We start from the raw sequence: 144,179 nt of genomic DNA on the forward strand, positions 1-144,179 counted from the left end.
TTTATTCCATACCGCCATGGAAATAATCAACAATACCAACAAAGTCAGAATCAATTTCAATTGGATGCTAACTACCAAACCAACCGTAGCCTTGTTCCAACCAATCCAAATCCCAACTATAATCAACAACTTCTCAGCAATAATCGTGATCTTGTACCTGTTGCACAACCTGCGCCACTCGTTACAGATAGGACAAGTGAGACTTTCTTAGCTTACATGAACCAACAATCTCAAATTTTAACGTCTATCCAACAATCACTTCAACAATTGGCACAAGAAAAGAGTCAGAAAGGCGTGTTTCCTAGACAAGCAGTTCCAAACCCTAAGCTAGCAAACACTGCCTTTGAACTCACCAATGCAACGGGTACAAGTACTCCCAACCAAGGTGAGGTGCATGCAATCACTACTCTTCAATCTTGAAAAACTGTAGATAATGAAATATGTATGCCAAATGATCAACCAAAGGAATCCGACGGTTCAAATGAATCTATTTCCAATAATGAACCTACGGAGGATTCACCAAATACAACAAAGTCAACATCTTAGAATTTAGGAAACAAGCAAGCGGACCCCTTTGCCAAATTCCGCCGTAAGGCACCGTTTCCTGCACGCTTGGCAAAGAATAAACCTGATGAGAATTTTGCTAAAATTCGAGAGACTTTTCAGAATTTGACAATCAACTTACCTTTTCTTGACGCCTTAAAGCTATTGCCAAAACATGCAAAAATTTCTGAAAGATATGTGCACCACAAAAAGGAGAACTAATGTTCCTCAACAAGCGTTCCTCACCGATCAGTTTCCATCCATCACCAAACACAATGGTGACAAATATAAGAACCCTGGTAGACCAACGGTTCCATGCACCTTAGGTGACAAATATACGGTTATTGCGCTACTAGACCTAGGAGCTAGTGTGAACTTACTTCCATATTACTTATTTAAACAACTAGGTCTTCATGAGCTGAAACCTACCACCATGACTCTACAGTTAGCCGATCGTTCCATTAAGTATCCAAAAGGAATTGTGAAAAACGTCATTGTAAAAGTCCAAGACTTTTTCTATCCTATAGATTTTGTTATTTTGGATACAGAAGTTGCATGTGATTCCATTCCTATCATCTTAGGACGTCCGTTCCTAGCAATTGCTAATGCTCTTATTAACTGTAGGGATGGTTCCATGACCATGTCCTTCGGAAATCTTTCGGTCGAGGTAAATGTGTTCAAGATGATGAAACAAATTCCAGAGCCTGACATTGATGGTGAGGTGAACATGGTTGATAGCATTGTGCAAGAGTATTTAACAAACACTTTTCATGAAGATGAAGTATACCAATTTCTTTCCTTTAGCGATTCTGAATTTAAGGACGATGATTATACACAAGAAGTAAACGAGTTATTAGAGTCAATACCATTATTTGACCCTACGACCATGATGTCCAGCGATTTGGATGAACATCAATCTGTTTACTCTATGGACGATGACTTTCCTCAAGAATCTCTAATACCCACTCCACCTGCCCCTGACTTAAAACCTCTTCTTTCGGAATTAAAATACGTACATCTTGATCCAGATAGTAGTTATCCAATTTTTATATCATCTCAATTGACAAATGATCAAGAATCCCGTTTAATAGATGTCATTCAACAGCACTGTTCTTCTATTGGATGGTCCCTTGATGACATTAAGGGCATTGACCCTAATGTATGCACCCATTGTATACATCTTGAAGAAAATGCTAAGACGTCGCGTGAACCGCAGCGTCATCTAAACCCAACCGTGAAAGATGTGGTACAGGAGGAAGTTTTAAGATTACTCGATGCAGGTATTATTTAGCCTATATCCGATAGTATTTGGGTGAGTCCTGTACACATTGTTCCAAAGAAATCTGGCATTACAGTTGTGCACAATGATAAAGATGAATGCATCTCCGCTCGTATTCCAATGAAATGGCGAATATGCATTGACTATCGCAAACTTAATGCAATAACTCGTAAGGATTACTTTCCACTGCCCTTCATCGATCAGATGCTTGAACGATTAGCTGGTCATGCGTATTACTGTTTTCTTTATGGTTATTCAGAATATTTTCAGATAGTCATAGATCCTGCTGATAAAGAAAAGAATACGTTCACCTGTCCTTTTGGTACATTTGCATATAAACGAATGTCTTTCACCCTTCGCAATGCACCTGGTACTTTCCAACGCTACATGCTTCATATTTTCAGTGATATGGTTGAACATTTTATAGAAGTATTCATGGACGACTTCTCAATATATGGAGATTCTTTCGATAGCTGTCTATCAAATCTTGAAAAGGTCTTTACACATTGTGAAGGAAAAACCTTGTTCTTAATTGGGAAAAATGTCATTTCATGGTTAAAAAAAGGAATAGTTTTAGGACATATCATTTCAAAAGACGGAATCGAAGTCGACAAAGCTAAGATAGAAAAAATTGCTTCACTTCTTATACCAAAAATAGTTCGCAACATTCGCTCATTTTTAGGACACGCAAGTTTCTATAGGAGATTTATTCAAGATTTCTCAAAGGTTGCTCGACCTTTAACCAATCTCTTGCTTAAAGATGCCATTTTTTACTTCAGTTTCAATTGCAAACAAGCTTTTGAGACTTTAAAATCCACCTTAACTACCGCTCTGATAATTCAACCACCTGATTGGTCTAAACCTTTTGAATTAATGTGTGACACGAGTGACTATGCTATTAGAGCTGTACTAGGGCAACGCCGAGAAAATAAGCCAATTGTCATTTACTACACGAGTAAAACCCTTAATGAAGCTCAACGTAACTACACAACCACTGAGAAAGATTTTCTCGCTGTTGTATATGCCTTGGATAAGTTTCGTCCTTACCTAGTGGGTTCTTCCACAATTGTCTACACTGACCATGCGGTAACCGTTTACCTATTAGCGAAAAAAGATGCAAAACAGAGGTTGATCCATTTGGATTCTCCTCTTGCAAGAATTTACTCTAGAAATTAGAGATAAAAAAGGTTGCAAAAATGTGGTTGCCAACCATTTATCAAGACTTGTCAGTGATATTGATACTGATACCGAACCTATCTGTGATTCCTTTCCGGATGAACACTTATATTCCATTTTTTCGTCCCCTCGGTGCATTTGACATAGTAAATTACTTAGTTACAGAGGAAGTACCTTCATCTTGGCCTCGTAATGACCGAAAAAAGTTCTTATCCACTGTGAAATTTTATTTCTGGGATGATCCCTACCTCTTCAAGTATTGTTCAGACCAACTAATCTGTTGTTGCATTCCCGACTGGGAACACAATGACGTGTTATCCTTCTGCCATGAACAATCTTGTAGTGGTCATTTTAGTGGTAAGAAAACAGCGGCCAAGGTTCTACAATGTGGATTTTATTGGCCAACACTGTTTAGAGATGCACATGAGCATTGCAAAGCATGCAACCGCTGCCAGCAGCTATGATGCATTACTCAACGCAATATGATGCCTTTAAATCCCATTTTAATTGTGGAAATCTTTGATATATGGGGCATCGACTTCATGGGTCCCTTTCCAAATTCTCATGGTTTCCTTTACATACTGGTAGCAGTTGACTATGTGTCAAAATGGATTGAGGTATTGGCATGTCGTGCTAATGATCATAAAACTGTCATTTTTTTCGTAAAAGAAAATATTTTCTCTCAATTTGGCGTTCCAAAAACTATTATTAGTGATGGGGGAAAATATTTCTGTAATAAATTTTTGAATCATTAGTAAAGAAATATAGAGTCACGCACAAAGTGGTAACTCCGTATCATCCTCAAACCAGTGGCCAAGTAGAAGTCTCTAATAGAGAGATCAAATCTATTTTGGAAAAAATCATTAATCCATCTAGAAAAGACTGGTCTCTATGATTATCTGATGCCTTGTGGGCATACAGAACAGCTTTTAAGACACCTATAGGGATGTCTTCTTATCTCTTCGTTTTTGGAAAACCTTGTCACTGCGGTTGAACTTGAGCATCGTGCTCTATGGGCCATCAAAAGCCTCAATTATAATACTAATGCGGCAGGCGCAAAGAGAAAATTGCAGTTAAATGAGCTCGAGGAAATTCGGAGTGATGCCTATGATCCCTCGAAATCTTATAAAGCCAACATGAAAAGAGTGCATGACAAGCACATATTGAGAAAAGATTTCAAAGTTGGTCAAAAAGTTTTGTTGTACAACTCAAGATTACACATTTTTTCAGGAAAATTAAAAACTCGATGGTCTGGTCCTTTCATTGTCTCTGCTGTCGGGCTATATCTTTGAAAAACGTAAATGATGACAGCAAATTTCAAGTAAATGGCCAACGCGTTAAACATTATCATGAGTTGCGCTCTCCAGATGTCGAAGAGACTCTTCTTAAAGATCCAGTCTACACAGACTAATAGATTCACTGGTGTACTTCTTTCCATGTGATATAAACAGGGAAAGTATGCCATTAGGGTAGCTGGGCCCTCTTCTATTTTCTTTTTTAAAAATCCCTAGAGTGTGTGGTTGCAAGCGCCGTAACCTTAGTCCACAAAACTCTATTCAGAACTGAGTATAAATGTCTTCTGTTAATCGAGCAAACGTGCCTTCTGGTAAACAATGGGTACCAAAATTTTCAACTCCTTCCTTCTCTTCCCTTTTCTATTCTCTTCCTCGCGAACTTCAGCTCATCATTTGGTGTAAATCTCACCCATCTCGAATAGGTAATGGTCGTAGTACTTTTTGCTCGGCGGCGCTTAAAAAGGAAAGGATGAAGTGCGTGGTGTATGAATTGTCAAACACCTTTCTGTCCAGGTCTTGATCTACTATCCGATATGAGCCGGTATAAGGTATATTATTGTCTGACACCAGCTCAGCAGGATAAACTTCGTTGTCGTCCCGTTGCTCCCACAGGTTGGGATTCGTCTTGAGGATCTGACGTTAAAAGACTCACATTCGTCTTGAGGATCTGATGTTAAAAGACTCACATTCGTCTTGAGGATCTGACATAAAAAGACTCAACATGTATATACTCGTTTTTTTTTATCTTTCCCTTAGCACCAAGCATGGTGCCCAAAGAGAGTCGTGATATGCAACATCGGACATTTCCTAATTCGTGCGGGCAATGGATTCCACCCAGGCCAACCCCGATCGGTTTTCTATGTGACTGTATTTCGGGGCGGTTTGAGGCTATACCATATGTACTAAGGGTAATATTATTATTAGACCATTGCACATTGGTCAGGGATGGTACCGTCCTGAACCCTAGGCCCCCAAAACATAAAGGTTAAGCCACAGTCTGGCTGGATTGGGTTCGCCCCAGAGCCGACATAAAAGTTGCCTGATTTAAGCTGTTTGTGGTGTTTTTTTGACTGCCGGTGTTGTCGACACGTTCCTCTCGACTTGTACATTTGTATATAAAATTTGTAAATAAATAAAAACTTATTAAAAAAAATAAAAAATGGGGGGTTGCGTTCTGTTTTTTACAAGATTTAACCCCAAAATAAAAATAAAAAGGTTTGAATATACCTTAGCCATACTCCATTGGATGGCATTTTTAATGCCGATCATTTTCACATCTCATTCGTTCAATTTGGAGTTAAAACGAAGTGAAATTTCACGTTTGAAATTTCATGACACTTCAGGACATAAGGGGAATTTCTGGAAATTATTTGGGCTTGGGCCGAAAATTAGAACCCAACCCAAATCACGAGTCAAAACCCAACGGACTGATCCCAACGGTCAGATGCGCAACAGTCAGATTTTCCATTATAAATCTAACTCTCCTCTTCCACTTTCACTCATCCCCTTCTCTCACTCTTCACAAATTCTCATTTTCTTTAACATAATGAATCAACTTGAGTGATAGGAAAAGGAGCAATGCGAATGGGCTGTAACAATATTCGTGATAACCGTGTTTATCATTGTTCTACTGTCGCTCATGCATAACATGCTCTAGAATATCTAGATCTATGTAACCGACATCTCTCTTTCCGTCTGTCGTTTTGTATATTAGTATGGTGTGTTAAATAATTCTCACACATTTGTACGGGTTACGTATTAAATGGAGAAGTTTCGTATTAAATATTTGTGTATATTAGTTCTCTTTTCCTCTAAAAAAAAAAAAAAAAAATAATAATAATAATAATAATAATAATAATAATAATAATAATAAAACAAACCATAACAAAGAAAACACCATCCAAAACTCACCAAAATAATTAAATCGATGCTCATGGTGTTCAGAGAAGATCGCGCACGCTACAAGGTACGCATAACACTTGTCACACATGTAGCTTGATTATTCTATCCATATGCTATTACTGAGGTCTGATCATCATTTCTGAAATTACGTGTAAGTCTAACTACCCTGTGAAACTTTCCTTCGTATTTTCTAACATTGAAACATCTCATTAATTGTTTTTGGAAATCTGACATGACAAGACTTATTATGGATCCCTATTGTTGCTGTTCATAATCACAGGGGTCATTAACTACACTTGGAATTCATATTGGTACAGACTCATAGATTGGCTATAAATCTCTTCTGTTCAGCCATTCTCTTTTCAAACAATTTTCACTATCCTTCCCTCCGTAATAGTACCAAATGGATCAACCAAGAAAAATAATGTCTGAGAAAGACTACCTAAAAGTTTTTGAAGATGGCCGGTTTTCTCCTTATTTTGACACCAAAATTGTACGTCAGGGATGGACACCTCTTCTATATCATTCATCAGCTGGTTATTCCCGAGAATTGGTTTTGATGTTCTACCAATTTATAGGACCTGAGAATGGAAAATTCTACTTCAATGCTTATGGACGACGATTGGAATTGACTAGGGAAATTATCTCCGACATACTTCAGATCCCAATGAATTCCCAGGAGTTCCTTTTTCCAGAGTCATTATTCGATTTCGTCAAAACTTTACTAAGAGCTACCGTATCTCATGGTGAAGTGGGAAATAGACATCACGTTGTTCTTCAATGCTTTTTGAAACAGAATCAACGAGTTGTGCTCCACTAGTTAGGACACAATGTGATAGGTACATCTCACCAATCAGAAGTCACAAAGTCTCAACTTCACCTACTTTGGATTTTGCAGACTCAAAGGGATGATTTTTGTCTAATCCAACACCTCTGGAACGTGATCACCAGGAAAACAAGAAAGTCAGCACCTTTACCTTTACCTACTTTAGTCACACAAATTATAATGCGTTGGGGTTATCCAGTAATTTCTCCAGAAACACCACTTCAAAGAGCACATATTAGTGTACTCCAAACAGACTACTCCATTGGTTTTTGGACTCCTGATACTTTGACAGATGAACAGAACGACCCAAGCTCAAACCCTAACCATTTCTTTGATGAAAATGCCATGCTAAATTTTTTTAATCCCATGGAAGGCATTCAATTTCTTCATCACGGCATGCGGGAACTATACGCTCGTCAGAATATCATCATTACAACTCTTAAGGAATTCCAAGAACGTCAAGCAATGCATGATGTTGAACAGGAGGAAATCTTGGAAAATCATTCTCAGTCCTTGAAAAATCATGCTCTCCTAATGGAGAATCAAACTACACTCTCTGCCAGCCAAGGGGACATTCAGATGCAGCTCAGACAACAAATTGAAGAACTAAACACTGTGGTGCATGATATGCGTCTCCAGTAGCATCATAATAATCCATGATTTTCTTATTGAATAAAAATGGAATAATAATACTAAGTGAATAAATAAATAATCGTATATATTATTACGTTTTTCGTCGTATTATTAATTTTGTTCTTATCTTTGTGTCTTCTTTTGTAAGAAATGCTTGCTAAAATTATTTACGTTGTGACTAACTAATTTTAACATGTGATTTTCAATGTCATTACAGGAGGGTTTCTTTTCTTCCATACTCATTTATCCATCCAGTTGCCTTTCTTATTGCCCATTTTTTTACTTCATCCACCATGGCATCTCCATCAAACATTGCATCTTCATCAAACATGACACCTCCAAAACTTATTCCTGAGCAATCCTTTCAGTCTATGATGGACTCCAATACTTATGGTCATCTCTTCTGTGACTACATCACTAACATTGGGTGGTCTTCCCTAATTCTTCAACTTGACCAAACTTATTCTCCGAGTTTGGCCGCATACTTTTACGCTAATATGGAGGACACACCAGCATTCAATCATGTGCATGGCTTCTACTTAGACGGGTTCACAATCCTAGTTGGTGACACACATCATATTTTTTCTGAACAACAGCTTGCCCTAACTTTGGATCTTCCATATCACGAACCGGCCGCATCATGGCATTACATCTATCATAATTCTTACCATTCCTTTCAGTGGCAAGTGTTTCGCGACACTTACGGTGATGGTCTTGAGATTAAACAAGAAGGAGCTGGCCATGTACCATGGCGCGACATCACCATTCCCTTAGAAAGCATGACCATGAACATGGGGACTGCGATGTTGTTTGTACTCCTGAACATCATGGAAGATTGGCATTTTTCATCGCCAATGAGGGCTGCGTAGTATTGATTAAGTAATCGCTCAAGGTCATATATTATTTAACATCTTAGGTTGTGTTATCTCCAACTTGAAACGAGCTCGCACTTTTTAGGATCAGTATATTCTTTTACCTATAACCACTTGCCGAATCATGAAGACACATTTCCCACAGTTTGCAGCTACTTTTCATGACTGGGTCAAGGTAGATTCTATGTGCCCAGCAAACAAAATCATTTGTTCATTAAGGTTTAGGCAATGGAAGCGTCCCGCTCGATACCTGAGGCATGTTCGTTGTTACCTGATAGATGAAAATATGAAGAAACATTTGAGGAAATCCAGAGACAAAGAATGGGCAGAAATTTGGCAGACTATTATCTTTTGGTGTGATGCTAAAGAAATGCATTTCTTTATTGAGGATGCCAGACCTACACATCCCGCTGGATGGTAAATTTGAGCTTGTCATTATATATATATCTAGCTAAAAATTATGTTTCGTGTGCTATTGAACATTTTATTGTTTCTTCCTGAATAATATATTATGTTATCCAACCTTTCTGTTCCAGCAATCTAGCCCTAATTTTGCTCACGGTTCTCAGGTAATTTCTCTCTTTATTTATTGATACTTCGAGGACTAAGCATCATTCTGTTTGGGGGTGCTTTTAACCGGTAGCAAAAATTAGGTAAATTGTAACCTGTATATAGTTTCTTTTTTCTTGTACTTAGTGACAAAGTCTGGTTTCCTTTTCTATGATGAAAATTGTCTAGAAATCTCACATTAGTATCCGAATTAGGATTTGTTTTAAGAAACTTAAGATAATACGTATGCAATAGTTTATACATCTTTTCATGAACATTCATGCACTGAGTATCATTGATTGTACATAGTAGTAAATTTCTGGAACCAACGGTTAGTTACTTAAACTATAAATCCTGTGAGAATATAACCAAAAGCCTTAACATGAGTGATTTTTGTGTGATGACACAGAGGAGTAGATTTTCCGATTAGAGAAAATCGCGCGTCTACTTACTTGATCACCACCCAAACCCTAGGCGAGAATTTAGGCCTTCTTTGGATCGACATAGCTAAAAATTCTTACCTGTTACAAATTTTACCGCTAGTCACTCCACTGAACCTTTCATCAAACCTTTCACTTTCACCAAAAATTCCTTACCCATCTATTAAACCAAATAAAAGAACCTACCTAAGTGAGGAGTATGAGAAATAGGATGAAATGTGGAAAAATAAAGAGAAAGACTTGTCCCAAATAAAAGTCAGTTACTTGCTTCAAGAAAGAAAAATAGAATCATGTTCTTAAGCAATAAAAAAAAAAATCATCAGTATCCAGAGGCTTAAGAACAAAGTTGGAAAACTCAGTTAGAAGAAGGAAAGAAAGCAAGGAATTCTCTAGTATAAATATCTTAAAGACCTTATTCTCTCATACTCATAAATTTTGATTATCCATTTCCATTTTCTTGTACACTATCACCTATGCCCCACAATACCTAATAAAGACCTTTAGCTCAATTAGGAGTAGGGTGATGTGATAATAAGTAGTAGACGTGATTGATCGACATCGGCTTCTCTGACTGTCATTGAGATGTGAGGAAACGCAGTGCCCACGCATTAATCGGAGTTAACAAAACCTGAGTGGTAAAATTTTGAGTGGAATTGTGTTTCGACACATACCTGTGAGAACCCATTTAGGTACGCTCTCCAAAGGATCCAGAAATGGCCCTGCTAGTACATTTCAATGCAAAGTTTACTGTATGCATTATCATATGTAGATGTTTTAATTATTGGATGCATATTAACTTGAGTTTCAAAGAAATCAATCCTCGTTCCCTGTTAAGGAGATGTATGGATATCTTAGATTAATTTAGGAAACGAGTTTTTGTCACTGAGTCGTTGTAGTATAAATGAAGTTTGTGAGTATCTTCTTTGAAAAACTTTCACGAGGCTATAACTCATCCACTAGGGAATTCCTAGTGGTTTAAGGCCTTGTTGCATATGGTCAATGCAACCGCACTCTGCGAAACGAGAATTAGTTAGGACTACACATTTTGGCCACTTATCTGTTTTAATGTCTCTTCTTTGCTTGAGGACAAACAAAGTCTTTGTTTTGGGGGTAGTGTGATAAGCCCAAAACTGTAATATGAAACCCTATTGAGACATATAAATTTGGTTAATTATGTGTTTAATAATCATGAAATAAATATATTTTCGTACTTTTGCAGGTATTCGCAATAAACATGAAAATATTGGTTAAACCTGCGTTAAAGCACAGGGAACGACGTATATATGAATTCTTCCAAATCAGCCATGTAAAGCCCAACAAATCCGCACAGAAGCATCAAACTTCCAAAGCTCTTACCTCTTGAACCAGGATTTCGAATGCGATAAGTGAGCTGCTCAAACAATCAGGGTGATGAACTATACATATAGGCGGGAAGTTGTAAAATTGCCGAAAGACCGGACCGCCACTAGACTACACATGGACCCACTATACGGGCCCGCAAGATTTGATGAGTCATCAATCATGGAGCATGTCAAGACAAAAATGCCAAATTATTGGTGCAAAGTTGACACCTTGCATGTAATTAATTAGATTAGGTGTTAATAGTAAAAAAAAAAAAAACAAGGTGTCACTTTGTTTTAATGTGGTGGATAAAAAGGAAGTAAATGTGGTTTGATATTTCACGTGGGAGGAAATGAGATTTCTCTCAAATGGAGAAAAAAACAAAACAAGGGGGGACACTCCATTTACTCCCTTGACTTATTTTCCTTTACCATGTATTATTTTAGTTCCTTAGTTTTTAGATAGTTTTAGTTTTTGGTTTTGAAAACAAAAGCTTGTAATAGTTTTAATGGAGGAAACCTTTAGTTCCTCTTGAAAAATTCTCACTTCTTCATGCAAGTGAGTGTATAAATATATATTTTCTTCTTCTTTTAGTTCTCTCTGTTTTTACATTCCACACTTGTTTTAGTTTTAGCCCAAGGATCATGAGCTAAACCTTCCCCTTGTGGGGAGTTAATAACACTCATGTGAGGGAAAAGTCTTGTTATTTGGTTTAGTAAGTGTTTAGGAAGAACAACTAGGCCTACGTCCTATCCCAAAATGATAGTTGGTGTAGAGTCTAGTTAGGGATCAAGTGATGAGCTTAGAGATAAGCCATTGCTTGGTTCCACATGCTAGCATGTATGAGCTTAAAGATGAGTCATATTTGTTAGGGATCAAGTTTTCTTTTAGTAGAACTTGTCTATGAGTTCTAGGAAGATTTTAATGCACTTATAAAAATCAAATAACAAAAGTAATCTTCACATGAGGAGAATTAACTCTCCACTTTTGTTTTAGTAAAATTTTATTGTCTTAGTTGCATGATTTCGTAACTTAATGTTTTTAATTTTTGTGTAGTAAGAAACCAAATATTTAGTATTAATATAATCATATTTAAACTTACTCACTAGTTCCCTAAAAGAGTAAAAACCAAGTTGTAAGTGGTCCTAGAATTTAGGTTAATTCGAATCTTTACTCCAAACTATATGAACACGAAGATCGTGAGTAAGGAAAATCTTTGAATTCGCACTTTCGCATAAGAAGAGATTCAAATCTCTAACATAACAAAAGGTGTATATCAACTGTGAGTGGTGGAGATGGTGGTGGTAGGGTGTGTAGTGGAGATGAGACGTCATCATCTTCCTCAGTGGAGACGATGACTGGGGAGGCGGTACCCAAGTCGGTGTTTGACAACTTTGGTGATTTGAGGAGGGAGTTTAGGTTGGAGATACCTGACTTGATGATATATGACCTGAGTGGTAAGAAGTACATTTTTTGTTTAGATTATGTTCCTCGAGATGGTGGGATTGTGGTTACCTATGGCCAAATGAAGGCTAGATTGAAGCTCCCGTTCTCACGTTCACTTTGGACGTTATGAACTTTTGTAGGAAGGCACCTTTGCAGTTTTTGGGCAATAGTTGGAGGGTGCTACACGTTATGGATTTATTGAGATAGAGAGGCTACAACAATTATTTTTTATGTGCTAGAGCATTTCTCTGTTAAATGTCGTTTGCAATGAATTTTGGTTTCCAGGTGATGAAGGGTAAATCATCGGTGATTGTTAGTGTGAGTAAGGAAGAATGGTGGCATAGGCTTCTGTCGATTGTGGAGAATTATTGTCCTCCTGAATGTGTGTTGGATAATCGTTGTGTGAGGACTAATAGTAGGTTGTTATTTGTGTAGGTCGTTTACTTGTGTAGGTCATTTATTTATGTAGGTCGTTTATTTGTGTAGGTCATATGATGTGGACATAAGTTGATATTACCATGTTCTGACATTTGTTTGTTTTGCAAAGGTCGTCATTCGTGGTCGTACATGTACAGGAGTTATTGAAGAGTTCACTAGGTTGAGTTGGGAAGAGAAAACATCTTTGTTGGAGGAGGTTGCACACTACTTCAAAAGACGAGGTGGTGAAAAGATAAATTTGAAGAAGGCTGAGCAGAAGAAAAGGGCTTGTTGGTTGATTTGTTTGGATTCTGACTTTGGTTTAGCTATTGAAATGGAGAGAGATAAGGGGTCAAATGCTAGGGGGAGGAACTTGGCTGGTGGTTCCAGAGGTGGTGGTGGTCTTGGTAGTCGTGATGTGTCTAGATGGCCTATAGAGGGAGGTGACACTGGGAGAGGTGGTCGTGTTAGTGAAAATGTTGGTGCTGGTGCTGAGGGTATCCTTTCAGTTCAGAAGCATGCGTTAAAGAGGCAAACTGAAAGTGGTGAGCCAGAAGGGGCCAAAAGGATACGACCTGAGAATGAAAGTGAAGAAGGGACTTTTACAAGGGGAGGTCGAACTTCATCAGGTCGGCCTCCTTTGAAAAAAAAGAATCTGGAGGACTTGGCGGCTGAGGTTGCTATGGTGGATGCTAAGGGCAAGAAGAAGGCTAGTGATGTTGAACGTACTACCTAAAAATGTAAAGGGGCTGGAAGTGCGTCTCAGGGTGAAGAGGCTGGTAAGGCTGACATTCTGGATAGGACAGTTACTTATTACGACCCTGTGAGTGGTTTGTCTCGGCTGGTGAGAAAAAAAGAATGTAGTTTCAAGTCTTCTCTGGTTGGTAATAGGTTGTTGGAAAGTATTGTTCTTTGGAGATAGGAATGCGCTTGATAGTGGGAAGGATTTGGAGGCAAACTTGAAAGACATGGATCGGTCGATCTGTTTTGTAAGTATCCCTCTGACCTAAGCTTTGTTTTGTGCTTTGTGTTATTGACTTTTGACTTACTTTGATGGTTTGTCTAGTTTTGGCGATGTATAGGAAGTTGAGAGAGATGGCTATTTTTTTTTATATGTATAAAAAGGAGCTGGAGGTTACCAAGGAGGCGTATGACAAACTGGTTGCTGTGCAAGAAGTTGAACGAACTGAAGTGGCTGGGCTAAGGACCCAGGTTGGTGATTTGGCTGGGAAGCTAGCTTTATTACAACTATCTTTTGACTCTGCACGGGTGGAGGTGGCGTATTGGATTGCTGAGAGTAAGCAATCGTAGGCCATTGCTGAATGAGCTCAAAATGAATACAGCAACCTGGTTGACCTGATTGAAAGTGGCGATGTATATGTTCTGGTGGAAGATTATATGGAGCTAGAACATAAGTACAAAACCTTGAAGAGGTCTGTTGAAAGTGGGGCTACAACAATAACTGTAGAAAGTATTGTGACAGATACTAATAGACGACCTGATCTACCCACCGATCAGTGGTTGTAACTTCAAAAGAGTTTGTTTAGAAGAGAGGTTCATCCTAAATTGTTTAGAGTTTGAGTGTGGGAGTTGTGAAGAAGAAAGGTAGACTCTTGGTATAGATTAGATTGGTTCTAAGCTAATGAAAACATGAAAGCTTTAGTTGTTGGTATTGAAATGACTTGAAAACATTGCAAGAAAGATTGGTTGAAGATTGAAATAAGAACAAGTAAAACAAGATTGAAGATTGAAATAAGAATAAGTAAAACAAGATTGAAGATTGAAATAAGAACAATTAAATAACAAGTTTTGATTGAAAGAAAATAAAACAACAATAAAGTAAAAACTTGAATTGAAAAACTAGACAAAAAATTAAACAAACCAAATGGTTTGGATCCTAAGACAATGGATACTTTCTCTCTCCCCTACTTTTGGATTATATACCTCTTCTTTTGCCTTTTATAGATTTGCCCTTCTCCATTACAAATGAGACACCTCACACTTCACTTTTGCTTTTGTTTTTTGGTTTCTTCATGACCAAGGTAGGTTTTGGGAGAATGTCATATTTTGAGATAAGGGACTCCATCTCTGGTCTTCTCAGTTGAGGGATTTGACTTTTGACCTTGACATTTGACTTTGACTGTTAACTTTGACTTTTTTACAATTTTTCTATAGCAGCTTTTGGTCTTCATAATAAGTGTGATTAAGGCTCCTTTAGGTGTTAAGATGCAGCTTTTATGATATGTGGTCTGAAATACTTCATAACCTGAAAAAGGCAATAAAAGCTATAAGTTGTCTTTTCATGAAGCGTAAGAAAGGCTGTAATGCAGCAATATATGGGTAATAAAATGCACATTTGGGAGCTGATCACCACCCCTAAATAGCATCTTATTTGTCCTCAAGCAAGGATGAGGGAAAAAACTAAGATCACAAATGAGTGATTTATTATAAGTTATACTAATCTTGTTTCACAGAGTGTGATTGCATTGACCATATGCAACAAGGCCTTAAACCATTAGGAATTCCCTAGTGGACGAGTTTTAAGCCTGTGAGATTTTTCCAGTGAAGGTACTCACAAACTTCTTCTATTTAGTACAAAGGGTCTTGTTTCCTTATTTATTCTCAAAAGTTCATACATCTCATTAGTGGTGAATAAGGACAAGCTCTTTTGAACTTAGAATAACATATATACAATAATTTAATCATCTAAAGATAAATGTGCAAAACATGAGCAATGAAATGCAAAAGTAGAGTTGTTTTCGAGGCTTTTAGAGAGCGTCCGTAAGGTGGGTTCTCACAGGGGTGTGTTGCAATCACAACTCTCTGATAGATTCACTCAAGGTTCGTTCTCTTAAGTGCAGCGGGAACTTATATTCCTCGCATACTCATATGACGTCCAAAGAAACTGGGGTCGATTGATCACGTTTGCCACTTACTATCACACCATCCTATTCCTAATCGAGCTAGAGGTATTTTATTAGGAGTTACGGGGAGAGAGTGATGATTTAGAAAGAAAAAGGAAAGGAAAACAAAATCTGATAAATCGAGAAACTGGGTCTTCAAGATACTTGTAACCAGAGAAGAACCTCATTTTGTTCTTTTGCTTCCAAATTGTGATACATTCTTTTAGCCCTTTGGCTTTGTGACTCTATATGATTTGAATTTTGGGAGTTTTAACTTTGCTTTTGTTTCTTTTTGTTTCTGATATCGTCTCCTTTTGATTTTGAACTTTTGGGAGATTCGATTTTTGACTCCTTTGATTTTTTTTTTTGGGTTTTTGGTTTTTGATGGGTCTTTCTTTTCTTTTCTTTTTGAAGCAAATAACTATTCTATTTTTGTACAATGTCTTCTCTTCTCTTTTTTCTGATATCCATCCAGTTCCCAACTTGTCACCTGGGTCAGCTTTTTATTGTGTGCGGAATATCCAGATCAGTTATACTTTAGATTTCCTTAGAGTGTACTAAGATCCCATTTTGTTCCTCATGGTGGAAACTTTATTGTGTAAATTTATATTTATATTAATATATTCATATTTTGCCTAAAAAAAAACTTTTTATTGTGTGTGGTAACGGGTTAGGAATTTTTGGTGAAGAATAAAAAAGCTTTTAGAAAAGGGTGAAGGCTCAAGAGGGATAACTATAGGAAAACTATCTTTTTGGGGTTTTAACGTTTATTTGGCTATATAGATCCAAAAAAGGGCCTAAATTCTCTCTTAGGATATGGCATGGTGATAAAGCAAGTGGACGTGTGGTATTTCTATCCAGACATCTTTTGTGTCATCACTCAATAATCATTCAGACGAGGCTTTTGACTAGATTCTCACAAGATATGGAACTTAATTATTCTAACTTTGGTATCATTTTGGTTACTCCCCCCGGGGCGTATAATTTTCATTTTTATATCCTTAGGTTTTGAAAAATATGTAGAGATGTTATAAAGAGACTCGTACTCAAAAGCTGTGATTCTAAACGTTAATCTTTTGAAAAGAAATCATCTCAGGCAACTTTCATGTCGGCTCTTTATTGAACCCAATCCAGTCAGACTGTGGCTTTAGTTACGTGTGTTGGGGGTTTTCTGTGCAAGACATAATGGAAGGGTTTAGCTGATTGGACACTAGTAGGTGGTGGAACTAGGTCGATTTTGTGGATTTTGGTAGTTCTGGTTAAAATGGGATGGAACCAATGCTCTGTTATGATTGTTATAGTTACATTGTCCTTATATGAATGTATTTGGTGGTTTGATGTGGTTATTGAAACCTAGAGGTGGTTGGGTTTGGGAAATTTGGAATTTGCCTACATGGTGCAATTGGTACATTGAACGCATAGACTTCTTCTGGTTGAAGTGATGGCATGTTGGTGATCAAGGGATAATTGGTATCTATGTGGTTTAAGTTGAGACAGAAAGTGCAAGGTGATATGGGCGGCCCTTAGTAACACATAACTGATCCTCAAACCGCCCTTAGAAGAATGGAGATTGTATACTTCGAAGGGTTGGTCTATGTGGTTTCCATTGCCCGTGTTTTTTTTGGTTTTAGAAAATCACATAACTATTTATGCATCGAAAATCTTTTATAGTGAGAGTGGAGAAAAACAACTATTTTGAAAAAGAAATGTAAAATAAAGAAAAAAGAAAAATTGTATACTTGCTCTACAGGTTCACACTTACTCAAACAACGAGTAAAAAGTGTTTTACAAAGAAAATGAGAGATATACGCGGACTAAGGTTCAAGTACTTATAACCACACACTCCAAGTGGAGTGGTCCGGTTACCTTAATGATACACTCCCATGGAATGCATCGAGAAAACATAACATGAATCTTTTATAGTAAGATATTCAAGACTATATATGAGGTCGTTTTAAGTCAGATTCCCCAAGACTATGCATATGAGATGGATGATATGTTGTTAACTATATACTAATAGTCTAAACAGTTGGGGATCTTTATAGAAAAACATATGAAAGCATATGATAATCAATCCTTTAAGGTTTTGTCCTTTAAGTCCGAAGTCCAAAGTCCAAAGTCCATCCAAAGTCTGTAAATGTCCGATTAGTAAGTTACCTTTACTCATGTGGGTTGGTAGGATAGGTCGAGTAAGGGATCGTCCATACCTTAGGGCTCGGCAAGGTTCACAACTGGATTTATAGCTTTTAGTGAGTAGGATTTTAGGTTATTTCTCTGGTTTAGGTAAATTAACGATAATGCAAGTAACGAAAAATTACAATGATTTATTTCTATGTAAAATAAATAGGGATAGAGATATAGTAAAAGGGTTAATCATAATCATGCAAAATTAGTTTCCAAAGTTAGAGTACCATATCACTACAACTCTAATCCGTTTCGAGTTCATAAACAAACCCAAAACCGCGTCGAGTAACGATCCTTAGTGAGATACACTCATCCTTGAGCTCATCTCACTAGCATAAGGAGTTGAATTAACATTCCATCTTTGGAATATCATTTCAGCTCCTGGTTTGATTCTACATCAACTGGACAAACCTAAGGGCTAACGGCCACCATAGGGTCTCGCGCGAGACTGTTCTGGAACATCAGCACTCCAAACTTGGCCAAACTCAATCATTTTGGGACTGGATGTATAATCTAAACCTAATTCTTATGTAGTGATACTGGAACATTAAATGGCAACCTGATCCTCACATAAGCATCATTAACCCTCCCCTTGGGAGGATTTTAGCTCATGGTCCTTGCATGGTATCTTGCTGTATACAATGAATAAGTAAAAAGAAGTAATAGAAGAACAGGAATTTAACTTGAATGAAAATATATTTTATTGAAGTGAATACTTACAGTACTTGATATAAAACCTTGAAATGAAAATCTACTGAAGGAAATGTAAACTACGGAAGGAAATGAAAGCATGTAAAGTCTTAAAGTCTAACCCCCTTTCTCTCATATCACCAAATATATATAACCACCTCACGTGTAGCCTTTTTTTTTTTTTTTTTTTTTTTTTTTTTTTTTTTAATCCAATTACTAACAATCCAAACTTTGTATTGTCTTTTCTTGTTTTATTTTTTTATTTTTTTTTTTTTTTTTTCATTTGCAACATCAAATCATGCATTAATTTTTCTTTTTGTCTTTTCTTTATTTGCAAGGTGGAACACAAGTGTCTTGCCAATTGTCGATGCATGATGACTCATCATGTCTTGTGGGCCCACAAAGTGGGTCCACGTGCTGTGTCCAGTGGCAGCTCGGATTTTGGCATTTTTATGACTTTCTGTCTTTGCGTTGAGCTCATTGCCTTGGTTGTTCTGGCAGTTCACTTACCGAAATCGGCGTCTAGGTTTGAAAGATGTGAGCTTCAAAAGTTTGCTGCTTCTTTACATGTGGACCCGTTCTACACTGGTTTTATCCCTTTGGAAACTTCGGCTCTAGTCAGGCTTTGTTGGGTTTCACTAGGGTTGAGTGGGAATACTTCAAGTATGCACTGTATTCCTGTGCTTTGATGCATGTTTTATCATCATATTTACGTTAACTGCGAAAACCTACAAAAATACGAAAATATTATTATTCATGATTATTAAACGCATAATTAACCAAAATACTATGTCTCTCGGGGTTTAGTATTACAGTTTTGGGTGCTTATCACACCACCCCCAAACAGCAGTTTGCTTGTCCTCAAGCAAAGAAGAGACATTAAAACGATAAGTGGCCAAAAATGTTCTGTCTTAAACTAAGTCTCATTTCGCAGAGTATGGTTGCATTGACTGTATGCAACAAGGCCTTAAACTACTAGGAATTCCCTAGTGGATGAGTTATAGCCTCATGAGAGTTTTCCAGAGAAGATACTCACAAACTTCATATATACTACAACGACTCAGTAACAAAGGTTGTTCCCTTAATTAATCTCATATATCTATACATCTCATTAGCGAAGAAAACAAGGATTAAATCTTTTGAAATTCAAGTTAATATACATACAATAATCAAAACATCTACATATGATCATGCATACAGTGATCTTTACAAGGAAATGTACGAGTAGGGCCGTTTCTAGATCCTTTGGATAACGTCCTTAAGTAGGTTCTCACAAGTATGTGTCGAAACACAATTTCTCACTTATTTTTCCAATCAAGTTTTGCTAACTCCAGTGTGTAGTGGCCACACGTTTCCTCACATATCATACTCAATGACAGTCAGAGGAGCCGAGGTTGAGAATTCACATCTACTACGTATTATCACACCACCCTACTCCTAATTGAGCTAGATGTATTTATTAGGTGTTATGGGGCTTATGTGGTAGTGTAGAAGAAAATGGAATGGAAAATTCAAAAATGATACGTATGAGAGAATAAGGTCTTGGGCCGAAATCTAGTAGTGTGTTGGGCCAGTTCCAGATTAAGTTGTGGACCAGTTTTGGTTTAGTTTGGGCCCAGTTTAGGTTAAGTTGTTTGGGCTAAAACTAATTGCTTTTCTTTGGACCAATTTCAAGTTAGTTTTGGGGCCGGTCCATATAACTTAAAATGGATCTAATTGGGTCTTTAAATGTTTAAACTTTTGGGGCTGGGTTTTAAGGTTTGGGCTTGGCCAGTTGGGTCCGAACCATTTTCCTTAGTCATGAGCTCTTGAGCCATGCACCTTTGCCCTTAGCCATGAACCATGGCTATGACTTTGAACCTGTTGAACATGGAAATGACAGTTTGACTTCGACCATGATGTGTTGACTTTGACCATGATGTGTTGACTTTGACCATGATGTGTTGACTTTGACTTTGACTGTTGACCGTTGACCTTTGACTGTTGACTTTGACCATTGACCGTTGACTGTGGAATGTTGACTTTTTCCAGTTTTTCACATATTTAAGAATATGGACAAATGTAGTAATAAAATATTGTCGATATTGTATAATCTTGTTTGTCATTATCTAATTAAGTTTTGACGTGAGTAGTGCAATATAATATTGGCACGTAACTAGAGGGGAATTCTAATAATAAGAATTTGATATATATGTTTTTATGAGTATTAAATTATATACGGACTTAGATTCATGGACTTTAGATTTTTGGGATTTGATTGTGGACTGTGGACTGTTTAATTGTGCTACGTTTTATGTTGTATTTGGGTGGACAAATCTAATGCTAAAATGCTGTGGAAGCTTGTATAAATTTGGTTATCATTATCTAAATAAGATTTGACGTTGATATTGTGACATTATATAATATGTTGGGATATATTTATTAAAGGCAATAGTTTTGGAGAAATAAATGTATAAACCCTCCATTATTTTATCTGTGAGATGCTAGTAAAGTATTTGTGGATATTTCCCACGAAATTGTGGCTTAGTGCAATAATATATTGGCACGTGAAAGAATAAAAGTGGTTATGAGATATAATTGAGATATTTCTAAATATTGTGGCTTAGTGCAATAAGGTATTTTGAACTGCACGTGATATAGTGGAATTATTATGAGTCATAAATGGATGACACTTGAATAAATTACGTAATGAAAATCCTAGAACCTAGCTACCACAACTCATGTGATTTGGCCCTTCTGGCATTTCAGTGAATCTGAATGGCCTTCGGGCGTAAGTAATGTGATTGGCCCTTCTGGAGTTTTAGTGAATCTGAATGGCCTTCGGGCGTAAGTAATTTGATTGGCCCTTCTGGCATTTCAGTGAATTTGAATGGCCTTCGGGCGTAAGTAATGTGATTGGCCCTTCTGGCGTTTTAGTAAAGCTGAATGGCCCTTCTGGCGTAGCCGAATAGTGACTTGATTATTCCGTTCGCAAAATAGAACGAGATGCGCGATATTTTATGCCGAATAGTGGTAGTACTTACATAATGGCTTCCGTGTGAGGGTTACCTGGTGTGCGGCATCCCGCTCAGGGTAGTTACGCACGGAGTGGTTCATTATGTGCGGGAGGCATGTGGATGTACATGTTCGGCGTTGGGGAAGCGATTGTGGTAGCCAGGAAACTAGGTAAGACATAGATACGACGTGATTTTAGGGACACACAAAGAAAGCCTTAATTAATATAATTATGGTACTATGTTGGTTAATGATATATCTTTAGATAGATGATTGTATATGCTTGGCTGGTTATGGTTTAGTTAGAACCTAAGGCGCCTCGTGGAGGAACTAAATGCCTTTTTATTATGCGTATTGTTTGTTGTGTGGTTAGTGGGAAGTTAAGGCGCCTCAGTGGAGGAACTACCTGCCTTAACTATTGTACTTAAGGATGTTGTATTAGTCGTTGAAAGTTAAGGCGCCTCGGTAGAGGAACTAACTGCCTTATAGATTGTGTAAATATATGTATAAGTATATGTTGTATTTTAGAGCTACTCACACCAGCATTTTTATAATGCGCTGCTGACCCAATTTGCATGTTTGCTTATCGGGTGTGTTCATTAAATAAACATAGTTGATAAGTCTTGACATGTTTAGTGTTGAAGAAGATTGGTTGCTACTTTGTGGTTTGTGTTAGCGTTGCATTTCAAGATAGGCTTTGTTTTCCTTTGAGGTGATATAGATTTTCAGTAGAGATAAGGTTATTTGCATTTTCATTTGTAAATTTTTGTAATGAAGAAGACTTTTGTTTAAGTTAAAAATTTTATTGGTTTTTAATTATCCGCATATTTAAACTGTTTATTGGTTTTTGGAAGTGGAGAGTGTGTCACACCTCAGAGATCGAAGAGTCGGGAACAAATAATGTTTTTCCGAATTCTGTCGAAATTCGGGGTGTGACAATATAAGTCTGAGAAAATAAAATGTCTACTGAGAATCCTCAAGGGCTGCTGAAGAAGAACCAGGAGTCCTGTGACAGCGTGCAAGACGAGCTCCCATGGAGGCTACTGTTCCTGGATATTGCCTAGAGTCTGCATCACATGGTCCTGAAACTGGTGCTGGTTTGCCATGAGCATTCGCTGGAACTAATTCTGGCGAGTAGTCATATGAACCTTAAATGCATTCATAGAAGTGCGCTTTTCTTGCTGAAATTCGCCAATGGTGTCTGTCAGCGGCTCGTGGAGAGTGGTCATATCCTCCCTAAATTCTTCCATGTTATGTTCCATCGATACATAGCGAGTATACATGTCTCGCATGCCATTATTCATAGCACGTAGGGCATCTATAGGATGGCTCATCTGGCTCATAGCAGCCTCATCAAAGAAAGGTGGAGGGGATGGGGGAGGTGGAGCCACGTTATCGTGTTCATCTTCCATGCGTGTTGTGGGTTCCCATGGGGACAGTATATATGCACTTCTTGAAAACATTCATATTCTCATATGGCAGCATAGGGACTAATGGGGTGGCAAACAGGAAACCCAAATTAATCATAACTTGCATGACAAGAACGACAAGAGGGGCTGACCTGAGTGGGGCATGCGTAATGATGTCGAATAGAAAGGTCACTATGCAGAAGTTACCCTTTCGCTCCTGGAGGACCCAAAGTAGGTGTAGAAATGTCTTGTTAATGTCAGATGGCTTAGAAGTGCCAATGACATTCTGACCTATCCCTTGAGTCACGGCAAGCTGGTTCTGCCACATAGAATGTTGATACGCGCATTTCCCATCCAGATTAAACTCACCCTCGATTAGTGTGTCAAGCATGAGGTCATAAGTCTGTGGATACATGGACTATCACCGAGTCAAAGACGCGGTCGCACGAGGAGGTATTCCCGTGATCCCGAGATCAAAGGTGGTGTGACTTAAGGCCGCGATGTCGTCGACGGTGACCCAAAAATTGTCGCCATTAAAGCCGCCATTGTTATAGAACTTCGACACCAAATCCGTTGGATACAACCCACCATTAGCATACAAGAGATACTCCCATCCTTTAGAGTATATTTCCGTATCAAAAAATGGAGCAAACATCCCACTTTCAAATATGGATCTAAAATTTTTTTCGACTAAGATTCGCCTGTTTCCGTTCATTTTGCCATCGCAGGAAGAGGATGGGTATTGATTTGAGATGAGGGGAAGAATTTGAAGTTGGTGGCGGAAGGGAATTTGAAACCAAGCTATGGTGGTCGCGCGCGAGACTCAAATTTAACTAGGGGTTGTCTCCTGCGAGACTGGATTTGGAGGGGACGAGATCTGGCTTTTGTGGGAGAAGAAAGAAGGAATGATGACGCGTGGGGGAGATGTCTCGGGTTATAAATGGGCCAAGAATGATGAGATTTGGTCGGGCCCAATTTTTTTCCCAAGCCCAATTCAAACCTAAAGCCCAAATTAAGCCTAAAAAAATGTAAACGCGCACACATGACTCGTTCGGACTCCGGATTGGATACATGAGCTACCAAAATGATCAACATGAAAAATGCCATCCAATTATATGTGTCATGCTCAAAGGTTAAAAGAGTTTTTGAAAAGAAGGAGGGATGTTTTATTTATAAACAATGGTTTGTTTGTTTTTTTTTTAACTTATGGTTTTTTTTATACAAGGTAGATTAATGTGAACAACACTGGATGTCCATAAGACTCACCATCTAAACTTTTAGGCAACGGTCATGTTGACTCTAGAGCGAACCCAATCCAGCCAGACTGTGGCTTCACCTTTATGTATTATGGGTCTAGGGGCAAGACGGTACCATCCTGGACCGTGTGCGCAACAGTCTAATAATATTGCCCTTATTACATACGGCTATCCTCAAACTGCCCCAAAGGGAACTCAAAGTAACCAATTCTAGGGGTTGGCCTGGTGGAATCCATTGCCCGTACGTGTTCCAAGTAGGCAACATCCGAGGTTGAACACGAATCTCTATGTGCACAACTTAATGCAAGGGAAATTTTAAAAGACAACAATATATACATATATACAAGGTGAGTCTTTTAATGTCAGATCCTCAAGACGAATTGAGTCTTTTAACGTAAGATCCTCAAGACGTTTGCGATTCTTTTAACGTCAGATCCTCAAGATGATTACCAACCCGTGGGAGAAATGGCACGGCGACAAAGTTTATCCTGCTCAGCTGGTGTCAAACAAAAGTATACCTTATACCAGCTAGTATTGGATAGGAAGTCAAGACCTGGACAGAAAGGTGTTTGACAATGCATACACCACCCTATCCTTCACGCATGTCGTTTACGAGCAAAAGTACTACGACAATTACCTATTCGTGATGAGTTAGACTTACACCAAATGATTAGTTGAAGTTCGCAAAGTAAAGATCGAGTCGAAAAGGGAAGAGAAGGAAGGAGGAGAAATTTTTGGTACCTATCGTTTACCAGCAGGAACGTTTGCTCGCATTTCAGAAGACATTTATACTCAGTTCTGAAGTAGAGTTTTTATGGACTACGGCTCCACACACTTCAAAGTACTTTTGAGATCATAAAATAGAAGATGGCCCGACTACCAAAATAATGTACCCTTTTTAGAAAAACAAGATTGAGTACGTCAAAAAAAAAAAAACATCTAGTCTATGTAGACCGGATCCTGAAGAAGAGTTTGTTTAACAGTTGGGGAGTGTAACTCGTGGTAATGTTTGAGGCGTTGTCCATTTACTTGAAATTCGTTGTTATCTTGTGGATTAAGCAAAGAGATTGCCCCATAATGGGTCACACCTGACACAATGAAAGGACCATACCATCGTATTTTCAATTTACCAGGAAAAATATGTAATCTGGAGTTGTAAAGTAAAACTTTTTGGTCAATTTTGAAATCTTTACGCAAAATGTGCTTGTCGTGCACTCTTTTCATATTAGCTTTGTAGGATTTTGAGAGATCATAAGCATCACTCCAAATCTCCTCAAGCTCATTTAATTGCAATTTTCGCTTCTCGCCTGCCGCATTGATATTATAATTGATGATTTTTATGGCCCATAGGGCACGATGCTCAAGTTCAACTAGCAGATGACAAGATTTTCCAAAAACGGTGCGGTAAGGAGACATCCCTATAGGTGTCTTAAAGGTCGTTCGGTATGCCCACAAGGCATCTGATAAGCGGAGAGACCAGTCTTTCCTTGAGGGATTGATAGTTTTCTTCATAATGGACTTTATTTCTTTGTTGGAGACTTCCACTTGGCCACTCGTCTGTGGGTGATACATAGTAGCAACTTTGTAAGTAACTCCATATTTCTTCATTAATAACTCAAAAAAATTATTACAAAAATGTGTACCCCCATCACTGATGATAGCTTTGAGAACACCAAAATGAGAGAAAATGTTTTCTTTTACAAATTTCACTACAGCCTTATGGTCATTTGAGCGACATGCGAGTGCCTCAATCCATTTGGACACATAGTCCACATTGACTAGAATGTAGAGAAAACCTTGAGAAATAGGGAAGGGTTCCATAAAATAAATGCCCTAAATATCAAAAATTTCCACGATTAAAATGGGATTTAGGGGCATCATATTGCATTGGGTAATGCGACCTAGGTGTTGATAATGAATGCAAGCTTTGCAATGTTCGTGTGCATCGAGAAAAAGGGTAGGCCAGTAAAAATCACATTGTAAAATCTTGGCCGCAGTTTTCTTCCTACTGAAATGACCACCGCAAGATTGTTCATGGAAAAAAGATAACACGTCGGTGTATTCCCAGTCGGGAATACAGCGACGAATGAGTTGGTCAGAACAATACTTAAAGAGGTAGGGATCATCTCAGAAATAATATTTTACAGTGGATAAGAACTTTTTAAAATCAGGACGTGACCACGAGGAAGGAACTTCCTCAACAACTAGGCAGTTAACGATATCTGCATACCATAGAGAGAAGAAAATGAAGTATAAATGCTCGTCTGGGAAGGAATCACATATGGTATCAGAATCACTATCAATGTCACCAACTAGCCTTGATAAATGGTTGGCTACCACATTTTCAGATCCTTTTTTGTCTTTAATTTCCAGGAAATTCTTGCAAGAGAAGGATCCAGCGGAACAATCTCTGTTTCGCATCCTTTTTCGCGAGTAGGTACCGAAGTGTGGCATGGTTAGTATATACGATGGTTGAAGATCCGACCAGGTAAGGGCGAAACTTATCCAAAGTATAGACAACAGCTAGTAACTCTTTCTCAGTTGTCGTGTAATTACGTTAAGCATCATTAAGAGTTTTACTAACGTAGTAAATGACAACGGGTTTGTCATCACGTCTTTGGCCTAGTACAGTGCCAATAGCAAAGTCGCTAGCATCACACATCAGTTCGGATGGTTGAGACCAATCAGGTGGTTGAATGATAGGAATGGTAGTCAGAGTGGTTTTTAGAGTTTCAAAAGCTTCTTTGCAATTGAAATTAAATTCGAAGACCGCATCCTTAAGTAGGAGATTGGTTAAAGGTCGAGCAACTTTAGAAAAATCTTGAATGAATCGCCTGTAAAACCCAGCATGGCCTAAAAAGGCACAGATATCGCAAACTGTTCGGGGGATAGGTAGAGAAGCAATTTTAACAATTTTAGCTTTATCAACCTCTATCCCGTCTTTTGAAACAACATGACCTAGAACAATTCCTTTGGTAACCATGAAATGACACTTCTCTTAATTAAGTACCAGATTTTTCTCTTTGCAACGCATTAACACTTTAGAAAGGTTGGATAGGCAGTCGTCAAAGGAGTTTCCATAAATGGAAAAGTCATCCATGAAGACTTCCATATAATGTTCCACCATATCACTAAAAATGTGAAGCATACAGCGTTGGAAAGTACCAGGGGCATTGCAAAGACCAAAAGGCATTCGTTTGTATGCAAAGGTGCCAAAGGGACATGTGAAAGTTGTCTTCTCTTGATCAGCTGGATTGATGACAATTTGGAAGTAGCCGGAATAACCATTAAGAAAACAATAGTAAGCATGACTGACTAAACATTCTAGCGTCTAATCAACAAATGGAAGAGGGAAGTGATATTTTTGTGTTACGGCGTTAAGTTTGCGATAGTCAATGCAAATTCTCCATTTCACTGGAATACGAGTTGAGATGCATTCATCATTTTTATTTCGCACAACTGTAATGCCGGACTTCTTTGGAACAACGTGGACAAGACTAACCCAAACATTATCAGACATAGGGTATATGATACTTGCATCAAGTAAACATAAAACTTCCTCCCTCACCACCTCCTTCATGGCGGGGTTAAGGTGACATTACGGTTCTCGCGATATCTTTGTGACATCATCTAGATGTATAGGATGCATGCATACACCATGGTGTATTCCTTTGATATCATCTAAGGACCAACCGATAGCGGAGCGGTGTTCACAAATGGCATGAATCAAACGTGCTTCTTTATCGGTAGTCAAATGGGAAAAAATTATTATAGGGTGACTACCATTGGGATCGAGATGCACGTACTTCAAATCAGAGGGTAAATGTTTTAAATTCGGGGTTAGAGGAGTGGGGATCAAAGATTTGTGAGGGGCTGTCTCTTCAATGGAAAAAGCGAGTCAGGTTCATCTGAATCGGTTGGTAATGTAGCAGTAGGGTCAAATAGTGGTATTAACTATAATAATGCGTGGACATTCTTAACGTATGAGTCATCGTCAAACTCAGGATTATCAAAAGAAAGAAATTGGTGTACCTCGTATGGGGGAAAATAGTTTGTGAAATATTTCTGTGCCAGATTTATCAACCATGCTAATCTTACCCTCAATGTCAGGATCGGAAAGTTGTTTCATTATGTTGAACACATTTACTTCTACAGAAAGGTTCCCGAAAGACATTGTCAAAGAACCATCCTGACAATTTATGAGAGCGTTAGCAGTTTCAAGAAATGGACGTCCTAAAATAATAGGAATGGAGTCACAGGCAACTTCGGTATCTAGAATGGTAAAATCAACGGGGTAGTAAAAATCTTGGACCTTGACTAGGACGTTTTCTACTATGCCCTTTGGTTACTTGATGGAGCGATCCGTGAGTTGCAGGGTCATACTGGTAGGTTTTAATTCATGAAGACCTAACTGCTTAAATACATAGTAGAAAAGTAGGTTAACACTTGCACCTAGGTCTAAAAGTGCAGTAGCGGTATACTTGTCGCCCAACGTGCATGGTACCGTTGGTCGACCTAGGTCTTTGTATTTGACCACACCATTTGGTAGCAGTAATAGAGGGAAACTGCTCAGTGAGGAATGCTTGTTAAGGAACATTTGTTCGTTGTTTGTTTGTGCACATGTCCTTCAAAAACTTGGCATGCTTAGGCAAATACTTGAGTGCATCGAGAAAAGGTAGGTTTATGGTCAAATTTTTGAAGGTTTCTCGGATCTCATCGAAATGCTCGTCAGGTTTGTTCCTTGCCAAACGGGTAGGGAACGGAGCTTTTGGGCAGAATCGTGCATATGGATCAGTGGCGTCTTTCCCCAGGGACATGGTTGTAGATTTGGAAGGAACAACTTCGTCCGTTATATGTTGCGAGGTAGGAGTTGGAAGGACGTCAGCCGTGGCATTCGTCGGTTGAATGTCTGGCATGTGTATGTGATTGTCGATGGTTCGGCCAGAACGAAGAGTGGTGATGGCATTCACCTCATCCTAGCTGGGATTACTAGATCCTGGTGCATTGGTGAGTTCAAAGGCAGTGTTTGTGGGCTTAGGGTTGGGCACTACTTGGCCAGGAAACACGCCCTTTTGACTTTTATCCTGTGCTAACAACTGAAGAGACTATTGGATAGATGCTAGGATTTGAGATTGTTGATTCATGTAAGTCAGAAAAGTTTCAGCTGGTTTATCGGCAGTGGATTGTCCCAGTGGAGTAGCAGGAACAAGTTCAAGGTTATTGTTTACGGGTCGATTTTGGGAGCCATAATCTGGATTAGCGGGAACAAGGCTGCGATTGTTTCGGTACCCTATATTGGCGGTGTTGGAAAACTGACTTTTCTCTTGCTGGAATTGTGGAGGATTCCCTGGATGGTAGGAATTGTAGTCCGTGGGTGGTCGTACATGAGGGTTGTTAAAACTCAGAGGAGCTAGTTGTTGAGTAGGGGGATGCCAAGCCAAATTCGGATGTTGTCGCCAAGGTGCATTAGGGATGTTGAAAGCACAAGCCTCTTCAGATGGTTGGGGAGGGCACTCGTATGCCAAAGGACAATAATAATCGAAGTGCTCAGGACTTAAGCAAAGAAGACATGAATGGGGAAGCGTTGGCAGCCATGACTTGTTTGGGTTTTTGATTATTTACTTGAACCAAAAGAGCATCAACCTTTTTGGTTAGGGACTCGATCAGAGTTTTTAATTACGGATCGGGTTTGACCTCAAATATAGACGTAACTTCGGTAGGAGTGTCTTTAGAAGATCTGGAAGAATAAGTGTTACCCTAATGGTTGTTTCGTGAAGCCTATTTCTCGAGAAAGGTGTATGCTTCAATAGCGCCTTTGTCCATGAAATAGCCGTCGTTCATGATATCTAATGTTTCCTTTTGATGGTCAGAGAGACCATTAAAGAATGATTGGACTAAGACAGTGGTGTCGAGTTGATGATGGGGACATTCGAGAAGCAGGTCAGTAAATATACTCCATGCTTCCGTAATGGATTCCTGGGGATGCTGGCGAAAGAATTGAATCTTCTGAAGCATCTCTGTAGTTTTCTTTTAAGTATAGAACTTTACCATGAATGCTTGTACGAGCTTTGCCCATGTGTCAAGGGATTGCGGTGCTTCGCCCGTGAGCCAAATTGAAGCTTTATCAGCTAAGGTGAAGGGAAACAACCTAAGCAAGACTTGTTCGTTGGTAATGGTTGGATGGTGGAAAGTGGTGCCCACTTGCTGAATCTGACAAAGATGATTGTATGGTTTTTCATGGTCTAAACCATGGTAAACAGGTAACAAACCGAAAACGTTTGGCGGTATGCGAAAATCACCTGCAATCTCATCGAGTTTAATGTAGGAAGCAAGTCCTTCCTATAAGGCAGTATAGAAGTCCGAAAGGGGTTTCTCGACTGTGGGATTTTCCTGGGCAATAACTATGGGAGGTAATGACAACTAAGATACTTGACGAGGTTGGTTTACGGAGGAAGAACTCTATCTATGGGCGATAACTTATGCAGTTGTTTATTGTATTTTCGACGATGATATGTATGTTCTAATTCCTTATTAGTACCAGACCGTAGTCTCATGCAAACACAAATTTTAATTCTAGGCTCAAGGAACGAATTATGTCATGAGGATTAGTAATTACGGAAGGAGGGAACGAATTACGTCCTCCTAAGCTGTTGCTAACGTGAGCAGGTAAGCTAGGATAATGTGTGAGTATTCCAGCAGTCATGTCACATGAGAGAATTGAGGGAGGTTGTCCGTGCTAGCATGTTCCTTAATTAGGTAACCTCAATCTTTCAAGTTTTCTAGACACTGATGGAATAGGATGATGATTGATTATGGTAAATTATGCGATTATTATTAATAGGATTATGATGAAATTTAATTATTAGGATTTTCTTTTTTATTTATTTATTTATTTTTATTTATTTTTTATTTATTTTTGGTTTACGTAATTAATGTATTATGGAGAAGGGGGGAAAACACAGGTAATATATTCGTGCAACCTAAACATGTGATTGGATTACAAAACATGCAAATAAAGACGAGAAATGCCAAAATATGACTAATCATGCAATAATCACAGCCTCACAGGCTAGTTATACACAGGAAAGGTACACATGCAACCCTATATTACTCAAACGTGAATAGTACATGTCCTATGCATGCAATAATATATAGCTATGCAGACATAAAATAAAATCTACACGTGCAACTATATGCGAGTTAGGGGAATATCGAGAATGAATTCATGCAAAGTAATTCTGCGTACGTGAATGGATGTAACATACACATACAAAAATAATCTAAGCATGTGGTTTGAAATCACGCAGACATCCAAATATATTCGAATCATATTAACCGTGTTAACGTCAATATGTAATGATGAACCACACTTACGTAGGAAAAATTCTATACATGCAAAAAGTTCTCATGCCAACATACAAATATGCGAGGTAAAACAGGTTATAGCAATCAACCAAATAATTTTCTCGACAAAGTTTGAGGAGTTTAAGAATGGGAAACCTAGTGTCCCGTCAACTTCACTTATTAGAATTAAACAATCGTAATAACTCCTGAGCTTGTGAACATACTGGAAGTTGGATAAACAAGTCCAGAGAGTCCAAAATAGCATTGAGAAGGAAAGTGACTTGGGCCTGAAAAATTGAGTGTTGACACTCTAGGTCGGTCTCGCGCGCTAACTAGGGGTGGGCAATGGGCCAGGTCAGACTAGCTCGGCCCTAAACATTTAAAGCCTTTCAGTTATTAGGGCCGGGCCAGCCCGGCCCTAAAGTCCCCATAGGGCCGAGTCATAAGTCTAAATTTCAAGCCCTGACCCTATCCTAAGCCATCTTTAATAGTTTAGGGCCGGGTCGGGCCGGGCCTATATATTTTCTTCTTTTTCCTGCATCAGTTTTAAAACTCATTTATATTACAAAAAAAATTCAAAGATTTGCAAACTCAAAGTCCCACCACTTTGAAATTTGAATAACAACCAATCTAGTAATAATTCTTGATAAGTCCAACAATTTAAAATGCATATCCACAATCTAATAAACTGAAGTACATAGAGACTCATATTTATATTTCAAAATTACAGTTAAAATGCACAAGACACATTTTGGAATGAGCTTTCACTAACATAAATCCGTTATTTCTTGTACTCAAATCTCACCAAAATTACATTTAACATTGAAGAACGCGAAGACAATTCAAATAAGAGTATGGAATGAGTTTTTACTGATGTCAACCTATTTTTCATTAGGTTAGTGCCCAGTGCTCATTATTGTTCTTGGCGACTAGGTTAGACGGGGAGTTGTGAGGTGTACGTGAGTTGTGAGATAGAAACAATTAGGTTTACAAGTTTTTATGATATAAGACAAGTTATTAGAAGTACCCATACGGTAAGTGATAAATTACAAAGGACATTGTTATTTTAATTGAAAATATGTAACAAGGAGTTGGATAGTTTTAGTTATGTATTTTATAGTGAAATTATAACTAGGGCTTGGTTAGGGCTTGATTAGGGCTTAGTTAGGGTCGGGCCTATGTTTCAGAACCTTAGCCCTGACCCTGCCTTAGAAGGCATTAGGGCCGGGTTGGCCCTGCCCTAAACTCTGTGAGGGCTTTAGTTGTAAGGGCTTTATAGGGCTTAGGGTCGGGTCGGTCAGGGCCGGGTTAGGGTCGTTAGGGCCAAATTCCCACCCCTAGCGCTAACTTGTAAAGTCTCATCCGAGATTGTAAGATCAATGCAGTACTTCAACTTCCTACGGAATTCTTAGACTGTGCTAATGATGATAATCACGATCTGGTTCACAAATATTTGTTAGTAGAAAAAGAAAAGTTGGTACAAGCAGGTACGTAACACGTTAGTATCGCAAAACAAATGAAAATAAAAAAGGTGAGGGGGTAGGCGAGGGGGTTTGTCCAATGATGTATTCAAGTTGTTATGTTTAATGTCCGGAGTCCTTACTCGACAGCGACGCCATTTGATAATCAGTCCTTTCAGGTTTTGTCCTTTAAGTTCGAAGTCCAAAGTCCAAAGTTCGTAAACGTCTGATTAGTCAAGTTACCTTACTCACGTAGGTTGGTAGGATAGGTCGAGTAAGGGATCGTCTATACCTTAGGACTCGGCAAGGTTCACAACTGGATTTATAGTTTTTAGTGAGTAGGATTTTAGGTTATTTCTCTGGTTTAGGTAAATTAACGGTAATGCAAGTAACGAAAAATTACAACAATTTATTTCTACGTAAAATAAACAGGGATGGAGATACAGGAAAAGAGTTAATCATAATTATGCAAAATCAGTTCCCAAAGTTAGAGTACCATATCACTACAAATCTAATCCATTTCAAGTTCATAAACAAACCCAAAATAGTGTCAAGTAACGATTTCTAGTAAGATGCACTCATCTCTGAGCTTATCTCACTAGCATAAGGAGTAGAACTAATATTCCATCTTTGGAATATCATTTCAACTCCTTGTTTGATTCTACATCAGCTGGACAAACCAGAGGGCTAACGGCCACCATAGGGTCTCGCGTGAGACTTGATTAATAAATTAACTAATTTTAGATTGATAAACTAGATTAACTATAGTCAAATAGACTTAAAGTGTTGATTACCAAGTTGATTCAAAGTGTGTGAGCTATGATCCACAACTTGCCTCACACACTTGAACTTTCCAAGGCAATTAAAATTTTAATCCCTTGGTAAGTATATAACTTAAACCAAGTTTAACTCATGTTCATCATAAAGAATCAATCAAACCCCAATTTTTCCTAATTTTTTTTGTTTTTTGTTTTTATCTCTAACTATTACAAACAAGTTCCACTGATTTCCCCTACTCTATTACAAAATCTGGGCTCGGTGTGCCACTATTCATCAAAAACCAACTGAGCTGCCAAAAAAATAGACCCATGTCTCTGGAGGTGACTGGGCGGTTGCCCTTTACCAAGCTCATTGTCGCCCGCTGGCACCGGTGAAGTTCGGTTGCCTTTTGGTTGTGTCTTCAGCTCCTCTTCAGCTTGTTGGTCCCACACCCTGATTTGCAAGAAAGTGGATCAGTACTGAAAAACAATAAAATAAAATGATAAAAAATTGAAAAAAATAGAAATGGAAAGATGAGAATGATGCTCCCTTCTTAGATTCTCAACCAAGCACTCTCACTCCTTTAATCCCTGATGGCAACACCATTTGAAGTTGTATTCTGTGGTAGTAACTTCAAAAGAGTTTGTTTAAAAGTGAGGTTCATCCTAAATTCTTTAGAGTTTGAGTGTGGGAGTTGTAAAGAAGAAAAGTAGACTCTTGGTATAGATTAGATTGGTTCTAAGCTAATGAAAACATGAAAGCTTTAGTTGTTGGTATTAAAATGACTTCTAAACATTACAAGAAAGATTGGTTGAAGATTGAAATAAGAACAAGTAAATAACAAGTTTTGATTGAAAGGAAATAAAACAACAATAAAGTAAAAACTTGAATTGAAAAACTAGACAAGAAATTAAATAAACCAAATGGTTTGGATCCTAAGACAATGGATGCTTTCTCGCTCCCCTACTTTTGGATTATATACCCCTACTTTTGTCTTTTACAGATTTGCCCTTCTCCATTACAAATGAGACACCTCACACCTCACACCTCACACCTCACACTTCACTTTTGTTTTTGCTTTTTAGTTTCTTCTAGACTAAGATAGGTTTTGGGAGAATGTTATATTTTGAGATAAGGGCCTCCATCTCTGATTTTCTCAGTTGAAGGTTTTGACTTTTTGACCTTGACCGTTGACTTTGACTTTTTCAGAACTTTTCCATAGCAGTTTCTGGTCTTCATAATAAGCGTGATAAAGGTTTCTTTTGGTGTTAAGACATATCTTTTATGATAAGTGGCCTGAAATACTCCATAACCTGAAAAAAAAAAAAAAAAACAATAAAAGCTATGAGTTGTCTTTTCGTGAAGCGTAAGAAAGATTGTAATGCAACAATATACGGGATTGTAATGCAACAATATACGGGTAATAAAATGCACATTTGGGAGATGATCACTGCTCCAGCTGCTGAACCAACTGAAGATGCTTCTGCTGGTGTGACTATTGTAACTAGTGATCTGATTGTTGGATCTGTTGGTGAAAAGGGTCGTAATCTGGACCCTTTGAATGTGGACAATTTATCTCATGGGAATTGATGACTTTTCTTTTCAAAAACTGATGGTGAGTGAACTATTGAAACTGCTTTTAGTGTTGATATTGATAACTTGATTATTTGATAGGAATGCTGAGGTTGTTTACCCAAGATAAGTTCGGGGCCTCTAGTGTCTAACTGACTTTGTAGTAAGTAAAGTAATTAATTTACTTACTTGTTTTGATTTGAGAATATCTGCAAATTTGATATGAGTTTGATTGTCTCCTTGGTTTCTTGTTTATTATTCGATGACCTGTCTTGCTTGTGATGCGTAGTGGTATGTCGTATAGTGGTAGATCGCCTAATGCTTGTAGGTTGTAAGTATTTGGGCATGACTTGATAGATGTGCCTAGTTGACGCCTAGATTACTTTGTGCCCATAGATGTGTAAGTTGATTGAGTGGTTCCTTTTTAAGGACCCTATGATTGAATTTGACTGATAATTAGCCTATGAGTGGTAATTATAGTTGAGTCAAGCTTAACCCTTTCAGAGGCCTTAAGTTGACTGATAATTATCCTTTGAGTGGCAATTACAGTTGAATCATGCTTAACCCTGGCATTAGTGCTAAGTTGATTTGTGGTCATTTTGGGGGACCATGGATTGGATTTGATTAATAAATAGTTTTTGAGTGGCAATTATAGTTGAATTGTGCTTAACTCTGGCGTTAGTGTTAAGTTAATTAATTTGTTGTGCCAGATCGGGCAACGAGTGCAAAAGGTGTGGTAGTCATGCAATGCAAGGAGAACACTTAAACTCGAAGTGCTGATGAAATTTTATTCATATTGATTGATACATCTGGAGAAAAGCTATTAGTAAAAGAGCTTGAGTAGAGTTGTATTCCAAGGTCGGGGAAGCACATCACCGAGCTGAGTTTTGATCAGTAAGCTCTATTTCCAACAACTTTATGATTTATGTATGGGCCTTCCCAAGTTTGGTCAAGCTTGGCTGGTGCTAGGGTCTTTTTGAGGACTAAGTCGCCATCTTGGAAAGATCTTGGGATGACCTTCTTGTTGTAAGATCGCTGGATGGTTTGGTGATACCGAGCTAGGGATATTGCAGCAGTCTCCCTGCGCTCTTCTAGGAGGTCGACTTCTTTGGACAAGATGCTGTCGTTTTCTCCTGATTCGACGATGTCAGAACGTGTGGTTGTGATTATATTGTAAGCTCTGCTGGTATTATGGCTTCAGTTCCGAAGCAAAGTGTGAAAGGAGACTCGTTAGTACTGGATCGGGTTGTTGTTTTATATGCCCATAAAATATTCTCAAGTTGATCTGGCCACTGGCTTTTCTTGCTCTCCAGTTTCTGTTGGAGATTTTTTTTTATGGATTTGTTTGTGGTCTCTGCTTGGCCATTGCTTTCTGCATATCTAGGTGTGGAAAGCGCTTGAGTGATGTGCTACTTTTGTAGGAATGTCTTGACTTGTGTGCCGGCAAATTGGGTTCCATTGTCCATGATGAGGGTGTGGGGTAGACCAAATCTTGTGATGATGTTGGTCCATATGAAATTGATGACGTGGACCTCCTTGACTTGAACAAGTAGGATCGCCTCAACCCATTTGGTGAAGTAATCCGTTGCAGCGAGGACGTATTTGAGTCATGTCTTCTTTTGTGGGATAAATGGTCCCATGAAGTCTAGCCCCCACATATGAAAAGGCCATAGGCTGGCTATATTGATCAACTCCCGTGCTAGACTTAGGTGGTTGTGACCAAATGTTTGACATTGGTAGCATCTGAGAACATACTTCTTTGCTTCGATGTGCATGCCTGGCTAATAATACCCTTGGGAGATTGCTTTGTAAGCTAGAGATCTTACTCCTGCATGGTTGCCACATTCGCCTTTGTAAATTTTATCAAAGATGAGTTGGCTTTCGCGTGGAGTGATGCACCTTAGGTGAGGTCCTCCTGCGGATTTTTGGAACAATCGTCTATTGATGATGGTGTATATAGGAGCGCAAAATTGTATGGCATAAGCGTTCTTTGTATCCATTGGGAGCTCGCCATGTAGAATAAATTTCAAAAATGGATCGATCCAAGATTTTGCGATCTCATCTTCGGATAAGGGCTGAAAGTCCGTGAGACTATTGATACTTTCATGTTGGTAGGTGGGCTTCTCAAGAATATTGATGTAAACTATTGAGGCTAAGAAAGCCAAGTTGTTTGCATGTCTGTTGTCTTCTCGGGGAATATATTCCAAGGAGAATGTTGTGAACGATCTGATTAGATCTCTAATGACCTGAACATACTTGGATAAGTTCGTTCAATTTGTTACATATTCTTTGGTGATCTGTTTGACGATTAATTGCGAGTCACTGTAAGCTTTGAGATTCCGTACTTGTAATTGTTGTGCCATGCGGAGGCCTGTGATTAACGCTTCGTTGTTAAATGTTACGAAATCAATTTTGAAAAACTTCTGTAGCTGGGATCCTTCTGGTGAAGTTAATACAACCCCCAATCCACTACCGCTATTGTTGCAAGCTTCATCTACGTAGAAGTGCCATATGTCTGGTGTGGTAGGTTGATGGAGTAAGGAAATGGGCTCAGGTTCCCAGTTGAATTCTTTGACTGGGAAGTCAAAAAGGAAATCGGCAACAACCTAACCTTTGTGTGACGTTCTGGGGAAGAATTTGATGTGATGTTCTCCAAGTTCTTCAATCCATTTAGCTATGCGGACTGTTTTGTTGGTGGAACTCAGAACTTGCTTGATGGGTGTCTGTTAGGACCTTGATGCCATGAGCCTGGAAGTATAGTCGAAACTTGCGAGAAGAGTATAACAAAGCTAACATTGTTTTCTCGATTGCGGAGTAATGCTTTTCTAAATCTGCCAATATTTTGCTGGTAAAATAGACTGGTTTTTCGACTCTCTCGCTTTCGTGAAAGAGGATTGAGCTGATGGCAAAATCAGTAGTCACCAGGTAAAGCCCCAGTGTCTCTCCTTCAAGTGGCTTAGAAAGAACTGGTAGGGTTGACAAGTAGAGCTTTAGGTCGTGAAAAGCTTTGTGGCACTTCTCTATCCATGTGAAGGTGACACCCTTTTTCAAGATTTGAAGAAAAGGTATGCATTTGTCAGAGGCTCGTGAGATGAATCTGTTGAGGGCTGAGACCATTCCAAATAGCTTGTGTATCTATTGTTTGGAAATGGGCTCTGGCATGTCAAGGAGAGCTCGGATTTGGTTTGGGTTAGCTTCGATGTATCTCTGTGAGACGAGGTATCCCAAGAACTTCCTTGATGCTACTCCAAAGATGCATTTTGCTAGATTAAGCTTCATCTTGTTGTCGCGTAAACGTGCGAATGCATTCTCTAAATGAGAAAGGTGGTCACATGTTTTGGCACTCTTGACAACCATGTCATCTAAGTAGACTTCCATTGTGTTGCCCAGCAAGTCTCTGAACATTTTTGTGACAAGTCTCTGGTAGGTTGCATCAGCGTTCTTCAAGTCGAATGGTAGGACGTTGTAGCAAAACATCCCCTGTTCGGTTATGAAGGACGTCTTTTCCTGGTCCTCTTCTGCAAGTGGTATCTGATTGTAACCACTGTATGCGTCCATAAATGATAAAAGTTCATGACCACAAGTTTGATCTACTAGTCTGTCAATCCTAGGCAGGGGGAAGCTGTCTTTTGGGCAATGTTTGTTGACGTTGGTGAAATCGATGCAGAGTCGTACCTAGCCATTTTTCTTTGGAACGACCACAATGTTAACTAACCAGGTCGGGTATTCGACCTCTTTGATGAATCGAACCTTTTTGAGCTCTTCTATCTCTTCATTGATGGTTTTTGGAAATTTGAGTGCTAGTTTCCGAAGTCGTTGTTTGATAGGCTTTATCGTTGGATCTACATTTAATTTGTGGCAAGCGACTTAAGGGTCAATTCCTGGCATATCAATATACGACCAAGCAAAGAAATCTTTATTGAGAAATAAAAAAATTGACAAGTTGTTCCTTGAGCTTGGGGTCTAAATCAGCCCCTACATAAACAAATTTTTGGTCATCATTTGTGCCCAAATTGATTTTCTCGCCTGGCTTGACTTTTGCTTGCTCTTCTTTGAGTTTGTCTACTACTGATGTTGGAGAGTTGGAAGTTTGAAGATCTTGTGGCTTCAGGATGTCATTTGACTTGGCGACCTGAGCTTTGACCTTGGTTGTTGTGCTCACTTGATTGCATCAGTGAGCTTCTAGTTGGTTGCTTCTGATCTCCATGGTTCCTCGAGGTCTGGGGAACTACAGGACTTGGTGTAATGTGGATGGAACTGCTTGGATCTTGTGAATCTATCTGCGTCCCAAGATGGTCGTGAATGATGACTTAACATCTATCATACTGAAGCGCGTTAAGGTCTTGACCATGTCCTCTTTTTCTCCAATGGAGACTGGTAGAATGACGACGTCTCCAAGTGCATCTATGTGATCTCCATTAAACCCGTAGAGTGGTGCATTTGAATCTATCATCACCGAGTCTGGTAGGTGCATATCTTTGTACGTTTGGTAGAAGTGGATGTCGCAAGAGCTATCTGGGTCAATCAGGGCCCGCTTGACTGTCCATCTATTGAGCTTAACGTGTATTACCAGAGTATCATTATGGGGCAGGCACACCTTGTCGAGATCTTCCTCGGTGAATGATATCTTGGTCGTAGATCGAGAGTTAGTAAGAGTGATCATCTCAGTCTTATGGGATAGGTGGTAGATCTCTTGAAGTGCTCCCACGCGCCTACGCTTTTCACGTCAGAAGTTTCGTTGCTGGAGGTGCCTGTAATCATGTGGATTACTTTGTCCTCTTCATGATCAGAGGAGTGATGTCGTCTGTTATGTCTCGACCGACCAGAGATTTAGATCGTCGGGCTATTCTGCTTCTACTCCTTTTGTGTGTAGGTCATTCATGGCTACGACTCTTGCTTCTGTTGTGGTTGGCATTCAGTTTATGCCTGAGGTCATTTTCTGGCAGGAATTCTTTCAGTTTTCCCTCTTCAACTAAGTTTTTGAGGTAGTGCTTGAGACTCCAACATTCATCTGTGTCATGGTGATGGAGCTTGTGGAAATGGCAGAAGGGACGTCCTGGGACTTCTAACACCTTGTTGATGTGAGGCTTGAAGAAAGGTTCAGTTTTGATTTTCTTCAGGACGTAGCTGGGTGTCTTGGAGAAGTGGAGAATTCTCTCTTGGTGTAGGATCCCTTTTGAGAGTTGGTGCCTTCGTTATTGCCTGAGTATGCTTGCTTTCCTTGGGCTCCTTTTTGTCACTTACTATGAGGACTTCTTTGCCCTTGCGTTGGGCCATCCATTCTTCGTACTTCATGTACTTGTCGACTCTGTGGTACAGATCATCTAGACGATCTGGCTTGTTCCGCATGAGTGACCCTGCTAGTTCAGAATTGTCTAGAAGGGCGTTGGTGAATACCGAGGTTGCAAAGCTATCTTTGAGGCCTAGCTCCATTGATAGCAATTCCTTTTTGAAGTGACCTAAGAAAGCCCAAATAGTTTCGTTGTGTTCTTGCTTCAGCTGGAACAATGAGTCTAAGTTGGTTTGCTTCTTCCTGTTGTGGACGAACTCTGCTGCGAATGTTTCGGCTAGCTTGTCAAAGTTGTGGATTAAATCAAGCGCTAGCGTATAGAACCAGTCTAATGTTCTGTCCTTTAGGCTGGCTGGAAAAAGTCTATATCTCAGGTAGTCAAAGTCTGGAGTGTTGTAGAGCATCAAGATTTGGCTGAAACGAGCTACGTGCTGACCTGGACATGAGCTGTCATCGTACATTGGGAACTTTGGTTGGATGAAATCAGTGGGAGGCTGCTTGTCCCTGACTTCAGCGGTGAATGGTGATGCTCTGTATGATTTGAGTATATTCTGGACGATCTGAGCTGCGCTAGCCTTTTCGCTTGATTTCTCCAACCGCTGGGCGAGGTCGTCAAGACGTTGATTGGTGGTGGTTATGAGTGCTACGACACCATTGTTATCAATGGCGTCTGGATCCACGTTGTTGGTGTTGGACGTTGTTTGTTCGCGAAGAGTTTGATTCTCTTGTTGAAGGGTTGTAAACGAATCTTGGAGAGTCTTCACTTGATCGACTAAAACTTTGAGTTGTTCTTTCTTGGTGGTTTTACCAAGCTTCATGGGCTTGAGAAAATGGTGTGAATGGTTTTTCTTAAGAAAACGAACCGGCAGACGGCGCCAATGTAGAAGTATAGGTTTCTGCCTATGACCTGATGTTAGGATTGATTGGATATGGCTGCACTCTTACTTTGGATAAGAGTTGCCTACATATCAAGTTTATTGGGTCAACTTGAATCAAGTCTTACGTAGTTCATCTCTCTCTACTTATAGGTGCTTGAGCCAACTTTCCTTATTTGTTCCAGGCCGTTATCAAGTGTATATTCATATTTTGTGCTCTCTTGATGATTTGCTATTATTTCTACTGTTACAAAGTAAATGCCTCCTTCATTGGTGCGTTGACTGAACTTCAGGATCGCGGTAAATCATTTGTTTCCATGTATAGCAATATTTGATATTTGGACGACCTAGGTTTGGATCGTGATTGCGTCCTAGAATTGATATACGAGCTGGTGGTGTACGAGTTGAGAAGATATGACCTAGTGTGTGCACGTATGCTGTAGTGATGAATTTGAGAACGGAGGTTACTCACAATGTGTAAAACATGTAAAAACATGCCCTCTATATCATATATCTTGTGAGATAGTGGGTTTATATTTTTTGACACGGCCAGACGATATGATATAAAAGTTGAGAGTCTCACAGGCCAAATGATGTCTTATATTCTTAGAATTGTCCTAAAACCGGCCAATACATAGAAAACAAATCCCCATAAAACAAACTTGTACATACAAAGGATGGTCACCACACTAGTACCACACTTTCAAGCTTTACATCGAATGCATAGAATCAATCCTTTTGTTCCCACATGAATCTTGACGGATAAACCAAAGACGGAATTACCAAAGCTTTATTCCATTAATACCCTTAAAAACACAACATAATTCCACTACTTACCGAGACAAATGTACGGCCATAAAGAAAGCTTCCTCGTCAAGAAAATTCAACCAATGTTCAATTCGTAATAACAAACAGTTAACGAGGTTACTGTCGGAACTTAACTAATCATCATTAAAGATATATCTCTCTCTCTCTCTTTATTTCTTACTCTCAAATTATTTCAATGGCAGCAACTTCAACCACAGCTCTTTCTCTAACTGGTAATACACTCATCATCTCCTTTTTAACCATTTCTTTGTTGGATTTAAATTGCTTGATCAATTATTATCAGTTTAAGCGGGGTAATTTTGTATGAATCTATTATGGATTACTTTGATATACAACTTTAATTTCCTGCTCCTCTTGTTTTGATGTATAGGTGGGTCTCATATTAGGCCGCGTGAACTATGTGACACATCAAGATTGGCATTTCAAAAGAAACCTAATCAGTTGAGGGCTATTCGAAAATTATCTGTCCGGGCTGATTACAAGTATGTTTCAACACTAGAATGCTTCAAATTATGGTATCATGTTAGGTTATTGTGTGATCGTGGTGATGACTGTAGTATGATTTGTTGTTGGTTTTGTAGTTGATAATAGTGTATCACTTTTGTGTAATACTCCCAATTTTCTAATTTACATTGACAAGGGTACGTGTGTCCGTGTGTATCACATACAATTCGTGTGTCTTGTCCGACACGGATAGGTGGACAGTGGACACATATCCTACACGGATTATTTTTAAAATATGTTATGTCCATGTAGCATACCTCATTTTGTTGTTTGTTTGTTTTACTGGTTGAATAAGAGGTTTGTACTTGATCAGGAAAAGTTATGACATCCAAAAATAAGTGGGACAAGATAAGTAAGATTTTGGTTAGGCATGTAAAAAGTGAAATGATTGGCTGTAAAATGTTTTTGAAGAGATCCTACTCTTATAACTTATTTTTGTGCTAGGTATTTGTGTCTTGTCTGGTTTGAGCGCATGTAGCATATTGCTTTGCAGTTATTCTCGGCAAGGCGTATTAATGTATTATATGTTCTCATGTTTTTCCTTCCTCCTCAATGCATTCCAGTGATGAAAGTAGAGGCGGTGGAGGTGGTGACTTTGTTTCTGGTTTCGTCCTAGGAGGTGCGATTTTTGGGACACTTGCATACATCTTTGCTCCACAGGTGATTAAACTTATTTTGTGAGCTTTGAAGTGTACTTTTTTACTGTCTTCTCCTTACCATCATGAAAGATCCACAGCATGACATGTTCAAGTTTCTCAAATTTACATTTTACTGTAGCTATTTTAAGGGTTGGCATATTAGCTCAGTAGTCTGGTATGCCTAAACAAAAATTTTGGGTCTGGTTCGATGATGAAAAATGATGAGAGTTCAGCGTTGTAGAGTGGTCTTCCACACTTTAATCATTGTGCAATCTGCACACGAGAGTATGGTTGTTTATGGGAGTAGAGGGAGGTAAGGGGTATCAGGGATGCCACTGCTTTGTTGAACTGTGCTTATTGAGCATATAACTACTTAATAAACAATTTTAAACTTATTTTGCAAGCGTTGAAATGTTCCTTTTGACTATTTGCTCCTCACCATCAAGAAAGATCATTAGCCAAGGCGTGTGTGCTCTCCTCCAAGGGGAGCAAAGATATAAGGTGAGGATATTCTCCCCGTCCTACACATATTAGCTTCCCCCAAAATATTCTAAATACTCGTGATATTCCTTTCTCCACCATCACCACCACTGCCACTTAGCACAACCACCTCCTGGTTTTCCTGCTCCTCTTTCTCTTATCCTTTCTCCCTGTTTCTCTTTCATTAAAGTGAAGCCATATAAATCAAGTAAAATCTCAACTCTCAAAAAATAAAGTCACTTATTTGGCTCCACCAGATAGAAGTTTTAGAGAGAGATAAAGAGAGAAAACACAAACAGCTGGGTTCTTGAAAGAACAAATTCCAAGTTCTATTTGCTTCACTCTTTGAACAAGTTTACAAATTGGATTTACTTTTATTAGATTCAAAAGACATAGCAGAGTTTCTACTACTGCTGCCCCTTTTTCAGAGGCCGAGCAGGTTCTGCAGTCTACACTAACTCACTAACTCATCATGACGATATTTTGCGAAATATCTAAGTTAGCTATTGAGATTTTATCTTTTGGGGTTTTCTCAAAATATGATATTTTGATCAATTTTTTTTAGTTTATTGTTTGGATAAGAGTTAAGAGTGAAGAAAGAGAGAATACAGAGGAGGAGGTGGGGCATAATGGATAACTCACTTTAGTGTGTTGGGGTGGGGGGGAATGCAAGGGACCCAATTATTATTGATGATACAAATGGTGTACATTGTTAGCCAACAATGCAGATTGTTAGTCAACAATGCAGATTGTATGAGCTTGTGTATATTACAGTTAAACCACGAGAAGTTATTGGCATATTGTGCTATGATGTGAAATGAAACTTTACATCAGAAATTTGGATAAGATCTTAATGATGTACTGTCATGCGTCATACATTGCATGTGGCGATAAAGACTTGTACAGGAAATTTACCCTATGGGTTCGTTTAACTTTCACTTGTGATCATCAAGATTTTCTATGTAAGTTCTGTACTATTGTCATATTAAGCTCTCTTGTGTTTCTTACAAGCAGATAAGGAGATCTATACTGAATGAAGATGAGTACGGCTTTCGCAGAGCTAAGCGACCAATATATTATGATGAAGGTTTAGAGGTGAGGACAAAACCCTTGAACCCTCCATACTCTCGAGTCTATATTGTCGTTGGATTAGTTTCATTTTTATATATACCTTTGAAATGCAGAAGACCAGGCAGACGCTGAATGCTAAAATTGGCCAACTCAATTCCGCCATTGACAATGTGTCGTCACGTTTAAGAGGTGGAAATAATATCGCCAAGATTCCAATTGAAACAGATTCGGAAATTGAAGCTGCCATGTAAATATTGGATATGTGAGATTCAGCAGACGCTTCTTATATGCTATCGAGTTTTGTCTATTATGTATACTCAATAGGTTCCATTATACTTTTATGCTATCAATCAGTTTGCTTTTGTCAATATTGATCAGAGTTTCAAAATCTGAATGTCATCGCCACATCTCTATATTTGGAGCTAGCAACCTTGTACATTATCTTTAACTATACTGGACCTGAATTTTCCACGGAGAGAATTAACGCATCCTTGATTTTCCTTTCAGTTTGTGTTAATGCCCTTGACGGTTGGAACCTTTTTATCATGATTTTTTATTTCAGAAAACAAAAGGGAACCAACTGCAAGAATCTTCTCCTTTTGGGATCTTCTCAAAACCAATTATCAAGTCTGTTCACTCTTTTACTAGTTTACTTCACCAGTTCACGAAAACTTTGGGTAAGTTCACATTACCAGAGACCAGAAAATTACCATCCAGAATGATCACTTGTACTTTTAAAGGAAAGTAACAAAATGTGTGTAAAGGTCGGATGTCTACCGTCAACTCGGCTAGAAAATGGAATCCCCTATTTTGTCAGTACCATATCGATGCTACTCACTTGGATATGCCATTTACATGGTTTGTCTATTTTGTCTACTTCCACAAACAATTTTTTTTTTTTTTTTTTTTTTTTTTTTTTTTTTTTTTTCTGAATATTCCTCTTTTCAATGACTTAGAAGAACTTAGTCACTAAAGTGCCAAGAAAAACAGTGGTTGTATGTTATTAATCTTATGGTACTCCATAACTAACTTAAGTTTTTGTCATACCCCAATAGCCACCTCAATCTAATAATATCTCTCAAATTAATTTGGGATATTTCTAATAGGGGCAAAAGGATTAAAAATAAATAAATAAATAACACATCTTTTGAAAGAACACTTTTTTCTTTTGAAAGAAGAAAAAGAATATAGAGTATGAAGTCCCACGATGTATATTAAATAAATGATTTATTTTGTCTTGAGTACACCTAATAAAAAAATTGTAATTTAGAAACCTAAATGTGTCTAAAATAATTTTATTTATTATTTTAGCGTTGGTATTTTAATGGGTGTGTCCAAGAATCCAAAATCACCCCTTTTATTACTATCTTTTGATTATTATTTTTTTAAAAAACAATTTTTTCTGCCATTACTTCATGTGGGTTTGGCAACCATTATAAATATCCATTTTATGACCAATAATCCATTATGATTTTCATTATTGACTTATATAGAAGTACTTGTTTGGTAAAAATATTTAGATCATTATCTCATTCTCAAAACAAGATAATTTATTAAAATTGAAAAATGACACAAAAAAAATTTGACCACATTTTCTTTTTTTTTTTTTTTTTTTTTTTTTTTTTTTGAACAAATTTCTCATTCTATTTTTAATTTTGCCACTAAATTAAAGCTTGTCATTAGATTGTTTGATATAATTTCTTTCCTAAAACGTTCATGTCAGGATCATATATACTTATATAAATTATTGGGCTTACAAAATTTGTTTCCCTTAAATTAGACTTGATCTTAATTACAAAACAATTTCAATAAAAAAAAATAGTTAAAGAGCAATAAAATTTTGAGCAGTAAAGTTTCTGAAAATGATGCTTCCCCAAAAATTGATTCTTGCTTCAAATGAGACATTAATTACAAAATATAACTAAAAGAGGAAATAATCATATTTTTTCTTTCTAAAATACAAATAAATAACCTTTTTAAATATATCTTTCTTGTATATTTTGTGAATATTTTGTTACTAAATGATCCTAAACATACCTTTTACAAATTCAAAATACTTGTTAAGAAAATGACATCTATGCTATTCTATATATACAAGGCTCCATTGATAGTGTGCAAGAAAAAAACCAACAGTTGATTATTCAATATGTTCTTTGTGTCGATTGATTTCATTACCTTTTTATTTTTAGCTTTATTGTTTAATGTGAACTACAATGTCGTACAAGGCCGTGGAAGAATTATTTCAAGAGAAAAAGATATAGAGTTAGAGAGGCAACTTAAAGTTCACAATAAGACCCCTATTAAGACTGTGAAGGTATTGTTATCCTCATATTTTACGATTTAGTTTTAGATTATTAGTTGTTGTTGTTGTTATGCTTTTTTCTTCTTCTTTTATTAGTTTTGTATAAGAAAGTTTTTCTAAGTAGGTTAAACTTACTATTTGATTGTTTTGTTATTTATCAGACCCAATCAGGCTTATACGATTGTATTGACATAAGACGACAACCAACACTAGATCATCCTCTACTAAAAGATCATGAAATTCAGGTATATTATATTCAATTTTTTTTTTATACATAAATTAATGGTTAAATCTATAGTGCGCGAGATGTATGGTGCGCCATTACATTTCGGCCACTCATAACCCTTATTTTGTTGTTTTCTTCATTTTACCCTTATCGAATTCATCCTTAATTTAAATTAATGTTTTTTAGCTTGATCATGCACATCAGCACATGAACCTCATTATATTTATGTATAACTATATTTAAATCGTTCTTTGATCGATTTAAGTTCAAGTATGAACTAATTGATCCTCTAACACCAATCTTTATTTATGAAAAGAAAATAGTGAATGCAGGCATCCCAAAGATATACGTGTTGAAATGTCGACAGAAATTATTAGACTCCTAGACATTAAATAAAACGACAAATGCTCTTCCAAGTAACCAAAAAATAATCAAACACATCTTATCTTCCACCCATCTAAGTTCCTTGCAATTAATTATTATTATTATCGATTTTTTTTTTATATAAGAAGTTAATGTTACATCAACCTCATCAATTACTATTTTCACTTTTGCAAGAATTTTATTTTGAATATGATGCTAAGCAATATTATGATAATTATACTTTGTTTAGGGAAATAAAAAATACATATACTGAAATTAGAAAATTGTGATCCCATGTAGACATACAAAACTGTTATATATAAAATAAGTATATATTTCTAATATCTGGCCTGTGTATATATACTATATATATATATATATATACACTCTCTATAGTCTAGTCTATTGTAGGTTGTGTGTTGTAATTACATGAATTTTGTTAAAATCGTTTAAAAGTTGATTCCTTCTTGCATGCATAATGCACTTGGATTTAATTGTTGTTACGTTCTTTTTAAGTTTTAAAGCTTTTATATATTTACTAATATAATTTATGGCCATAGTATTAGCAGTCCATATTGAATACCATAACTTTTACTTATACCGTGTATATAACCAAAATGTATGAGTAATAGTTAAGAAAAAATCGAACTTTTAATTGATCCAGCTCTGGTGGAGCAAGAGAACGAATGCCATAAAAATTGATGTAGATGAATGAATTCATAGTAAGACAATTGTTATATAAAAATATAAAATGGGAAATCCACTGTGTTTTTCTTCTTCTTTATTCTGCCATTTCCATCTACTGAAAGTCATGTTTACTTGACCAGTGTGACATCTATGCCTCATTTCACGCTTTTGGACATTTTGTTTATACATCATTAGCAAATAGGAAAACACATTAAAGTAGATGTTATGTTGATGTGCAACTTGAATCCATTATTCTTATGGTATGCAATGTTATTTTGTTGTTATTTTATTGTTTTTTAATTTTTTTTTAATTTTATTTTCTGTGTGCCCCTTTAACCAGATTAATATATTCATACTTTTTAAGTGCAGATGGAACCTAGTTCTATACCAGAAGGAAAAAGAGGTCAAACTTCATCGAGCGATAAAATATCAATGGCGACATTGACAAGAATAGATTGTCCACAAGGAACAGTTCCAATTAGAAGGACTCAAAAAGAAGATCTTATAAGAGCGAAGTCATTTTCGAAATCATATAGTGCCAACTTTCGTCCCACGTCAACTGATGTACCTGGTCAACATGTAAGTTAAAAAATCCCTTATATTTTAAGAAATGATGAATGATAGGTAGATAGAAGTTTATACCTAATCAGTAAATCAAATATTATTATTATGATCACTATATAGTTTTGCTCAAAAGTTGTGTGTACGATATGATAGTTTTTAATTATCAACGACAGTTTAATCTTTTTTAATCCAAACTGGAGAGTGATTTTACTCGTGGTCTTTGAAAATTTAGTTGTTACAAACAAAAAAATTAACCCTAAATTCATTTTGGAACTCATAGATGTGGGCGCAGTGTGGGTGTAAGTAATGATGTATCCCTCAGCTCGATCGCCTATATGGGGATGATTATATGAATTCTACTTAAAGTGATTCCAAAAAAACTCTACCATTAAAACCATTGAATTAGAAATTGATTTTTGGTGGAGATGTTCACATAATAGATATCATCCTCACAAAAAATCAGCATATTTCAATTTCAAGATGTGTAACCTCTTCAAAAAGTGTTCAAACTTTAATGAACTTATCCAATGATCTAGATTTTTTTTTTATAATTTAGAAATAACTTTTGATAAGGTTCAATTTACCCAATCGTTCTGATTTTTTGTATAAGTGTTCTCCAATATAATAAGAATATTCCGGCAAAAATCAGTCCTCAATTCATTTTGTAAGTCCACTTTTAGTGGTAGAGTTCATATACAAGCCCTATTTTTTGCAGGAATGTTCTCCATGGTGGAAAGATGACATCTACAAAAAATTAAGTCATAAATAGATTTATAGATTGTGATGAAGGCCATTGTATAGAATGTTATATAAAAAGTGTTGTATGATCTCATCCCTATATATACATATCTGTGTGTGCGAGTGTGTGTATTTGAACTTCAAAAGTTCTTACACGAGTGTTGTATCTAAGGGTATATATCGGATGGGTTACTTGTACACACTTCTTATACACGGCTCTCGTACACTTAACAACGTTTAGGGTAAGAGGAACATAGACTAATATATTGTGAGCATCTTCTCCTTTTTAGGTTAGAGAGATCATCTTCACAATGAATCAGCTTTGGTATTTATAACCTTACCTTGTCCGAAATGTATTCAAAAGTCTAATTTTTGGACGTAACTCATCTAACTATCTATATGAATATTTAACATGACCCCCTGCCTTTTGGACTTATTGTACGTTTCTTAATTGTTTTTAATTCCTTCCATGTCCCATCGGTCAACAAATAGATTTCCAATATTGTACCTATATGTTCTGTATGGCTCCTTATACTAAAATGTTCACTTTAAATGTTGTCGCAAATTTTCTTACACAACTATGTATATGTTGTGCAGTTAGTCATTTATAGATCAAAACATGCTTCTGAAATGCATTACGGCGTCAAATCATTGATCTCCGTGCATAATCCAAGTGTTGAACTCTATCAAGCAAGTATGTCGGAAATGTGGGTTCAAAATGGTTGGGGTGATCAACTCAACGGTTTGCAAGCTGGATGGATTGTAAGTCGTTCTAAGTAATATATGTACTATCTAATTACTTTTTGTTTTTGATAAAAAAAAACTTTGTAAAATGTTAGATTTGCTCTACGAAGGCATATTGTTTGCCCACATACATAGACTGTAGGTCTTAAGGGCATCACCAATGGGACCTGTATATGGTTTAAAGAAACAATACGAAAATGGGCTCCAATAGCCCTCTATAGTTATCATCCTTTAAAACTGTCTCTATTTCTATCACATTATTGAGGGCCCGGTCCGTTTTTACGCCTGAAAACATTACAATGGGTGAAAACCCAGCGTAGTTGGTAGAATGTGTTCTTGGAATGGGTAACTTCTTAGGTTCGAGTCCCCGCCCAGCACTTTGATTTTTTTTAAACTGTTTTGAGTTACAAAATCGAATTGTAGAAATAAATAAAATGTTCTTGCTAAGAGTCGGAACCCACACCTGCCCACCCTCAAGATTATTCTGGTCACAAATTTTGCCACTAGTCCATTGTAAACCAGATTGTTCATTGCCTTTGGATTTTAATTTTGATTATAAAGGTTGCATTGGAGAACCCATGATTTAGAGGTCCTTCATACCAAGTCTCTCCTTCAACCTAACCTTTAAAATGGTGATGTGGCCCTCTATTTTGAGGGCCTGCATTGGTGATGCCCTAAGGTTTGCTAGCTCATAAGTATAACTCTTAAAGTACAAGCATTAAAATTACTTTTTATCGAAAAAAAAAAAAAGCATTAAAATTACTAACCTTAGTCTTCTAATATTTAAATGAAAACATTATATACGGACGGCCCTTTAATTGGTTATGGGAACATTACATGGAACAATGTACTGCACTCCTTGTTTGTTGCACTCCTTGTTTGTTGGTTTAACATAGCTCGCTAAAATAAAACTTTTCGTGTTGCCTCCTTTCCCGTATTAAGTTCAGTGTTTTTCTTTTACGGAAATTATTTTTCCTTTTTTTTACCTTACAAGACTCGTAATCTTTTGGTTATTTCAAATGTTAGTTATAAAAGCAACATTTAACATTTGATATTCGTGGAAAAAAAGACTCATTTTCATTATCCAAATGGATCCTTTAAGTTTAAAAGCGCATTTGGATCAGAAGCCAAAGTTTCAAGTTTCAAATGCTCTTGAACCATTCTTTTAATATTAAGTTACAATCTAGTTTCAAATGCTCTTTAACTCTTCTTCCGTTGAGGCCCTGTAATAGCCATTTTCTAATGTGTACAGTGTTCCACTATAAAAGCGAAGTATTCTAATTAGCTCTCGTCATGCATTTGAATTTGAATGAATAGGTTTCACCAGAGCTAAATGAGGATAATCATACTCGTCTATTCGTATTATCGACTGTAAGTACATAAGTTATCTACATACGTGTATTTGAGTCATATATATTACTGTTGTTACTCACTTCTCCATTTGTGCCTTCATCAGAGGGACGGTTATAACACAAGTTGCTTCACTACACTTTGTAATCATTTTGTACAAACGAGCGGAACCTATCCCGTTGATTCTGAATTGACGCAAATATCTATATACGAAGGAGACGAGTATACACTTGAACTCTCTATCTACAGGGTGAGTTACTTTACTTTATTTTTATTTATTTATTACTTTCTTTCCAATGAATATATTTTATTTGATATCCAAAAGTAATTATACAAAGTTAGAAGGGGCGCCGCAAGCCCCCTTATGGATATCGAAACCAATACGCCTAAATACAAATTCAATGGAACCAGCCAATGAATAATTGTTATGAGGTTTGAATGACCTCTACCTACATAAATACAATCATGTGCATCATCCTCCACAATATAATACATAATAGTTTTTTCATATAGGGGAGGAGTAAAATACATTACTACATCATCTGTCACAAATAAATTTCTTGTCAGTTGATCAGTTGCGCGCTCTGTTAGTCTCTCTGACCATGGTGCATACACCATGTAGCGTCTACAACTTTTCCCATATAGCCTTAAGTCCTTAATCATATTTAGAGAGTACCAAGGTGGAGGTACTTATTTGCATGTCATATATACACATTAGTGTGTATTTTTTTTAATCCTTGGAAACAGTATGATTGAGGGGGTAATGTTTTTATCTTGTAGCTTTATATCTGAGCTCTTTCTTAACTTAAATTGTGAACACTACAAATATACTATTTACCTATGGCTGCAGGATAATGTTACTTCTAATTGGTGGCTATTGGCCAAAGGGACAGAAAAAATTGGGTATTGGCCAAAGGAATTATTCCCACAGTTGAACGATGGTGCTCTATACGTTGCTTGGGGAGGACTAGTAACATCACCACCTAATCACCCTAGTGCACCTATGGGAAATGGACGAAGACCCGTTGATCCTTTAAGTTTCAAGCGAGCAGCATATTTTAGAGATCTGCATGTTGTCGATGCATCTTCTGCTTACAAAGATCCAGACGAAAAGGAATTCCAAGTTTATACAGATGATCGTAGTTATTGCTATGGCATGGTGAATGCGGGCTATGTACAAACTATGGGACATACAATTTTGTATGGAGGACCTGGAGGCAACGATTGTGGTCCATAACTAGTTAACAAACTATTGTCGCAATAAGCACTTTCTTTGTAGTCTGTACTTCCCAGCCAGCAGTCCAACTTATGTTTCAGGCGCACAGCACCCTTTATTACAAGCATATATTGAATAATGGAAACGCTAGCACGAAGCCCACCATTCATCGGTAACATTCTTTGATGGTTGTTTCATGATCTATGTCGCATAAAGCATAAGATTTCTAGACACGCCTGACACACTTACTTTGAGACGTTTGAGTAGCTGATGTCATGGAGCTAAAATATGGAATTCCCAACGTGTTCACCAATATTTGTCTCTTGAATATGCAGCTAGAATTTTATCCATTCGTCTAAAAAAGCAACCACATTAAGTTCATAGATGTATTGGTCTCCTAATAAAGAATGTAAAACTTTGAAATCATCGTACTCTCATATTCCCGAGTGGTAGATCGTAACAAGATAGAAACATAGTCCAGTATTTTCAAATCGTACTCTCAAATTTTTGGCAAGACAACATTATCATGTGCCAACAATTCTCTCTCTTTGGGGAGTCTCAGAAGTCCCAACTACAGTTGTTTATAACGTGCTCTTTCTTTCACTCGTGCAATCTTGTTCGCTATCAATCTTCTTTTTTCCATTTATAGCCTACCTTTGATCAGACAATCAGAGTAACTGAACGGGGGGACATTATGACGAAATGTGAAAATTTGGTGAATGATTTGCACGACACATGCATTTCTAATTACAACCTAGTTCCTATGGTTTGTTCGAAAATGATCTTTGATGGCAAAATCCTTCAAGCTAAAAAATTAAATTATCAGGAAAAAGGAATAAGAGATGAATTTCACGTATAAGCAGATTATTACCGTAAATCCGCATTCCCTAAGGTTACCAAATTGCCTGCCGAAAATCACTTATTAGCACTGAAGAGAATACTATCTAGAAAGAAGCATAATGCACAACACTGTAAGAGTTGACGACTAAATGAACAATACTGCAGTAGTGCAAAACGGAATAGTAATTGGGAAAGAGTAGAACAATTGCTATCAAGATTCTATTGTGGCAGAAATACAGAGGCAAATTTCGAAGTCAATGTACACCATGCAGTGTAAAAGTTAATAGCCCATATGAATGGTCTAAACAACAATTATGAAATCACAGGGATTCACAGCTCTAAAATCTGACAATTACATGTAAAACAGTAACATGGGCTAATTCAAGCTCTGGATAGAAAAACAGTAACGTGGCAAAAGAGAGTTGCAACATGATAACAGAAGAAAATGCTGTAGACCAACTAAGAAAGAAGGATCGACATTTGTTATCTGTCAGACAAGCTCCTAAACCCGGACCTATTAGGATTTCCATGCTGCAATTCCAAGGCATTCATCCTCAGCTCGCAAGTCTTCTATGCCTCCTGCAAACGAATGAAGGACCAATATAAGCACGAAAGCTTGAATAAATTGAGAAGTCATTAAAATGAGATAAATGAGGTTGAGCAATAGCATCTAAAATCCATGGCTTGGAAAACATTGTACAACTAACAACTAACAAGTGAGAAATACAGGGAAAAGAGGAATATATATTTACTTGTGTAGCGAACCAATTTATGATGGCCGGTGGTCTGGTGCATGATGGATCCAGAAAGAGGAAATACGGTGGGATGGGAGGCATTCTAGAAGGGCCGCAGACATAGGAGTCGAGCGTGAAGACCGAGAACCGAGAACTGGCAGTGGAAAGCCGCGAACTGAAGGGATAGCTGGCCTGGAGTTGTACCATTGGGATACGTGCCCAACACGAGCCAGGAGAAAACCCTAGGGTCGTACGGGAACCCTCAACGCGGCAATCGATGGACCGAGAGATGGATGGATAGGTGGAGGGCCTGAGGGAGAGGTGAGGGATTATAAATAGAACAGGAGAGGAGGAGAGAAAGAGAGGTCACAACATTTGGCGTTGTCTGTGGGGAACGAGAGTGAAAAATAGAGAGATGGCGACAAAAAGAAGAGTGGGCCGACCGAAAAAGGCGACGGTCACCGAGATGGATGTGGAGTCAGTGAGGAGTGAAGGGGAAGAGCAAGGTAGGGAAGAGATAGTAATGTCAGAGGCGGAGGAAACAAGGTTGTTACATGAGGAGATAACAAGGTTGAGGGAAGAAAATGAGGGGTTAAGGAGAGAGAAAGAGACAATAGAGGAGTCGGAAAGGGAGGTGTCGGGAGTAGAGAGAGAAGAGGAATGGGGCACAGATGCGGAAGAGCAGACGGTGGTGGGTTCACCAAGGAGCAAGTCAGAGAAATGATTGCCAGCGATCTGAAAGCTAGTCTGGAACAGGCCAAGGGCATGGGAGGTGCAGCAAGTTAGGTGGTGGCAGGGTTGAACCGCAACCCACTGGCGGACGCGATCTGGAAGTCTGAGGTGCCAAAGAGATTCAACCAGCCAAGGTTTGAAAGGTATGATGGGACTGGAGACCACGCGGACCATATTCATCACTTCCGGCAGCAGATGCCGTTGTGGCAGGAGCCACAGTATGACGAGATGAGATGTATGATGTTCCCGACAAGCTTAAAAGGGGGAGCATTTGACTGGTATTACAGATTACCTTATAAGAGTATTAATAGCTTTCAGGAGTTAGAGCAGGCGTTCATTGACCATTTTATACACCAGAAGAAGCGTGTTGTGGATATCGCAGCCTTGTTCAATTACAAAGGTCCGCTGAATCGGTGAGGGACTTCTTGTGTAGATTCAAGGCAGAGACCTTGCAAGTGGAGAATCTGGACGAAAGGACGGCGGTGATAGCTTTCGAGAGAGGATTGCGCCCGGGAACGAGGGTACATGAGTCCGTAGCCAAGAATGAAATTGCAACATTACAGGATCTATACCCGAGGGTGGAGAAGTACATCAGGTACGAAGACACCATGCAAAAGGAGGTGAGAAGGCCAGGGAAGGCAGTGTTATCGCTGGAAAAAGGCGAGGGGCATCGGCGATATGAGTCATCGGACAAAGGAGGCAGCGGATACCGAGGATATTCATCGCGGCCCAAGAGGGGCAAAGAAGAGGCTAGGAGGGAGAGTTGAGACAAAAATTCCTATCGCGAGGTAGAACAAGTGCCATTGAACAAGTCGTTGAGCGAGATACTACCGTTGATTCAGAATTTGCAGGGGTATGAGGGTTCGCGAACCAAACCAGTGGAGCTGCAAGGCAGACCCTATTGCGCATATCATCAAATACATAACCATGAGACGGACGGCTGCTACGCGTTAAAATGGTTGATTCAGAGGATGATAGGAAAGGGGTTGTTGAAGGAGTTTATAACAGAAGAGGAAAAAGTAGAGCAAGCAGCCAAGCACCGACCCAGGGGAGGATATTAGGAACGATCAACGTAATCTTTAGTGGAGAGATAGGATACGGCGGGCAGCAAGCATACAACAGGTCCATGAATCGGCAGGACATTCGCGGGTGACCCCCTGGTCCGCGAATGGAAGGAGAAGCATAATGTTCACCGACGCGGATCTTTAGGCAATCGATTCCCCACATGAGGATGCGTTGGTGATCACGGTGGCGATGGGAAATTACATGGTAAAGAGAGTGTTAGTGGACTGCGGCAGTGCGGTGGATTTACTGTTTAGAGGGACAATGGAGGAAATGAAGATAGAAAGCAAGCAGTTGAGGCCCTCACCGACAAATTTGTATGGGTTCAACTAAAGCATGACCTTTAGGGGAGCTTCTACTCCCAGTGACCACAGGACCAGTTACAATGTTCTCGAGGTTCAAAGTGGTGGATGCCGATTCGCAATACAACGCCATCCTGGGAAGGAGGTGGATTCATGAGATGTCAGCGGTCCCTTCTACATACTACCAAGTGATCCGATTCCCTACTCCTACCAGGATATATGAGGTCCGTGGGGATCAGGTGACAGTAAAAAATAGTCACTAGAGTACAGTGAAAAGATTGATCCGCGGTTCAGAGGAAGAGACTTTGCTTTCCAGGAAGAGGCAGACATAGCAATTACAATGCACCGCTGGGGAGGGGTCGGCGGAGTCGACAGAGGGACCGAAGACCTTGGATGAGATAGAAGTAGTGAATTTAGGGGAAGGCGATGAGGAGAAGTTCACATCAGTAGGTTCCAGTTTGTCTGAGGAATGGAAGGTTAAGTTAGTATAGTTTTTGTCTACCAATAAAGATGTGTTTGCGTGGATGATTGAGGAGGTCACCGGATTAGACCTAGAATTTGCATGTCATAAGTTACATATGAGGGAAGACGCTAAGCCAATAAGACAGAAGATGCGAGGCATTAGGCCGAAGTACGCTGAAGGAATTCGCGAGGCTGAAGGGGGCAGGTATAATACGAGAGGTGTCGTTCATCGACTGGTTGTCAAATGTGGTCGCGGTGCCTAAGAAGAATGGCAAGGTATTCACTGACGTGAATTCAGAATGTCTTAAAGATAGCTACCCCATGCCGAGAGTAGACGAGCTGGTGGATAGAACCGCGGGGGTTTAAAATATTTTCTTTCATGGACGCATCAATGGGATATAACCAGGTCGCCATGTATGGGCCAGATCAGGAGAAGACAGCCTTCGTGGTAGAAGGCGGTACATATTGCTATACGAGAATGCCGTTTGGATTGAAGAACGTCGGGGCTACATTTCAGCGGCTAGGGGAGAAAATGTTTGAAAACAAGATATGAAAAGGGATTGAGATTTACATAGACGACATGGTGGAGAAGAGTATGTCAGAGGAAGAACATTTAGAGGGTTTGAAAGAAATGTTCAATATACTGCGGTCGTACAATTTAAAGCTTAACCTAAAGAAGTGTACATTCGGCGTTACTACGAGGAAGTTTCTGGGGTACATAGTTACTTACCGGGGAATTGAGGCCAATCCCGAGTAGATAAGAGCCCTGGTGGAGATGTCGTCGCCTCAGGATGTCAAAGAGGTGCAGAAACTTGCGGGAAGGGACTTGAACAGGTTCATCTCAAAGTCGTCGGACAAGTGTAGGCCGTTGTATCGGTTACTGAGAAGCACTCCGGATTTTGTATGGACCGCGGAATGTGAGGAGGCGTTCCAGGAGTTGAAGAATTATCTAGGTAAGGCCCCTCTGCTGTCGTGGCCAGAACAGGGAGAAAAACTATACTTGTATTTAGGGGTCACGGAGTATGCAATTAGCTCGGTGCTAGTAAGAATTGTGGGTAAGTTAGAAAAGCCGGTGTACTTCCAAAGTAAAACATTGCTGGATGCTGAGACCCGATATAGCATAGTCGAAAAGTATGCGCCTTGGCATTGGTTTTCTCTGCCTTGAAGTTAAAACCATACTTTGAAGCACACTCAGTAGTGGTAGTGACAAATCTGCCTTTAAAGCAAGCGTTGAAAGCATAAAAATCTGGGAGCTGAGGATGCTGAAATGGGCATTAATGTTGAGTTCTTACGAGATATAATATCAGATCAGGACAGCGGAGAAGGCGCATGTGGTGGCAGAATTCTTAGCAGAGTTCCCAGCGGAGGATCCCACTTGGGGAGAAGAGATGATCATGGAGCCGGAGAAAATCATTGAGCAGGACTGGTTAGACCCCTGGGATCGGAGAAATGGGTGGAGAGTATTCGCCGACGGGTCAGCCACAGACGCTTGCAGTGGGATATGAGTGGTATTGGTTATGCCGGAGAACAACAGAATGGAGTTAACCAAGAAGTTAGGGTTCGTGGCATCTAACAATGAGGCAGAGTATGAGGCGGTAATAGCGGGTATGAGAATGGCAGAGGATGTGGGGATAAAAGAGCTGACGGTGTATTCGGACTCGAATTTGGTAGTGTGCCAGGCAAATGGGGGGTTTGCCGCGCAATGCCCATAGATGGTAAAATATTTGAAAGTACTGCAAAAGAGGGCCGCCAGGTTTGCAAAGATCAAGTTCGTACATCTGGGTTGCAGCGAGAACAGACAAGTCGATGCCTTAGCATACGTGGCCACTGCAATTCCTGAATTCGAAGAGAGAGTGATAAAAATAAAGCGATTGGAGAAACCTAGTACAGAGGAAGTGGAAGAGGAAGGGGCGGAGATATGTCAGGCCGAGGAGGAAGAGGGGGGTTGGATTAAGCCCATCAAGAGTTTTTTGGCTGGGGACGTGGTGACAGATAAAAAGGAGAAAAAGAGATTGGAGCAAACTTCTCGGAGGTACGTACTAATAGAAGGAGAGTTGTATCGAAAGAATTTTAACAGGCCTTTGTTGAAGTGTCTCGGGCCGAAGCTGGCCATAAAGGTGTTGGCGGAGTTACATGGGGGATATTGTGGAAGTCATTCGGCGGGCAAAACAACGGCGCACAGATTGATAATTAACGCAGGGCTACTTTTGGCTACACATGAAGAGGGATGCCATGAACTATGCTAAGCGGTGTGATAAATGTCAGAGATTTGCTCAGATGATCTTTGCGCCAGCAGAACCACTACATAGTGTGTCTAGTCCGTGGCCCTTCGCGATGTGGGCAATGGATATAGTGGGTCTGCTGCCCATGGCTAGCGGCAAAAGGAGATTCATGTTAGCGGCCACATACTATTTCACCAAATGGATCGAGGCAGTATCCCTGCAACAGGTCAAGGAAGCACAAGTGATCAAATTCTTATGGGAGGATATCAGCTGTAGATTTGGGTTGCCGTATATTATCATTGCGGACAATGGAACCCAGTTCACAGGATCCAAAGTGTAGGCGTTCTTAAAAGCGTACAAGGTGAAACAAGGGTTCTCAGCTCCATACAATCCAGAAGGCAACGGGCAAGCGGAATCTTCTAACAAGACCATTATGAACAATCTCAAAAGAAAGCTAGAGGATAAGAAAGGCATGTGGGCGGATGAGCTGAGTCATGTTCTCTGGGCCTACAGAACAACGCCTCGAACGTCAACCGGGGAAACTCCCTTCTCTTTAGCTTACGGAGTCGAGGCCGTGATCCCCTCGGAAATGGTGGCAGCCACAACGCGGACAAGAGCGTTGGAAACAGGATTGAATGAGAGCATACTAGCAGCGGATATGACTTTAGCAGAAGAGAGAAGAGACGCGGCGCGAATCAGACTAGAGGAATATCACCGATGCCTTCAGAGACGGTATAACAAGAAAGTCAAGCCGCGACAGTTTAGAATAGGGGATTCCGTGCTGCGACGAGTGAAACATAGTACCAAGAAAGAGAATGACGGAAAGCTGGGCCCGAACTGGGAGGGGCCCTATACAGTGGTCGACGTAGGAGGAGCTGGCACTTACAAGCTGCGGATAGCGGAGGGAAAAGTACTAGAAAAGCCGTGAAATGTGAGAATGTTAAAAAAATTCTACGTTTGAATGTAATGAAAATCCATAACGACACACTGGAGCTGTTTGTAAATATATAATACAATGACACTTTTGGGAAGTAAATTTTGCCCTTATTCGTAAATTCAGCAATCATACTAAACACGGTTTGGGAGAAAGAGATATTCAAGGATGAGAGGTCCTTATCAAATTAGAGCAGTGGTCAGGAAGACCCATCCGCGGGAAAAAGGCATACGCTGCACCTGGGGGCAAATAGAGAAGCCCAGCGGTGGGCGAAGCCACTCCAAAAGAGAGGCCGCGGGGGGGATGAGCCCTTCGCGGACAAACTGTTCAAATTGTGTCTTTGGCAGGTTGTGCTGCCCCAACGAACATCATAGTCTATGAGTGCTTGCGAAGTGAAATGAGATATTCGCGGATGAGAGGCCTGGGTCACATATGGGGGCAAGAAGAGAGAAGTGGAGAGAGAGTTGAAATGGAAAGGGATGAATAGCAGCACTTCAGGCAAAACAATAATTAAAACAAAGGGACCACACATATAATACGGGGAAATAAAACAGTTCCAAACAAAATAAATACACAAGGGAAAAATAACAATGGCATACATAGTCGGGTGAGTTAGTTACAAAACAACTAGCAAAATAACAAGATAGCCAACATGGGGGCTAGTCTAAGTTCGGTAGTAGGTCTTCAACAAGGGTTGAATGTTCAAGAGCACTCGAGGCTTGGGCGGGAGAGGTAGCCTCACGTACAGGGTCTTCTGGCAGCAGATTAAGAGTAGCAACATCAACTGAGTCAGAAACAGTCTGGTTCGCGGCAACTGGGACCGTTACAACAGGGTCTTTTGACATAGGAGAGTGAGGTTTTTCTGGGAGGAGTCGGCCTTCTTTGATCAAGCGTGCATGTTTGTCAGCGAGCTTCTTGGCCACACGCTTGTCAGCTTGAGCTTTGAAGCTTATCCACAGTTGCTCCATGTCTTGAGTGTGTTGCAGAAGGAGGGCGGTGGTATTCTCGGTATGTTGGAGGACAAGGGCTTCCCGCTGCTTGCTCAAGCGATCATTCACTCCGTCCATGAAGTCCTGATGTGAAGCTTCTGCAGTCCTTAATTCATCCTCAGCTCGAAGTTTGGCCATGTTCGTGGCTGTCAGATCGGCTTGGAGGCGGCCACAGGTGGCCCTCAGTCCATTGGGACTGCCAACCTCCTTCTCTAAAGATTCCACGGTATTCAGGGAGGAGAAAAGGTCGCGGATCATGTAGGACATGTCCAACCTCACCTAGCAACGAAAGAGCAATCAGAACAATGGATAGAACAGAGAGTGGAAGGTGGGGAAAGAGGGATGTACCTTCTCCCAGCCGGCATAGAGGGAGGTGCGATGTTGTTCAAAGGTCCCAATATCTGCATAAGCCAGGTCACGTGGGAGATGGGAACCATAGAACATAGCAGAGGCCACAGCAGGATTCTCAAGAGCAGAGTCCTCAACATTGACAGAATGGCCGCGCACCTTGAAGGTGGGGTAGAAAATTTCCGGAGTCGCGGACCCTGGGAGAGATCGAGCGGTTTCCTTGCCGGGGCACTGGATCTGGGAAGTGGGGTGAGGCACCGCGGAAGGTCTTGCAGGAGGGGAGGATCTGCTGCGCTTTTGTGGGGGCTCTTCGGATGAGGGATCCGTGGACATGTGGGGACCAGCTGAGGCTGGGACAGTTTGAGAAGTGAGGACCTCTGTTACTTCATCGTCAGAGTCATTGATATATAACCTAATCTTGGTGACATCCATGGGGGAAGGCGGGGAGTCGGCAGGAGGGGAATTTGGAGGAATATATTGATCTTCCCAGTCAGCAAGGGAGCGGAAGGAAGAGGGGGTATATCGGCAAGACTGAGAAGGAAGGTCAGCAGTGGATTTTATGACTATCTCTGCTAGAGCACGAGCCTGGGCCTGAGACTTGGTTGTTTTTCGAGTGAAGCCGCGACTGTAAGGCTTACTCTTGGGAGGATGAGGCCCGGATGGTGGAGGAGGTGAAGGCCGAGGCTTTCGTTCTTTGGGGGGCGGTGGACGGTAGAACGGGGCAAAGTATTTACCCAAGGTATGCAAAGTGGGGTCTGTCAATAAGGGGGTTCCGTGGGAGGGATCTATGCCGAGAACTTCAGCTTGAGAAGAGCCTAGGTTGCGAATCTGTCCAAAGACTGCGGACGTCACGCCGGCATTAAAGCAGGATTTCGAGTCGGTCTTCTAACCTGTGTAATAGAGAAATAAAGATAATGAGTGAGTCCGCAGCACAATCGACATAAGAAAGAGATGTAATTAATCGAACTCACTGCGAGGCAGAAAAGTGAGATGATTGAGAGTCACTTCAGAGGGTATATCCACGGACAGGAAATTACCGGAGACATACAGGGGGTAGTGGTGCCAAGTTTTGTCGGAGGTGGTGAGTTTGAGGACGAAGGACTGTTTACCGGGACGGACACAGAAGGAGTGGTACCCCACGCTCACGTCTTTGGTGCTTTTGCGTATATAGTAATGAGAAATTATGTCGCAGAGGACTATTTGGGGCTCATGGTGGTGGTTGTAATGGTTTGCGGCATACATGATATGCCAAAAATTTCTTATACCCTGGCAAGGGGGAATGTTGAAGTGGTTGCATACTTCGACATCTAGTAGAAACAGCGGCAACCACAAGCCAGAGACAATTTGACCAACCGTGGCCACGAGACATCCAGGTTTGGGGGGAACTAAATGAGGAAAGTGAGTCACGTCAGGCACGTGCTCAAGGAGGATATCGTCTGGTATTCCATAGCCAACCCTAATCGCTTCTAGGTTAGGTCGACGGGAGCGTGGGGGAGGCGATGGAAGTTTAAAAGGCCACCCTGTGGTGGGGGGCCGCGGTGGTATTTGATGGAGGAGAGGATGCCTCCGCATATGACCGCGAGGAAGTCGGACCCTCTGATTAGGAATCCGACATCGGGAGAGAGTTAAGGAAGATGAATAGTTCACGAAAGGAAACGCAAAAGAGAAGAGGAAAGACTACCAACCTGATGTGTCAATCCAACGGCAAGAACGAGCGTCTGAGCAAGCAAGGAATGGAGAAATGAAGGGGGAGAAGAAATCTAAAAAGGGGGAAGGGCTGAATGCAAGGAGGAGAGAAGGTAGTGGAGAAAGAGAATAGGGAGTTAAAAATGGCGTCTGGTGAGAAAGAAGGAGGAGAGTGAGAAGTAAATGAGGAAGAGAGAGGGAGCGAGCAGAATTTGAAGTGCAAAGGGTAAAAGAAGGGGAGCAGAAACCAAGGAGCCGTCAGTTGAACCAGAGGATGCGCGACACGTGGAGGAACGGGAAACTAGGCGATCCGAACCAAGCACGCGTGGGACACGTGTACGAATAATAATGAAGCGTGAAACAAAAGCCAAGAGAAAAGGCGGGCAAAAATGAGTTCTCGAATCCACAAACATTCAGGAGGTTCGCGAACTCGAGAGGGGGCATTGTAGCGACCCAATTTATGATGGCCGGTGGTCCGGCGGATGATGGATCCAGAAATAGGAAATACGGTGGGATGGGAGGCATTCTAGAAGGGCTGCGGACATAGGTGTCGAGCGTGAAGGCCGAGAACCGTGAACTGGCAGTGGAAAGCCGCGAACTGAAGGGATAGCTGGCCTGGAGTTGTACCATTGGGACACGTGCCCAACACGAGCCAAGGGAAAACCCTAGGGTCGTAGGGGAACCCTCCACGTGGCAATCGATGGACCGAGAGATGGAGGGACAGGTGGAGGGCCTGAGGGAGAGGTGAGGGATTATAAATAGAACAGGAGAAGAAGAGAGAAAGATAGGTCACAACAACTTGCAATAGCAAACTACATATGAGCAAGAGCCATTAAACTCCAAGAGCCATTAAACTCCAGAAAATATTAGTCTCATAATAAAAGTTCTAGTACATGTATGAGACTAGTTGTCATTTGAAATTTTATACTTCAAACTGGTGTTTAAAACCATTACTAGTAAGAAAGCAATTACTGAATCTAACTAAAGCACTTTCTATATAGAAAGCAAGATATGCAGTCAAAGACAACTTCCTAGGCTCAGCCAAAGGGATATGAAGACTGAAATTTCTAGCATAGGAATGCCCTTCAAGGACACCCCTAACCATAGGTTTGCAGCTGTTGGACCTGAGAGTATATACCTTGCCCTCAGTCCTATTTTTCAATGAATTCCTCAAATCTGAATCTCCTTGTACTCAGTACTAAGTGAATCAAGAACAACCCTCAATCCTATTTTTCAATGAATTCCTCAAATCCGAATCACCTTGTACTCAGTACTAAGTGAATCAGAACGAGACATTTATGCAATAGGATAAATGTTGTTCTAAGTAAACTTTGGAGGTATTATGCGATTTGAAACAGACTTGCAGATACGATAGGATGATCCTTTACACTAATAATTGAAGTCGAGGCAGAAGCAAAATCAAGCAATTAACTGGGCACACTACTTCATAACAATTAAGGGTCAAGTGTGCAGTAAAATTTTCTCTGAATTCCTTTAATTCAAGATGGTAAACTGATGAGAATGTTTCAAAATTATCAAAAGATTCAGGATCACTAGAAGTCAAATCATGTCTATTATTGCATATCTCATCGGATTAAGACAACAGATAGATCAAAGGACATTGTACGTGTTTCATTATTCAGGTTTCCTGAGTGGAATGTCTTACTATACTATATTCACCGACCACCATATAACATTACTAGAACCAGCAGAGACAATAATTTAATTTTTTAAAAAAAAATTACATCCCTGTTCACTACAACCTAAAAGAGCTATTGGGACATTTTAGAAATGTTACAAAAGGCTTTTGTAACATTTCAGAAAATGTTGTAAAAATCCTGTACGAATTGAGCTATTGCAACACTTTAGAAATTCTACAAAGCATGTTTCTGTGGATTACCTAATAGACGTGATCCAGTGGCGGAGCCAGGGGGGGCCAGGGTACACCTTGGCGTACCTTCAACTTCACCCAAAAAAAAAAAAAGTAGTTATCAGTGACCATCCGAAGTTCATAAAGTCTGGCCACCATCCGAAGTTGGGCAGACAAAGCAACAGGTTTATGACGACTAACAAATCGGAGTGAAAAATGGAAAGACAAAAAATATATATAAACAACAAAGAAAAAATACAAAAAGAACTGTAGATTGTTTTAATTTTATCAGCTCAAATGTCAAGAAGTTGGGTGGTGCGATATGGATGAGACAAGAATGTTACTGTTTGAGAAGGGTATTTTTCATATATCATACAGTTGATACTTGATAGCCTCAACCAGAAGATGATTTCGCAGCAAGATGAACGAAGTGCCCTTTTTGATACGATAATTTCGAAGCTTCTTGTGCTTTTTGCAACACATTCAAGTCAGTCTCCTTCTCAAGAAGCTGCTTGTGAAGAGTCTCAGATTCCTCTTTGATTTTTCAAAGAGAAATCATCACAAATTAGAAATCTCAAGGAAGAATCTAAAAGCAACTGTACAAAGGAGCTATCTGAAGTGATTAACCAAGTGATAAGAGAGCAAAAAAAAAGGGGGGTGGCGTGTGCTGAGCGAAACAAAAAGGATGTGTTAGATGTCATGTGATGGGTGTTGTACTTGATGTACATATTTGACTTGTTTATCTCGTATGCGAAAAAAACAACAGTACCAAAAAAGCAAATAGAATTTGACTTGTTTATCTCGTATGCGAAAAAAACAACAGTACCAAAAAAGCAAATAGAAAACCTAGTAGTATTTGTGCTCCTATTTATCTCGTATTTATCCACCCATATATAAACCCAAACAGAAATCATCTTGTATCTATTAAAAAAAAAACATCTAGAAAAAAACCCCCTAACATACTCTACTTCTCCTCTCCTCCATTCTCTATTATTTTATATTAAAATTTAAGTCTTCTACTCTTCTACCAAAACAACAACAATCGGATGGCAGATAAATAATTGAATGATTGTTTAATAACATATATTGAAAAAGAAGTTTTTGATAGCATTAATACCGAGTTGATTTTGCAACGCTTCCAAAAGATGAAGAAAGATGACAAAAAAGAAGAACACCGGGGATAACTATGAATAAGTATTTATTTAGATTGAATTATTATTATTATTTTTTTATATTACACTTATTGCAATTATTTTATATAATTTTTTTATGTTCGAAATATACTTGTTTTTAGTTAAAAAAAAATTAGTGTATTGTTTGTTTTATACTTGGTTTCTGGGTGGCTCACCCTCACTTACATTCCTGGCTCCGCCACTGATGTGATCACATCCATCCACAGATTTGGCTACTAACATGTTGTAGTAAAAAAAGACTTAAATTTCCATAACAATAATTGTACAAACATGAAAATAAATCAAACATAGATGTCATTAACCATCTTGGAGTTTTCCCAAAGTCAATTACAAAATAATACATTCCCCAAATAGAATGTAAAGCAGCAATCAAAGGAGCGACATTGTGTTGATTTAAACCAGCAGGCCGGATCAGCACCATTCTCAAGAAGATGAACCACAATGCTCTAAGTGCCCTCCAACACATGCACAATACAAAAGAGTCAATCTCAGCAACTAGCTTCGTAACCTGTCGTGGTGGTGGATCAAGTTAGTTCTCTTATTAAGCTGATAATTTTCAGATATAAATAAACAACTATGTTCTCATTATTATAGACATCATAAAACACAATTGGAACACCACCATTCAATACCAATACATCATCACCAGATTTCTCTATCTTAATACTAAACCCTCTAAAATAACTCTGTAGCACAACCCCATCTTCCAGATTTATCAATTCATTACACGTCAGTTGACATGGAACCATGTCTTCTAAACACCGATGCAAAATCAGTCAAACCATAAACAAAATGTTTGGCTAAAGTATTGCAATAGTCAGGCTCAACCTATTGAGTACGGAGACTCTGTCTCAGCTCAAAAAACAGTATAATTAAATTCAAACAGATTTTAAGAGCAAATGATATTTTCCTATTTTTAACTTGCAAGCACTCTACCCCTTACCTTAGATATAATGCAGAGCATTCGACCTACCTCCACAAGAACATATGTTATATTTCTCCTTCAATGCCATTTATTCTATTAACATTTCTAGTTTAACCATCAGTATTCTAGTTTAACCTAGGAGGTCCCTGAAAGTATTAGCTTGGAGTTCCTGCCGAACCTGGGAGCCTATGCTGAACTGATGAATAAAAAAAACTACAACATAAAACTTGACAAAGCCTTAAGCTGGTTACGTTAGATTTCTTGAGTTTAGCTCAGACTCCAAACTTGGTATTCAGATTATTAAAGTGCAAGACCCACCCCCTTAACCTTGTAAAAGAACTCTGTCTACCCCGTAAAAGAAATCTTGTTACCACCCGACTATCCTATACAGAGCAAATAGTTCATAAATGAACTAAATGGGAAAATAGAGAAGTTTTAGGTCAGCAACAACAAGTCATACAGAAAACATTACAATAAAACATTTATTTATAGGTGCTTAATAATATGTTGACCGGACATATATTTATAAAAACTTTATCTTACCATTTTCTCGGCTACTTCTGCATTCACAGGTTCACCATTCTTCTTCATATGTCCTATTGCTCATACAAAAGTCAAATACAAAATAATTTGTTCCCCAAATTGAGCTATATCAACAGACAAAGTAGTGGCATTGTGATTGTTTAGTCCAGCAGGATCAACACCATTCTTTATTAGACCTCCACCACATGCATGATACAAAGACCGATCTGTGAAAATCAACAAAAAGTCGTCAATAGCAGTAGCATATACTAATTATAGTACTCTCAAGTAACTAGTCTGTAAAGGCACAATCATACCCTATTCCGAAGTTGGTTCTGAAATGGAAGAGAAGACTTACATTCGTTCTATTTGAAATATGAGTTATCCTATGCCAACAACGAAATTTTTTTCTTAACGTACAACCAACGAACATACTCAACTTAACCCTAGAAAAAACAAATAATTAGAAAGTTTTTCTCAACGTATAGCCAACGAACATACTCAACTTAACCCTAGAAAAACAAATACTTAGAAAGCAACAGTCTGTGAACAATCAATCTGACCACAGAACTATCCTGATAATGAAAAGTTGAAAACTACTTTTATGAGAACACAACTGTTCACTTGGAATATCTGAACACATAAAAAGAAAAAAAGTCCTGCTCACCTGAATCATTGCTGCATCAATAAATGAGTGCACATCTCTTGGCCAAGAGATGGTCCTGAGCGAAGCTGAGTTGACATAGCCAAAAGCACAAAATTAAGCAATTCATGATGTAGAAGGTATGTTTGAGAAGTAGCAACAAAAAGTAATGTTCTAAAAAACGCTAGGTGGTAGTCGGATGGTAGGGGGAGCTAGGTGGTTTTAATTAATTAATTAATTAATTAATTATATATATACGGGGCGGCTACGTCCACAGACTATTCTAATATACTATCTTGACATACCCAGCCAACCATCAGATCAAATAGAATCTGACTCAGATCTACTTCAAAAAAACCAAACAAATAAAAGAAAATGGGACACAAAAAACGGGGATAAATATGTTATTTTTTATTTTTTTGCGAAAAGTAACACTTTTTTCTTTCATTCATCGCGAAATAGAAACCCCATTTTCTGATCAGGCGAAAATACTCAAAAAAAAAAAAAAAATGTGGGTGGGTGTGGGGGACTTGTGGGTTTCCAAATTTTTATCAATCAATGTCGTGAAGAACTAGCAAGGGAGATAAACAGTGTCTTTGTTAGAGATTCTGATCTACCTAGACTGTCATACTTGAATGCTTGTGTGAAGGAAATGTGGAGGATTATAGCCTCCTGCATCACTAGTTCCTCATCGTGCTCTCGAGACATGTAAGATAATGAATTATAAAATTTCGAAGGGCTCTCATGTTTGTGTAAATTTGTGGGCATTAGGAAGAGATCCTGAGACATGGGAAGATCCATTGACGTTTAATCCGAGTCAATTTCTTGATTCCAATATTGATTTCAAGGGAAATGACTTCGAACTCATTCCTTTTAGTGCTAGAAGGTTGATTTGCCCAGGATACCTTTGGCTGCTGCATTGGTTCCATTGATTGTTGCTTCGATGGTTCATGGGTTTGATTGGTATCTTCCTGGAAACATATGCGCGTCAGAGTTGGATATGAATGAGAAGTTTGGTATCACTTTGCTTAAAGAACAACCTTTACTTCTCATCCCCAAGATGAGGAAACAATGAATTGAAAGAGAGTTTCATTTTGTAGAATTCAAATATGTTGGTTTAATATTGACAGTAGAGAAGTTGTCTTTGTGATTGATATTAATGGTTTGCTTGTTTGTTTTTGTGTGTGCATCAAAAATTTGTCGAGTCAAAAGCTTCCCTGTGGTATTACGAAACAATACAGTACACTTGAACTACAATTAACGCCATAATGAATTTAACAAAAACTGGAGTACTAATAGTTAAAGAAAATCCGTTTTACATAAACAGAGGAATTGAAAATGATAATACAGGTAAGCTTGTGAGTAACAGGAACAAGCCACAAACCAAACACAAAATCCATGTTTATTTCATATAATTAGGTTGCTAGAATGTTGTTGCTAGAATGTTGTTATGAAACATCACGGATGAGATGTAACACAAGAAAAGTCGAGGTTGAGAGGTAGTACAAAATAATGTCTAGCTGACCACTGCAGTAACGCGGCGTCCACAGTCTGAAGTCTAAACACACTTTGTCTACCACATTGTTTCACATAACCAAAAATAATTGAATGATTCAGCACTAAAAAACACCCAATAACAACACTTATTATTGCTTGGCATCCCCTCCATGTGAAAAAATTAGCACACCCCTATCAAAGTTCAACACCGCAGCTATCAAAATTCAGTATCTCATCCCATTGCTAATTAGTCATTTTGCTCGCTAAAAGTAGCCTGGAAGTAAAATACATGTTAAAAGTTGACAACAAATATCCAATATTAAATTTACAAAAAAAATAGAACACGTTATTACATTTTGAATCTTGTCCGGACAATTTCTTGAGTCATGTTTTGCAATCTTTTGGCACGTTTTACATAACCTTCCATTCTTTTCTTCTTGGGCTATCTCCCTGCGGCCATACTTATTCTCTTATTTCTCCCCTTTGTTTGAGAAATATTGGGGTTCAAAATTAAAACCTGTGAAACAAAGGTTAAGGAGTTAAGATTAAAATTAAATTTAATCGCGGTAAAAACAAGTGATAAGAAAATACCTCCGCTACATCAACTTTACGCTTCTCATTAGTTGAAGCCACCTCTTTAGTAACTCCTTCTATAGTAGCTTCTTCAGTGAGAGTTTCCTTGCACTTGGCAACGCCGATTGACAGTTCACTCATTTTCTCTATGAAAAATGTGTAACTCTCAACATTAGTTGCTGCATCATATGCCAATTGAGTAGCAACCTTAATGCAATGGGAAACTCTTAAAGCCTCCTGGTTTCCATGACCGTTCACTAATCCACCATCAAACACGACCCTGCAAGTGTTTGTCTTTTGTGTCCACCTCTTCAAAATAAAGTGAGCTGGAATCTCTTCGACTTCATACTGCAGAAAAATCTTCAAAAGATGAGCGCAAGGTATACCCATAAACTTGAAATACTTACATTCACACTCAGCCTCCAGGGTTGTTCTATCAAAACTCACTTTCCAAACATTGGTATTCTGAGGCTTTCTTGATTTCAAGAAATAAGTTCCATTTCCGTTCCTGTCAACCACCTCTTCAACAATTTTGTAGTAGTTTCTTGCATTTTCCACCTGAAACTTAAATTTATTAAAAACATTTATTGTGTACACTTTGCCAGCATGTTTCAAAAGGAACTCATTTCTACCGACATTGCGACATTTATGTTCAGTGTTGTAATCAAAGTCTCTTTCATGCTTGGCAATCAATCCCAAACTTCTTTCGTTGCCATGAACAAATTGCATGAGAGTAATCGTCGAATTAACAAAGTGTATTAGACTATTTTAGGACGACCGAGGTGGCATGCTCACGGGCCGGAAGTAAGATAAGAAAGCGGAGGCGCGAAGCACCAGATTATGTCCGCGGCACCCTAAAGGGGGACAGGCCGTACAGGAGCAGAAGAAAAAAGACGGTCAGAGTTGATAAAACATAAAATGAATAGTTTACCTACGAAATGAACGATGAACTCAAAACGTAAGTAAACTAAAACTTTCAACGTGTCTATATTTATCAAAGTTTCTACTCTCAATTCTATCGAAATAGAGTGGAGTAATAAATTCGTTCCACTCCTAGTTCTCTAGCATGGAATGTTTCCTAATCTAATTAATCGGTCTTAAGTCTAATGAGAGTTTTACGAGGGGGAATTATACTACGATGCAACTACCCACAAGATACAAACTATAATTGATTCAACTACGGAAATACTACGTTGATTCTATAATAAGAAATTAGGGGAGATTGATTCCACCTTAACTCAACTTAACTTACTAACGATGAATCGTCGTAATCCGAATTGAACTGCTACGCAGAACAATTGGTTCTTCCTAATCCCTAATTACACATGACATTTCTACCAATTCATAACTAGCATGTGAACGATAAACCCATTCTCATGGCTTAATTAATCGCGTTTCTAGAGTGGAATAGAAATTACGGCGACTCTACGATAATCGAATCAAGCTTTCATCAAGGCTTCTCAACCCCCCCTCTAATAGAGGTTTAGCCGAGAATCATTCCGCAATCATTTCCATATGAATCTAAACTAAACATAATATCAAGATTCGAAATTTATTAATCTAAATTAAACAATAATTAAAATCTAATTAACAACTAAGAAATGGTAACCAACAATAATTAAAACTAGATCTAATAGATTGAAATAACAAAAATCGAAATGACAAGAATAATAACTATTTTATTTATCTAATGAATGATATTCAATGATTCAAGAAATTAATCTAAAACAAGAAATGAAATTCTAAAACTAAGTTCTAAAACTCATTAATGGAGGCTAACTAATCTAGGTCTAACTATCTACCTTAACTATCTACCATTAACAAAGAGCTAAGCTTTTGTTTTTATACTTTCAGATCCAAAAATCGTGCATGGGCTTGGAGCCATGTTTTGGGCCAGAGAATCAGGCCCAAAACCCAATTTCTTTAGTCCAAAATGGGCTCTTCAGCTGCAGTTGGCTTTGATAGATGTTTCATCCACGTCTGCTCCTCTGATTGGGTCAAGACTTGGACCATTGGAAAGCTCTTTCCGAGCCGGTCGTTTTAACATAAGGTAGGCCCAATTCCAAGGTATGAGTCCAAAGATATGGTCTTCGGAAGTTATGGCCGACTTTTTGTGTCTTTGTTTCGCGCGTTGACTTTGACTTTTCAGCTTTGACCGGGCTTTAGAAAGGCTTTGTCTTCTTGAATCTTGGCCTTTAATCACAAAACTCCTTAGCAACCAACCATTGCTCCTTTATCTAGCTAAAGTGACACATTTCTACACATAATGGACTTTGAAGCCTGAAATACATAAAAACACGTAATCAGTATTAACTCTTACTTATTATTCACATAATTGGTCTAAAAGTATGATTATTAAGGGGTTAAAACTACAGTTTTGGGCTCTTATCAAACCACCCCCAAACAGCAATTTGCTTGTCCTAAAGCAAAGATGAGAAATTAGAATAAGTGACCAAAAATGGAGTTCTATCTACTCTCGTTTCGCTGAGTGCGATTGCATTGACCATATGCAACAAGGCCTTAAACCACTAGGATTTCCCTAGTGGACGAGTTATAGTCTCGTGAGAGTTTTCCAATGAAGGTACTCACAAATTTCATCTATACTACAACGACTAAGAAATAAAACTATTGTTTCCTTATTTATGTCTCAATTATCTATACCTCTCACTAGCAATGAATACAGAATAATCATGTCGAAACTTAAGCTAATATATGCATAATAATCAATCATCTACAAATAAACATATATACAATGAGTAATGCTATGAAATGCAGTATCAGGTCCGTTTCTGAAACTTTGGAATATCGTCTTTAAGTAGGTTCTCACATAAAAGTCAAGACAAAAATCACTCTGATTTTTTCACTCAAGTTTTGCTACTCCATTAACAAGATTGGGCATACTTTACCTTACAATCTCAATGACACACAAGGAAGTCGAAGTTGATCAAACACATCTGCCACTTACTATCCCACTAACATATTCCTAATTAAGCTAGAGGTCTTTATTAGGTGTTGCGGGGATTAGGAGATAGTTTAAGAAGGAAGGAAATAGATATTCAAAAGGGACAAGTCTGAGATAATAGAGTTTTCATATTATGTAACTAGAGAAAACCTTGTTATTTACTTTTGCTTCTACACTTTGTTTCCATCCTTAGCCATATTTTTTTTTCCTTTTTCTTTGGCTTTTGACTCCTTTTATTCTATTTTTTTGGAGTTTTTATTTTATTTCTATTTTTATTTTTCTTTTCTTTGGATGGAAACTTCTTTTCTTTATTTTTTTGAAGCAATTAACTAACTTTTGTTTATAATGTGGTTTTTCTCTTCTTCTTTCTTCCTTATTCTATTCTCAGACTTATCTAAATTGGGTAGGTTGAATTTTTTTTATTTTGTTCTGTTTTATAACAGGGTAAAGGATTTGTGGTTTATGAAAGGGCTAATGAAAGGCTCGTGGGGCTTACTAGCGGAAAATATACTTAGGTCGAATTTCTAGCTATATCGATCCAAAAAGGGCCTAAATTCTCTTAGGACATGGTATAGTGGTCAAGCAAGTGGGCGCGTGTGATTTTCTATTCGAATATACTTCTCCCTTGTGTCATTTCTCAATTGTTTCACTCATATAAGGCTTTAGGCTATATTCTCACAGGATTTGTAGATTAAGTACTCTAGCCTAGATTTCAGAAACTTACTACCAAACAATCATAGATACTCATGTAATATATTTATAGATAGATGCAAAGATTATTACCTACATATTAACCTAATTTTCTAAAAACTATTCTAATGCAAAAGCTACGTGAGACTTCTAGATTATTAAGAGCATAGAGAAAGAAACAATACCAATATTCCTAAGTGTATAGCATAAACTTTTTTTTTTTTTTTTTTTTTATTTTTATTATTTTTAAACAAATGTCGTAATATACAACCTAATATGTGCTTAACATTTACATCTTGTTTCTATACCACCCCCAAACAATTTGGGAGAAGGGGTTCATGAAACAATTCAATAGCACAATTAAATTATGTAACTAACTAATTTTTATAATTTTTAACATTTTATAAATAAAAGTCGTAATTTACATCCTAAAAGTGTCTAATTTTTGCAAATGTTTCTATCCCACCCCCAAACAATCGAACGCTTTGTCCCTCAAAGTGTAAAGAGATAAGGAAAAAGAATTTACCATAGAAAGCGTGGCAAAATTTGGTAGTACCTATAACAAACAATATTGTAAAGATGATATGATAATATGAAGCACAATTAAACCGGTGCGTACTAACTAACACAAACTCTACCGAGTAAACATGACAGCTTAGGGTGGCAACATGATTTGAAATGAATACCAAAATCATGCACCCCAAACAAAATTGGAAAACTCTTTTAAGTTTGAAAATTTTGTTTGGCCTATCTCCGTAAAGTTGGTATTGTGATTTAAAACTTGGGTCTTTTAAAGTCGATTCCCTAGACTTATCTAAACATATGTATGAATATGCAGTTTATCATATATTAACAACCGAAATAGTTGTGGATCATTCCATAAATAAATATCACAGAAAACATATCCAAACACAATCAAGCACCAAGATTTCCTACACGACCTAGTGGAATGAAAGCGAAGTCGGATAGACCTATAACATAACCGAGCATGCACCTTATGTTTCATCTTTGAACGAGAGGGTCTCCTAGTGAATAAGTGTGGAAAAGTGAATGGTTGTGGAAAATATGGTGGATTGGGATAAGTTTTAGAGGGAAAGCATGGAAAAAATGAGGATGTGGGTTTAGCACAAAACTCATTCATGGTGTAGTTAGGGACTGTCTCAAGTCTTAAAATGAAGGTGTCAAGTGGTTTATCCTTGGGAAGTATTTGTTTACTAGGTGGATTTAAAAAATCATGAAGCACGTATAGGAGAAACTAAAGGAGAGTGGTGATGGCATTTAGCTCACCTACGGTTGTAGTTTCCGTACTAGTATTACCGCGTTTACCTCCTCGCGTGTGTTTGTCGTTCTAGGGGTTGGGTATCGCTTGGCCTGAAAAACGCCTTTTGGTTGGGCTTTCTCTTGGGCTAACTGTTGGTTTAAATTATTAACGGATTGTAGAATGTGTTAGTTAGATTGAGCCATGGTTTGGAAAAGTTGTTGGCTCACTTGTATGAAGGTGTCAAGACGATCCGGTTGTGTGGGTGCGTAGGTCACGTGGTGGTGTATTTGGAACTATCTCGCGTTGATTATTTATGGGCGGATTGTGATAGTTATTATTTCTCGAACGATACCTCTATTAGCATTATAATTATTATAACAACATTGACCTTGTGCTTGACTTTGTCGAGGGTTAAGCTTTGGTTGTTATAATTATTATAATTACCCCGATCCCGTCCCTTGTTGTGGTGGAGCTTGGTTATAAGCGTGCGTTGGCCTAACATATTGATTATTGTACCCTCTAGGCCGGTGTGATTTGTTGGTTATTTCTCCAACCGAAGTTGGGATTTTGTCTCCAAGGGCGTTAGGTTCACTATTAATGGAACAAGAATGTTCATAGGCTATAGGGCCGATGGGAGTCGGGATGCTCGGGACTCCAATGTAAAACTACATGGATTTGGATTTACATTCATGACGGGGATAGGCTTTTGTTGTACAGAAATGGCCTCTACCTTTTTTGTGAGGGATTCAATTAGAGTTTTAAGCTCAGGATCTGATTTAACCTCAAACATACTGGTAGCCTTAACTGTTGAAGAAGAACTAGCGGAGCGGAGTAATCGTCACTACCCCCAATTATTATTACGCTTTAGTCCGATCTTCCAAAAATTTATATGCCTCGAGGCTCCTTTACTTAGGAAACTACCCCATTCATTATGTCTAGGACTTCTTTATGGTGGTGTAGAAGTCCTTTGAAAAAAGGCACGAACTAACGTGTCTTTTGCTAGGTGATGGTGTGGACACTCTATAAGGAGATCGGTGAAACGATTCCAAGCCTCGAAAATGATTCATGAGGATTCTGGCCGAAAAGAAGTGAATCTTGGAAAGCATTTCATCCGTCTTTAGGGGTGGGTAAAATGTTCCATAAAATTTGAACAAGTTTGGCCCACGAGTCCATAGAATTAGGCGCTTGGGTAGTTAACCAAGACGCCGCCTTATCAGCTAAGGTGAAAGGGAATACCCTCAATTTAATTTGTTCCACACCAACCGTAGGATGGTGGAATGTTGTAAGGACTTGTTCAATCCTACGCATGTGCCCCAAACGGGTAACAAATTAAATATATTTGGGGGGATGCGGAAATCCCCCACTGGGCCTGCTAGAACAATGCAAGATTTAGGGCTATCGCTCAAGGCTTTATAAAAGTCAGAGAGAGGAGTCTCTCTTTCTTCAGCCATAATATCAGGTGGTGTGTGTGAAATAGTAGCTAGAGGTGTAGTGGGTGGGAAACTAGATAGACTTGTTTGTTGACGTAGCCGTGTAATTACGTTAGTTGTTTTTCTTCGACCAGACCTTAATCTCATGCAAGACTAAGTCGAACTTAACTAAACATGCGACACTCCAAACAATTCTGATATACTAGTAGAAACCTCTAACTGGAGATGCGAGGTGTGGGAGAAAGGAATACCTGATTGCGTCCTTGCTTCGCTTATGAATAGCGTCTTGTTTATGCGTGTTCAGTGTATATAACAAGTTAAAACACTGAAAAACTTGAAAAATCGAAGTTCGAAACAAACCTGTGGAAATCCGGCAAATTTCAGCCGCGGGTGCGCTCAGAGTTCCAATAACTTAGCTGGTCGCTACCAAGGTTCCAAGGTTCGGCGTCGGCGCAGTGCGCTCGCTTTTAATTTCGTCGCCCGTGTAATTTTTCGCGGAACTTTTCAATGCTGAAACGGACAACCACAGTATGAATCAAACAAGGGTGGGTGGGTGAAATGAGACTTAAAAATGACTAATTATACTATGAAAACAATGCTAAAGTGAAACTAAGATGGCAGCGGCGCCATTTGATAAAACATAAAATGAATAGTTTACCTACGAAATGAACGATGAACTCAAAATGTAAGTAAACTAAAACTTTCAACGTGTCTATATTTATCAAAGTTTCTACTCTCAATTCTATCGAAATAGAGTGGAGTAACAAATTCGTTCCACTCCTAGTTCTCTAGCATGGAATGTTTCCTAGTCTAATTAATCGGTCTTAAGTCTAATGAGAGTTTTACGAGGGGGAATTATACTATAATGCAACTACCCACAAGATACAAACTATAATTGATTCAACTACGAAAATACTACGTTGATTCTATAATAAGGAATTAGGGGGGATTGATTCCACCTTAACTCAACTTAACTCACTAACGAGATAATCGTCAGTAATCCGAATTGAACTGCTACGCAGAACAATTGGTTCTTCCTAATCCCTAATTACGCATGACATTTCTACCAATTCATAACTAGCATGTGAATGATTAAACCCATTCTCATGGCGAATTAATCGTTTCTAGAGTGGAATAGAAATTACGACGACTCTACGATAATCGGAATCAAGCTTTCATCAAGGCTTCTCAACCCCCTCTAATGGAGGTTTAGCCGAGAATCATTCCGCAATCATTTCCATATGAATCTAAACTAAACATAATATCAAGATTCGAAATTTATTAATCTAAATTAAACAATAATTAAAATCTAATTAACAACTAAGAAATGGTAACCAACAATAATTAAAACTAGATCTAATAGATTGAAATAACAAAAATCGAAATGACAAGAATAATAACTATTTTATTTATCTAATGAATGATATTCAATGATTCAAGAAATTAACCTAAAACAAGAAATGAAATTCTAAAACTAAGTTCTAAAACTCATTAATGGAGGCTAACTAATCTAATTTTTAATCTAGGTCTAACTATCTACCTTAACTATCTACCATTAACAAAGAGCTAAGCTTTTGTTTTTATACTTTCAGATCCAAAAATCGTGCATGGGCTTGGAGCCATGTTTTGGGCCAGAGAATCAGGCCCAAAACCCAATTTCTTTAGTCCAAAATGGGCTCTTCAGCTGCAGTTGGCTTCGACAGATGTTTCATCCACGTATGCTCCTCTAATTGGGTCAAGGCTTGGACCATTGGAAAGCTCTTTCCAAGCCGGTCGTTTTGACATAAGGTAGGCCCAATTCCGAGGTCTGAGTCCAAAGATATGGTCTTTGGAAGTTCTGCTGACTTTGTGTGTTGTTTCTGCCCGCGTTGACTTTGACTTTTTAGCTTTGACCGGGCTTTAGAAAGGCTTTGTCTTCTTGAATCTTGGCCTTTAATCACAGAACTCCTTAGCAACCAACCATTGCTCCTTTATCTAGCTAAAGTGGCACATTTCTGCACATAATGGACTTTGAAGCCTGAAATGCATAAAAACACGTAATCAGTATTAACTCTTACTTATTATTCACATAATTGGTCTAAAAGTATGATTATTAAGGGGTTAAAACTACAGTTTTGGGCTCTTATCAAGAGTCAAAGAGGAGGCAACTTAGTAGAGAAGAGACGGGGGTACAGCAGCAAGGCCGCGGAACCCTAAGAGGACAGGTGCCCCAGTGTGGACCAGATGATAAGAGGGCGATCAACGAATGAGAAAAGAGGAGGAAGGATATAAGTAGGAACAATATGAGTGGAAAGGGAGAAAGGAAAGAAAGGAAAAGGAGAGAGGAGGGAGAAAGAGGGAGTGGTGATAGGATTAGGACATATGACATTATAGGCTAGAACTTGTGCTCATAAATTTGGCGCCGTCTGTGGGGACGAGGTAGGTCCACGATTTGGGAAGTTGTAAAGCTTGGCTCCAGCTAAGAGAGGAAGAGGTAGAGGATGAGGGAGAGGAAGGCTAACGAGGGAGGAGGCCGTACAGAACGAGACAGCTAGTGTGGAAAACATAGAGGTGGGGGAAGAGGAAGTCGAAGATTCAGTGGCTGAGGCAACTAGGTTGCTTCAGGAGGAAGTAGGTAGACTTAGAGAAGAAAATGAGGAGTTGAGGAGAGAAAGGGAAGGCACTCAGGAAGAGGCGGAAACTGCCGTACCTGCGGGTAGTGAAATGGGAGCGCAGAGTGAGGACCTTTGTCAGGAAAGCGGAGGGAACCATGTAGGAGGCATTACTATGGAAATGGTGCAGACAATGATCGAAAGAGACAGAGAGGCTAACCGCGCTATGGAAAAGGAGAAACACAGGGTGGCCAAGAAGGTGGTGGACAGCCTGAATCAGAATCCCCTTGCTGACTTAGTCTAGAATTCAGAGGTACCCAAGAGGCTTACACAGCCACAGTTCGAAATGTATGATGGAAAAGGAGATCCGGTGGACCATTTGCATCACTTTCGGCAGCAGATGCCACTGTGGCAAGAGGCGAAGTATGATGGTCTCCGTTGCATGATGTTTCTTGCTAGTCTGAAAGGGGGAACATCTGACTGGTATTATCGGTTGGCATCGAGGAGCATTCAAAGGTTCGAGGAGTTGGAGCAAGCTTTCGTGGGTCACTTCATCCATCAGAAGAAGAGGGTAGTGGACGTAGCGGATCTCTTTAATGTTAAGCAGAAGTCCGCATAGACACTTAGAGATTTCCTATGCCGATTCAAGGAGGAGGAGGCGAGGGTGGAGAGTTTGGATGGCGCGCTTGTCATAGCATTCCAGCATGGGTTGAAATAGGGGACCCAGGTGCATGAGTCAGTGTCTAAAATTAAGGTTACCACCCTGCATGCTTTGTACTTGAAGGTAGAAAGATACATCATATATGAGGACATTTTGCGGAGAAACAGTAAGGAACACAAGAAACCTGAAAAGTCAGTACATGTAGTGGTCGCGGAGGGACAGAGAGACAAGGATAGGGCCGCGGCCAGAGATAGAGGAAATTACAGAGGGGAGGCACAGAGAGCAGAAAGGGGTAGGGAACAAGTCCGAAGGGAATACAAGGAGAGAAAGCCTTACCGATAAGTGGACGTAACTCTGCTGAACAAGCTATTAAAGGAAATCTTGCCACTGATCAAGGGACAGCGGCATTACGAGGAACCGTGGAGTTCACCCAAGGAGATAGAGGGAAAGCCATTTTGTACATACCACCAGGTCAGAAACCATGCTACCAATGAGTGCTTTGCTTTACAGTGGTTGGTAGAGAGGATGATTGGGAGAGGATTACTGAAGGAACATGTCAAGGAAGTTCAGCCGATCGAAAGGGTTCCGGCTGTGGCCAGAATCTTGGGCACTATAAATGTCATATTCAATGGAGAAACGCTGGGAAAGAACGCCCACATGGATAAGGTAAGGAAGATAGCCAGTCTGTGGCAGATAAACGAAGTGGTGAGTAGCCCGTGACCGGTCCCAGGGGGTAGCAAAGGCAATGACAGGATAGAGTTCACTCCAAAGGATCTGGAGTCAGTGAGTTCACCACACGAAGATGTGCTGGTAATTACCATAGTGATGGGGAATTACATGGTGAAGAGGGTACTGATAAACTGCGGAAGTTCAGTGGATTTACTGTTTCGAGGCGCGATGGAAGAAATGGGCATAGAAAGGGAACAGATGAAGCCTCCGCGGACTAACTTGTTCGGGTTCAACGACAATATGACTGAGCCATTGGGGGAACTAGTACTGCCAGTGACTGCGGGGCCGGTGACTGTTTTCACCAAGTTCATGATAGTGGACACTAACTCACAATACAACGCGATCCTGGGGAGAAAGTGGATTAATGAGATGAAGACAATCCCCTCTACTTATTACCAGGTGATCAGTTTCCCGACGAATAGGGGAATGTACGAGATAAGGGGTGATCAGGTCGCGGCTCAGAACCTCCACCAGGTAACCGCGAGGGATCTTGTCTGCGTACCTGGTGGCGAGGCACCGGAGACAGGGGACAAGCTAGCATATCAATTACAGACTGCGGTCGAAGAAAAGAGGCCGCTCGTCGGGGGCAAGACAATGGATGCGATTGAGGTTGTGAACATCGGAGTGGCCAAGGAGGAGAAGTTTGTGAATGTGAGGGCAAGCTTGTCGGAGGATTGGAAAGCAAGACTGATTGCCTTGTTGGCTGAAAACAGCGATGTATTTGCATGGACAATTGAGGATCTGGTGGGTTTGGACCCGGAGTTCGCGTGTCACAGATTGCATATGCGAGAAGGGGCTCGCCCGGTCCAGCAGAAAATGAGGGGTATGAAACCACAATATGCACAAGGTGTTCGAGAAGAGGTAAAGAAGCTTAAGGATGTGGGGTATCATCCGCGAATGCAAGTTCACTGAATGGCTGTCGAATGTGGTAGTGGTGCCTAAAAAGAATGGGAAAGAAAGAATGTGTGTTGATTTCATGGACGTCAACAAGGAATGTTTGAAGGATTGTTACCCGATGCAGCGGATAAATGAGTTGGTGGATCGTACTGCATAGTATAAGTTCTTCTCATTCATGGACGCGTCAATGGGCTACAACCAAGTGATGATGCATGGCCCGGATCAAGAGAAGACGACATTTATAGTGGAAGGAGGAACTTACTGTTACACCAGGATACCCTTCGGTTTGAAGAATGCGGGGGCAACATTCCAAAGAGTAGGGGAGAAGATGTTCGAGAGTAAGATCATAAAGCGGATGGAAATTTATATAGACGACATGATGGAGAAGAGTATGACTGAGGACGAGCATTTGGTGGGGCTGAAGGAAACATTTTCTATACTACGAAGGCATAAACTGATGTTGAATCCAAAAAAGTGCATGTTTGGGGTGACATCTGGGAAATTCCTAGGGTACATAGTCACGTACCGCGGAATAGAAGCCAACCCATATCAAATAAGGGCATTGTTGGAAATGCCCTCTCCACAGAACGTAAAGGAGGTTCAACGGTTGGCCGGTATGGTCACGACACTCAATAGGTTCATCTCTAAGTCCTCAGATAAGTGCCGACCCTTGTACTTGCTATTGAGAAGGACAACCGACTTTCAGTGGACCGAGGCATGTGAAAAGGCTTTCCAGGAATTGAAAGAATATTTGAGAAGGGCCCCGATCCTGTCGCGGCCTGGGCAGGGGAAGAAGTTGTACTTATACCTGGGGGTGTCAGAGGGCGTAGTCAGTTTAGTGTTGATCAGGATAGTGAACAAGGCAAAAAGACCGGTGTACTTCCAAAGCAAAATGATGTTGGACGCCAAAACGAGATATAGTAAGATTGAGAAGTATGCCTTGGCTCTGGTCTTCTTGGCACTCAAGCTGAAACCTTATTTTGACGCTCATTCAGTGGTAGTGGTGACCAACCTGCCACTCAAGCATGCATTAAAGGCAGAGAAGTCGGGGAAAATGTTGAAATGGGCTGTGCTGCTGAGCTCGTATGACATTGAGTATCAAATCAGAACTGCGGAGAAGGCCAGGCAATGGCAGAGTTTCTGGCTGATTTCCCGACCAAGGACCCCACATGGGGGGAGGAGATGGTCATGGAACAGGAGGCAACCCCGAATCAAGACCCCCTGGACCTGTGGGACATGCGAAATGGATGGAGGGTCTTCGCAGATGGGTATGCTACTGACACTGGTAATGGGATTGGGGTGGTGCTGGTCACCCCTGAGAATACTCGCCTGGAACTGTCAATGAAGCTGGGGTTCGCTACTTCGAACAATGAGTCGGAATATGAGGCAATGATCGCAGGAACTTGGCCAGAGACCTGGGCGTGCGGGAGCTGAAAGTATATTATGATTCGAACTTGGTGGTAAGTCAAGTCAATGGTGGGTTCACGGCTCGATGTCCTAGAATGGCTAAGTACTTAGAGGTGTTGCAGCGAAGGGCTGGCCATTTTGAGAAAATCAGTTTCATTCATCTGAGTCGGGGAGAGAACAGGCATGCCGACGCCCTGGCATATGTTGCCGCGGTCCTACCAGGAACAGAGGGTAGATCCATTGAAGTTCGGGTGCTAAGCAAACCAAGAAAAAACCAAGGGGTGGGTCAGCCATAGAGCAAGAGCTCGGATAGGTGGAGTCCATCAAAAATTATCTCACGGGGGATAGAAATAGAGGACAAGGGGGAAAGAAGGAAATGGAACAGAGGTCGCGGAGATACATTCTGCTAGATGGTGAATTATATCGGCGGAGTGTCAGTGGACCGCTCTTGAAATGCTTGGGACCACGGAAAGTGCAAGAGGTATTAGGTGAAGTTCACGAAGGAGATTGTGGGAGCCACTCGGCGGGAAGGACAATTGCTCATCGGCTACTATCACAGGGGTACTTTTGGCCTCACATGAAAAGGGACGCTACTGAGTATGCCAAGAGATGATAGAAATGCCAGATATTTACGCCGCTGATACACACTTCTGCAGAACCTTTGCACAAAGTTCTCAGCCCATGGCCGTTTGCTATGTGGGCGCTGGATGTCGTTGGACCGAACCTTTGCCTATGGCCAGCGGGAAAAGGAGATTTCTGCTAGCCGCTACCGATTACTTTACGAAATAGGTTGAGGGGGTGGCTCTGCAGCAGGTGAAAGAGGAACAGATGAGAAAATTCTTGTGGGAGAATATAATATGCAAATTTGGGTTGCCGCATACCATCATCGCGGACAACGGAACTCAGTTCACGGGAGAAAAGGTGAGAGCCTTCCTCCAAGCCTTCAAAGTGAAGCAAGGTTTTTCTTCCCCTTATAACCCAAAGGGGAATGGTCAGGCAGAGTCCTCCAACAAAGTAATCATGGATAATTTAAAGAACAAGCTGGAGGAGCGCAAAGGGTGCTGGGAAGATGAGTTGAACCATGTATTATGTGTGCGTATCGCACTACGCCACGGACATCTACAGGAGAATCCCTGTTTGCGATGGCCTATGGAGTGGAGGCATTGATCCCGGTGGAAATGATGGCTCCAACGACTAGGACCAAGGCAGTGGAGGCGGGGGTTAATGAGAAATTATTGGCCGAAGAGCTGAACCTCACGGAGGAGAGAAGAGACACCGCTCGCATCAGACTGGAAGAGTACCACAGGAGGCTGCAGAGACAGTACAACAAATGTGTGAAACCACAGAGGTTCATGGTTGGTGACCGAGTACTTCGGAGGGTGACCCCATCCACCAAGGAGGAGACCGAAAGGAAGATGGGTCCCAACTGGGAAGGACCTTATACCATGGTGGAGGCCGGAACGTCCGGAACCTACAGATTGTAGACAGCACTAGGGGAGGACATCAAGCGGTCGTGGAATATCCGGATGTTGAAGAAATTCCATGAGTGATTTTATCATTAGTTTGTCTTTGTCTTGTTCAAGTTAAAAAAAAAAATGTATTTGCTTCATGCGCGCTTTGTAATGATATTTTGAATCGGCTAATATGTCAGTGAAAGTAATAGCAATCTTCATCCATCTATTGTATGTAAATTCATTCATGATTTACGTCAAAGGCAGCGGACAGGGGGCTCCAAGTTAAAAGCAAACTGATGGCCCACTGAGTGGCTCGGGCATGCTCAGTGGCCCTCAACCTCTCCACGGTCAACTTGGGGGTACGCTGAGTGGCCCGGGCATACTCAGTGGCCCTCAACATCTCCAAAGCCAACTTGGGGGCACGCTGAGTGGCCCGGGCATACTCAGCGGCCCTCAACATCTCCAAAGTCAACTTGGGGGCACGCTGAGTGGCCCGGGCATACTCAGCGGCCCTCAACATCTCCAAGCTCAATTTGGGGGTACTCTGAGTGGACTAGGCACACTCAACGGCTCCAACGCCTAGGGGGGAGCGTTGGATAAAAGGCTAGGTCAGGCAAGCTACAATACAACGCAAAGGAGTCAACAAGTGCAAAAATAAAAGTGTTCGGTATTGAAAAAGAGACATGTCTATCACCCAGTTAATTGGGGGCAAAGTGTTGTGCTAGAGGTGCATTCATCCGCGGCTTGCTGGGACTACCCAGAAATCCAAGCCCACAAGTTGCAACAAAAAAGAAATCGAGTTCATAGAAGTACATGACCAGACAAACCAACATTTAAAAGCTGAATACAGGCAAGCGTCACTTAGGGTCTTCCGAGGCATCCACCGATAGTCGATCCTCCTCCGCTGCCTCAGTGACTTCATCCACATCTATAGGGGAGGATGACACGCCAAGCTGGACAGCGACCTCATGGTCCAAAGCAGGAGAGGCGACCACGGATTCGGAGGGGCAGTAGCAGGTGATTGGTCAGGAAGCAGACGCCCAGCGGCGGTGAGGGCTTCTAACTACTGCCTCAGCTCCCTGGAGATCTTTTTGGAGGCCAAGGTTTTGAAATGTTCGGCGGCATCCTTCAGTGATTGTTCCAGGTCCCTCTTAGCCGCGGCCCTATCCGACTCCCTCTGTCGCTCCAACTGGGAATTGACGCCGGCCACATAGTCTTGATGCACCTGTTCTGCACACTGGAGCTCCTTATGCTGCTTGATGGCTGAAAGGCTGGCATCATCTCTCTCGGCCTCCATTTTAGCATATTTGGCCTTCCATCCCTCGGGCCCGTGGATTTCCGCCTTCACCGTCTCAAGGGCATCCAAGGTGTTGGTAAGACCACGGATAACATAGCCCACATCAAGGCTCATCTGAAAAAGGGGACAAACTTAGGAAGAGCTTAAGTAGTAGAGAATAATAAAGGAGAAAAGGGGGTACCCTCTCCCAGCCAGTATAAATCGCAGCTCGGTGGGAGGCAAAGGAGCCGGAGTCCCCGTAAGCCTGGTCTCGCGGGAGATGGGAGCTGAAGAATAGAGAGGCGACTACCGCAGGGATGTCTAGCGTGGAGTCCCTTGTTGTGATGTAGCGGTCCCTAGCCTTGAATTGAGGGTGCCAGAGTTCGACTGGCCCCGGAGGTAGGGAACCGATGGGAGCAGCCTCTTTCCCAGGATGGTGGAGGGGAGCTACTGGCCGCGGGGACGGAGACCAAGAAGTAGCAGGCTTCAAGGTGGAAGCGGTTGTCTTGGTCTTCTTAGCGGGAGGACCTTTAGCCGTGGTGTTAGAGGGAGCCTCGCCCTTGGAGTCACTTTCCCCAGAGCTTCAGTTTGGAGACATCCATGTTGGCAATAGGAGCAAAGCCGTCCTCCCAATCGGCTATGGAAGAGTAGGAGCGGGGAACCGGGGCAGGAATGGGCACTGAGGAACCAGCAGGGGCCTTCCGAGTCTTGGCAGCCGCGGCCTTTTGGGCAAGGGCTTGACTGTGGGAGATTTTGGTGGTGAACCCAAAAGACCGATGGACCGGGCGCTTGCGTCGCTGGATTTTAGGGGGAGAGAGTTTGGGTTTCCTCTCCTTGGGTGGCGGAAGAAGGTACAAAGGGCCGCGGTATTTCCCGATATCTTTAAGGGAAGGATCTAGAAGAAGTGGGATGCCCTTTTCTGGGTCGATGCCGAGGATGTTACACTGGGCCTCGCCTAAGCCATGAGGTCTGTTGAGAACTTCGGAGTTAACGCCAGCGTACATGTGGGATTGTGAGTCCGGGGCCCAACCTGAAACACAGAGGAACAAACTGGGTAAGAAGGGTATCACATTAAGGGCAAACTCAATAGATAACTAAACTCACCATGATCAATGAAATGGGAGTGTCTAAGGGACAGCTCAGGAGGGAGATTTGCGGAAAGGAAATTCCCAGACACATACAGGGGGTAGTGGTGCCACACCTTGTCTGAGGTGGTGACCCAGATAACAAAGGACTTCTTCTGCGGGCGCACGCAGAACGATTGATATCCTATACTCCCCAGTTTAGTGCTCTTTTTTATAAAGTAATGAGCCGTGATATCATGCACGCCAATCCGCGGAGTATTCGTCCTGTTGTAATAGTTGGCGGTGTACATGATGCGCCAGAAGTTGCCAATGCCTTGGCACGGCGGGATGTTGAAGTGATTGCAAACCTCAACGTCCAGTAAGGATAGGGGGAAGCGGAGCTCAGCGGCGATTTGCCCCACAGTAGCCACTAAGCATCCGGGCCGCGGCGGAACAAGGTGGGGAAAGTGGGTGACGCTTGGTACGTGCTCTAACACCACATCTCCCGGGATGCAATATGTATATTGGGCGGGCCAAGTTAGGCCTCCCGAATGAGAAGGGGGGAGGGGGGGAAGCGTTGAGGGTCTCCCCGAGGTAGAGGGGGCTGCGGAGGAGAGAGTAGGGGACTCTGACCGGTTCGCGGTGGATATAGACGGTTCAGATTGGGTTGGGGAGTCAGCGGATTTGGAGGGAGAAGCCCTAAAGCCGTCGGATCTGGTAGCGGAGGAACCCCCAGAATGAGAGTCCGACATGGTGGTGACCAGTGGGTAATGGTGAGTTGGGTTTGGGATCATAAAGAGTGTGCAAGGGTGAAAGAAGTGAACAGAGGAAGGGGAAAATAAACGCGTGTAGTCAAAGAAAAAAGAAAGAGAGCACTTACAAATGAAAAGAGAGAAGGTGAAAACACAAACTTGATGAAGGACAGAAGCTGAACCTGATGATGCTATACGGTGGAACAAGAGCAAGAAGGATGTACAGCTCACCGGAAGAAAAGGAAAGAGGGAGGTGGATGGCTTAGGGGCTAGAGAACAGGTGAGGCAGTCACAAGGAGTCGAAGGGAAAAGATGGGAAGTGAGGAAGACAAAGGGGGAGCAAAGAGTTTTGTTTTAGGTGGGATTCGAAGAGGCAGGGGTAGAAGTGGAAAAGAAAAAACAGGGAAAAAGGGAACCACACTGGGTGAGACACGTGTTCGCATAAAGCTCGAGGGGCCAAAGGCGGTGGCGCGTGCAAGGAGAGGCACGTGCTATGAGACACGTGTTCGATGACACATGGTTCGAAGCAAGCGTGGGAGCAGGGATGTCAGATGCAATGATTCCTCAGAGGTAAGCGATAGGACCTTGGATGGGACAACACCTCAAGGGGTTAGCTGGCGAGTCTCAGCCCAAGGACCCAAGCAGATCCGAGGGCTGAGAGGGGGCATCTGTATTAGGCTATTTTAGGACGACCGAGGTGGCATGCTCGTGGGCTAGAAGTAAGATAAGAGAGCGGAGGCGCGAAGCACCAGATCATGTCCGCGGCACCCTAAAGGGGGACAGGCCGTATAGGAGCAGAAGAAAAAAGATAGTCAGAGTTAAAGAGGAGGCAACTTAGTAGAGAAGAGATGGGGGTACAGCAGCAAGGCCGTGGAACCCTAAGAGGACAGGTGCCCCAGTGTGGACCAGAGGATAAGAGGGCGATCAACGGATGAGAAAAGAGGAGGAGGTATATAAGTAGGAACAGTATGAGTAGAAAGGGAGAAAGGAAAGAAAGGAAAATGAGAGAGGAGGGAGAAAGAGGGAGTAGTGATAGGATTAGAACATAGGACATTATAGGCTAGAACTTGTGTTCATACACAAAGTTATCATAATAAAAGTTCATTGATTCACTCCATCCAGTTGTGTTCATTCTAGCAAAGAAAGTGTCTAAGTGATAAACCCGAACCCAATTTCTTCTTAACTCATACATTTCATTCAACCAACTATGCTCCACCAAATTGTATTTTACCATCAGTGCAGGCCACCTGCTTTCAAAATCATCTATCCTATAGGATTTAAGAACGAAATTTAGCTCTGTAGCGAAGGTGTTGTTTTTATGGTAGACATGCCCCAACTTCTCTGAAAATTTATTTGAAACATGCCAAAAACAATGACGATGTTGTGTAGAGGGGAATACCTTAGCAATCGCTCCAGTCATCGCTCGGTCTTGATCAGTGAGAATTGAAGTTGGAGGGCGACCACCCACAGTTGCAAGCCATGTCTGAAATAACCACACAAATGTTTCCTTAGTCTCATCAAGCAATAATGCACACCCAAATTGAATGGATTGCAAATGGTGGTTGACACCAATAAAAGGGGCAAAAGGTATTTTATAAATATTAGTCCGGTAAGTTGTATCGAAAGATACAACGTCTCCAAAGTATTCGTACTGCACCCGAGACCGTCCTTTAATCCAAAAAAAATATTAACTGCAGTACCACTTGGATTTAGTTGAACAACGTAGTAGAATTGAGGATTTTCTGCATTCTTTTGCTTAAAGTAATCAAGTACAGCCGTCGCGTCATTTTCTTTTGGTTTCTTTCTTGTGGCAGAATAGTTTTGACACATCTTTGAAGTAAGCCCAATTGCATCCCCAGAGAAAACTGATGCAATTTTTGCCACTGGTAAACCCTCATTATCAAAAATCTCTATCAAGTTCTTTGCTACTTTTGGCATAGATTTATTCGACCTCATTGAACCCCTCTTGTACGGAGAAACCAAGCCATGACTATGGTTGTTTTCAACCAATGTAACTGTGTATATATTGTCAAGTTTTTTCTTTGCCAGTCTCATTCTTGCTCTACAATCACACCTGATAGTCGAAGTGTTTCTTGATGTTCTTGACACTCTAATAGACATATCTTCTTTTTTGTTATGGATCCCCTCACGTGAACAAACCAAGAGACCACAAGAAGGTACGTCCACATGTGATTGTCTCTTATCTGCACTCCTAACATGCGTTTCAAATCCTTGTTGTTGACCATACTCTTTGTAGTATTTCTTTGCTTCCTCGAAACTATTAAACGACATCCCTACATACGGTGCTTCTAACAATTGTATGTCTTCGTTTGTGGCTTCAGTTGGAGAAGAATCCACTAGTACTGAATCGGGAACATCAGAGACTCCATTCAAAGTCATTTCTGGTACCAAAAAAACAACAAATAACAAATTGATGAATTAAATAGAGAAATGTTGACAAGTACAACTTAGAAAAAATTACATACAATCAATTCATGAAGGACAATATTTCTTTCTACATATGTTAAAAGGGCTCAGATTTTATCTTCTTGTTGCATGCACTTATATAAGGGTATAGAATATTTAATAGCAAAGTCTGGCATAAGCAAGAAGTATCGCCTTGAATAAAGGTTTTGAAATAGCAAAGTAAATGAAATCGAGTACCTCGTAGCTATTGGTATACTGCCTATATGAAGATTTCAAAGTCTAGTGGAATCAATCTCAACTTTTTTATGAACTTAGCACCTGTTAGGGATGTTAGAAGTCTTGCAAAATTCTTAAACTCAATCTGATTAGTCTTTATATATAATTGCACAAGAGGTAGCATCTTAACTATGTCTGAAAAAGCATGCATCTCATATTTCATTCAATTATTATTCAAAAGTGCCCACATATAAATATACTTCCATTGAACATAATGTGCCTATACTACAAGTGACGTTAGACATGAGATTAAACTTTGATTCTAGGTTTTTATAATCACTGAAAATTGATACCAAAAGTTCCAAAAAAAAAAAAAAAAAAAAAAAACCAAACCTTTAATATTGTTCTTTCACCCCAGTTCACGAGGGATAATGAGCATGAAAAAGTTTAAGATAGGAACGAGAGATGGCGAGTCGTTCTTCTCTTTGGTGGTCTTGTTTTTGGTGGAGAAAGAAATACGTGAGTAAAGAAGAAGAAGAAATAGAACGAGTTTTATTTGGTGAAAAAGCTACGAAAGAAGAAAATGGGTTTTTCTTTTGCGAAACAAAATGACATTTTCGCCCCTTTTCAATTTTATTTGTTTTGTTTTTTAAAAGTAGATCTGGATGTTAGATTTTGTTTGATCCGACGGTTGGTTAGGTATGTCCAGATGGTATGTTAGAATAGTTTGTCGACCTAGTCGGCGGATATATATATATATATATATATATATATATATATATATATATATATATATATATATATATATACAGTGATAAGCACCCAAAAGTGTATTATGAAACCCCATTGAGACATATAAATTTAGTTAATTATGTGTTTAATAATCATGAAATAAATATGTTTTCATACTTTTGCAGGTATTCGCAGTAAACATAGAAATATTATTTAAACCTGCGATAAAGCACGAGGAACGACATATATATAAATTCTTCCAAATCCGCACAGAAGCATCAAACTTCCGAAGCTCCTACCTCTTGAACCAGGACTCCGAATGCGACAAGTGAGCTGCTCAGACAATCAGGGCGATGAACTCTACGCATAGGCAGGAAGTTGTAAAATTGCCCAAAGATCGGACCGCCACTGGACTGCACATAGGACCCACTATGCGGGCCCACAAGATTGGATGAGTCATCAATCATGGAGCATGTCAAGACAAAAATGACAAATTATTGGTGCAAAGTTGACACCTTGCATGTAATTAATTAGATTAGGTGTTAATAGTAAAAAAAAAGGCAAGGTGTCACTTTGTTTTAATGTGGTGGATAAAAATGAAGTAAATGTGGTTTGATGTTTCACGTGGGAAGAAATGAGATTTCTCTCAAATAGAGAAGAAAACAAAACAAGGGGGGGGGACACTCCATTTACTCCCTTGACTTCTTTTCCTTACCTTGTATTATTTTAGTTCCTTAGTCATTTTTATTACTTAGTTTTTAGTTTTGTAAGAAAAACTTGTAATAGTTTTAATGGAGGAAACTTTGGTTTTCTTCTAGAAAATAAATAGAAAGCAAGTGAGTTTAGATAGTTAGTCTTCTTCTTCCCTTTTCTCTCTCTCTTTTTGTACTTCTAACTTGTAATCCTTTATCCCAATGATCATGAGCTAACTTCCCTTTTGGGGAGTTAATCCAACTCATGCGAGGAAAAATATTTGTTGTTGGTTTGGTAAGTTGGTTAGAAAGAACAACTAGACCTACATCTTATCCCAAAATGATAGTTGGTGTAGTGTCTAGTTAGGAATCAAAGTGATGAGCTTAGAGATAAGTCATTGCTTGGTTCCACTTGCTAACATGTATGAGCTTAGATATGAGCCATACATGTTAGGGATCAAGTTTTCTTCTATTAGGACTTGTCTATGAATCTAGGAAGAATAAATGAATTTATTAAAATCAACAACAAAAGTTATCTTCACATGAGGAGGATTAGCTCTCCACCTTTTCTTTAGTAAATTGTATTGTGTCTTAGTTGCATGATTTTGAATTTTAATGTTTTTCATAATGTTTGTGTAGGAAAGAAACCTAGTATTAGTATTAAACTTACTCACTAGTTCCCTAAGAGTAAAAACCAAGTTGTAGTTGTCCTAGACTTTAGGTTGGTTCGAATCCTTACTTCAACTTTACGAACACGAAGATCGTGAGTAAGGAAATCTTTGAATTCGCATTTTTCGCCAAATTAGAGAGTAAATCTCTAACGTAGTAAAAAGAGCAATATCAAAATGGCGCCGCTGCCGTTCTAAAGGCATAGGACTTGTGCTACAGATTGGAAGTTGCATCAAGGCGGAACCCCCACTCTTTTCCTTTCTTCCTTTTCGTTTCGTTCTTACGTTTTTTTTTGTTTAATTTCGTATTTTGTCTCGCAATTGACCTGATCACTCACGGATTTTTTGCTGTACTTCCAGGTACCAAAAGTTAGGACTGGGAAAGTACACTGCAGGTGATTATAAGAGTTCTGTGAAAAGTTGAACTCATTGTGGCATAATTGACACGGCGACGCTGCGAAATGCGGACTCATCGTCCGGGTGACTTTGCTAATTTACTGCTCATCTAATAGCCCTAACATCCACTGCTAAATCCTGATCCATATCCAGACCTAACTTTCTGGACCTATACCTGAAATTTCAAATATCTTTTGGGATTAATCACGTCGACGGATTGAAACGTCTGTTTCATTTCTTTGGCGGACTAGCTTAGCTTCTGTGTTCCAAATTTTTAGTGTTGTTTTTATTTTTAGTTATTTACATGAATGCCATGTATGTAGTATAATGTAATAGTTTATGGATTATTATTTACGTCTTAAGCTAGAAATATGCATGAATCATGTTAATACGCCCGTAAATATTTATATGCGATTAAGTGGGTATGAATTGCATATTAATATATATGTACATACCAATGGTACTGTTTTGCATGGTTATCTATATTTATATGTATAAGTGTCTATTATTGCATGCTCAATATTTCTCTACGTATACGTACACGGTATTGTCTAATAAGTCGATTTTGTCAAGAAAGAGGAGAACATTCCAACGAGGGTTAAAATCTGAGTTGGGTAAGTTGTTTCTAAACCCTACGGGGTAAAGCTGCTTCTCTCTATATGACACACGTAATCTCAATGAGTATTGCCGAAATCGAATTATTATACAATACAAAAGTCGTATTTTAGTTTATATATAATACATTGTATGTTTAGTTTTGTCGTATTTATCTGCGTACATATACTATATTCACATACTAATGTATTTCGATACGTATGAGTGATTCAAATTTGCCTGTTACTGTTGATATACGTCTACGTAATATCGACTTACAAATTAGCGTACATATACGTATTACTGATGTATATTTGCATGTACATATGGAAGTATTTATCGATGACACAACCTTGCCTATTCATATAGCTATACGTATGAGTAGAGTATCTTCACATGCTACTGCATCTAGTATTGTATGAGTAGATCGTATTTGCATGTTTATATTTTCACCCTTGCATAAATCTTAGTTAAAAAAAAAAAAAAAAAAAAAAAAAAAAAATTAATTAATTAAACCCTTGCATAAATTTTAATTCCATAAATCTTATTCATAATCATATTTCAACGGTGTCTAGGAAACTTGAAAGATTGAGGTTACTTAATTAGAACCGTGCTTGCACGGAAAACCTCCCTCATATCTCTCTTGTGACCTGGCTGTTGGTTTATGCACACGTATTTCTAGCTTCACTGCTACGTTAGCAACAGCTTAGGCCTACGTTGTTCAACTCTACAGCTTAAAAATAATAATAAAATTCAAGTAATAATAACTTTCTTCTATCAATTAGATCTAATTTTATGCTTGCATGAGATTACGGTCTGGTTCCACTAAAGAATTTGAACATACCTATCGTCGAAGAAAATACGATAAGCAATTGCGTAAGTTCTCACCTAAAAATTGTTCTTCTTCTGTTAATTAGCTTCATCAAGATCCTTCGTCGCCATTAACTTCTGTCGTTATGGCCGACGATCCTTCACCAGCTGAGAAGCCCCTGTCGGACTTCTATACTGCATTACAAGAAGGACCTTCTTCCTGCATCAAACTTGAGGACATTGTCGGTGATTTTCGTATTCCGCCAAACATTTTTAGTTTGTTACCTATATACCATGGTTTGGATCACGAAAAACATTACAATCATCTTCGTAGGCTTCAACAAGTGGCCACAACATTTCACCACCCAGCCGTCTCTAAGGAACAACTCTTGCTTCGGCTATTTCCATTCACTTTAGCGGAGAAAACGTCAATTTTGCAAGCAGGACAACAGCCACAATCCATAGACACATGGAATAAATTAGTTCAAGCTTTCATGCTTCAATTTTACACTCAGAAGAAAACAACTGAAATGCTTCAAAAAATTCAATTCTTTCGTCAAAATCCTCATGAATCCTTTACGGAAGCATGGAGTCGTTTCAATCGATCTTTCGTTAGAATGTCCTCACCACCAACTAGACAAAGTCGTCCTTGTTCGTTCATTCTTTAATGGTCTGTCTGATCATCAAAAAGAAACTCTTGATATAATGAACGGAGGTTGCTACATGGACAAAGGAGCTACTGAATCTTATACTTTTCTTGAAAAACAAGCGAAAAAAGGTACACACTGGGGTAACACTGAGTTGTCTAGGTCATCAAAGGACAATGTTACAAAGGCCACATCTATTTTTGAGGTAAAACCCGATCCTGAATTAAAAAATTTGATAGAATCCCTAATTAAAAAAGTAGATGCCCTTGCAGTTCAAGTAAACGATCAACTTCCAAAACAGGTCATGAACGTTGACACATCCCCATGTGTTCTTTGTCTCGCCTCGACCATCCTGATGTTTATTGTCCCTTGTTATATGCCTCCCCTTCTCAACAGTCGGAGGAGGCATGTGCATTCAACATTCCTAATGCACCTTAGAGACAACATCCGAATTTTGCTTGGCGCCAAAATAACCAACAAATGGGGGCTCCTCCAGGTTTCGCTAATCCACATGTTCGACCTACCAACAATTTTATTCCATACCGCCAAGGAAATAATCAACAATACCAACAAGGTCAATTTCAAAATAATTCCAATGCTAATTATCAAACCAACCGCAGCCTTGTTCCAGCTAATCCAGATCCCAACTATAATCCACAACTTCTAAGCAATAATCGTGAACTACTACATGTTGCACAACCTGTGCCACCCGTTATGGATAGGACAAACGAGACTTTCTTAGCTTACATGAACCAACAGTCTCAAATTTTAACGTCTATCCAACAATCACTTCAACAATTGGCGCAAGAAAAGAGTCAGAAAGGCGTGTTTCCTGCACAAGCAGTTCCAATCCCTAAACCAGCAAACACAGCCTTTGAACTTACCAATGCACCTAGTACAAGCACCCCCAATCAAGGTGAGGTGCATGCAATCACTACTCTACGATCTGGAAAAACTGTAGACAATCAAATACGTATGCCAAATGATCAACCAAAGGAATCCGAAGGATCAAATGAATCTATTTCCAATAATGAACCTACGGTGGATTCACCAGATCCAACAAAGTCAACATCTCTGAATGTAGGAAACAAGCAAGTAGACCCCTTTGCCAAATTCCGCCCTAAGGCACCGTTTCCTGTACGCTTGGCAAAGAATAAACTTGATGAGAATTTTGCTGAAATTCGAGAGACTTTTCAAAATTTGACAATCAACTTACCTTTTCTCGATGCCTTAAAGCTATTACCAAAACATGCAAAATTTCTGAAAGATATGTGCACCACAAAAAGGAGAACTAATGTTCCTCAACAAGCATTCCTCACCGAACAGTTTCCCTCCATCACCGAACACAATGGTATAGTCAAATACAAGGACCCTGGTAGACTAACAGTTCCATGTACCTTAGGTGACAAATATACGGCTACTGCGCTTCTAGACCTAGGAGCTAGTGTGAACTTACCTCCATATTACTTATTTAAACAACTAGGTCTTCATGAGCTCAAACCTACCACCATGACTCTACAGTTAGCCGATCGTTCCATAAAGTATCCAAAAGGAATTGTGGAAAACGTTCTTGTAAAAGTCCAAGACTTTTTCTATCATGTAGACTTTGTTATTTTGGATACAGAAGTTGCATTTGATTCCATTTATATCATCTTATGACGTCCGTTCCTAGCAACTGCTAATGCTCTTATTAACTGTAGGGATGGTCAATGACCATGTCCTTCAGAAATCTATCGGTCGAGGTGAATGTGTTCAAGTTGATGAAACAAAATCGAGAGCCCCGACATTGATGGTGAGGTCAACAGGGGTTGATGAAGATTACTAAAGAGTATTTAACAAACTCTTTTCCAGAAGATGAAGTGTACCAATTTCTTTCCTTTAGGGAATCCGAGTTTGAGGACGATGATTATACACAGGAAGTAAATGAGTTATTAGAGTCAATACCATTATTTGACCTTACGATTGTGATGTCCAGTAACTTGGATGAACATCAATCTGTTTACTGAATGGATGATGACTTTCCTCAAAAATCTTTAATACCCACTCCGCCCACCCCTGATTTAAAACCTCTTCCTTCGGAATTAAATACGTACAACTTGATCCAAATGGTCGTCACCCAGTTATCATTTCTTCACAATTGACTGATGATCAGGAAGCTCGTTTAATTAATGTCATTCAACAACATCGTTCTGCTATTGGATGGTCCCTCGATGACATTAAAGGCATTGAACCTACTGTGTGCACCCATCGCATACACCTTGAAGAAAATGCTAAGACGTCGCGTGAACCGCAACGTCAACTAAACCCTACCATGAAAGATGTGGTACGAGAGAAAGTTTTAAAATTACTCGATGCGGGTATTATTTACCCTATCTCTGATAGTGTTTGGGTGAGTCCAATACACGTTGTTCCCAAGAAATCTTGCATTACAATTGTGCGAAATGATAAAGATGAATGCATTTTCGCTCGTATCCCAGTGAAATGGCGAATATGCATTGACTATCGCAAACTTAATGCCGTCACTCGTAAGGATCACTTTCCACTTCCATTTATCGATCAGATGCTCGAACGCTTAGCCGGTCATGCATATTACTGTTTTCTTGATGGTTATTCAGGTTATTTTCAGATAGTCATAGACCCTGCTGATCAAGAAAAGACCACGTTCACCTGTCCATTTGGTACATTTGCATATAGACGAATGCCTTTCAGCCTTTGCAATGCACTTGGTACTTTCCAACGCTGCATGCTTCATATTTTTAGTGATATGGTTGAACGTTTTATGGAAGTATTCATAGACAACTTCTCAATATATGGAGATTCTTTCGATAGCTGTCTATCAAATCTTGAAAAAGTCTTTACACGTTGTGAAGAGAAAAATCTTGTTCTCAATTGGGAAAAATGTCATTTCATGGTTACAAAAGGAATAGTTTTAGGACATATCGTTTCAAAGGACGGAATCGAAGTCGACAAAGCTAAGATAGAAAAAATTGCTTCACTTCCTATACCAAAATCAGTTCGAGACATTTGTGCATTCTTAGGACATGCAGGTTTCTATAGGAGATTTATTCAAGATTTCTCAAAGGTTGCTCGACCTTTAACCAATCTCCTGCTTAAAGATGTCATTTTTTACTTCAGTTTCAATTGCAAACAAGCCTTTGAGATTTTAAAAACCACATTAACTACCACTCCCATAATTCAACCACCTGATTGGTCTAAACCTTTTGAATTAATGTGTGACGCGAGCGACTATGCTATTGGAGCTGTACTAGGGCAACGCCGAGAAGATAAGCCAGTTGTCATTTCCTATACGAGTAAAACCCTTAGTGAAGCTCAACGTAACTATACCACCACTGAGAAAGAGTTTCTCGCCGTTGTATATGCTTTGGATAAGTTTCGTCCTTACCTAGTGGTTCTCCAACTATTGTCTACACTGACCATGCGGCACTTCGTTATCTATTAGCGAAAAAAGATGAAAAACAAAGGTTGATCCAATGGATTCTCCTTTTGCAAGAGTTTACTCTAGAAATTAGAGATAAAAAAGGTTGCGAAAATGTGGTTGCAGACCATTTATCACGACTTGTCAGTGATGTTGTTACTGATACCGAACCTATCTGTGATTCCTTTCCAGATGAACACTTGTACTCTATTTTTTCGTCCCCTTGGTACGTTGACATAGTAAATTACTTAGTTACCGAATAAGTCCCTTCATCTTGGTCTCGTAATGACCGGAAAAAGTTCTTATCTACTGTGAAATTTTATTTCTGGGATGAACCCTACCTCTTCAAGTATTGTTCCGACCAACTAATCCGCCGTTGCATTCCCGACTGGGAACACAATGATGTGTTATCCTTCTGTCATGAACAATCTTGTGGTGGTCATTTTAGTGGTAAGAAAACTGCGGCCAAGGTCCTACAATGTGGATTCTATTGGCCAACACTGTTTAGAGATACACATGAGCATTGCAAAGCATGCAATCGCTGCCAGCAGTTAGGACGCATTACTCAACGCAATATGATGCCCTTAAATCCCATTTTAATTGTGGAAATCTTTAATGTATGGGGCATCGACTTCATGGGTCCATTTCCAAATTCACATGGCTTCCTATACATACTAGTAGCAGTTGACTATGTGTCAAAATGGATTGAGGCATTGGCATGTCATGCTAATGATCATAAAACGGTCGTTTTGTTCACAAAAGAAAAATATTTTCTCTCGATTTGGTGTTCCAAAAGCTATAATTAGTGATGGGGGAAAACATTTCTGTAATAAAATTTTTAAATCTTTAGTAAAGAAATATGGAGTCACGCACAAAGTGGCAAATCCGTATCATCCTCAAACCAGTGGTCAAGTAGAAGTTTCTAATAGAGAGATCAAATCCATTTTGGAAAAAACTGTCAATCCATCTAGAAAAGACTAGTCTCTACGATTATCTGATGCCTTATGGGCATACAGAACAGCTTTTAAGACACCTATAGGGATGTCTCCTTATCGCCTCATTTTTGGAAAACCTTGTCATCTTCCGGTTGAACTTGAGCACCGTGCTCTATGGGCCATCAAAAGCCTCAATTATAATACTAACACGGCCGGCGCGAAGAGAAAATTGTAGTTAAATGAGCTTGAGGAAATTCGGAGTGATGCCTATGATCTCTCGAAATCCTATAAAGCCAACATGAAAAGAGTGCATGACAAGCACATATTGAGAAAAGATTTCAAAGTGGGTCAAAAAGTTTTGTTGTACAACTCAAGATTACACATTTTTCCAGAAAATTAAAACTTCGATGGTCCGGTCCTTTCACCGTCTCTGCCGTGTCCCCTTATGGGGCTATTTCTTTGAAAACGTAAATGATGACAAATAATTTCAAGTAAATGGCCAACGCCTTAAACATTATCATGAGTTGCGCTCTCCAGATGTCGAAGAAACTCTTCTCAATGATCCAGTCTACATAGACTAATAGATTCGATGGTGTACTTCTTTCCATGTGTTTAAACAGAAAAAGTACGCCATTTGGGTAGCCGGGCTCTCTTCTATTTTCTTTTCTAAAAATCCGAGTGTGTGGTTGCAAGCGCCGGAACCATAGTCCACAAAAACTCTACTTCAGAATTGAGTATAAATGTCTTCTGATAATCGAGCAAACGTGCCTCCTGGAAAATAATGGGTACCAAAAATTTCAACTCCTTCTTTCTCCTCCCTTTTCTATTCTCTTCCTCGCGAACTCCAACTCATCATTTGGTGCAAATCTCATCCATCTCGAATAGGTAATGGTCGTAGTACTTTTGCTCGAAAGCGACGGGCAAAAAGGATGGGGTAGTGTATGAACTATCAAACTCCTTTCTGTCTAGGTCTTGATCTTCTATCCGAGATGAGCCGGTATAAGATATATTATTGTCTGACACCAGCTCAGCAGGATAAACTTCGTTATCGTCCCCTTGTTCCCACAGGTTGGGATTCGTCTTGAGGATCTGACGTTAAAAGACTCACATTCGTCTTGAGGATCTGACGTAAAAAGACTCAACATGTATATACTCGTTTTTTTATTTTTCCCTTAGCACCAAGCATGGTGCCCAAAGAGAGTCGTGATATGCAACATCGGACATTTCCTAGTTCGTATGGCAATGGATTCCACCTGTGCCAACCCCGATCGGTTTTCTATGTGGATCAGATCAAGGGCGGTTTGAGGCTATACCATATGTACTAAGGGTAATATTATTATTAGACCATTGCACATTGGTCAGGGATGGTACCGTCCTGAACCCTAGGCCCCCAAAACATAAAGGTTAAGCCATAGTCTGGCTAGATTGGGTTCGCCCCAGAGCCGACATGAAAGTTGCCTGAGTTAAGCTGTTGTGATGTGTTGTTTTATTTGGACTGCCGGTGTTGTTGACACGTTCCTTTCGACTTGTACATTTGTATATAAAAATTGTAAATAAATAAAAACTAAAAAAAATAAATAAATAAAGAAAATAATAAATAAAGAAAAAGGTTTGAATGTGATTTTGTCATATTCCAGTGAATGAAATTTTTAATGCCGATCGTTTTAATATATCATTATTTCAATTTGGAGTTAAAACGAATCGAAATTCCACGTTTGAAATTTCGGAACATTTCGGGACATAAGGGGAATTTCTGGAATTCATTTGGGTTTGGGCCAAAAATTGGACCTGACCCAAAATCACGGACCCGTTTACAAAAACCCACACGCGGGGCACCCACACGTCCATCCCTCACATTTCTTCCCCCTCAAAATCCAGATCTTGGTCTCCCTCACACTCACCTCGCGCACGCGACTAGATAGACCTGAATTCAACCTGCGCACGTGGGATAAACTCCACCAATTCGAACTCCCTTCCTCCACCACCATCTCCTCCATCACTCCTAGCAATTTCCACCCTCAGAAATTCATCTAGACCTTGTTATGGCAGCACGAAGGAGAATCACAGTTGAGAGAAATTTTGAAAATCTCTTCAATTCCGGGATGTTTCATCCATTTTTCGATGAGGAAATTGCTAGTAGAGAGTGGGAATATCTCTTGCATCGAATTCCAGCTGATTATTCCGAAGATTTGGTGTTGAAATTTTACGACAATGGAGGTTTCCGGGGTGATGAATTTTGGATTACGGCGGATGGGTTGGAACGGGAACTCACTCTGGAGTTAATATCGAATACATCACAGATTCCAATAAACTCTATTAATCCGACCCTGTTGTTGTCAGAGTATCCGACTACGAGGGACTTAATGTTTGACACGCTTCGAGGGAGAGTATAATAATGGCTTGAACTACGTGTACCAAAGCCTTTCGCCGATTAAAACCAACTAGCCGTCACTCAATGGCTGGCGTACAACGTCATTGGAACTTCAAAGACGTCTGATGTGAACAAGACATTCTTGCACCTGTTGTAGATCCTCCAGGAGAAGAAGAACACTTTCTGTATGGTCCATTTCCTGGGCCATATTCTTACGAATCACCGTCAAACAGTTGACTCCTCCTCTTGTGTACTTGTTACTCGGCTTATGCTTAACTTAGGGTTCCAGTCCGCTACTCCTTTCATTCCAACAAGGTCTTTTGAGAATTTTGGAATTTTCGAGACTTGTGTTCTGGACCACTGGGACCCAGTAGCTAGAGATGATATTGAGCGTGATAACGTACCTCCTCCTCCCTTCACCTTCACCCGATTTGTTTTAATGAGGCTACCATACCGAATCAACACTCCCATGGAAGCCTTGAGACACATGAACACTAGTATCGTGGGATGTTTCTTCATCAAGAAGAGATGCTTACTTCCCAAAATGACTTCCAAAGAAGAAATGCTAATCGCCAAGGCCGTTTCAGAGAATGATGATGGCAAATCAGCGGCAATTCCAATCAATCAATTGCTGATCTATAGGCCACATTCCGCACCAATCATTTCGGCCGAGGAAGTTCGTCGCGGGTCGACGACGAGAAACCCGGTTCATCTTCTGCTAACCCGGAGGATTCCTAGTAGCTGTTTATTTCCCTTGGTTTAGAAATGACTATGTCATTTATTTCCCTTATGCATTGCATTTTTAGTTTTCTTGTGATAAAAATATTATATATCGGTTGATTTCTCATAATTTTGTATCTCCAGACGGTTTGAATGAGAAATTATTTATGTTATGCAATTATTGTACTTTCTAATATAGTAGTTTGTTCCTTGAGGCATTGGGCCTACTCTCAAAGCCCAACGGTCAGAACCCAACGGACTGATCCAAACGGTCAGATGCCCAACGGTCAGAAATCTAATTATAAATACAACTCTACTTTTCCATTTTCCCTCATCCCCTTCTCTCACTCTTCACAAATTCCTCTTCACAAATTCTTATTTTCTTGATCATAATGAATCCAATCGAGCGATGGGAAAAGGAGCAACGCGAATGGGCTATCACCGTATTCGTGATAACAGTGTTTATTATTATTCTGCTGTCACTCATGCATAACATGATCCAGCACATCTAGATCTATGTAACCATCTCTCTTTCTGTCTATCGTTTTGTATATTCGTATGGTGTGTTAAATAATTCTCACACATTTATACGGGTTACGTATTAAATGGAGAAGTTTTGTATTAAATATTTGTGTATATTAGTTGTCTTTTCCTCTAAAAAAAAAAAAAAAAAAAAACACCATCCAAAACTCACCAAAATAATTAATTGATACTCATGGTGTTCAGAGAAGATCGCACACGCTACAAGGTATGCATAACACTTGCGACACATACAGCTCGATTATTCTATCCATATTCTGTTACTGCGGTATGATCATCATTTCTGAAATTACGTGTAAGTCTAACTACCTTGTGAAACTTTCTTCAGTATTTTCTAACATTGAACCATCTCATTAATTGTTTTTGGAAATCTGACATGACAAGACTTACTATGGATCCCCATTGTTGTTGTTCATAACCACATGGGTCATTAACTACACTTGGAATCAAGATTGGTACAAACTCATAGATTGGCTATAAATCTCTTTTTTTTTTCAGCCATTCTCATTCAAACAATTTTCACTATCCTTCCCTCAGTAATACTAACAAATGGATCAACCAAGAAAAATAATGCCCGAGAAAGACTACCTAAAAGTTTTGGAAGATGGCCAGTTTTATCCTTATTTTGACACCGAAATAATACGTCGGGGATAGACGCCTCTTCTATATCATTTAGCAGCTTGTTATTCTCGAGAATTGGTTTTGATGTTCTACCAATTTATAGGACTTGAGAATGGAAAATTCTACTTCAATGCTTATGGACGGCGATTGGAATTGACTAGGGAAATTATCTCGGACATACTTCAAATACCAATGAATACCCAGGAGTTCCTTTTTCCAGAGTCATCATTTGATTCTGTCAAAACTTTACTAAGAGCTACCATATCTCATGGTGAAGTGGGAAATAGACATCACGTTGTTCTTCAATGCTTTTTGAAACAGAATCAATGAGTTGTGCTCCACTGGTTGGGACACAATGTGATAGGTACATCTCACCAATCAGAAGTCACAAAGACTCAACTCCACCTGCTTTGGATTTTGCAGAATCAAAGAGATGATTTTTGTCTAATCCAACACCTCTGGAACGTGATCACCCAGGAAAACAAGAAAGTCAGCACCTCTACCTCTACCTACTTTAGTCACGCAAATTATGATGCGTTGGGGTTATCCAGTAATTTCTCCAGATACACCACTTCAAAGAGCACATATTAGTGTACTCCAAACAGACTACTCCATTGGTTTTTGGATTCCTGATACTCTGACAGATGAACTGAACGACCCAAGCTCAAACCCCACGAACATTTCTTTGATGAAAATGCCATGCTAAATTTTTTAATCCCATGGAAGGCATTTAATTTCTTCATCAAGGAATGCGGGAACTATCGCTTCGTCGAGAATATCATCATTACAACTCTTAAGGATTTCCAAAACGCCAAGCAAAGCATGATGTTGAGCGGGGAGGAAATCTTGGAAAATCATTCTCGATCCTTGCGGAATCACGCCTCCTTATGGAAAATCAAACTACACTCTCTCTCGCCCGCCAGGGGACATTCAGATGCATTTCGGCCAACAAATGGAAGAACTAAAAGCGATGCGGTGCACACGATATGCGTCTCCAAGATCAACATAATAATCCATAATTTTCTAATATTACTAAGTAAATAATCGTATATGTTATTACATTTTTCGTCGTATTATGAATTTTGTCTTATCTTTGTGTCTTCTTTTGTATGAAATGCTTTATAGGATTGTCATAATTTGGGTTGTGACTAATATAATTTTAACATGTGCTTACAGGAGGATCTATTTTCTTACATACTCATTTATCCATCCTGTTTGCCTTTGTCGTTACCTATTTCTTTACTTCATCCACTATGGCATCTTCATCAAACATGGTATCTCCCAAACACATTCCTGAGCAATCCTTTCAGTCTATGATGGATTCCAATACCTATGGCCATATTTTCTGTGACTACATTACAAACATCGGGTGGTCTTCCCTAATTCTTCAACCTGACCAAACTTATTCTCCGAGTTTGGCTGCATACTTTTATGCTAATATGGAAGACACACCAGCATTCAACAATGCGCATGGTTTCTACTTACACGGGTTCACAATCCTAGTTGGTGACACACCTCACATCTTTTCTGAACAACTTGCCCTAACTTTGGATCTTCCATACCACAAACCTGCTGCATCATGGCATTACATCTATCATAATTCTTACCGTTCCTTTTAGTGGAAAGCGTTTCGCGACTCTTATGGTGATGGTCTTGAGATTAAACAAGAAGGAAATGGCCATGTGCCATGGCGCGACATCACCATTCCATTAGCAAGCATGACCATGAACATGGGGACTGCGATGTTATTTGTACTCCTGAACAAAAAAAAAAAAATCCATTAGAGGCTTAAGAACAAGGTTGGAAAACTTAGTTAGAAGAAGGAAAGAAAACAAGGATTTCTCTAGTGTAAATATATGAAGACCCTATTCTATCATACTCATAAATTTTGATTATCCATTTCCATTTTCTTGTACACTATCACCTAAGCCTCACAATACCTAATAAAGACCTCTAGCTCAATTAGGAGTAAGGTGGTGTGATAATAAGTAGTAGACGTGATTGATCGACATCGGCTCCTTTTTGGTATCATTGAGATGTGAGGAAACGTGCCCACTACTACGATTTGGGAGTTAACAAAACCTGAGTGGAATTTTTTTGAGTGAAATTGTGTTTTGACACATACCTGTGAGAACCCATTTAGATACACTCTCCAAAGGATTCAGAAACAACCCTGCTAGTACATTTCAATGAAAAGTTCACTGCATGCATGATCATATGTAGATGTTTTAATTATTGAATACATATTAACTTGAGTTTCAAAGAAATCAATCCTCGTTCCCTGCTAAGGAGATGTATGGATATCTAAGATTAATTTAGGAAACGAGTTTCTGTCACTGAGTCGTTGTAGTATAAATGAAGTTTGTGAATATCTTCTCTGGAAAACTCTCACGAGGCTATAACTCGTCCACTAGGGAATTCCTAGTGGTTTAAGGCCTTGTTGCATATGGTCAATGCAACCGCACTCTGCGAAACGAGAATTAGTTAGGACTACACATTTTTGGCCACTTATCTGTTTTAATGTCTCTTCTTTGCTTGAGGACAAGCAAAGTGCTGTTTGGAGGTAGTGTGATAAGCACCCAAAAGTGTATTATGAAACCCCATTGAGACATATAAATTTGGTTAATTATGTGTTTAATAATCATGAAATAAATATGTTTTCATACTTTTGCAGGTATTCGCAGTAAACATGGAAATATTATTTAAACCTGCGATAAAGCATGAGGAACGACATATATATAAATTCTTCCAAATCCGCACAGAAGCATCAAACTTCCGAAGCTCCTACCTCTTGAACCAGGACTCCGAATACGACAATTGAGCTGCTCAGACAATCAGGGCGATGAACTCTACGCATAGGCGAGAAGTTGTAAAATTGCCCAAAGACCGGACCGCCACTAGACTGCACATAGGACCCACTATGCAGGCCCGCAAGACTGGATGAGTCATCAATTATGGAGCATGTCAAGACAAAAATGACAAATTATTGGTGCAAAGTTGACACCTTGCATGTAATTAATTAGATTAGGTGTTAATAGTGAAAAAAATGCAAGGTGTCACTTTGTTTTAATGTGGTGGATAAAAATGAAGTAAATGTGGTTTGATGTTTCACATGGGAGGAAATGAGATTTCTCTCAAATGGAGAAGAAAACAAAACAAGGGGGGGACACTCCATTTACTCCCTTGACTTCTTTTCCTTACCTTGTATTATTTTAGTTCCTTAGTCATTTTTATTATTTAGTTTTTAGTCTTGTAAGAAAAGCTTGTAATAGTTTTAATGGAGGAAACTTTGGTTTTCTTCTAGAAAATAAATAGAAAGCAAGTGAGTTTAGATAGTTAGTTTTCTTCTTCCTTTTTCCCTCTCTCTTTTTGTACTTCTAACTTGTAATCCTTTATCCCAAGGATTATGAGCTAACTTCCCGTTTGAGGAGTTAATCCAACTCATGTGAGGGAAAATATTTGTTGTTGGTTTGGTAAGTTGGTTAGGAAGAACAACTAGACCTACATCCTATCCCAAAATGATAGTTGGTATAGTGTCTAATTACGAATCAAAGTGATGAGCTTAGAGATAAGTCATTGCTTGGTTCCACTTCCTAACATGTATGAGCTTAGAGATGAGCCATACATGTTAGGGATCAAGTTTTCTTCTATTAGTACGTGTCTATGAGTCTAGGAAGAATAAAATGAATTTATTAAAATCAACAACAAAAGTTATCTTCACATGAGGAGGATTAGCTCTCCACCTTTTCTTTAGTAAATTGTATAGTGTCTTAGTTGCATGATTTTGAATCTTAATGTTTTTCTTAATGTTTGTGTAGGAAAGAAACCTAGTATTAGTATTAAACTTACTCACTAGTTCCCTAAGAGTAAAAACCAAGTTGTAGTTGTCCTAGACTTTAGGTTGGTTTGAATCCTTATTTCAACTTTACGAACACGAAGATCGTGAGTAAGGAAATCTTTGAATTCGCATTTTTCGCCAAATTAGAGAGTAAATCTCTAACGTAGTACAAAGAGCAATATCATACAGCCCGGCTCTTAAACGAACTAGTCTGTTTACGGACTTATGTCTTGAACAACTTATATAGTGTCTTGAACAACTTATATAGTGTCGTGAACAAGATATTACATAAGCTGCGCAAGACACTATATAACAAGTCCGTAAACAAACGTCCGTTTAAGAGTCGGGCTGTGTATATATATATAATTATTATTTTTTTCTCTAGATAGAACAGGTTATATATAGATTTTGATAAAACCTATTAGCCATTTAAAACAGTTTTTGCTAAGTTTAGATCTTGAATATAACCATTCCAAAAAAGCCCAATTTAATCCTATCTATGTATCTATGGAAAAAAGAAACAAAATAGCCCTAGCCCACATCCCTTATTAAAATAAACAAGCCCTAGATCTTAGATCTGGGTTGCAGCCGCCGGCCATAGAAGAAGATGGTCACAGCCGACCACATCAATCCACCACCACTTGAGGAATTCTAGTCAGTCTACTCCATTTCTCGCTTTCTTCCTTCTTTCTTAATCTTTTTTTTTTCTTTGAAACTGAAAATAGATTCGAATGCAAATCTGTGTCACGTCGGTGTCGGTGTCGACACGACAAGGGACACGCCGGAATAATAGGCGTACCCATGCAACATAAAAAAAACTGGGCCTTCTAAACCGCCCAGCCGCGCCTAGGCCGATTAATCTGCTGCCTAAGCCCGATTAAATGGTCCACCATTTTATCAACCGATTAGAGTGAAATACAGTACGGCTAGGCACCGCCTAGACTGCTGGCTAGGCTGTTTTTTAGAACACTGACAAAAAGTAATAGAATATTAGGATCAAAATGTTAATAAGAATCTCATCAGGAATTCCAAGATTGCTTAAAAAGCAAAACACACCTTACATCGGGTGTGGCAATAAAGCTAAGCACGCCATGTGATAAGAGCCCAAAACTGTAGTTTTAATCCTGTAACAGTCATACTTTTAGACCAATTATGTGAGTAATAATTAAGAGTTAATACTGATTACGTGTTTTTATGCATTTCAGGCGTAAAAGTCCATTATGTGCAGAAATGTGCCACTTTAGCGAGATAAAGGAGCAAAGATCGGTTGCTAAGGAGTTCTGTGATTAAAGGCCAAGATTCAAGAAGACAAAGCCTCTGTAAAGCCCGGTCAAAAGATGAAGAGTCAAAGTCCACGCGGGCAGAAATAGTGCACAAAGCCAATAGAACTTCCGAAGACCATATCTTTGGACTCAGACCACGGAATTGGGCCTACCTTATGTCAAAACGACCGGCTCGGAAGGAGCTTTCCAATGGTCTAAGCCTTGATCCAATCAGAGGAGCAAAAGTGGATGAAAATTCTGTTGAAGCCAACTGCAGCTGAAGAGGCCTTTTTGGACTGAAAGTATTGGGTTCTCTGGCCCAAAACATGGCTCCAAGCCCATGCACGATTTTTGGATCTGAAAGTATAAAAACCAAAGCTTAGCTCTTTGTTAATGGTAGCTAGTTAGACCTAAACCATATAGATAATTCTAGATCTAGTTTTCAGTAGATTAATTAAGTTTTAGTTCCATTTTCAATTCTTGTTTTAGATGAAGTCTTTGAATCATTGTTCTTGATTGATTAGATAAATAAAATAGTTATTTTGTCAATTTCGACTTTTGTCATCTCAATTTATAGATCTAGTTTTAATTCTTGTTGATTATCATTTCGTAGTTTAAGTAGATTGAAACATTGTTAGTTAATTTAGTTAAGTGATAAGAGCCCAAAACTGTAGTTTTAACCCTGTAACAGTCATACTATTAGACAAATTATGTGAGTAATAATTAAGAGTTAACACTGATTACGTGTTTTTATGTATTTCAGGTTTCAAAGTCCATTATGTGCAGAAATGTGCCACTTTAGCGAGATAAAGGAGCAAAGGTTGGTTACTAAGGAGTCCCGTGATTAAAGGCCAAGATTCAAGAAGACAAAGCCTTTCTAAAGCCCGGTCAAAAGTTGAAAAGTCGACGCGGGCAGAAACAGTGCACAAAGTCAACCAAACTTCCGAAGACCATATCTTTGGACTCAGACCTCGAATTGGGCCTACCTTACGTCAAAACGACCGGCTCGGAAAGAGCTTTCCAAAGATCTAAGCCTTGACCTAATCAGAGGAGCAGAAGTGGATGAAAAGTCTATTGAAGCCAACTGCAGCTGAAGAGGCCTTTTTGGGCTGAAAGAATTGGGTTTTGGGCCTGATTCTCTGGCCCAAAACATGGCTCCAAGCCCATGCACGATTTTTGGATCTGAAAATATAAAAATAAAAGCTTAGCTCTTTGTTAATGGTAGATAGTTAGACCTAGATTAGAATTAGATTAGTTAGCCTCCATTAATGAGTTTTAGAACTTAGTTTTAGAATTTCATTTTCTTGTTTTAGATTAATTTCTTGAATCATTGAATATCATTCATTAGATAAATAAAATAGTGATTATTCTTGTCATTTCGGTTTTTGTTATTTCAATCTATTAGATCTAGTTTTAATTCTTGTTGATTATCAATTCTTAGTTGTTAATTAGATTTTAATTATTGTTAGTTAAATTAGTTAAGTTAGAATTTTAATATTATGTTTAGTTTAGATTCATATGGAAATGATTGAGGAATGATTCTCGGCTAAACCTCCATTAGAGGGGGTTGAGAAGCCTTGATGAAATCTTGATTCCGATTATCGTAGAGTCGTCGTAATTTCTATTCCACTCTAGAAACGATTAATTCGCCATGAGAATGGGTTTAATCGTTCACATGGTAGTTATGAATTGGTAGAAATGTCATGTGTAACTAGAGATTAAGAAGAACCAATTGTTTCAGCGTAGCGATTCATTCGATTCTGACGATTCGTTAGTGAGTTAAGTTGAGTTAAGGTGGAATCAATCCCCCCTAATTCCTTATTATAGAATCAACGTAGTATTTCCATAGTTGAATCAATTATAGTTTGTATCTTGTGGGTAGTTGCATCGTAGTATAATTCCCCCTCGTAAAACTCTCATTAGACTTAAGACCGACTAATTAGACTAGAAAACATTCCATGCTAGAGCACTAGGAGTGGAACGAATTTGTTACTCCACTCTATCTCGATAGAATTGAGAGTAGAAACTTTGATAAACATATACGCTCATAAGATAGTTTTAGTTTACTTACGTTTTGAGAGTTCATCGTTCATTTCGTAGGAGAAACTATTCATTTTATGTTTTATCAAATGGCGCCGCTGCCATCTTAGTTTCACTTTAGCATTGTTTTCATAGTATAATTAGTCATTTTTAAGTCCCATTTCACCCACCCACCCTTGTTTGATTCATACCGTGGTTGTTCGTTTCAAAGATTGAAAAGTTCGCTAAAAAATTACACGGGGCCGACCACGCTTGACCCGAGCGCCGACCGCGCGCTAAGTTATGGAACACAGCGCGACCCCCCCATACCGGCGCAACCCGCTTAAGTTATGGAACACGGAGCTGACGGCTATCTATGCGAGCGCCAGCTCTAAGCCAAATTTTCGGATTTCTCTGAGGTTTGTTTGAACTTCGATTTTTCAAGTTTTTCAGTGTTTTAACTTGTTATATACACCGAACACGTAAACAAGACGCTATTCATAAGCGAAGCAAGGACCTAATCAGGTATTCCTTTCTTCCACACCTCGTGATCTCCGGTTAGAGGTTTCTACTAGTATATCGTAATTGTTTGGAGTGTGGCATGTTTAGTTAAGTTCGACTTAGTATTGCATGAGATTAAGGTCTGGTCGAAGAAAAACAACTAACGTAATTACACGGCAACGTCAACAAACAAGTCTATCTAGTTTCCCACCCACTACACCTCTAGATACTATTTCACACACACCACCGATATTATGGATGAAGAAAGAGAGACTCCTCTCTCGACTTTTATAAAGCCTTGAGCGATAGCCCTAAATCTTGCATCGTTTCTAGCAGACCGGTGGGGATTTCCGCATCCCCCAAATATATTTAATTTGTTACCCGTTTTTATGGTTTAGACCATGAAAAACCTTATCAGCATTACGCGTAGGATTGAACAAGTCCTTATAATATTCCACCATCCTACGGTTGGTGCGGAACAAATTAAATTGAGGGTATTCCCTTTCACCTTAGGCTGATAAAGGCGTCTTGGTTAAGCGCTTGGCGCCTAATTCTGTGGACTCGTGGGCTAAACTTGTTCAAATTGTTTATGGAATATTTTACCCACCCCTAAAGACGGATGAAATGCTTTCCAAGATTTACTTCTTTTCGGCGTAATCCTCATGAATCATTTTCGAGGCTTGGAATCGTTTCACCGATCTCCTTATAGAGTGTCCACACCATCACCTAGCAAAAGACACGTTAGTTTCGCCCTTTTTTCAAAGGACTTCTACACCACCATAAAGAAGTCCTAGACATAATGAATGGGGGTAGTTTCCTAAGTAAAGGAGCCTCAGAGGCATATAAATTTTTGGAAGATCAGACTAAGCGTAATAATAATTGGGGGGGTAGTGACGATTACTCCCGCTTCGCTAGTTCTTCTTCAACAGTTAAGGCTACCAGTATGTTTGAGGTTAAATCAGATCATGAGCTTAAAACTCTAATTGAATCCCTCACAAAAAAGGTAGAGGCCATTTCTGTACAACAAAAGCCTATCCCCGTCATGAATGTAAATCCAAATCCATGTAGTTTCTGTTGGAGTCCTGAGCATCCCGACTCCCATCGCCCCTATAGCCTATGAACATTCTTGTTCCATTAATAGTGAACCTAACGCCCTTTGAGACAAAATCCCAACTTCGGTTGGAGAAATAACCAACAAGTCACACCCCAGGTGGTACAATAATCAATATGTTAGGCCAACGACGGTTATAACCAAGCTCCACCACAACAAGGACGGGGATCGGGGTAATTATAATAATTATAACAACCAAGCGCAACCTCGACAAGGTCAAGCACAAGGTCAATGTAGTTATAATAATTATAATGCTAATAGAGGTATCGTTCCGGTAAATAATAACTATCACAATCCGCCCATAAATAATCAACGCGAGATAGTTCCAGTCACACCACCCGTGACTACTACACCCACACAACCGGATCGTCTTGACACCTTTATACAAGTGAGCCAACAACTTTTTCAAACCATGGCTCAATCTAACCAACACATTCTACAATCCGTTAATAATTTAAACCAACAGTTAGCCCAAGAGAAAGCCAAACCAAAAGGCGTGTTTCCAGGCCAAGCGATACCCAACCCTAGAACAGCAAACACAGCCTTTGAGGTAAACGGTAATACTAGTACGGAAACTACAACTGTAGGTGAGCTAAATGCCATCACCACTCTCCGTTCTGGAAGAGTGGTTGATAACAAAGTAACTATGCCTATAGTTACCCCATCAGTACTCCCTACACCGGATATCGAACTAGATACCAAAATAGAAACTGAAGAACCTACCACTGTAGAGGTACCAGTTAAACCACAACCTAAGAAACAGAAAGCCAAGGTTACACATCAAGTCGAGCCATACGCTAAATATAGAGTTTAAACCACCGTTCCCTCAGAAATTAGCCATGCTAACCGGGGATACTAACTTTGAGGAGATTAGGGAACGTTTTCAAAAATCTAACGATAAACCTTCCTTTTCTCGAAGCTATAAAAAGCTACCTAACCACGCTTAAGTTTCTTAAGGAGTTGTGCACTACTAGGCGTAAGACCAACATACCTAAAGGCGCCTTTTTTCTAACTGAACAATTCCCAACTTTATCCGAAAATAATGGAATTGTTAAGTACAAGGACCCTGGTCGTCCTACTGTACAATGCACCTTAGGAGATTCTCACACGACGACCGCGCTACTAAACCTGGGGGCTAGTGTTAACTAACTCCCGTTTTATTTGTATAAACAAATAGGTCTAGAGGAGATGCAACCTACTAAAATGACATTGCAATTAGCTTATCGGTCTATTAAATATCCTAAGGGTGTGGTTGAAAACGTCTTTGGTTAAAGTCCAAAATTTTTACTACCGGCCGACTTTCGTTATCCTCGATACACGAAGTCACTAACGACTCTGTACCTATCATTTTAGGGCGCCCTTTCTTGGCTATCGCCAACGCTCATAAACCGCCGCGATGGTTCGATGTCCTTATCCTTTGGCCATCCGTCATGCGTTGAGGTAAATGTTTTCAAAACGAGGACAAGATCCCGATTCATCTACAAATGGCGAGGTTAGCATGATCGAGAGCTTAGCTCAAGATTACTTCAAAACATGTTTTCGGAGAAACAGATTAACAAATTCCTTTCCTTCGAAATTCGACTTTAACAATGACTCCACGGTAGTAGATTTTAATCGAAAAAAGAATTCCCGCAACTCTTTTGCACCACTTCTTTACCACTTCGCGAGTCCCCCCTTGCCAACAACCATTCATCCCTTGATGCTATGACGGAAGATGAATTTTTCAATCTCTATCCCAGTGATCCTTTTGACCCACCTATTGAGGAATGTCTTGCATATATCAAGATTTCTGATGATATGGACTTGAGAGCTCTAGTTGAGAATCATTCACCTTCCATCACCAATATTCCCCACCCTCCTCCTTTTCAAAGGAACCTCGAGTTTGCACTCGATCCTTTAGTTTCTCCTATGCTTCATGATTTTTTAAATCCACCTAGTAAACAAATACTTCCCAAGGATAAACCACTTGACACGTTCATTTTTAGACTTGAGACAGTCCCTAACTACACCATGAATGAGTTTTGTGCTAAACCCACATCCTCATTTTTTCCATGCTTTTTCTCTATAACTTATCCCAATCCACCATATCTTCCGCAACCATTCACTTTTCTACACTTATTCACTAGGACACCCTCTCGTTCAAAGATGAAACATAAGGTGCATGCTCGGTTATGTTATAGGTCTATTCGACTTCACTTTCATTCCACTAGGTCAAGGCCAGAGGGAAATCTTGGTGCTTGATTGTGTTTGGATATGTTTTCTGTGATATTTATTTATGGAACGATCCACAACTATTTCGGTTGTTGATATATGATAAACTGCATATTCATACATATATTTAGATAAAGTCTCGAGTATCTGACTATAAACGACTCAATTTTTGTGTTTGGTGCATTTCCTTTCATTTTCATATATTGGTGAATGCACCATTTAGGTAACCGGGCCCTCCCTATGGAGTGTGTGGTTGTAAGTACCGGATCCTAAGTCCACGGTTCACATAATTCACGTTTTCCACTCTTGCATGTTTTCTTGGTTTTTGAGTCATGTTTCTCTATGGTGTGAATTATGTCTTTACTGCTTATTGTTTTCCTTTATATTAAACCTAATTCATAAAAAGTAAAAAAGTTTAAAGCTATAAAAATAGTAATCTAGCAAGTCTCGGGAATCTGACCTTAAAAGACCCACGTTTTAAAAAAAAAATTTACAAACCTGTTTCCAAAAATTTGTTTGGGGGTGGGGTGTTGGTTTTTCCATTCTTGATCACTCAAATTCCTATTCTTACCCCCACCTCGCTCCCTTGTCAAAAAAAAAAACCCCGAGGCGACTGCGCCTAAATGGGAGCCAGCGCGCTACCGACTTCCCGTGAGACCAGAAAATTTCCAGTTTTTTCGCGGGTTGTTCCCGGGTCATTTGTAGCTGTTCCAGAGCGTAGTTTCGAGATGACATCTCCTAAAATAATACCGGAACAGTCTTTCGAAGATTTGTTCCCAAGCACTACTTATGGTGCTTGGACTCGCGAGGTGATCACACACATAGTCGGGAACCGCTTATGGTTCTTGCTAGCATTTGTTCTTGGACTTGCCATGCCGGCTGAAATACAAGACCCATGGTGCTATTGGGTAGATAATATGCATGTCCGGGAGATAAGGTAAGTTTTAATTCCATTTAGTGTCCGCTTATGTCCCAAGCAATTTAAGTCCATTAACCCCATAATGGGTGGAACTCTTATAGAGTTGCGTCAGTTTTTATATTAATATGTTTTAACCTTGTTTTGCAGATGTTCCAGAATTTCACGCGTTTCCATGGTACTTTTCTACCCTCTTTATTTAAATGTTTTGAGGACAAAGCATGCTTCTTGTTTGGGGGTGGGCATAGAAACACGTGTAATTAAGGCATCTGTTAGGATATAGATATGTATAATATGCACTTGTTTTCTAGTTAAAATTTCATAAATTCAAAAATATAAATAAATAAGTTATGCTATACACTTAGGAATATTGGTATTGTTTTATTTCTCTATGCTCTTAACAATCTAGAAGTCTCACGTAGCTTTTTCATTAGAATAATTTTTAGAAACTTAGGTAAATATGTAGGTAATAATCTTTGCATCTATCTATAAATATATTACATGAGTATCTATGATTGTTAGCAGTAAGTTTCTGAAAGCTAGGCTAGAGTACTTATTCTACAAATCCTGTGAGAATATAGCCTAAAGCCTTATATGAGCCTAAAACATTTGAGAAATGACACAAGGGAGAAGTAAAATCCGGATAGAGAAATCACACGTCCACTTGCTTGATCACTAAACCATATCCTAAGCGAGAATTTAGGCCCTCTTTGGATCGATATAGCCAGAAATTCAAACCTATGAATTATTTTCCGCTAGTCGCCACTCTGAGCCTTTCTTTAGCCTTTCATAAACCACAAATCCTTTACCCTGTTACAAAAATAAAACAAAATAAAAAATTCAACCTACCCAATCTAGAATAAGTCTGAGAACAGAATGAGGAAGAAAGAAGAAGAGAAAAACCTGTGTAAACAAAAGTTAGTTAATTGCTTCAGAAAATAAAGAAAAGAAGTTTCCATCCAAAGAAAAGAAAAATATAAATATAAATAAAATAAAAACTCCAAAAAAAAATAATAAAAGGAGTCAAAAGCCAAAGAAAAAGAAAAAAAATGTGGCTAAGGATGGAAACAAAGTATAGAAGCAAAAGAAAATAACAAGGTTTCCTCTAAGTTACATAATATGAAAACTCTATTATCTCAGACTTGTCCTTTTTGAATATCCATTTCTTTCCTTCTTAAACCATCTCCTAATCCCCGCAACACCTAATAAAGACCTCTAGCTCAATTAGGAATATGTTATTGTGATAGAAAGTGGCAGATGTGTTTGATCGACTCCGTCTTCCTTGTTGTCATTGAGATTGTAAGGTAAAGTGTGCCCCACCGCATTAATCGGAGTAAGCGAACTTGAGTGGAAAAATCAGAGTGTTGTATCTTGACTATTATTGTGAGAACCTATTTAAGGACGCTTATTCGAAGTTTGAAACTTAACCCGCTAGGCATTTCATAGTATTACTCATTGTATATATGTTTATTGTAGATGATTGATTATTATGCATATATTAGCTTAGGTTTCGACTTGATTACTCTATATGCATTGCTAGTGAGAGGTATAGTTAATTTAGAGCATGAATAAGGAAACAATAGCTTTATTTCTTAGTCGTTATAGTATAGATGAAGTTTGTGAGTACCTTCACTGGAAAACTCTCACGAGGCTATAACTCGTCCACTAGGGAATTTCTAGTGGTTTAAGGCCTTGTTGCATATGGTCAATGCAATCGCATTCAGCGAAACGAGAGTAGATAGAACTCCATTTTTGGTCACTTATTCTAATTTCTCATCTTTGCTTGAGGACAAGCAAAATGCTGTTTGGGGGTGGTTTGATAAGAGCCCAAAACTGTAGTTTTAACCCTGTAATAGTCATACTATTAGACCAATTATGTGAGTAATAATTAAGAGTTAACACTGATTACGTGTTTTTATGCATTTCAGGTTTCGAAGTCCATTATGTGCAGAAATGTGCCACTTTAGCGAGATAAAGGAGCAAAGGTCGGTTACTAAGGAGTTCCGTGATTAAAGGCCAAGATTCAAGAAGACAAATCCTTTCTAAAGCCCGGTCAATAGCTGAAAAGTCGACGCGGGCAGAAACAGTGCACAAAGTTAACAGAACTTCCGAAGACCATATCTTTGCACTCAGACCTCGGAATTGGGCCTACCTTACGTCAAAACGACCAGCTTGGAAATAGCTTTCCAATGGTCTAAGCCTTGACCCAATCAGAGGAGCAGAAGTGGATGAAAAGTCTATTGAAGCCAACTGCAGCTGAAGAGGCCTTTTTGGACTGAAAGAATTGGGTTTTGGGCCTGATTCTCTGGCCCAAAACATGGCTCCAAGCCCATGCACGATTTTTGGATCTGAAAGTATAAAAACAAAAGCTTAGCTCTTTGTTAATGGTAGATAGTTAGACCTAGATTAGAATTAGATTAGTTAGCCTCCATTACTGAGTTTTAGAACTTAGTTTTAGAATTTCATTTTCTTGTTTTAGATTAATTTCTTGAATCATTGAATATCATTCATTAGATAAATAAAATAGTGATTATTCTTGTCATTTCGGTTTTTGTTATTTCAATCTATTAGATCTAGTTTTAATTCTTGTTGATTATCAATTCTTAGTTGTTAATTAGATTTTAATTATTGTTAGTTAAATTAGTTAAGTTAGAATTTTAATATTATGTTTAGTTTAGATTCATATGGAAATAATTGAGGAATGATTCTCGGCTAAACCTCCATTAGAGGGGGTTGAGAAGCCTTGATGAAAGCTTGATTCCGATTATCGTAGAGTCGTCGTAATTTCTATTCCACTCTAAAATGATTAATTCGCCATGAGAATGGGTTTAATCGTTCACATGGTAGTTATGAATTGGTAGAAATGTCATGTGTAATTAGGGATTAAGAAGAACCAATTGTTCTGCGTAGCAGTTCAATTCGGATTACGACGATTCGTCGTTAGTGAGTTAAGTTGAGTTAAGGTGGAATCAATCCCCCCTAATTCCTTATTATAGAATCAACGTAGTATTTCCATAGTTGAATCAATTATAGTTTGTATCTTGTGGGTAGTTGCATCGTAGTATAATTCCCCCTCGTAAAACTCTCATTAGACTTAAGACCGACTAATTAGACTAGAAAACATTCCATGCTAGAGCACTAGGAGTGGAACGAATTTGTTACTCCACTCTATCTCGATAGAATTGAGAGTAGAAACTTTGATAAACATATACGCTCATAAGATAGTTTTAGTTTACTTACGTTTTGAGAGTTCATCGTTCATTTCGTAGGAGAAACTATTCATTTTATATTTTATCATTAAGTTAGAATTTTAATATGATGAGTAGTTATAATTCAATGGGAAATGATGGTTTGATGACTCAAGGCTAAAACCTCCATTAGAGGGGTTGATGAAGCCTTGATGAAAACTTAGTGGTATAGTGTAGAAGCATTGTAGAATCTATTCCACTCTAGAAGGTCGTGATTCGCCATGAGAATGGGTGGACGACCTCACATGCTAGTTAGTATTCGGTAGAAATGCCATGAACACTAGGGATTAGAACTCGAATTTCTTGTCGTAAGAACGTAAGAATCGAGATACAAGAATCTATGCTAGGTTATTAAGTTGGATTGGAGGTGGATTCAATCCCCCTCTAATCCTGTATCTAGATTAAAAAACAATCATATTTCCATAACATTCGTGGTTAAATTCAACATAATCAATTTCATATAGGTATCGTAGTATAACACCCTTCGTAAAGCTCTCATTAGACTTAAGACCAACTAATTAGACTAGAAAACATTCCATGCTAGAGCACTAGGAGTGGAACGAATTTGTTACTCCACTCTATTTCGATAGAATTGAGAGTAGAAACTTTGATAAACATATAGGATCATAAGATAGTTTTAGTTTACTTACGTTTTGAGTTCATCGTTCATTTCGTAGGTAAATTATTCAATTTTATGTTTTATCACCATGCATAACAAAACTTCCAATGTCTTGATCTATTTCATAAAAAGAAGAAGGCCCATAAATATAACCACATAGCAAATCCAAAGAGTAATAACATTCTTAAGTAGTGATAATTAATGAATGACTAAGAAGTAACAGAAGAGGCTTTTCCAGGTCCGGATACATATAGGTTCACTTGCGTGAATTCATCTGCAATCTACTTTTGAGTTATTACCCTGCATTATCTGGATTCGGGAAACTCTCATCCTAACTCATGAACAGTTCAAAGTTGTCACGCTAATCAAAAAATTATACACAGTATAAGAAGAGAAGCTTATCTACAAACAGTTGCGACAGGAAAAGACCTTGATATTATTACACGTGGAAGAGGGAAACTGATCTTGTTTTGTCACACAGAATAAAGTCAAATGCTTAAGTTGGCATCTTCTATGTCAAATTGACATAGAACATTGCTCCTGGTCCAACACGATATAGAGATTTGCATTTAGCACAAGGTCTGCTTATTGCCCAAAACAACGTACAAAGATACAACTTTAACATTACCTATTATCGAGATAAATAAAACTGCCGCTCACATCACAGTGATGATCTATAATTCCCAATTACCAATGATGAACGTTGAAATTAGGAACAAGTTTCACACAAACTTCTTGTCAGATTACAACACAACTGTCTTACTGAGTTCTCTCCAACGTAATTTCATGCATTCCCAATCATTAAAATATCTAAACAGACATTATATCGAACTGCAATACAACAATGGCAATCAACTCACATAACTTATGGAACAAACCAAAAAAACTAAGTTTTGATTAGGGTTATTGTCTTTACAAATGCTAAAAATAGCATACAACTTAGTTTTGGCAATCAATTCACAAAATAACCAAAAGAATTGCCTTACCAAAGGAGGCAAAGCTTCAAATCACAATTTCTACCAACATTAGATTGAGATGCAAATTTAAATGATCGATTCAAATCGCCATCAAGCTTCAAAAATCTTCAATGCTGGAGGACAAGTTCAAATTCGAGAGGAGCATTTTTATGATTTTTGGGGGGAAATAGTTCTTCTCGTATTTTTATGAAATATCTCCTACTTTTTGATAATGAACGAAATATTTTGAAATATTAGTATTTTCCGTAAAGAAAATTCCCGGCACCAAATTGTACTTGGGCATTTTAACATTCTCTCCTTACCAACATTTCTTTAAAATATGTCACAAATACTGCTTTGGCGTTATTTCGAGAACAAATGTTGCAAGTCAGCTAAAATTTGTAACATTAAATAATAAAATGAGACAAAACAATATGATATCTCATAATGGTCGTGGTATTGACACCCCACTTTATGGAATTGGCACCCCTTTAACCAATTCAAAAGTATTGGCACCCTTTCATTAATCACATAAAAAACACTCACGACAAGAAGTTGCCGCGAGATCGCATAGTCCACGACGTCAGGTTGCTGCGAGATCTCATATCCCACAGAAGATGGTTGTCGTGGATCTTTTTTTTATTTTAAATTTTTTTAATAGCCATCGTAAAAAAAGTTAGTTGCCGCGAGATGGTTGTGTTCACTAAAATGTAGTCTTTGCTTGTGTTAATTATCAAAACTTTTCTTCATTAATTTGATCACAAGTTTTTCTTATAACACATATAAATATTTGCTGCGAGATAGCAAAATTATGCATCGATTGTACATTTTTTTTGTCATGGTTTTGGTGTTGTTCTTAGAGTGTATAAAGAAGCTTTAAAGAAGAAAACGAGGTATTCATATGTCGTGTTTGTTCAATACGTAAAATTCGAAGTGAAAAAAAAAAAAAAAAAAAAAAAAAAAAAAAATGTCTCGCGGCAACTGCCTGCCGTGGGATATGGGATCACGCTGCAACCCGATGCCGTAGATTGTGCAATATCGCAGCAACTGCCTGCCGTGGGATATGAGATCCCGTGACAACCCGATGTTGTAGAACTATTGAGCATGTGGGGTGTAAAAGGACATATAAAGAATAACCATTATTGTTTTACTTTTTGTCAAAGGGGTGCCAATACCGCACCTGCAACACCATCATTTTATTAAATGTCCAAAATTAATTATTTTGCAAAATAATAATAATAATAATAATATAATATTGACGAAGTCTTAAGTTAAGTGGAGTGAATATGTATATTTGACTTTTTGGAAAAAAAAGAGGGAAAATAATTTGTTTGGTTTGAAAATGATTTAATAGGAAAGTTTTTAACTTTTAAAATAATGTGCAGAGATTGTATTAATAAGGAAACAGGGAGAGAATAATTCTGAAATTTATGGGAGAAAATATGGAAAGTTTCTTAAAGTAAAATATGGCAGAATTCTTTAGAATGGATGTTTTTTCAAAAATGGAGGTTTTTTTTTTAAAAAAACTAATTTTTCTTTAGAACTAGACAAGTTGAAACAAAGAAGAACGGAGCACAGATCATGCGTATTCTAGCTGGCACGGAATCGATTTTTCTTTCATATTCTAGATACGTTTTTCGCGATACAGGTGAGTAGTTTAGCTTTTCTATTATTTTACGTCTATACAGAGATAACTGTACTATCTAAGATTTCCGCTCTTGTTTTCTTCTCATTCTCCGATTGTTATTCTGCGTATTGTCGTATGGTTAAAACTTGGAGTATTGTTAAAACCTGTTATATATTGGTTGTTGTTCTTAATTACAAAAATTTATTGAACTGTTAGAACTGAGGTCGGTAATGGTGGCATAAGCCAAATAAGAAATCACCCAGTATTTTATTTGAACTTTTATTATTATGTTTATTGTGTTGTTGTGTTAGTTTATGATTGTGGGGTTGGGTAAAACTGTTGGTGGTATGGGAAGATTGTGGGTTTGATGTTTGGGTGATGTAGGCTGCTATCAAAGCTCGAAGAAGTCGTTAATGGCGGTCGGATCTTGGTTGGGGGGTGATTTTCAAAGTTTAGGTTTATGTGTTTTTGTGTTAACTAAAGTTGTAGGGGTTTTGTTTTGGGGTATTTTCGGTTGGGTTTGAAATGGTGACTAGTGGAGATGGGTGGTGGCTGATCGGTGGAGAAGAAGACTGATGGAGAAGATGATCATGAGTGTCATCCAGTATTCCCGTGTGTAGGTTATGTGAGTTGTGTTTGGATACCTTAGTTGGACCGAACCAACTGGTGGTTTTGGGAGGGCCGGTGGTGGCTGGTGGTGGAGGAGAGGAACTGGTGAGGAAGATGACTCCGTTGGGCTTGGGCTTTGGGACAAAGTCTTTAGTTTTGTTGGTTGGGCCGGAACTAAGTTAGTTTGGTTTTGGGCCAGTTCTATTTATTGTTGTTGGGCCGGACCCGTTTAGTTTAAGTTTGGGACCAATTTAGTTTAAGTTTTGGACCAGTTTTAGTTTAAGTTTTGGGCCGGTTTCAGTTTAATTCTTTGGGCCGAACCCATTTGTGTTTTGAGCCAGTTTCTAATTTGGTTTTGGGCCGGTCCATATAACTTAAAATAGATCCAATGGGGTCTTTAAATATTTAGACTTTTGGGCTTTGATTGTGGACTTTTGACTGTATAATTGTGCTATGTTTATGTCGTAAATTGTATGGACAAAGCAAATGCTAAAATGTTCTGGAAGCTTGTATAAATTGGTTTGTCATTATCTAATTGAGATTTGATGTGACTGGTATGTAAATCATATAAATATTAGCACGTAACAAGAGGGAAATTCTTATAAGACTTAGATATATACGTTTTTATAAGAATTAAATTATATACGGACTTAGATCTATGAACTTTAGTATTGGGCTTTGATGGTGAATTGAGTTCACATAAATATATTGAACGAATACATTACATGATTTATTACTATTACGAGTTGCTACTTAAATGAATTGTAGTATTTATGAAGGCTTGAGATATTCCATATGGTGTAGTGCAATATATGATTGGCACGTGAAATAATAAGTTTTGAGATTTGAAATAGAGATGCTTGGATATCGTGCAATGAATAGTATTGGCACGAGATAATGTGGATTTTATTATAACGAGAAACATTGAGCTTCAGTACAATTAAGTATACCGGCATAAGATAGAACAAGAATTATTATGAGATATAAATGTATGACACTTGAATAAATTACGTAATGAAAATCTTTGAACCTAGCTACCACAACTCATGTGATTTGGCCCTTGTGATGGGCGTATGTGATATGATTGGCCCTTCAGGCGTTTCAGTGAATCTGAATGGCCCTTCTGGCGTAGCCGAATAGTGGCTTGATTATTTTGTTCGCAAAATTAGAATGAGACGCGCGATATTTTATGTCGAATAGTGGCAGTACTCACATAATGATGTTTGTGTGAGGGTTACCTGGTATGCGATATCCTGCTTAGGGTAACTACGCACGGAGTGGTGCATTATGTGAGGGGAAGCATGTGGATGTATATGTTCGGTGTTGGGTAGCAATTGTGGTAGCCAGGGAAACTAGGTAAGACATAGAGACGACGTAATTCTAGAGACACTTAAAGAAATTGTAAACAATAATTGTGATGATATATCAAAGTGTACGTTAAATCTATAATAAATGATTGATGGTGGTTGTGAAATTTGGTTCAATGAGATGATTGGAATTAGGTATATGATATGTTTGTTTTATTATAATTTATGATGCATTCACAAAGGTTTTGCAGAAGGGTGGGTTGAATTGATTATATTTGCAGGTGTGACCCACTCTGTGATTTGGCATATACCAGTGTAAGTATAGAGTAAGTTTTAGTTTGGTTATTTTATTATTAGATACAGTTGATCTAGTACGGTTTGAAGTTAAGGCGTTTCCGTAGAGGAACTAAATGCCTTATTATTATTAAGTTGGAAGCTATGGCGCCTCAGTGGAGGAACTACCTACCTTAATTATTGTAATTAAGAATGTCGTATTAGTTGTTGGAAGTTAAGGCGCCTTGGTGGAGGAACTAACTGCCTTATTTATTGGGTATATATATGTATTAGTATGATTTGTATTTTAGGGCTACTCATACCAGCATTGTTTATAATGCTGACCCGATTTGCATGTTTGTTTATCGGGTGTGTTCATTAAATGAACATAGTTGATAAGTCTTGACAGGATTAGTATTGAAGAAGGTTGGTTACTGCTTGTGGTTTGCGTTAGCGTTGCATTCAGGATATGTTTTGTTTTCCCTTAAGGTGTAATAGATTTTAGTGGAGACAATGTTGTTTTGTATTTTCAGTTGTAATAATAATTAAAGAGTTGTTGAAAGGAGATTTGTAATTTAATATTATTTGTGAGTTGTTGGTTATGAAGAGGACTTTTGTTTATTTAAAAAAATTTATAAGTTTTGAATTATCTGCGTAATTAAATAGATGATGGGTTTTTGGAAGTGGAGAGTGCATCACACCTCGAAAATCGAAGAGTCGGGAACAAATATTGTTTTTCAGATTTTGTCGAAATTCGGAGTGTGACAGCGCCCCTTGTGGAAAATATGTTCCAAATGTTTGTTCTCTGTAACTCTCACCACAAAATGTTGCCAAAAGCATGTTAGAAAAGGTCATATTTGTTGTAGTGATTATTAATTGATAGATAAACGATAGAGCTTCACCTTTTGAAAAATCATGCACACTACTTTTACAACATTGTCGCCTTTGATTATTTTCTATAACTAGGAAAAACTAAGTTGGCAGAAGCAAGCTGGTTTTATGCAAATCCCAACTGGACATTATTAACATTCAAATGAATATAAAGTTCACAACACTTGATGCATGAGGATGTCTTAAATCAAAAAATGAAAAAAAATTAGTCATTTACCCATAGAACCCCAGAGTTGCTCTTTTATCACAAACTTAGAGTAATGTTATTAAATTTTTTATGTTGACAAATGACAATCGATCACTACAACATTGAGAGAAAAACCCATTAAAGATTTACAGATTGAACTTTGTAACTCTTCAAAAAACAAATAAGAACATAATGTAGTATAAGAAAACAACTTATGAAGAAGTAAAATGAAGTTTTGGGGAATCAGCAAACACAAACACAAACACAAGCATAACAACAACAACAACAACAACAACAACAACAACAACAAAATGTACTTAGGGAGAAAGCACTACCAGTTGAAGGCATATATTACGGGTAACAACATAAAATTCACTAGCACAAACAAAATTGTAAAAATTGAACTCTAGAACAAAAAATTATAGCACAACTAGATTATTTGACCTGTTTAGTGATAGCCAACATCCTTGGGTGAAAAAGGCTCTCTTGTAGAAATATTGGTAGGTCAATTTTAACCACTGGTTCTTTATTCTGATCTTGAATCTTAATAGGCGTAAAAGTTTTCTTATAAGATTTAAAAACACCAAGTATCTCCCGGTCTTTGATCAACACGAGTTGACCTGCCTCATCTTTACCAAGACAACTAAGGTCATTACGAACAAGCAAGAGCTCACATCCCTTAGTTCTATAACTCGACTACAACCTTACCCAATGTATCTCTTGCCACTACCCAACAAGAGCTGACAATACCCAAGTTTTTTTTTTTAATTGAGCAACAAGAGCATACCATTCCTTCCTTCTATAATCTCATGACCACCATGTCTAAGCGCAGGGATGGAGCCAGGGGGTGCAAGATTATGTGCACTCCCCATCCCGCAAAAAAAAAGTATGCAATTTTTTTTATTAGAAGGTCTAAACAATAAAAATCAACAAAACTATATATTTATTTCAATTCACAAAACTAAAGTGCGTTGACTACTAAGAATTTAATATGAACTAATGAAGTTAACTACTTAAACACTTAAGCCATTAATTGATACTACTATGTCTATATATATCTACATAATCTAATCCACAAGTCTACAATAATTCAACAAATTGTTAACTTCCTATAATATTATAAGTCTATATAAACCTACTATCATGTAGAGAGAATTATAAACGATTAACATTGAAAGTAAAAAAAATTATCTTGTTTTGTTTTGTTTTGTTTTTTAAGTGAAAATTTTATTGATAATGATACGAGTTTTACAAATAATTAGAACAAACGTACAACAAGCTGCACCGCAAGTTATTTATGAATTTGTTTTTTGTTTTTTGTTTTTTTGTTTTTTGTTTTGGTTAAGATCTAACACTTATTTAAGAATTAAGAGTGTGCAAGAAAGGAGGGAGAGCTTACAGGTTTGTTATGCATGGGTGATTAGAATTATACAAACTGACCGGTTGGGCTTTGGGCCTTTGGCCATTTGTTTTATTCTCATTAACTCATCAAACATTCAAAGACACATTTATCCATCTTTAATGGGGTTTTGGACTCAAAATAAATGATAAATGATAATTTTGTAAGGGCAAAAAGAGAAGTAAAAAAAAATTGGTTTATTGAAATGTTTTTTATTAGTTTTTTTTTTTTTTTTTTTTTTTTTTTTTTTGCATACTATTTTTTTTTTGTTGATTATATTCTCACAGTTGTAAAAATTTTGGGGGTGCGGTAGTGAAAGTTTGCTAAAATAATTGGGGGTGCAAGTCTTTATAGTTTGAATATTTTTTTAGGCAATTAATTATGTGGTAGTGGAGCTTTTCAAATCTCAGGGGGTGCGACCGCCCCCATACGCACCCCACTATATCCATCTATGTATAAGCTCATATACATTACTATTTTCTATAACATAATTCTTCACCCAAGATCCCCGTCTTCCATAATTTTTCATCACCCACATATGCCTGTCTTCTTGAAGATCCCCATCCATAAGGCAAAGTTGTTCTCCTAACACCATCAAACCATAAATTCCCTTATAAATGAGGACATTACTGACATGATGATGAGGCAATTACATTATATTGAATTCCTCTGTAACCATATTGAACGAAAGAATAACTGTGGAATGAACAAGAGACTCAAGAGATGATATACAATTAAGACAGTTGTTTACAATCGAAGGACACTATTACAGTCTCTAACGCCTCTAACACGAGTCACCTTTGTCTAAATCTTTCTCCAGCTACTCATTCCCGAAGTAAACACCTCAACCTCATTCCCATTACTCGATGTATTATTCGTCAATATCCTAACAACCTTGTATTCATTCTTAACCAAATCAAAACCAAACCCAGACCAAAGAGGCTGAATATTATTATTAGGAGATTTCGGGGGCATTACATATATATAGTCTTTAGTAATAGGATTACAGATATACTACGGTGAACCATTAACACAAGGGTTATTTAGACTTTGGTCCTACTATTAATAGCGAAATTAGGCTTTGGTCCTACTTTTCAAATTTATTAGGCTTTGGTCCTACTTTTTTCCTTGACTGTGAGTCAACAAAATTGACTTTGGTCATTCTGTTTGGTTATTACAAATGGCCAAAATACCCCTAAGCATGACAATCACGTTTCAAAACAATCATCCATAGCCACGTGGACATCAGAACTGAAATGAAACAAAAAACGAACAGAGTGAACTGGCATCCCAAACAAGCCCAACTTCATCACCTAGCACCACCATTATTAGTCACATACTAAAATCCAATTTTCCACCAAATTCAATAAATCACCATAAATATGATCATCACCCACGGTCGTCGTCTTTGATCTAACATCAGTGAAACCATCTTCTTCCTCCACCATGAACCATTGCCAATCCTCATCAGAATTAACACCACCGGCCGCCCCCACTCTCCACCATACTTCAATTTTCCCAAACCAAACCTCAAGCACTTGAAGAAGAAGATGATATATTGAGAATTTAATCTAATTGCAGAAACTACTATTGATTAAATGTAATGATTTTGAAACACCATAGAGGTGCTAACTCATAGAAACACCACCGCCATCTCTTCTTGATTTTCTTATTTGATTTCGTGGGTTGAGATTTCTCAATTTGGGTTGTTGGGTTTGATTTCTCAATGTTGATTGTTTGGTTTCTAGGATATTCCATCAAGTTTCAATGTTTATCAGTTTGGGTGGATTCTTTTTTGACTCTTTTGGATTTTTGTGTTTTGGATCCATGTTTTATGTTGTTTTTTTGGAAAATAATATGTTTTGGTCTTTGAATACTTTGATTTTTCATATTAATTTCATGAAGAGAAAAAGTGAGGAAAATGATGAATTAAACAAGTGAGAGCATCTTGACACAACCTTTAGATGAGTTGTCTAAATCACGACACGTCTCTGTCTCATTTTATTTTGGTTTCAACTGTACCACGTGAGAAGCTTGGGGGGGTATTATGGCCATATTGAAAAACACAAACAGACTTAAACAGTTTGACCACAGTCAATTTTGTTGACTCACAGTCAACAAACAGAAGTAGGATCAAAGCCTAATAAATTTGAAAAGTAGGACCAAAGCCTAATTTCGTTATTAATAGTAGGACCAAAGTCTAAATAACCCTTAAAACAACCCTCATAATTTTCAGGACAGAAACAAATCAACCCATTAACCATACCCACAACTTCATAATAGTTAATACAGCCTTAAAGTTTTCATTAAATTCCTCAAACTCAATGTGATATGCAGTTGCTGACATATCCATATTGTCAAAACACTCATTATCTAACAAGTGGAGTTTCTTGTACCATCCACAAAACAGTACACATGGAGAGTTCTTGGTTTTACTTGTTTTAGCAAAATGGATATGGGAAAAACATGGGTGGAGGATTAAAGCGTGCCATGTTTTGGATACCCATTTGCATGTTGAGATAGTTTTGAGTGGTAATCTTGATATTATGTCGAAATATATGTCATTTGGTAGCTTAGAAAACCCATCTTCTTCTTTTTTCTTCTTCTTCTTTAGTGGCGGTTTTGAAAATTATAACACCCCGTTTATTTTCTTTATATTTTTTTCCTATTTATTAGGGTTTAAAAATTAATAATAATAATATTAAAAATAAAAGAAAACAATAAAGATAAAATAATATTAAAACGTGGAAGAGTTAGAGGGGTTTGGTTACAATCGAACTCTCCCTCTTTGTTAGTATTTTTGGGGTTTTTGAAATACAAGAGAAAAACAGAGAGACGTACAAGAGAAAAATAGAGAGAGAGAGAGAGAGATAGCTATTGCTTGAGAGTGCTTGAAAGAGAAAGGGGCGGAGGAAGACAATACCTTACCATTGGTTTTCGAGTTCGCCGGTTATTTCGCTTTCACTAAAGTTTTCGTTTTCAATTAATTTCGGTGAGTAGTCTAACTTTTATTTGTTTTAAATCTTAATGGATTACCAACTGATTTTATTAGTTAGTTAATGGTTTAAGTTAGTTTGTTTGGATCAAAGAGATGAAAATCGACTCATAGTCATGCAGAATATACTGTCGTTTTTATCTATTTGTTTCATTGGTATGGTTAGATATTCCCCATAGTAGTTTGTATGAAATTTATTGCATTGCGTGAAGTGGTTATATTCCACTTCCTTTGTAGTGAAGTATCTAACGTACCTGTACATGTGAGAAATGTGGAGTTGTGATATTGATGTTATGGTTAATACCTTTTGATACATTTTCAAGGGAATATATATATATATATATATATATATATATATATATATATATATATATATATATATATATATATATATATATATATATATATATATATTTGGTCTTTAGTAAACCGTTGGCTAGTGATTGACTTAGAAGTGTTGTACGTATAAGTTTAGATATGTTCATTTTTGGGAGGGTTCAGATGATGATTTAGTATTTTTGATTAATTAAAGTTATTGGGTTTTTCACCCTAACCAATTTCGAATGATTTTTGGGCCGATTGGTGGTGGCGGTCGGTGGGTTAGTGCTTAGGGTTTGCTGGTTCGGTGGTGGTGTGAGCTATTTGAGGAAGAAGGAGACTATGATCTAATGCTCCGAGGTTTTAATTTCTTTTAGTTGGGCTTGGGCCAAAATAGAACTTGTGGGCTTGAGTTGTTTTAAAGAAATAAAACTTGTGGGCTTGAGTTTGTTTTAAGTTATAAACTTTTGGGCTTAAGTTTAGTTTATGGTTTTGGGCCTTGAGTTGTTGGGCCGGTTTCTATTATTTTTGTGGGCTGGGTCCTTTTTATTTTAAGTGGACTAGATTATATTAATTTAGATGGGCTTTGGTTAGAGTTTGTTTTTCTTAAGTGTACGGTTTTGGTTTGATACAAATATAATAGAGTTGGTTAGTTTCTTTGTAGTTTAGTAATGTGATTGAAGGATTGCTCCTTTTGGTTTTAAATTTGATCTAAGATTTTAATATCGTGGTTGATAATATGTTATTAGGGTTTCATTTCATCCTGGGTTTCAGATGATTGAATAGGGTGACAATTGAGATAAGTATATCTTGGATAATTCCCTATTTTAAATTTTTGGAAATTTGGGGTGTGATAGAAATCCTCGACCTCTTTTTCACCAAAGCTCTTCTTCTATTTATTGTTATCGATGTACTCATCATTCTCTCTATCTCTCTCTGCCGCTTTATAGAAGCAAACCGGGTCGATGCGCTTAGAGTTAACATAATGGGCCTTCATGGACCCCACATTTGAAGTTAAGCTAGGCATTTTGAACAATTCCAATGGGGGGCTATATGGGCTGCTAAAGGCAAATATGCCACCCCAACCACAAAAATGTCATTCCAATGGGGCTGCTAAAAGGGTCTTAAATTTGGAAGGAGTCAAAAACCCAGCCAAAGTTAAGACCTTCGCTAGCAGCTGCCATAATAAGTTCTGGGAGACAGACGGCATAGTTTCTGTCGTCTGTTGGTTATTTATGTATAGACGACAGAAACTATGTCATCTGTCTCCCATTTTAATTAAATGGATGGACGACAGACACTGTGCCGTTCGTACCTTCCAGACACTCAACACAATTTAAACTTAGCCAAATTTAACCAATTTTTCACTCACATGCATTTACTTGTCATCAAAGCCTCAACCCTTAACTCCTCAACCACCAACCTCATTTCTTGTGTCAACTTTATAGACCACAAATTTCTCAACTTTGCTTTCACTCACACTTTTTGCATTACTATTCTCAATTTTGCAACATTTCTTCTCACATTCTCTCCCACCGATTGCAAACTTTTTGGATGTGTCCAAATCGAGTGGACACCGAATCCTTGTTTCTCTTGTTGTTTTCACCAACTCTCTCTCGAAATTTCTCTAATACTCTCTCCCAATAGTGTGTGACTCGTTGCCCCGCACCAACAATTGGATCTTCATTAACATATATCCACGCTTTGTAAAGAGCCTCGTCTTCTTGAATTGAAAATTTGGCAAACCTTGTAGATTTCTTTCCTTTTGATGTGGTTGCATGTTCATTTGGATCCATTGTTGTATTTGGAGTAGTGATTGTTGTAGTTGGAGTAGATATAAATTGTATGAGAATTGGGAGCAAATGGTGAGAGAGTTATGTGAAGTAATTATTATAAATTTGCAATTTCAGAAAAACTAACCATTTCTAGGCATTGGGATGTCTGGACTAGACAGACGACAGAGTTTATGTCGTCCGTTGTAATTTAACGTATAGATCGCAGAAACTCTACCGTCCGTATCCCAAACTTAACAGCTGCTAAAAGTCCCCATTGAACTGGTTTTTCGAATTTAGGCGGCCAAATTTGGCTGGGAATGCTAAAAGGCCTATGTGGCACCTTTTAGCAACCCATTATAGCTGCTCCCCATTGGACTTGCTCTTAGCCATAGAAAGAGTCCTGGCACTCTTGTCAAAATATTGAAATTTTAGGACCTATCAAGATTGAATCATTTTATACATAGATGTAATTAGAACTATTGCTTATATATAATGATAGAGGAAATGCAACAAATCCAAGAGTGAAATTTTGATCATAAAATTAGAGGACTAGAATTAGTCCATCAAATGTGGAGGAGATTGAAATGACTTGATGAATGTTGAACACTTTTAGGCAGTCGTTCCATAATTTGTCACCCCAAGAGTGAAGATTGGCATCGATAGATGTTTGTTAGTTTAATGGACAACGACCTGATGATTTGTGTGATAGGGAATGGCTACACTCTTCTTAGGATAAGAGTTGCCTACGTATCAAGTTTCTTGGGGTAAACTTGAATCAAGCCTTACGTAGTTCATCTCTCTCTATTTATAGATGTTTGAGCTGACCTTCCTTATTTGCTCCAAGCCGTTATGAAGTGTAGATCCACCTTGTGTGCTATCTTGGAGATTTGTCATTACTCTGATGTTACAAAGTAAATGTCTCCTTGATTGTTGCGTTGACTAAGTTCCAGGATTGCGCTAGCTGATTTGCTTCCATAAATGGTTATAATTGATGTTGGGAACGTTCTGGGTTTGGGTCGCTGGTACGCTCTGATGAATTGGTATGGGTTGATGGATTACGACCTGGTATGTGGACACATAATGTACTGTAGTGTAGAACGAAGGGTACTTACGCAGCCCCCTTTATTTTATACATTCTGTACAGTCGTGGTGGAAAAACTATGAGTAAAATAAAGCTTTACAACACGTGTCAGACAACTGGTTATTTTAATCGGGTTTTGAAAAATGTGCGGGAACTGTTGGGTTGAATTTGTGGATCCAAAATTGCGGCGGTTTATAGGTGAGTCAAGATTGCAATTGTGGGAATACGAAAAGGTTTGTTTTTCTTCGAGGTTTTGCGCTGTCAAAGGGTTTGGTTGTGTTGGAAAGTTCATTTGTGTCTTCATTCTACCAGTTCAACGAAGAAAAGGCAGAGAGAAAGAAAAAAAATACTCAACAACCCTTCTTTGCTCTTTCGTTTTCCAGGTGCGTTCTTCGAAAAAAACTTGATCTTTGTTTCTTTTTGCTTTCATAATGTCTATGACCAGTGATAGTTTAAGTGGTGAAGTTGAGATAGATGAGTGGAGAAAGAGAACAATAAGTGCTGAAGAAGTTAGAGCTAGGGTTTGTAGTGGTGATGAGGCTTCATCGTTGGAGACAATGGCTGATGATGCGAGGAGGCCTAGGTCAGAGGATTGTTATGCTTCTTTGAGGGAGGAGTGTGGTTGGGTAGAGGCCAACCTGGCCATGTACGACCTTAGTGGGGAGATGAACTTGTATAGTAGTGACTACATTCCTTGGGGTGGAGGCGTAGTGGTTTGTTATAGGCAGTTGAAGGCTGGGATGAGGTTACATTTTTCCCATCTTACTCTGGAGGTGTTGAATTTTTTGGGAAAAGCCCCTTGTCAGTTCTTAGAGAACAGTTGGAGGATTTTTCATGTGTTAGATTTGTTGAATGATAGGGGCTATAACATCTACTTATCAGATGTGTTGGAGCATTTCATTATGAAGAGGTCAGTTGCTCTAAACTTCAGTTCTCAGGTTGGGAAGGGAAAGTCTCCTGTTATTGTAAGAGTGAGTAATGAGAATTGGGGGCGTAGGCCGTTGTTGGTTGTGGGTAGATATTGTCCTTCTCGTTGGGAGTTGAACACTCGTGTTGTATAGTTGGATGGTATGTCATTTGTTCTAGGTCGTACTGTGTGTATGTTATATTATACTTTGGACGTTTTGACTTATTTGTTTTGTTTGTGTAGAGGTTTATATTCTTGATCGTACTGAGACCGGTGCTATAGAAAGGTTTGCTTGTTTGAGCTTAGAGGAGAAATGAGTTTTGTTGGGGGTGGTTACACATTATTTTAAGAGGCGTGGAGGAGAGAAAATTAATCGTAAAAAACTGGAGCAAAAGAAAAGGGCTCGCAAGCTAGGTTGTTGTTGATATCTCTGATTCTAGCTCGGATCCTACAATGGAGAGGGAGAGCCAAAGGAAGGCACCTGTTTCTGGAGGGAGAATGGCTGGAGGGGCTGCTAATAGCCGTTCTGCTTCACTGAGTTTGGAGGAGCTGCTGGAAGCCGTTATACATCCAAACGCTCTGAGGTGGGTTGTGGAAGTGTTAGTGGTAGTGCTGGTGGAAGTGTTGGTGGTAGTGCTAGTGGAAGTGCTGGTGGTAGTGTTGGTGGAAGTGGTGATGCTCCCACTTCATTACGGAGGCCTAATCTAAAGAGGCACTCCGAAGTGGTTGAGATGGAGGGGGCAAAGAGGTCCCGTACTGAGTCTGAAGAACGACCTAGTGCTTGTGAAGGTTGTACTTCTTCAGGTCGGGTGCCTTTGAAGAAGATGAACTTGAGTGATTTGGTTGTTGATGCTGGGGTGGCTGAGGCCCATGGTAAGAAGAAAGTTGGGGGGATTCTGGGCCAGCTGCCCAAAAATGTCAGGGGTCGGAGAGTGCGGCCCCAGGTGACAAGAGTGGAGATGACGTTCTGAGTAGGCTTGTCATGTATGAGGACCCTGCGAGCGGGCTAAGGAAGTTTGTGAAGAATGGGGACTGTAGTTTTAAGTCCTCATTGGTGGCTAGAGGGTTGCTGGAGAGCATTGTTCTTGGTGGAGATAGGTGTAAGTTAGATTCTGGGAAAGGTTTGGATGTGCACCTGAAAGAGATGGATCGGTCTCTATGCTTTGTGAATGCTCTACTAATCTGAGCTTGTTTTCTTTATGCTTTGTAAGTATTGCTGATCTAACTTATTTTGTTGTTTGTTAGGTTCTGGCCATGTACAAGAAGTTGAGGGATATGGCAACCATCTCCGACCTGTACAAAAAGGAGCTGGATGCTGCCAAGGAGGCCTATGACAAGCTGGTGGCTGTACAACAGGTGGAAAGGGCTGAGGTTGTTGGGCTGAGGGCTCAGGTGCACGATCTGGCTGGGAATATGACCTTGTTGCAACCTGCTCTTGATGCTTCAAAGCAAGAGACTCAGCACTGGGCTGGTGAGTTCAAAAAGGCACAGGTCGTTGCTAAAAAAGCTTAGGTTGAGTATAACGACCTGGTTGATTTGGTGGAGAGTGGATTGAGTACGTTCTGATAGATGATTTTATGGAGCTGGATCGTAAGTACAACACCCTGAAAAGATCTGTAGAAAGTGGGGCTGCAGTGGTAACTGATGAAAGTACCGCTGCAGATGCTAGTAGACAATCTGATCTGCCCTCCGACCTTGGTGCTGTTCCAGTTGCCTCTCCTGATGATGTTGTCATAGATGTGTTGAAAGTGGTTGATGATCCGGCTAGCAGCTCTACTGCTGTAGAGGTATGCGAGTTGGATCCTTTGAATGTAGAGCAAGTTTCTCGTGTTGTGTAGTATTGAGCTTCTCTGGTTTGAGTTTTTGTTTGCAGGTTCTTTGAACAATATTTAAACATTTGTGTTTTTGCTATTGATAAACTATATTTTTGATGATGAGGATACTGAGGTCGGTTTCCCAGGATAACCTGGGGGCCTCTAGTATCTATCTAAATTTGTATTTAAGTAGCAATATTTAAATTACTTACTTGCTGAGATTGTGCTTGATGTTTGCATGCATATGATTGATTTTGCTGTTTTTGATTTGTTGTATGACGACCTGTGTTCAGAATTGATGAACTGTTGGACTTTGATAGGTCATCTTGTTGTAACAGGTCGTAGAGCATTCGTGTATGACTTGATATTTTTGCGTAGTTGACACCTAGGCTTTCTCATGCCCTTAGGTGTGTATGCTGAGTCGTTCCTTCTTAGGGGAACTTCTTATTGATATAATTAGCGTTTGAACGGCCATTATAGTTGAGTCTAACTTAAACCATGTCGAGGTCGTAAGCTAACTTGGGGTCCTTTTGGAGGACCCCTGGATTGTATTTGTCTGATAATTGGCATTTGAGTGGCAATTACAGTTGAGTCATACTTAACCCTGGAGTTAGTGTTAAGTTAATTTAGGGTCCTTTTGGGGGACCTTGGGTTGAATTGATTGATAGTTAACCACTGCGTGGTTGTTGTAGTTGAGTCGTTCTTGACTCCGCCTTTGATGTACGACCTGACATTGTAATGTCCGAGGTCGGGTTGCGTAGTGCAAGATGCCTGGTACTCTGACACGCGCTCATTTTTGTGTGTATGAGATGGTATATGGATGATGTAGATAGATGATGGTCATTGAACAAAATAGAAGCGTATCAAAACCTAATTATCCCTCAATAAGTAAAGGATGAGTAAGGTATCGTTCCACTTTTAAGTGTATATTATGTGAAGGAGAGGACTGGAAAGAGGGTTTGAGGGATTAAAAACTATGATTGTAGAGATTTTAGATTCTAATGCTAAACTAAATTAAACTAAATAAACTATTGAGAATTTATAGGAGAGGGAATTCAAGAGATTAGAATCCACCGATACCTTAGATCTGTGACTTTCTGCTTCATGGTTGTTCTCACAAGTAGACTACAATTAGGCAATTGAGTGAGTGTCGATGCCCACTTGGACAAAACATCGTTAACAAATAACTCTACTTAAGGTTGTTCTTATGTTTATACTATTAATATATTCTTTCCTTTTATGTGAGCATGGACAGTTATTCAATGAATCACCATCTAAGGCAAACACAAAGAATACTTTTCTTACTCTAAAACACTACACAACTAGAAGAAAAGTAGAGAATAATAGTATAATATTCAATTATAATAAATAAAACCCTATTCTAGCATTATATTCAATTGCAATAAATAAAACATGTCACTAGCAAATATTCAATTACGATAAATAAAACCCTAAACTAGCATGATATTCGATTGCAATAAATAAAAACCTTAATCTATAATTCCTTCCCCTGGTCTGGGCAATGGAATTAATAACTAAAAACATAAAGAACTAACCTGATTGGAGAATACATTGAACCAGAACAATCAACGAACCCTAAGCACCGGCTTCATCTTCTCCCTTGAAGGAGAAGATTGGCCTTCCATAAAGAAGGAAGAACACGAAGAACGAGAAGAAGAAGAGTCGAAGAACATAAGACTAGAAAGACTAATTTATTAAGACTCGACTAGTTAAAACCAAATCTTTTATTATTAATCTCTCTCTGCCTCAAGTTCTGGAGATGATAACTTGTAAAAACTAAACTAGATTACTCTAACCTAATTCTTACGGTATTAATTATTTTTTCCTTACTCTCTCAAATAATAATGAAGCAATATATAGAGTACGGAATCGTTCCACTCTTAACTCTCAAGACTTAAACAAATTCAATTGAACAAACACAAAGAACAATGGTGAGAGTAATGTGTGATGTGAAATTTCTATACTATCATTCCCAACACAAGAACAATAATAACAAGTCATAATTTAATAACTAATTTAAACTCTATTAATCTATTTGAACAATAACAATAATGATTCAAAATGAATTAAAACTAAAATTAAAACAAATTTAGAACTAAGATTATGAATAACTACTTATCAAATTAAAACAAACTAATTAATTGAATGTAAAAACTAGATCTAAACTAAGTTATTTGAACTCATTAATGGAGTCTAACCTAATTTTCTAATCTAGATCTAGGTATGCTTAAAAGCTAAGTCTTCTCCATACAAATGGAGGAGACTAGATCCACTTTTTCGCGCATGGGCTGAGGAGCCATGTTTTGGGCCGGAAAATCGAGCCCAAAACCCAATTTCTTCAATCCACAGAGGCCTTTTCAACTAGATTTGACTTATATGGACTTTTCACTCACTTCTGATCCTCTGATTAAGTTAAGGCTTGGACCATTGGAAAGCTCTTTCCGAGCCGGTCGTTTTGACATAAGGTAGTCTCAATTCCGAGGTCTGAGTCCAACGATACGGCCTTCGGAAGTTTTGTTGACTTTTGTGCGCTGTTTTTGCCCACATTGACTTTGACTTTTCAGCTTTGACCGGGCTTTAAAAAGGCTTTTTCTCCTTGAATATTGGCTTTTAATCACAGAACTTCTTAGCAACCAACCCTTGCTCCTTTATCTCGCAAAAGGGGCACATTTCTGCACATATTCGACTCCGAAGCCTGAAATACACAAAAGCATGATAACAGTACTAGCTCTTACTTATTAATCACATAATTGGTCTAAAGCAATATTGTTAAAGGGATTAGAACTACATTTTTAGGCTCTTATCAAACCATCCCCAAACAGCATTTTGCTTGTCCTCAAGCAAATATGAGAATTAGAATAAATGACCAAAAATGGAGTTCTAACTAATCTCGTTTCGCAGAGTGCGATTGCATTGACCATATGCAATAAGGCTTTAAACCACTAGGAATTCCCTAGTGGACGAGTTATAGCCTTGTGAGAGTTTTCCAGTGAAGGTACTCACAAACTTCATCTATACTACAACGACTAAGAAATAAAACTATTGTTTCCTTATTTTTGTCTCAATGATCTATACATCTCACTAGTGTTTAAACAAGAATGATCATTCTAAAACTTAAACTAATACATGCATAATAATCAAATCATCTTAAGATAAACAACTATACAATGAACTATGATATGAAATGCAATGGCAGGTCCATTTCTGAAACTTTTGGGTAACGTGCCTAAGTAGGTTCTCACAAGGAATGTGTCAAAACACATAACACTCTGATTTTTCCACTCAAGTTTGCTAACTCCAGTGTGTAGTAGGCACACGTTTTCTCACAATCTCAATGACAATCCAAGGAAGCCGAGATCGATCAAACACATCTACCACTTACTATCACACCAACCTATTCCTAATTGAGCTAGAGGTCTTTATTAGGTGATACGGGGCATAGGTGTTGGTTAAAGAAGGAAGGAAATGGATATTCAAAAAGACAAGTCTGAGAAAGTAGAGTCTTCATATTATGTAACTAGAGAAAACCTTGTTCTTTTGCTTCTACACTTTGTTTCCATCCTTAGCCTTTTTATTTTGGCTTTTTGACTCCTTTTATTCTATTTTTGGAGTTTTTATTTTATTTTATTTTTCTTATCTTTTATTTGGATGGAAACTTCTTTTCTTTTTCTTTTCTGAAGCAACTAACTAATTTTTGTTTACATTTCTCTTCTCTTTTCTTCACTCATCCCATTTCTCAGACTTATCCAGATAGGTAGGCTGATTTTATTTTTTTCTTTTGTTTTATTGGGTAAATGATTTGTGGTTTGTGAAAAGGCTAATGAAAAGCTCAATGGGGCAACTAGCAGATAATAAATTTCATATAGGTGTGAATTTCTGGCTATATCAATCCAAAGAGGGCCTAAATTCTTGCTTAGGATATGGTGTGGTGATCAAGCAAGTGGATGTGTGATTTTTCTACTCGGAATTTACTTCTCCCTTGTGTCATCATTCAGATATTTCACTCTTATGAGGCTTTTAGGCTAGATGCTCACAGGATATGTATTAAGTACTCTAGCCTAGGTATCACAAAAATACTGCCAAGTACAATCAAAGATACTCATGCAAGATGTTCGTGAAAAGATGCAATGACTATTACCTACGTATTAATCTATGTTTCAAAAATTAAATCTTAATTCAAGTACTACATGAGATTTCTAGACTAATATCATCATGGACAAGGGAACAATACCATTATCACTAAGTGCCTAGTATAAACAATATTTATGATTTTTTATTTTTTTTTATATAAAAAAAAGTGTGTAATTTACATCCTAAAAGTGCCTAATTTTTGCAAATATTTCTATCCCACCCCCAAACAATCGAATGCTTTGTCCTCAAAGTGTAAAGAGATAAGGAAAGAATTTACCATAGAAACGTGGCAAAAATTGGCAGTACCTGTAACAGAAATATTGTAAAAATGATATGATAACATGAAGCACAATTAAACTGTTATGTACGAACTAACACAAACTCTACTGGAGTAAACATGACAAGCAAAGGGTGGCAAAAAGATTTGAAATGAAATACCAAAATACGCCACCTCCAAACAAAATTGGAAAACTCTTTTTAAGTTTGAAAATTTTTGTTTGGCCTATACTCCAGAAAGTTGGTATTGTACAAAAACTTAGGTCTTTTAAAGTCAGATTCCCTAGACTTAATGTGATATATTTGTATTAACATACAGTTTCCCATATATCAATAATCTAAATAATTGTGGATCTTTCCATAAATAGTTAACACGTAATGCACCACTAAACAGAATTAAGCACCAAGATTTCTTATGGCATGCCTTAGTAGAATGGGAGTGAATTCTGATGGATCTAGAACCTAATCGAGCATAAAGTTTCTTCTTTTTCTTTGAACGAAAAGGTGTCCAAGTGAATGATCGTGAGAAAATGGATGGTTGTGGAAGATACTTGGAATGTGGATAAGTGTTAGAACAAAAGGGTGGAAAGAATGATTGGATTCTATGAGGGATTAGCTCATGTGGATGGTGGTAGGGTGGTGCTCTAGGTAGTGCTTGAGAGGGTGGATCATCACAGGCTCTTAGAAACTCCTCAAATTCCTCATCTAGGTTGTTCGCATCCATATAATTATGGTATTCATCTCCATCTTTGAGGAATTCATCTATCTCATCTATTGTGAGGTTTACTTCATCTCTTGTAGTGTCGGAAGGCAGGGTGGAAAATTCTTTCGCTAGTTCAGTTATGTTCAAGGAGTCAAAATTGTGATCTTTGTCTTCTTCCATAAGAGGGGTATGTACTAGTGTGGGGACGAGATCAACAGAAGCACTAATGTGATATACAAAACTTTCAATAGACTTAACTTTACCTTCTACAGAAAAACCTAGTTGTCTCTGCTTTTGTCTAAACATGTTAACTTCCACAGAAAGATTTCCAAAAGAAAGAGTCATTGAGCCATCTCGACAATTGATTTGGGCATTGGCAGTTGCCAAGAAAGGATGCCCTAAGATGATGGGAATGGAATCATGAGCAACTTTTGTGTCAAGAATAACAAAGTTGACTAGATAGTAAAAATCCTGCACTTTAACGAGAATGTTTTCAACTACACCCTTGGGATACGTAATAGAACGATCGGCTAACTACAAAGTCATTTTGGTTGGTTGAAGTTTTGTTAGACCCAGTTGTTTATATAAATAAAAATGGAGTAAGTTAACACTCGCTCCTAGGTCTAATAAAGCAGTTGTTATGAAGGTATCACCTAAGGTGCATTGTACAGTAGGATGACCAGGGTCCTTGTACTTAACAATTCCATTATGTTCAGATAAAAAGGGATATTGTTCAGTTAAGAAGGTTTCATTGGGTATGTTGGTTTTCCTCTTATTGGTGTACAATTCTTTTAGAAACTTAGCGTGTCTAGGTAAACTTTTTATAGCATCTAGAAAAGGTAGGTTTATAGTCAGATTTTTAAACACTTCCCTAATCTCATCAAAATTTTCGTCCTTTTTAGACATAACTAGTCTCTGAGGATATGGTGGTTATCTTTATATTTAGCAATATTATTAGTCTTTGCTTTATCTCTATCTGTTTTCCATCTAGGTGTCCATATTGGAACCTCTACAGGTGTAGGGTCTTCAATTCTATTATTGGGTCTTGTAAGGTTTTCCCTTTCGGTTGTGGTTTAACTGGTACTTCTATAATTGTAGGGTCTTCAGTTTCTATTACAGTATTTGGTATGGTTTCATTTTCAGCTTCTATTTGCGGGTGGTCTTCAGGCACAGTTACTTTGTTATCAACTACTCTCCCTGAACGAAGGGTAGTGACTGCCTGTAGGTCCCCTTGGTTTATATTACCATTAGAGTTAATATCATTTTATTTCGGCGCGGTGTTTGTTGACTTAGGATTAGGCACTGCTTGACCTAGAAACACGCCTGTTTGGTTATTATTTTGGTTAGGAGACATGTCAATAACCTTTTGGCACAAAGACTGCATCGTTTGTTTCATCATATTAGAGTTTTGATCATGCTGATCTTTCATCAAGTTTGAGTTTTGTTGCATAATTTGATTTTGTTTTTCCAACAAGGTCACTACTAATTTGTCTGTAGATGGTTGAACTGGAATTAAGGCTTGTTGAGCGTTCATATCTTGATGTTGATAGTTCTGGGTTATGGGCACTAAACCTCTATTCTGGTCGCCTAAGTTTCCTTGTCCTTGAGGTTGAGTTAACTAGTGGAAGTTTGATGGTTGTGGTGGTGGTTGTGCATAGACAAGAGGACAATAGAAGTCGGAATGCTCAAGACTAAAACAGACATTACAACGAGTAGAGTTAATCTTCATGACTGGAGTGGGTTGTTATTGAACAGAGAGGGCATCTACCTTTTTAGTGAGGGCATCGATAAGAGTTTTAAGCTCGGGATCATTTTTAACCTCAAAAGAAGAAGGAGTGGAGCGGGAAGATTCGTTACCTCCCCAATTGTTGTTCCTCTTAGATTGATCTTCTAAGAATTTATAAGCCTCCGAGGCTCCTTTACTAAGAAAACTACCCCCAGTCATGATATCTAGAACCTCCTTATGATGATGTAAAAGCCCCTTGAAGAAGGCACGAACAAGCATGTCCTTCACAAGATTATGATTCGGGCATTCAATGAGAAGATCAGTAAAACGATTCCAGGCCTCTGAAAAGGATTCATGAGGATTCTGGTAGAAGAAATGAATCTTTTGAAGCATTTCATCTGTCTTCAGTGGTGGGTAAAACTGTTCCATGAACAATTGAATAAATTAGCCCATGAGTCCATAGAGATTGGCGTTTGGGCAGTTAACAAAGACGTCGCCTTGTCGGCTAGGGTGAATGGAAACACCCTAAGTTTAACTTGATCCGGACTTACGCTAGGATAATAGAATGTAGTGAGAACTTGGTCTATCCTACGCATATGCTGGTAAGGCTTCTCGTGGTCTAAACCATGAAAAACTGGTAACAAGTTAAATATATTAGGGGGAATTCGAAAATCCCCCACTAGGTCTGCAAGAACGATGCACGACTTAAGGCTATCGTTTAGGGCTTTATAAAAATTAGAGAGAGGAGTCTCTTGTTCTTTAGCCATTGATGCAGGTATAGTGTGTGAAATTCTAGATAGGCGTGTGGTATTTATATCTACGAAAAACAAGCCTGATTATACTAGAATTAAAACTCCTCTGACAGAAGAGGCGAGGAGTGGAAGAAGGAGTACCTAAATGCATCCTTGCTACGCGTTTGAATAGCATCTTGTATACGCCATCTCAGTGTTTGTATGATGTTAGAAACACTGAATAACTTGAAGAAATGAAAATTTGGACTGCCACTGAAAATTGGGTCGCTCGAAAAGAAGAGGCTGGTCGTCGCTTCGAAAACGGGCTTGGTAGGCGTGGAGTCGCGGCTCTGTCTAACTCAAGTTCCAGGTGGTTAAGCGCAGGGCGCACTTGGAAATAGGCTACCTAGGGAGCGGGTCGCGCTCGTGCTTGACACAATGTCTAGGCGGTTGAGCATAGGGCGGGCTTGGAAATAGGCTATCTAAGGCGCAGGTCGCGCTTAGGTGGAATTTGGAATTCCAGTGTTTTGGGCGCGGGTCGCGCTCAGGTTTGGCCTTGTATGGGCATGGGTTGCGCTCTCCAAAAAATTTGAAATTTTTACAGTAGATTGCTAAGACGTCTATCAAGTAGCCTGTAAAATATCAGATCAATCGGAGCTATGAAAGTCCTTCTACTGCCCTTTAAAGTTTGTTAAACAGTTTTCGAACACAATACAAACAACTGAATGGTTAACCAATTAAAACAGTGACAAAAATTTCTAAAATTTTATTGGAGACTTCTGACAGATCATGGGTATTTCTGTAAAAAGTTTATAGTAATTGGAGTTCCAAAAACCCTACTTATCGGCTGTTGTTCCAGAAATTAAGTGTTTGCAAAACTGCAGAAACACACTGGAAACACTCCACTAATTAGGAGATCAAAACAAATCAAAAACTCGTCAAATTTTTACTTCAAACTCCTGACTTAGGATAGATACTCCTGTAAAAAGTTTAGAATTTTTAGAACTTCCTAAGTAACCTTACTCGTCTGTTTTCCAAGAACTTACGG

At 38.9% G+C, this 144,179-nt stretch overlaps 4 protein-coding genes and 2 long non-coding RNA genes across 9 annotated transcripts; 4 read left to right on the forward strand and 2 right to left on the reverse strand.

The window, feature by feature from the left end:
* The first annotated feature begins 42,340 nt into the window (after positions 1–42,340).
* Positions 42,341–45,344, forward strand: LOC147524585 (uncharacterized). 2 transcript variants are annotated; one of them, XM_086603850.1, is made up of 5 exons: positions 42,341–42,495; positions 42,654–42,765; positions 43,351–43,447; positions 44,920–45,000; positions 45,093–45,344. In XM_086603850.1, the coding sequence occupies exons 1-5, from the start codon at positions 42,459–42,461 to the stop codon at positions 45,225–45,227; spliced, it is 462 nt and encodes a 153-aa protein (XP_086459976.1). In that variant the 5' UTR covers positions 42,341–42,458; the 3' UTR covers positions 45,228–45,344. The 2 variants fall into 2 exon arrangements, with proteins under 2 accessions (XP_086459976.1, XP_086459973.1); XM_086603847.1 differs by having other exon boundaries at positions 42,343–42,495; positions 45,090–45,344.
* Positions 45,345–47,101: 1,757 nt separating this feature from the next.
* LOC147524586 (protein neprosin-like) lies at positions 47,102–53,420 on the forward strand. The gene is made up of 7 exons (XM_086563514.1): positions 47,102–47,290; positions 47,440–47,523; positions 48,924–49,133; positions 50,454–50,618; positions 51,918–51,971; positions 52,057–52,200; positions 52,801–53,420. Exons 1-7 carry the CDS (start codon positions 47,123–47,125, stop codon positions 53,185–53,187), a joined length of 1,212 nt encoding a protein of 403 aa, XP_086419640.1. The 5' UTR covers positions 47,102–47,122; the 3' UTR covers positions 53,188–53,420.
* A 783-nt stretch (positions 53,421–54,203) lies between these two features.
* Positions 54,204–65,776, reverse strand: LOC147524587 (uncharacterized). Of its 2 annotated transcripts, none has more exons than XR_015197029.1 (3): positions 65,724–65,776; positions 65,378–65,440; positions 54,204–54,585 (listed from the first exon to the last, which is right to left on the reverse strand). It is a non-coding gene; the product is annotated as an uncharacterized LOC147524587 (long non-coding RNA). The 2 variants fall into 2 exon arrangements; XR_015197030.1 differs by having other exon boundaries at positions 65,692–65,776.
* Positions 65,777–66,800: 1,024 nt separating this feature from the next.
* LOC147524588 (uncharacterized) lies at positions 66,801–68,816 on the reverse strand. 2 transcript variants are annotated; one of them, XR_015197033.1, is made up of 4 exons: positions 68,655–68,816; positions 68,346–68,433; positions 68,009–68,214; positions 66,801–67,048 (listed from the first exon to the last, which is right to left on the reverse strand). It is a non-coding gene; the product is annotated as an uncharacterized LOC147524588 (long non-coding RNA). The 2 variants fall into 2 exon arrangements; XR_015197031.1 differs by lacking the exon at positions 68,346–68,433 and having other exon boundaries at positions 66,804–67,048; positions 68,655–68,811.
* A 12,304-nt stretch (positions 68,817–81,120) lies between these two features.
* Positions 81,121–81,936, forward strand: LOC147524589 (uncharacterized). The gene has a single exon (XM_086575341.1). The coding sequence runs from the start codon at positions 81,121–81,123 to the stop codon at positions 81,934–81,936; it is 816 nt and encodes a 271-aa protein (XP_086431467.1).
* Positions 81,937–84,470: 2,534 nt separating this feature from the next.
* LOC147524590 (uncharacterized) lies at positions 84,471–84,812 on the forward strand. Its single transcript, XM_086575355.1, has one exon. It carries the CDS (start codon positions 84,471–84,473, stop codon positions 84,810–84,812), a length of 342 nt encoding a protein of 113 aa, XP_086431481.1.
* The last annotated feature ends 59,367 nt before the right edge of the window (positions 84,813–144,179 follow it).

Source organism: Coptis chinensis, chromosome 1 (genome assembly GCF_015680905.1).
Source record: "Coptis chinensis isolate HL-2020 chromosome 1, ASM1568090v1, whole genome shotgun sequence".
Classification (NCBI taxonomy): Eukaryota; Viridiplantae; Streptophyta; class Magnoliopsida; order Ranunculales; family Ranunculaceae; genus Coptis; species Coptis chinensis.

Excerpts from the sequence above, each read along its gene's own strand:
- LOC147524589 (XM_086575341.1), top strand. The coding sequence starts at position 81,121 with ATGGGGAATTACATGGTGAAGAGGGTACTGATAAACTGCGGAAGTTCA.
- LOC147524586 (XM_086563514.1), top strand. The coding sequence starts at position 47,123 with ATGTTCTTTGTGTCGATTGATTTCATTACCTTTTTATTTTTAGCTTTA. Across the intron at positions 49,134-50,453 it reads CTGATGTACCTGGTCAACAT|TTAGTCATTTATAGATCAAA; the intron begins GTAAGTTAAAAA and ends TATGTTGTGCAG. Across the intron at positions 51,972-52,056 it reads GTCTATTCGTATTATCGACT|AGGGACGGTTATAACACAAG; the intron begins GTAAGTACATAA and ends TGCCTTCATCAG.
- LOC147524585 (XM_086603847.1), top strand. The coding sequence starts at position 42,459 with ATGGCAGCAACTTCAACCACAGCTCTTTCTCTAACTG. Across the intron at positions 42,766-43,350 it reads TCTGTCCGGGCTGATTACAA|TGATGAAAGTAGAGGCGGTG; the intron begins GTATGTTTCAAC and ends AATGCATTCCAG. Across the intron at positions 43,448-44,919 it reads CATACATCTTTGCTCCACAG|ATAAGGAGATCTATACTGAA; the intron begins GTGATTAAACTT and ends TCTTACAAGCAG.
- LOC147524590 (XM_086575355.1), top strand. The coding sequence starts at position 84,471 with ATGGCCTATGGAGTGGAGGCATTGATCCCGGTGGAAATGATGGCTCCA.